This window comes from Salvelinus namaycush, chromosome 28 (assembly GCF_016432855.1).
Source record: "Salvelinus namaycush isolate Seneca chromosome 28, SaNama_1.0, whole genome shotgun sequence".
NCBI classification, from domain to species: Eukaryota; Metazoa; Chordata; class Actinopteri; order Salmoniformes; family Salmonidae; genus Salvelinus; species Salvelinus namaycush.
The window spans coordinates 10,429,593-10,552,092 of NC_052334.1; the positions used below are offsets into that span (position 1 = coordinate 10,429,593).

Genomic DNA, 122,500 nt, shown 5'->3' on the forward strand with positions numbered 1-122,500 from the left:
AGCACAGGGGTCATCTCCAGTACAGTGATGAAGGCCTTATCCATGGAGGTGAGGGGGAAGGGAGACATGCGGTGCCGGCGGGCCACCTTGGTGATGTCCACTGCACTGTGACCTGATGGACAGAGAGAGAGAGAGAGAAAGACAGGAGGAGTGTGACGTAGAGAATAGTCGCCTTTCACATTCACACAAACACGCATGTGAGCGTACACACACACTCTCACTCCCTCTCTCACACAGCTACAGAGAAAACTCTCAATAAAATAACTTACTAGCTCTCAGGATGTTCTCTTTGCTGCCACACCGTGACTGAACCTACAGACAGATAGAGATAGAGAAAGAAGAAATAAGAGAGAAAGACATGGTTGAGGTGAAACCACAATAGGATCAAATCATTCCACACACTGGCTCCAACAGATTGGAATGGCCATCTACACATCCAGCTACTAATGCAGAACATAAAGACAACCACAATCAAACAATCTTCAGAACATGAATGGCAATGAATAATAGATAAGATGAGGATCTCAAGCCAAGGATAGTGCTTTAGTGTGGCCGAGCAGAGCATGTGTATGGGGTAGGAGGAAGGGAGGTGGGGATGGTAAGGGTGGGGTTAGGTCCTAGGGTTTCAGGCTTGGCTTACAGTTGGTTTTGGAGGTGTAATTCACTTCACATCTCAGTAGTAAGGCTGTCCTAATCCATATGCCACTGTCCCCCCAGGTGCATATAACACTGCAGTATTATTTATTTATTTACCTTTATTAAACTAGGCAAGTCAGTTAAGAACAAATTCTTATTTTCAATGATGGCCTAGGAACAGTGGGTTAACTGCCTTGTTCAGAGGAAGAACAACATATTTTTTTACCTTGTCAGCTCAGGGATTCGATCTAGCAACCTTTCGGTTACTAGTCCAACGCTCTAACCACTAGGCTACTTGCCGCCCCAAAGTATGTAGGAACCCCTAGCTGGAACCTCTGACACCCAAGCCCCTGGCCTAGGGGGACAGTGGCACATGGGCTAGCTAGGGTCTGGTGCAACAGACAGTATGAGATCCTCTCTACTGCAGTACATACAGTATGACCAAGATCAAACAACCAACTAACCAACCACAAATCAAAAAGGACCAGCACTACTGACACACCAACACAGTCAGAAACAGGATTACACGGCATCTAAATGGAGAAAAGAACGGAGGACACACGGCATCTAAATGGAGAAAAGAACGGAGGACACACGGCATCTAAATGGAGAAAAGAACGGAGGACACACGGCATCTAAATGGAGAAAAGAACGGAGGACACACGGCATCTAAAGGAGAAAGAACGGGGAAACACGCATCTAAATGGAGAAAAGAACGGAGGACACACGGCATCTAAATGGAGAAAAGAACGGAGGACACACGGCATCTAAATGGAGAAAAGAACGGAGGACACACGGCATCTAAATGGAGAAAAGAACGGAGGACACACGGCATTAAATGGAGAAAAGAACGGAGGACACACGGCATCTAAATGGAGAAAAGAACGGAGGACACACGGCATCTAAATGGAGAAAAGAACGGAGGACACACGGCATCTAAATGGAGAAAGGACGGAGGACACACGGATCTAAATGGAGAAAAGAACGGAGGACACACGGCATCTAAATGAGAAAAGAACGGAGGACACACGGCATCTAAATGGAGAAAAGAACGGAGGACACACGGCAACTAAATGGAGAAAAGAACGGAGGACACACGGCATTAAATGGAGAAAAGAACGGAGGACACACGGCATCTAAAGGAGAAAAGAACGGAGGACACACGGCATCTAAATGGAGAAAAGAACGGAGGACACACGGCATCTAAATGGAGAAAAGAACGGAGGACACACGGCATCTAAATGGAGAAAAGAACGGAGGACACACGGCATCTAATGGAGAAAAGAACGGAGGACACACGCATCTAAATGGAGAAAAGAACGGAGGACACACGGCATCTAATGGAGAAAAGAACGGAGGGACACACGGCATCTAAATGGAGAAAAGAGACGGAGGACACACGGCATCTAAATGGAGAAAAGAACGGAGGGACACACGGCATCTAAATGGGAAAAGAACGGAGGACACACGGCATCTAAATGGAGAAAGAACGGAGGACACACGGCATCTAAATGGAGAAAAGAACGGAGGACACACGGCATCTAAATGGAGAAAAGAACGGAGGACCGGCACTGAGATCATCAACTACAGAGGTGGGTCAGAAAGATAGACTGACTGACAGACAGACGGAGGGACAGGCAGACAGACAAACAGACGGACAGAAAGCTCAGTCATACCCGCGTCACTGGACACGCCTTCCTTTCAACCCCTAACATCAGTCATACTGCACACTGGGCCTTCACTACTGTCTGTAGTTCACTACTGTCTGTAGTACTCTGTCTGTAGTACTGTCTGTAGCACTGTCTGTCTCTCTGTCTGTAGTACTGTATGTCTGTATGTCTGTAGTACTGTCTGTCTGTCTGTCTGTTTGTAGTACTGTTTGTCTGTCTCTGTCTGTAGTACTGTGTGTCTGTCTGTATGTCTGTCTATAAGTCTGAAGTTCTGTATGTCTGTCTATCAGTCTGTAGTACTGTCTGTAGTACTGTCTGTAGTACTGTCTGTCTGTCTCTGTCTGTAGTACTGTGTGTCTGTCTGTATGTCTGTCTATAAGTCTGAAGTTCTGTATGTCTGTCTATCAGTCTGTCTATCAGTCTGTAGTACTGTCTGTAGTACTGTCTGTAGTACTGTCTGTAGTACTGTCTGTCTGTCTGTCTGTCTGTCTGTCTGTCTGTCTGTCTGTCTGTCTGTCTGTCTGTCTGTCTGTAGTACTGTCTGTCTGTCTGTCTGTAGTACTGTCTGTAGTACTGTCTGTCTGTCTGTAGTACTGTCTGTAGTACTGTCTGTAGTACTGTCTGTAGTACTGTCTGTCTGTCTGTCTGTCTGTCTGTCTGTCTGTCTGTCTGTCTGTCTGTCTGTCTGTCTGTCTGTCTGTAGTACTGTCTGTAGTACTGTCTGTAGTACTGTCTGTCTGTCTGTCTGTCTGTCTGTCTGTCTGTCTGTCTGTCTGTCTGTCTGTCTGTCGTACTGTCTGTCTGTCTGTCTGTCTGTCTGTCTGTCTGTCTGTCTGTCTGTCTGTCTGTCTGTCTGTCTGTCTGTCTATCAGTCTGTATGTCTGTCTATCAGTCTGTAGTTCTGTCTGTCTGTCTGTCTGTCTGTCTGTCTGTCTGTCTGTCTGTCTGTCTGTCTGTCTGTCTGTCTGTCTGTCTGTCTGTCTGTCTGTCTGTCTGTCTGTCTGTCTGTCTATCAGTCTGTAGTGCTGTCTGTCTGTCTGTAGTACTGTCTGTCTGTCTCATATGCGTGGTGAGCCCATGATGTTTCTGTTCCTACAGCTGTTCCACCTGACCCAGATGCTCTCCATTCCACCCTGTCTATCGGTCTGTCTGAGTCCCCGCCTACCTGCCTGTTTTCATCTCTTGTTGGCTTGATGATTGTTTATTGATTGCACACGACTCTTGATTGTTGCGTAGCTAGCCAATTAACAGCACACACCACCGAACCATCCAAACCTTTGGGCAAGGGAGTCCCCCAGACCCAGACTGTAAACTAGCTTCAGATAGCATTAGCCTAGTGGTTAGAGCATTGGACTAGTAACCAAAAGGTTGCTAGATCAAATCCCGAGCTGACAAGGAAGAAATCTGTCGTTCTGCCCCTGAACAAGGCAGTTAACCCACTGTTCTTAGGCCGTCAGTGTAAATAAGAATGTGTTCTTAACTGACTTGCCTAGTTTAATAAAGGTTCAATTTAAAAAAAATTGCTTTCTAGAAGAGGGAACATTATCATACATAACATGATCATGGCTCTCTAGAAGAGGGAACAGTATCATACATAACATTATCATGGCTCTCTAGAAGAGGGAACATTATCATACATAACATTATCATGGCTCTCTAGAAGAGGGAACATTATCATACATAACATTATCATGGCTTTCTAGAAGAGGGAACATTATCATACATAACAGTATCATGGCTCTCTAGAAGAGGGAACATTATCATACATAATATTATCATGGCTCTCTAGAATAGGGAACATTATCATACATAACATTATCATGGCTCTCTAGAATAGGGAACATTATCATACATAACATTATCATGGCTCTCTAGAATAGGGAACATTATCATACATAACAGTATCATGGCTCTCTAGAAGAGGGAACATTATCATACATAATATTATCATGGCTCTCTAGAATAGGGAACATTATCATACATAACATTATCATGGCTCTCTAGAATAGGGACCATTATCATACTTAACATTATCATGGCTCTCTAGAATAGGGAACATTATCATACATAACAGTATCATGGCTCTCTAGAATAGGGAACATTATCATACATAACATTATCATGGCTCTCTAGAAGAGGGAACATTATCATACATAACATGATCATGGCTCTCTAGAATAGGGAACATTATCATACATAACAGTATCATGGCTCTCTAGAATAGGGAACATTATCATACATAACATTATCATGGCTCTCTAGAATAGGGAACATTATCATACATAACAGTATCATGGCTCTCTAGAAGAGGGAACATTATCATACATAATATTATCATGGCTCTCTAGAATAGGGAACATTATCATACATAACATTATCATGGTTCTCTAGAATAGGGACCATTATCATACATAACATTATCATGGCTCTCTAGAATAGGGAACATTATCATACATAACAGTATCATGGCTCTCTAGAATAGGGAACATTATCATACATAACATTATCATGGCTCTCTAGAAGAGGGAACATTATCATACATAACATGATCATGGCTCTCTAGAATAGGGAACATTATCATACATAACAGTATCATGGCTCTCTAGAATAGGGAACATTATCATACATAACATTATCATGGCTCTCTAGAATAGGGAACATTATCATACATAACAGTATCATGGCTCTCTAGAAGAGGGAACATTATCACCCATACATAAGTCCAGAATGATAACCAGGTCCATAATGTATTTCTGTCTCCATCCATCTTGTTCTTTTCTCTGCCAACACTGACTGAGAGCAGTGTCTTGTCCTTTGCATATTGAATGACTATCATGGCCAAATTCCCCTTGCTGCCTCCAGTGTGTTACTGTTGGGTATATTTATGGCTTCTGTTCTGTGTCTGTGGCTTCTGTTCTGTGTCTGTGGCTTCTGTTCTGTGTCTATGTGTTCTGTTCTGTGTCTATGTGTCTGTGGCTTCTGTTCTGTGTCTATGTGTTCTGTCCTGTGTCTATGTGTTCTGTCCTGTGTCTATGTGTTCTGTCCTGTGTCTATGTGTTCTGTTCTGTATCTATGTGTTCTGTTCTGTGTCTATGTGTTCTGTTCTGTGTCTATGTGTCTGTGGCTTCTGTTCTGTGTCTATGTGTTCTGTCCTGTGTCTATGTGTTCTGTCCTGTGTCTATGTGTTCTGTTCTGTGTCAATGGAAGGGGGTGTACAGTGCTACAGTATGGCTGGCTTGTGCCTTCGGAAAGTATTCAGACCCCTTGACTTTTTCCACATTTTGTTGAGTTACAGCCTTATTCTAAATTGTATTAAATAAATAAATCATCTCAGCAATCTACACACAATACCCCAAAATGACAAACGCAAATGTATTAAAAATAAAAAGCAGATACCTTATTTACATAATTATTCAGACCCTTTGCTATGAGACTCAAAATTGAGTTCAGGTGCATCTTGTTTCCATTGGTCATCCTTGAGATGTTTCTACAACTTGATTGGAGTCCACCTGTGGTAAATCCAATTGATTGGACATGATTTGAAAGGGCACACACCTGTCTATATAAGGTCTCACAGTTGACAGTGCATGTCAGATCAAAGACCAAGCCATGAGGTTGAAGGAATTGTCTGTAGAGCTCCGAGACAGAATTGTGTCGAGGCACAGATCTGGGGAAGGGTGCCAAAACATTTCTGCAGCGTTGGAGGTCCCCAAGAACACAGTGGCCTCTGTTATTCTTAAATTTAAGAAGTTTGGAACCACCAAGACTCTTCCTAGAGCTGGCCACCCGGCCAAACTGAGCAATCGGGGGAGAAGCCCCTTGGTCAGGGAGGTGACCAAGAACCTGATGGTCACTCTGACAGAGCTCTAGAGTTCCTCTTTGGAGATGGGAGAACCTTCCAGAAGGACAACCATCACTGCAGCACTCCACCAACCAGGTCTTTATGGTAGAGTGGCCAGACAGAAGCCACTCCTCAGTAAATGACAGCCCGCTTGGAGTTTGCCAAAAGGCACCTAAAGACCCTCTGGTCTGATGAAATCAAGATTGAACTCTTTGGCCTGGATGCTAAACGTCACATCTGGTAGAGACCTGGCACCATCCCTATGGTGAAGCATGGTGGTGGCAGCATCATGCTGTGGGGATGTTTTTCAGCAGCATGAACTGGGAGACTAGTCAGGATCGAGGGAAAGATGAAAGGAGCAATGTACAGAGAGAGCCTTGATGAAAACCTCCTCCAGAGTGCTCAGGACCTCAGACTGGGGCGAAGGTTCACCTTCCAACAGGACAACGACCCTAAGCACACAGCCTAGACAACGCAGGCGTGGCTTCAGGACAAGTCTCTGAATATCCTTGAGAGGCCCAGCCAGAACCTGGACTTGAACCCGATCGAACATCTCTGGAGAGACCTGAAAATAGCTGTGCGGCAACGCTCCCCATCCAACCTCACAGAGCTTGAGAGGATCTGCAGAGAAGAATGGGAGAAACTCTCCAAACACAGGTGTGCCAAGCTTGTAGCGTCGTTCTCAAGAAGACTCGATGCTGTCAAAGGTGCTTCAACAAAGTACTTGAGTAAAGGGTATGAATACTTATGTAAATGTTATATTTCAGTTTTTTATGTTTTATAAATTAGCTATGTTTCTAAAAACCTGTTTTTGCTTTGTCATTATGGGGTATTGTATGATTGATGAGGGAAAAAAAACAATTTAGTCAATTTTAGAATATGGCTGTAAAGTAACAAAAAGTGGAAAAAGTCAAAGGGTCTGAATACTTTCCAAAGGCACTGTATTGGGGGTGGTTGAGGAAATGTAGAATGTGTATAATCAACAACAACAGACCATAACCTGCGTAGCCCCCGGCAGACCTCGGTGGAGCAGACTCCGTTAAGCCCGTTTGGCCCCTGAGTGGCGCGGACTGTAAAAAGCCCCCTTACTTTATCTCTGCCACAGCCACAAGAGGAGCGCCAAAGTAGGAGAGGAGAGCCGGGGGCTTGGCTGGGGTCCTGGGTGCCAATCATGTTAATGCCTCCTCCCTGCCACCCTGGCATCACACAGGTCAGTGATGTCATTGGTGACGTCATGGGTGATGCCATGCCTCCCTCCTCTCCAACTCGACACCACCACCCTACTGAAAACAAAGCAAAAAAACACCACCACCCCACTGAAAACAAAACACAAAAACAACCCCACCCCACTGAAAACAAAACACAAAACACAAAAACAACCCCACCCCACTGAAAACAAAACACAAAACACAAAAACAATACCACCCCACTGAAAACAAAACACAAAACACAAAAACAACAACACCCCACTGAAAACAAAACACAAAAACAACCCCACCCCACTGAAAACAAAACACAAAACACAAAAACAACCCCACCCCACTGAAAACAAAACACAAAACACAAAAACAACCCCACCCCACTGAAAACAAAACACAAAACACAAAAACAACAACACCCCACTGAAAACAAAACACAAAACACAAAAACAATACCACCCCACTGAAAACAAAACACAAAAACAACACCACCCCACTGAAAACCAAACACAAAACACAAAAACAACACCACCCCACTGAAAACAAAACACAAAAACAACCCCACCCCACTGAAAACAAAACACAAAACACAAAAACAACACCACCCCACTGAAAAAACAAAACACAAAAACAACCCCACCCCACTGAAAACAAAACACAAAACACAAAAACAACACCACCCCACTGAAAACAAAACACAAAAACAACACCACCCCACTGAAAACCAAACACAAAACACAAAAACAACACCACCCCACTGAAAACAAAACACAAAAACAACCCCACCCCACTGAAAACAAAACACAAAACACAAAAACAACACCACCCCACTGAAAAAACAAAACACAAAAACAACCCCACCCCACTGAAAACAAAACACAAAACACAAAAACAACACCACCCCACTGAAAACAAAACACAAAACACAAAAACAATACCACCCCACTGAAAACAAAACACAAAAACAATACCACCCTACTGAAAACAAAACACAAAACACAAAAACAACCCCACCCCACTGAAAACAAAACACAAAACACAAAAACAATACCACCCCACTGAAAACAAAACACAAAACACAAAAACAACAACACCCCACTGAAAACAAAACACAAAACACAAAAACAACACCACCCCACTGAAAACAAAACACAAAAACAACACCACCCCACTGAAAACAAAACACAAAACACAAAAACAACACCACCCCACTGAAAACAAAACACAAAACACAAAAACAACACCACCCCACTGAAAACAAAACACAAAACACAAAAACAACCCCACCCCACTGAAAACAAAACACAAAACACAAAAACAATACCACCCCACTGAAAACAAAACACAAAAACAACACCACCCCACTGAAAACAAAACACAAAAACAATACCACCCCACTGAAAAAAAGAACACTGCCCCACTGAAAAAAAGAACACTGCCCCACTGAAAAAAAACAACACTGCCCCACTGGAAAAAAACAACACTGCCCCACTGAAAAAAAACAACACTGCCCCACTGAAAAAAAACAACACTGCCCCACTGAAAAAAAACAACACTGCCCCACTGAAAAAAAACAACACTGCCCCACTGAAAAAAAACAACACTGCCCCACTGAAAAAAAACAACACTGCCCCACTGAAAAAAAACAACACTGCCCCACTGAAAAAAAACAACACTGCCCCACTGAAAAAAAGAACAACACTGCCCCACTGAAAAAAAGAACAACACCACCCCACTGAGAGAAAAAAACACTGCCCCACTGAAAAAAAGAACAACACCACCCCACTGAGAGAAAAAAACACCGCCCCACTGTAAAAAAATGCAAAAAAACACCACCCCACTGAAAAAAATGATAAGAAACACCACCCATTGAGAGAATAAAACACCGCCCCACTGGAAAAAAAACTATATAACTTCACCGCCCCAGTGAAAAAAACAACAACACCACCCCACTGCCTGCCCCGATTGCCCACTGCCCAGGCCGTGGCAGACATGGTCTCTGTTGGGTGTCTTGGGGATACACAACCAGGGGGCACAGGAGGGGCTCCAGTGTCCTGTCTCTTCACTCCACCTGGTCAGTTCACCTCCTGACCGCTAAGGGGCGATAGAAGACCTCAGGCCTGGCCCATGGGCTGCTACTGTTACTAGTCCATTGCTATTGAATCTGTTGCATGACCTGGCTTCTAGCATCACCCTGGCTGCTCATCCATTGTTCTTTACAAATGCTGTTTTGAATTAAAAAGAACACTGAAGAAGGCTCTGAAGCTGAAATGTCTGTGTATTCTATCCCAGATGCAGTGAAAATATTCCCAAAAATGGAATAATGAAGTAACCTTTATGCAAAGTTTTTGGGAGTGCGAACCCATTACACCTTTTTGTTTGTGTGAATTGGCGGGTTTACGCCCCAGACAAGCTTCTGGGAGAGCGCCATAGTTCTCTTTTGATTTGCTAGCAACACCCACCCACTATGCTCCTCCTCATATTACATTAGTATTCTACATTTATGGAGGAAGTTTCACCCTGATGTCCTTAGCAGTTCAGTCCATGCCCAGTTCCTGCACCATGTTAGAAGAACTCAGAAGGAGTTTGTAATGTAAACATTTATGTAAATGATTATTGAACAGCACACACCTCTTAACCACCTCCCAACCATCCAAACCTTTGGGCAAATCCCCTAGACCTCACATTGATGGGTCCAGGTTTTGACTTCACATAGGCCAACTTCAGGTGCTTAGAGACATAGTTCTCGCTTTCTCTCTCTCTCCCTCTCATTCACTTTCTTTATCTTTCTCTCTGTCGGCCATGAGAGGTGTGAGTGACCCAGTTCTGGGAGCGTTGCCTGTGTTGTCATGTTCCTTTCTCCGTCATCTGCTTATGCCACATCCGCCTGGCGCCGGGACGCAGTCCGACACGGGAGGCAGCCAACCAATCAGGCTTGAGCGAGCAAGGGGCAGGAAGGAACAAACACTCTTTGTGACAGGAACACTTACCTCACTAACGTAACAAAAAAACACATTCAGGGAGGTGACAATACAATAATTCACTTAACGGCCAGGTCGCAGTTGTAAATGAGAACTTGTTCTCAACTGGCTTACCTGGTTAAATAAAGGTGAAATACATTTTTTTGAAACCAAAGGTCTTCAAAGTGACAATTTGACCTCACCAGTAGACTTACTGTATGACCCTGATCAACAGTTGTTGTATGTCGCCTGGGGTGGTCTAGCAGTTTGAGTCCCACCCACTGTCCTTTGAAAACCGTTTCTCCCAACTTTTCTGTCACTCTTTAACTGGTCTCTGAAAGAAAACGTTGGGTGTAGGGTGTGTGGATACAGTTGAGCATCACTCACACAGTGAGCTAGTGCATCGCAATGAGCCATACGCTCTCTGAGACCAACCCAACGTAAATATGGGCAATAGTGTACTGTCACCGCTGGTCACATGCTGTTCACACTTTCCGATGGCAGTTAAGTTGTGGACTCGGGTTACTTTGCAAAGTGCTATTTTGTCTTGCTGGTTAATATAACGTTCAAATGAACACCTAAAAGATCGATGGGCCCGTAGAGCGATGAAAGAGATTGGCTATACATTTTAAACTGAATTGAAAAGGTGGAGGCTGTGTGTGTGTAGCAGAATGGTGTTGTAAGAATCACTATGTTGGTTGTAAAACTATCCGAGGTCTCTTTCTCTCTCTCACACACACACACACACACACACACACACACACACACACACACACACGGACTGTGTCTCATGGTGACATATTGAAGAATACTGATGAATAAAACAAGTCCAAAAGAAGCTTGTGTTTTGGGTTGTTCAACAGGGCCAGTGTACACCATGCATCTGTCTGTCTTCAACAGGGCCAGTGTACACCATGCATCTGTCTGTCTTCAACAGGGCCAGTGTACACCATGCATCTGTCTGTCTTCCACAGGGCCAGTGTACACCATGCATCTGTCTGTCTTCAACAGGGTCAGTGTACACCATGCATCTGTCTGTCTTCAACAGTGCCAGTGTACACCATGCATCTGTCTGTCTTCCACAGTGCCAGTGTACACCATGCATCTGTCTGTCTTCAACAGGGCCAGTGTACACCATGCATCTGTCTGTCCTCTAATTAAGTAATTAGGCCCGAGGAGGTGTGGTATAGGGGCGGCAGGTAGCCTAGTGGTTAGAGCGTTGGGCTAGGAACTGAAAGGTTGCTAGATCGACAAGGTAAAAATCTGTCGTTCTGCCCCTGAACAAGGCAGTTAACCCACTGTTCCTAGGCCATCATTGAAAATAAGAATTTGTTCTTAACTGACTTGCCTAGTTAAATAAAGGTAAAATATATATATTTTTTAAATATGGCCAACATAGCACGGCTAAGGGTTGTTCTTACGCACAACGGAGTGCCTGGACACAGCCGTTAAGCGTGGTATATTGGCTATATATCGCAAGCCCTGAGGTGCCTTATTGCTATTATAAACTGCTAATCAACGTAACTAGAGCAGTAAAAATTAATATTTTGTCATGGTCTGATATAGCATGGCTGTCAGCCAATCAGTATTCAGGGCTCGAACCACCCAGTTTCTAATGGTGAGGGTGTAGTGGGGGTATTTTATGGTGCCCCTCTCTTTGTTGCTCCTAATATTGTTGTGATGAAAGTCTTTCTTAGCTAATAGAGTCTTTCTTAGCTAATAGAGTCTTTCTTAGCTAATGGAGTCTTTCTTAGCTAATGCAGTCTTAGATAATACAGATACTTTTGTAGCTAATACAGAGACGTTCTTAGCTAATACAGAGACTTTCTTAGCTAATACAGAGACTTTCTTAGCTAATACAGAGACTGTCTTAGCTAATACAGAGACTTTCTTAGCTAATACAGAGACTTTCTTAGCTAATAGAGAGTCTTTCTTAGCTAATAGAGATTCTTCCTTAGCTAATAAAGTCTTCCTTAGCTAATAGAGAGCCTTTCTTACTTAATAGAGTCTTAGCTAATAGTCTTTCTTAGCTAATAGAGAGTTTTAGCTAATAGTATTTCTTAGTTAGAGTATTTATTAGCTAATAAAGTCTTTCTTAGCTAATATAGTCTTTCTTAGCTAATAGAGAGTCTTTCTTAGCTAATAGAGATTCTTCCTTAGCTAATAAAGTCTTCCTTAGCTAATAGAGAGTCTTTCTTACTTAATAGAGTCTTAGCTAATAGTCTTTCTTCGCTAATAGAGAGTTTTAGCTAATAGTCTTTCTTAGTTAGAGTATTTATTAGCTAATAAAGTCTTTCTTAGCTAATATAGTCTTTCTTAGCTAATGGAGAGTCTTTCTTAGCTAATAGAGAGTATTTCTTAGCTAATAGAGAGTCTTTCTTATCAAATAGTATTTTTCTTAGCTAATAGTCTTTTTCTTAGCTAATAGCCTTTTTCTTAGCTAATAGTCTTTTCTTAGCTAATAGTCTTTTCTTAGCTAATAGTCTTTCTTAGCTAATAGTCGTTTCTTAGCTAATAGAGAGTCTTTAGCTAATAGAGAGTCTTTCTTAGAGTATTTATTAGCTATTAGAGTATTTTTCTTAGCTAATAGAGTTTTATCTAATAGAGAGTTTTTGTGGGCTAATAGTCTTTCTTAGCTAATAGACGTTCTTAGCTAATGCAGAGTCTTTCTTAGCTAATACAGAGTCTTTCTTAGCTAATACAGAGTCTTTCTTAGCTAATACAGAGTCTTTCTTAGCTAATACAGAGTCTTTCTTAGCTAATACAGAGACTTGCTTAGCTAATACAGAGACTTGCTTAGCTAATACAGAGACTTGCTTAGCTAATACAGAGACTTGCTTAGCTAATACAGAGACTTGCTTAGCTAATAGAGAGTCTTTCTTAGCTAATATAGATTCTTCCTTAGCTAATAAAGTCTTCCTTAGCTAATAGAGATTCTTCCTTACTTAATAGAGTCTTAGCTAATAGTCTTTCTTAGCTAATAGAGAGTTTTAGCTAATAGTCTTTCTTAGCTAATAGAGATACTTTCTTAGCTAATAGACTTAGCCAATGGAGAGTCTTTCTTAGCTAATATAGTCTTTCTTGGCTAATAGTCTTTCTTATCTATTAGTCTTTCTTAGCTAATATAGTCTTTCTTTGCTAATAGTCTTTCTTATCTATTAGTCTTTCTTAGCTAATATAGTCTTTCTTGGCTAATAGTCTTTCTTATCTATTAGTCTTTCTTAGCTAATAGAGAGTCTTTTGTTGCTAATGGAACGTCTTTCTTAGCTAATAGAGATTGTGTTTCTATTTTTGAGGGCTTACTATGTCTACATGTCTCGTTGTTTTGTGCAAAGGTGTGTGTGTGTGTGTGTGTGTGTGTGTGTGTGTGTGTGTGTGTGTGTGTGTGTGTGTGTGTGTGTGTGTGTGTGTGTGTGTGTGTGTGTGTGTGTGTTTTTTTGCTGTGTGTTCAGTTGTCTTGCTTTGCATGGGAACTTGTGTGATGTTATCAACCAGCTGCAGTTTGGATGTCTTCTCAGTCAGTTTGGCGGTGGTGTGGCGAGTCTGTTGTGGTATAATCTGTGTATTCCTCTGTTTCCATAGATACCTCTCTATTCATCTGTTTGTGTAAAAGGGATGATCTATATTTAGCTGCTCATCAGATGTGGTATTTTAGAGCATTAAGTCTGCTCTAATCAGCCTTCAACAGAGGAGAAGCCTGCTCTCTTTCTCTCTTTCTCTCCCTCTATCTTTAGTTCTCTCTCTTCATTATCTCTTCTCCCACCCACCCTCTCCCTCCCCCACTCTCTCTTTCTCTCGCTCTCTTGCTCTCTGTGTCACACACACACACATGTTTGTTTTACTATATTTTTGGGGACCAAATGATTGATTCCCATTCAAAACCTTATACCTTATACCTAACCCTAATTCTAACCCTAACCTGACCGGCAAAATGTCCCCACTTGTCTGAAATGTTCTTGTTTTACTATCCTTCTGGTCCCCACATGGATAGTTAACCCAAAAACACATACACACACACACACACACACACACACACACACACACACACACACACACACACTGTCACACTATCTTTCTTTCTTTCTCTCTATTCATTGCTCTCCATTTTCTGCTCTCTTTCTGTCTTTCTCTCTCTCTTTCTTTCTCTCTCTCTCTTTCTTTCTTTCTCTCTCTCTTTCTGTCTTTCTCTCTCTTTCTTTCTTTCTCTCTCTCTTTCTTTCTGTCTTTCTCTCTCTCTCTTTCTTTCTGTCTTTCTCTCTCTCTCTTTCTGTCTTTCTCTCTCTCTCTTTCTTTCTGTCTTTCTCTCTCTCTCTTTCTGTCTTTCTCTCTCTCTCTTTCTGTCTTTCTCTCTCTCTTTCTGTCTTTCTCTCTCTTTCTGTCTTTCTTTCTCTCATTCTCTCTCTCTTTCTGTCTCTCTCTCTCTTTTTTCTCTCTTTTTTTGTGTTATTCCTGGCTCTGTTTGTTCTCCTTTCATGTGCTGAGAGTGATCTCCCCACTCTCTCCCTAGAGGTGCTTGTCTCTGCTTGCCTGTGTGTGTGTGTGTAGGAGAGGCTGTAATAAGTAGCTCCTCTGCGTTAGCGTCAGAGCTAGTTAGTGTCACCCCTTTCTCTGTCACTCACATATAGCAAAGGTTTCATGTGATGTAGGCCTTTCTGTGTGACTGGCTTTTGTCCTCTTCACATTCAACAACAGCTACTCAACACTGTCTTGTCCTACCATCATCTGTCTCTGTGCTGTTGTCAACAGATTGTGACAGCATGGTTATAACTTCTCTGTCCCATCCTCACTGCACTGCGCACACAAACACACACACACACGCACATTAACCAAAACATAGAGGGACTCTGCCTCCCCCGCCGAGGGACACCGCCGAGGGACTCTGCCTCCCCCGCCGAGGGACACCGCCGAGGGACACAGCTTATCCCACCAGCATGCATATCACATTTTGTGTACCCCTAAAATCTATGTGTGAAATTACAACCTTTTTTCTCCTCTCTCTGTTTCTCTTTCTCTCCTTTATCCTATTCTATCCTACTCTAGATGGGATGGGTCGAGTCTTAGCTCAGGACGTCTATGCCAAAGACAACCTGCCTCCGTTCCCTGCATCAGTCAAAGATGGCTACGCCGTGCGAGGTGAGACGCCAGTTCTAGTGGGTTTAGAGTTCAGTAGTTTGAGAGATTAAAAACTTTTCATGCTTGTTTTTGTGTGAGTTTGACCCTTGCAGCTTGTTTTCAGATATAGAGGCATTACTGTTCTCTCTCTCTCTCTTTCTCTCACTATCCCTCTCTCTCTCCTTCTATTTCTCATCCCTCTCTCTGTTCCTCTCAGCGGCCGACGGTCCTGGAGATCGCTTCATCATTGGGGAATCACAGGCAGGACAGCAGGTGAGCTCCTTACAGTTTGTGAGCCCTGGTATTTTGGAGTATCCCTCCCTCCCTCCCTCCCTCCCTCCCTCCCTCCCTCCCTCCCTCCCTCCCTCCCTCCCTCCCTCCCTCCCTCCCTCCCTCTGTGTGTCTCAGTGTATTCCCATGGGCTATCCTGCCATGTGGAGTTACACAGGTCACTGGCTCACTGTGATTACAAGATAATCCACAGAGACAGACCCTGTCTCTCTCTCTACCTCTACACAGAGACAGACCCTGTCTCTTTCTCTACCTCTACACAGAGACAGACCCTGTCTCTCTCTCTACCTCTACACAGGGACAGACCCTGTCTCTCTCTCTACCTCTACACAGAGACAGACCCTGTCTCTTTCTCTACCTCTACACAGAGACCCTGTCTCTCTCTCTACCTCTACACAGAGACCCCGTCTCTCTCTCTACTCTACACAGACCCTGTCTCTCTCTCTACTCTACACAGACCCTGTCTCTCTCTCTACTCTACACAGACCCCGTCTCTCTCTCTACTCTACACAGACCCTGTCTCTCTCTACTCTACACAGACCCTGTCTCTCTCTACTCTACACAGACCCTGTCTCTCTCTACTCTACACAGACCCTGTCTCTCTCTCTACTCTACACAGACCCTGTCTCTCTCTCTACTCTACACAGACCCTGTCTCTCTCTCTACTCTACACAGACCCTGTCTCTCTCTTTACTCTACACAGACCCTGTCTCTCTCTACTCAACACAGACCCTGTCTCTCTCTCTACTCAACACAGACCCTGTCTCTCTCTACTCTATACAGACCCTGTCTCTCTCTCTCTACTCTAAACAGACCCTGTCTCTCTCTCTACTCTACACAGACCCTGTCTCTCTCTCTACTCTACACAGACCCTGTCTCTCTCTTTACTCTACACAGACCCTGTCTCTCTCTCTACTCAACACAGACCCTGTCTCTCTCTCTACTCAACACAGACCCTGTCTCTCTCTACTCTATACAGACCCTGTCTCTCTCTACTCTACACAGACCCTGTCTCTCTCTCTCTACTCTATACAGACCCTGTCTCTCTCTCTGCTCTACACAGACCCTGTCTCTCTCTCTACTCTATACAGACCCTGTCTCTCTCTACTCTACACAGACCCTGTCTCTCTCTCTCTACTCTATACAGACCCTGTCTCTCTCTCTACTCCACACAGACCATGTCTCTCTCTCTCTTTACTCTACACAGACCCTGTCTCTCTCTCTGCTCTACACAGACCCTGTCTCTCTACTCTACACAGACCCTGTCTCTCTCTCTGCTCTACACAGACCCTGTCTCTCTCTCTGCTCTACACAGACCCTGTCTCTCTACTCTACACAGACCCTGTCTCTCTCTCTGCTCTACACAGACCCTGTCTCTCTCTCTGCTCTACACAGACCCTGTCTCTCTCTCTACTCTACAAAGACCCTGTCTCTCTCTACTCTACACAGACCCTGTCTCTCTCTCTCTACTCTACACAGACCCTGTCTCTCTCTCTACTCAACACAGACCCTGTCTCTCTCTCTCTACTCTACACAGACCCTGTCTCTCTCTCTACTCTACACAGACCCTGTCTCTCTCTCTACTCTACACAGACCCTGTCTCTCTCTCTACTCTAAACAGACCCTGTCTCTCTCTCTACTCTACACAGACCCTGTCTCTCTCTCTCTACTCTATACAGACCCTGTCTCTCTCTCTGCTCTACACAGGCCCTGTCTCTCTCTCTACTCTATACAGACCCTGTCTCTCTCTACTCTACACAGACCCTGTCTCTCTCTCTCTACTCTATACAGACCCTGTCTCTCTCTCTGCTCTACACAGACCCTGTCTCTCTCTCTACTCTACACAGACCCTGTCTCTCTCTACTCTACACAGACCCTGTCTCTCTCTCTCTACTCTACACAGACCCTGTCTCTCTCTCTACTCTACACAGACCCTGTCTCTCTCTCTACTCTACACAGACCCTGTCTCTCTCTCTACTCTACACAGACCCTGTCTCTCTCTACTCTACACAGACCCTGTCTCTCTCTCTCTACTCTACACAGACCCTGTCTCTCTCTACTCTACACAGACCCTGTCTCTCTCTCTACTCTACACAGACCCTGTCTCTCTCTCTACTCTACACAGACCCTGTCTCTCTCTCTACTCTACACAGACCCTGTCTCTCTCTTTACTCTACACAGACCCTGTCTCTCTCTCTACTCAACACAGACCCTGTCTCTCTCTCTACTCAACACAGACCCTGTCTCTCTCTACTCTATACAGACCCTGTCTCTCTCTCTCTACTCTAAACAGACCCTGTCTCTCTCTCTACTCTACACAGACCCTGTCTCTCTCTCTACTCTACACAGACCCTGTCTCTCTCTTTACTCTACACATACCCTGTCTCTCTCTCTACTCAACACAGACCCTGTCTCTCTCTCTACTCAACACAGACCCTGTCTCTCTCTACTCTATACAGACCCTGTCTCTCTCTACTCTACACAGACCCTGTCTCTCTCTCTCTACTCTATACAGACCCTGTCTCTCTCTCTGCTCTACACAGACCCTGTCTCTCTCTCTACTCTATACAGACCCTGTCTCTCTCTACTCTACACAGACCCTGTCTCTCTCTCTCTACTCTATACAGACCCTGTCTCTCTCTCTACTCCACACAGACCATGTCTCTCTCTCTCTTTACTCCACACAGACCATGTCTCTCTCTCTCTTTACTCTACACAGACCCTGTCTCTCTACTCTACACAGACCCTGTCTCTCTCTCTGCTCTACACAGACCCTGTCTCTCTACTCTACACAGACCCTGTCTCTCTCTCTGCTCTACACAGACCCTGTCTCTCTCTCTGCTCTACACAGACCCTGTCTCTCTCTCTACTCTACAAAGACCCTGTCTCTCTCTACTCTACACAGACCCTGTCTCTCTCTCTACTCTACACAGACCCTGTCTCTCTCTCTACTCAACACAGACCCTGTCTCTCTCTCTCTACTCTACACAGACCCTGTCTCTCTCTCTACTCTACACAGACCCTGTCTCTCTCTCTACTCTACACAGACCCTGTCTCTCTCTCTACTCTAAACAGACCCTGTCTCTCTCTCTACTCTACACAGACCCTGTCTCTCTCTACTCTAAACAGACCCTGTCTCTCTCTACTCTACACAGACCCTGTCTCTCTACTCTACACAGACCCTGTCTCTCTCCACTCTACACAGACCCTGTCTCTCTCTACTCTACACAGACCCTGTCTCTCTCTACTCTACACAGACCCTGTCTCGCTCTCTACATTAGACTCTCTACAACACTCCACTCTGCTTTCTGGATTAAATCCATAATAATACATTTAAATAGTACATTTTAGAATTCTCACACAGCCTCCACTATGGACACCCAGCCTCCACTATGGACACACAGCCTCCACTATGGGCACACAGCCTCCACTATGGACACACAGCCTCCACTATGGACACACAGCCTCCACTATGGACACACAGCCTCCACTATGGACACACAGCCTCCACTATGGACACACAGCCTCCACTATGGACACACAGCCTCCACTATGGACACACAGCCTCCGCTATGGACACACAGCCTCCGCTATGGACACACAGCCTCCGCTATGGACACACAGCCTCCGCAATGGACACACAGCCTCCACAGTGGACACACAGCCTCCACCGTGGACACACTGCCTCCACTATGGACACACTGCCTCCGCTATGGACACACTGCCTCCGCTATGGACACACAGCCTCCACAATGGACACACTGCCTCCACTATGGACACACAGCCTCCACTATGGACACACAGCCTCCACTATGGACACACAGCCTCCACAGTGGACACACAGCCTCCACAGTGGACACACTGCCTCCACAGTGGACACACAGATTCCACTATTGACGCTCATGTTCAAAAGTTTATCTTGTGAAAATTGTATATAGTCGATTTCTGATAATTCAACTTCCCAATTGAAATGTTGATAACACTACTTCATGCCGGTAGTTATGATGCAGTTAAAATGCCTTGATAGATGTGTTATAAGCATGTTTAACACCTTTATAATGTCCAACCTGCATGTGTGACTCTGTAGCCGACCCACACAGTGATGCCGGGCCAGGTGATGAGGGTGACAACAGGGGCTCCTATCCCCTGTGGGGCAGATGCTGTGGTGCAGGTGGAGGACACAGAGCTGCTTCGAGAGTCTGACGACGTGAGTCAACACCCAACTTCTCCCTTCTTTCCTTCTTCTTCCCTCTCTCTCTCTCTCTCTCTCTGAAGACGTGAGTCAACCAGCACTCCCCCTCTCCCATCTCCTGTGGCAACTTCCTGACCCCCTCTCAATTTATTTCAATGAACTTTATCCGCATGGAATATACTATACAAATACATTACAATAACATACAATATGTCTCTCGCCTCTCTGTTTCACAATTATCTTTCTCCTCTGTCTCCAGTATCTCCTCTCCACAAACAGACAGCCTTTCTGTATTGTACATGTAGACTTCATCTGCCACAAACCTCTTCCTGACAATAGTACGGAATGTACTGTATCTTCTTCATTAACCGCTCTGTTTGTCGTTGCAGGGCACAGAAGAACTGGAGGTGCGGATCTTGGTACAGGCACGCCCTGGACTAGACATCAGGTGAGTGAGAAGTTTAAGGTTGTACCAGTCAGGACTGGTGGGCTCTATTTCATTTAAATCCAGTTAATTCAGGAAGTAAACTGAAATTCCAATCCCAGTTTTACTCAATGCTTTTCTGTAACAGAACTCTACCTCTAGTGCTGAGCGATTAACCATTTTCCCATTGCGCCGTTTCTCTAGAGAGAAATCAAATAATTCACAAGAGAAACCAAGTTAAGAAGCATGTGGGACGCTGGGCTGAAGAGAGTTCTAGTTTTCATGAAGCAAATATTCAATTTAGTTCAGCGCAGAAATATGGTGATTAACTACAATCATCAAATCAAATCAAGCCTTGTTTATACAGCACATTTCAGACATGGAATGCGACGCAATGTGCTTCACAGGATTTTATTCTTTAACAATAAAAATTAAAGCTGAAATATTTACTATACAACAAACATGAGGATAAAAAAACAGCAACAATAAAAAGTAAAGGACTAAAAAGCACCCTGAGGAAAAGCAGAGCTAAAAAGGTGTTTTAAATATGTCAACAGTTTCAGCCCCCCTCAGGTTCTCTGGCAGACTATTCCAGAGGCTGGGGGCATAATAACTAAAGGCTGCCTCTCCATGACTCTTGGTCCTAGACTTTGGGATAGTTAAAAGGCCAGAGGACCTGAGGGACCTACTGGGTACATGACTTAAAAGCATGTCTGACATGTATTGGGGTGCACCATCGTGGATTGATTTAAAAACCAATAGAAGAATCTTAAAATGAATTCTAAAACTCACAGGCAGCCAGTGACCATAATCCAATGTGCCTGTTCTTTCTTTGGCCTGTTCTTTCCAGCTCGGACAGAGATGGATACAGTTTTACGCCTGCTATGTTAAGTTAGATACACATAGACTGCATAGACTGAATGAGAGAGGAATGTACACAACACAAGGACGAGAGAGAGGGATAGAGACCGTTTGTGAAAGTCTACCATATCTACTTTGAAGAACTAGTAAAATTATTTTGTCAGACAGCTCTGCAGCATACTTAGGCAGGCTAGTCTTGCTAAATAGGATGCCTGAAGACAGTACAGTATGGGAGAACAGAGATAATGTTGTCTGGCTGGCTGTTACTGCCTGAGCAGAGATGAGATGATGACTTTAAGGAGGGAAACATAATTAAATCATTTTAAAAAGTAATATACGCAACTGCAGTATTTTATTATTTCATAGTAATTTCTACCGAATGTGAACCTTACAAAGACAATGGAATATTTTAAATGTTTTGGCAATTGAATGTTAAAAGCTCAAAAATAATTTTATCATTTAGCAGACACTCTTAGACAGAACAACTTACAGTTAGTGCATTCATCTTAAAATAGCTAGGTGGGACAACCACATACAGTTCAATAAATTATTCATATTGCTTGACTTATTCCACATTTTGTTGTGTTACAGCCTGTGAATGTGAGAGCAATTTTTTTCCTCACCCATTTACACACAATACCCTATAATGACAAAGTGAAACATGTTTTTAGAAATGTTAGCAAATTTGTCGAAAATGAAATACAGAAAATATCTAATTTACATAAGTATTCACACTCCTGAGTCAATACATGTTTGATTCACCTTTGGCAGCGATACAGTTCTGAGTCTTTCTGGGTAAGTCGGCAGTGATTGGGAGTCCCATAGGGCGGCGGGTTTGGCCGGGGTAGGCCATCATTGTAAATAAGAATTTGTTCTTAGCTGACTTGCCTAATTTAAATAAAGGTTAAATAAAATTAAAAGATTAAAAAGAAAAGTCTCTAAGAGCTTTGCACACCTGTACAACACATTGTACAATATCTGCCCATTATTATCAAAACAATTCTACAAGCTCTGTCAAATTGGTTGTAGATTATTGCTAGACAAACATTTTCAAGTCTTGCCATAGATTTTTAAGCAGATTTAAGTCAAAACTGAAAGATGAATTAATCTCACAGTGTCTGGTAGAAACCAGACTGAACCAGGTTTTTCTCTAGGATTTTGGTTGTGTTTAGCTCCATTCTGTTTCTTTTGATCCTGAAAAACTCCCCAGTTCTTAACAATTACAAGCATACCGATAACATGATGCAGCCACCAGTATGCTTGAAAATATGGAGAGTGGTACTCAGTAATGTGTTGCATTGGATTGGCCCCAAACATAACAGATTTTTTGCACAGTATTACTTTAGTGCCTTGTTTAGTGCCAGGATGCATGTTTTGGAATATTTCTGTATAGTCTTCTTTTCACTCTGTAAATTAGCTTAGTATTGTGGAGCAACTACAATGTTGTTGATCATTCCTCAATTTTCACAGCCATTAAACTCTCTAACTGTTTAAAAGTCACCATTGGCCTCGTGGAAATCCCTGAGCAGTTTCGTTCCTCTCCGGCAACTGAGTTAGGAAGGACGCCTGTATCTTTGTATTGGCTGGGTGTATTGATACACCTTCCAAAGTGTCATTAATAACTTCACCATAGTCAAAGGGATATTCAATGTCTGCTTTTTTATTTTTTACCCATCTACCAATAGGTGCTCTTCTTAGCGAGGCATTGCAAAACCTCTCTGGTCATTGTGGTTGAATCAGTGTTTGAAATTCACTGCTCGACTGAGGGACCTTACATATAATTGTATGTGTGACGAGGTAGTCATTAAAAAATCATGTCAAACACTATTATTGCACACAGAATGAGTCCATGCAACTTATTATGTGACTTGTTAAGTACATTTTTACTCCAGAACTTATTTAGGCAAGACATAAAAAAGTGATTGGATAGTTAATGACTCAAGACATTTCAGCTTTTCATTTTTTATTCATTTGTAAAAAAATAAATAATAATAATAATAATAAAAAAATATATATATATTGAAGAACATCATTCCACTTTGACATTATGGGGTATTGTGTGTAGACCCAAAAATCTAAATGTTATCAATTTTAAATTCAGGCTGTAACAAAATGTGGAAAATGTCAAGGAATGTGAATACTTTCTGAAGGCACTGTATCACAGTTGTAGTAAGTACATTTTCCTCAGTAAAGCAGCTATCAGCAAAGTCCAAGCTAGTAAAAGGGAGAAGGGAGTCAAGTGCGAGTAATTTATATATAATCACGGTTCCCAATTCTCCTCTTTAACAATAAGACTGTTATAATTACTGACTACTCCTTTAACCCTTACTTTCCCCTATTGTCTGTGAACTAACCTGTCTTTAGGTTTCACTTCGCTTTACTTCACGCTGTCTTCTTTTGTCAGTACTGCTTTTGGTTGGTTCGTAGATATGGTACCATGCTACAGTACTAGTGTAATGTGCGTAGTGTCACGTCTGCTCCCGCTCTTCCCCCCCCCGGCGCTTGAGGGCGCCAGGCTGCCCTGCATCACTCACTCCTATCATCAATTACGCACACCTGCCTTCCCTCGTCACACGCATCAGCGATATTGGACTCACCTGGACTCACTTATCATCTGTTTATTACCTCCCCTATATTTGTCAGTTCCCTTGCTCTGTTCCCCGCTGCTGCATTGATTTGTTTTTTGTTTGTGTTACTCGTTTGCAGACGCTGTTCCTGTCTCGTTCCATGTCCGTTATTTATTAAATGTTTGACTCCCCGTACCTGCTTCGCCTCTCCAGCGTCACCCATGTGACAGAATGCAGCAGCCATCACACAAAGCATCGGGGAGTACTGGAGTTCCGGTTGGTATGGTGGCATCGGCTCTGTGTCGCCACCGATGGAACTGGTGGTGCCTAGCCAGCTTGTCGGGCTTCCACGCCCTAGATGGCTCAAGAGGTTTCCTTGCCCCGGTTGGCTCGGATGGCGCCCATCCCACGTCGGGCCTCAGCCGGATCGTCAGTTCTTGTTCGCCCAGCCGGTCCAGGAGTTTTGTTTTTTGTTTTGTTGGTGACGTCGGGGTGGACTCCGCCGCCGATGGAACCGGTGGTGCCTAAGCCAGCCCATCGGGCTTTTACGCCCTGGCTGGCTCGAGAGGTTTCCTTGCCTCGGTTGGCTCGGCGGCTTCCCATCCCACGTCCCATTCAACCGGATCTTCGGGCTCCCTCTCCGCAGCGGGATCGACAGGCGTCTTGTCTCAGCCGGATCGTCGGGCTTCCATGCCTCAGCCGGCTCGCTAGGCTCTCACACTCCTGCCGGTTCGTTGGGCTTCCACGCCCCCAACCGGCTTGCCCAGCGCCCATGTCTCGGCCGGTACGCCTAGATGGGACGCAGGGTGGTTCCCCTAGAGGGGGGGGGGTACTGTCACGCCTGCTCCCGCTCTTCCCCCTTGGCGCTTGAGGGCGCCAGGCTTCCCTGCATCACTCACTCCTATCATCTATTACTCACACCTGCCTTCCCTTGTCACGCGCATCAGCGATATTGGACTCACCTGGACTCACTCATCATCTGTTTATTTCCTCCCCTATATTTGTCAGTTCCCTTGCTCTGTTCCCCGCTGCTGCATTTATTGTCTTTTGTTTGTGTTACTCATTTGCTGACACTGTTCTTATCTCGTTCCATGTCCGTTCCACATTAAATGTTTGACTCCCCATACATGCTTCGCCTCTCCAGCGTCATTCCATGTGACACATAGTCTAGACACTGTGATCATTTTTTAACCGAACCGACCTCAAAAAGCACTAATAGCTCAGCACTATGTATTGCACAGCCATGTCAGTATCTGAGTGCCTGCCACTCACCCAGCGCCCTCTGTCCCTTTCTCCAGGCCTATAGGTCATGATATAAATCTTGAGGTACTACTAGGGTTGCCACACCGGCGGTCACGAGTCATGAAGGCAGTGAAATTCCACGTGACCGTAGTACCAGTACTGTGTCTCTGCCACTCACCCAGCCCCCTCTGTCTCCCCTCCCTCCAGGCCTATAGGTCATGATATAAAGCGTGGGGAATGTGTCCTGTCCAAGGGTACCCACATGGGCCCTTCTGAGATTGGCCTGCTGGCCACCGTAGGAGTCACTGAGGTGGAGGTGCAGAAGTTCCCAGTGGTGGCTGTCATGTCAACTGGCAACGAGGTGAACACACAAACACACATATCCATGCACACATATTTTGCCATCACTCATGGTATCTTTAATACCTGGGATTGCGGTGGCAGGTAGCCTAGAGGTTAGAGAGGCGGGTAAGACATCAACCGATTGCCGGTTTGAATCCCAGGTTCTGACAGGAAAATATTGCAAGATGTGAGATGGTTTCCTGTAGAATATGAACAATAAAGTAACCTGTGTGTGTGTGTGTGTAGCTGTTGAACCCAGAGGATGACCTGCACCCAGGGAAGATCAGGGACAGTAACAGGTCTACACTGCTGGCCACCATTCAGGAACATGGCTACCCTACCATCAACCTGGGCATCGTCGGAGACAAGTCAGTCAACAACACTCAATCATAAGCCTCAGTAACAATGGCTTCATCTACCCTCCAAGAACATTTTGGGCTGGTTTCCTGGACACACATTAATCCTAGTCCTGGACTAAAAAGCATGCTCGATGGAGAATCTGAAAGCACAAGGCTAAAATCTGTGTCTGGAAAGCTATAGATTCATCTACGATCAGAAAGATGGGAGGGTATGAACTGTGACCTGTGACCTTTCTCCTACAGCCCAGACGACCTCCTTAATGCCCTGAACGAGGGGATCAGCCGTGCTGACGTCATCATCACCTCAGGAGGTGTGTCCATGGGAGAGAAGGTAAGATTATATTTAAAAAATAAAAAAAAATAAAAAGAGAACAAGGTGATAAGCGTCACTGCAGACCCTGGTTCGATCCCGGGCTGTATCACAACCGGCCGTGATCGGGAGTCCCATAGGGCGGCGCACAATTGGCCCAGTGTCGTCCGGGGTTACGGGAGACTGGGTAGGCCGTCATTGTACATTTTTATTTGTTCTTAACTGACTTACCTAGTTAAATAAAGGTTAAATAAATAACAAATGAGTGGTGAGGCAGTGAGCTTATTTAGATATATTTTTACGAGGTCACTGTGTTTGTCAGAGCAAATTAAATGGCTAGGGAGTAGGTGCTAGGGGCATTGTCCTTTGTCAGATGGCATCATTCTAATGCTACACGCAGTTGAGACAATGGGGCTAGGGGTGGAGTTTGGTCTCTATGTTGAACCTCGAGTACTGTGCATCTGCTGTTCTGATCCAGCTGTTACTCCTGCTGTTCTGATCCAGTTGTTCTCATCCATCTGTTACTCCTGCTGTTCTGATCCAGCTGTTACTCCTGCTGTTCTGATCCAGCTGTTACTCCTGCTGTTCTGATCCAGCTGTTACTCCTGCTGTTCTGATCCAGCTGTTACTCCTGCTGTTCTGATCCAGCTGCTTCTCCTGCTGTTCTGATCCAGCTGTTACTCCTGCTGTTCTGATCCAGCTGTTACTCCTGCTGTTCTGATCCAGCTGTTACTCCTGCTGTTCTGATCCAGCTGTTACTCCTGCTGTTCTGATCCAGCTGTTACTCCTGCTGTTCTGATCCAGCTGTTACTCCAGCTGTTCTGATCCAGCTGTTACTCCTGCTGTTCTGATCCAGCTGTTACTCCTGCTGTTCTGATCCAGCTGTTACTCCTGCTGTTCTGATCCAGCTGTTACTCCTGCTGTTCTCATCCATCTGTTACTCCTGCTGTTCTCATCCAGCTGTTACTCCTGCTGTTCTCATCCAGCTGTTACTCCTGCTGTTCTCATCCAGCTGTTACTCCTGCTGTTCTCATCCAGCTGTTACTCCTGCTGTTCTGATCCAGCTGTTACTCCTGCTGTTCTGATCCAGCTGTTACTCCTGCTGTTCTGATCCAGCTGTTACTCCTGCTGTTCTGGTCCAGCTGTTACTCCAGCTGTTCTGGTCCAGCTGTTACTCCTGCTGTTCTGATCCAGCTGTTACTCCTGCTGTTCTGATCCAGCTGTTACTCCTGCTGTTCTGATCCAGCTGTTACTCCTGCTGTTCTGATCCATCTGTTACTCCTGCTGTTCTGCACCAGCTGTTACTCCTGCTGTTCTGATCCAGCTGTTCTGATCCAGCTGTTACTCCTGCTGTTCTGATCCAGCTGTTACTCCTGCTGTTCTGATCCAGCTGTTACTCCTGCTGTTCTGATCCAGCTGTTCTCATCCATCTGTTACTCCTGCTGTTCTGCACCAGCTGTTACTCCAACTGTTCTGATCCAGCTGTTACTCCTGCTGTTCTGATCCAGCTGTTACTCCTGCTGTTCTGATCCAGCTGTTACTCCTGCTGTTACTCCTGCTGTTCTGTTCCAGCTGTTACTCCTGCTGTTCTGATCCAGCTGTTACTCCTGCTGTTCTCATCCAGCTGTTTCTCCTGCTGTTCTGATCCAGCTGTTACTCCAGCTGTTACTCCTGCTGTTACTCCTGCTGTTCTGATCCAGCTGTTACTCCTGCTGTTCTGATCCAGCTGTTACTCCTGCTGTTCTCATCCATCTGTTTCTCCTGCTGTTCTGATCCAGCTGTTTCTCCTGCTGTTCTGATCCAGCTGTTACTCCTGCTGTTCTGATCCAGCTGTTACTCCTGCTGTTCTGATCCAGCTGTTTCTCCTGCTGTTCTGATCCAGCTGTTACTCCTGCTGTTCTGATCCAGCTGTTACTCCTGCTGTTCTGATCCAGCTGTTACTCCTGCTGTTCTGATCCATCTGTTACTCCTGCTGTTCTGATCCATCTGTTACTCCTGCTGTTCTGATCCAGCTGTTACTCTTGCTGTTCTGATCCAGCTGGTTTGGCTGACCTTTTGTATGTTTACTGCTTATCTGAATTCTCTACTTCTCTCTGGGTTTTCTGCTCCAATTACTTCTGTTATTGGATCACACACTTCACCATCTGTCAGACATGGAAACGTGTACACCTCACCATCTGTCGGACATGGAAACGTGTACACCTCACCATCTGTCGGACATGGAAACGTGTACACCTCACCATCTGTCGGACATGGAAACGTGTACACCTCACCATCTGTCGGACATGGAAACGTGTACACCTCACCATCTGTCGGACATGGAAACGTGTACACCTCACCATCTGTCGGACATGGAAACGTGTACACCTCACCATCTGTCGGACATGGAAACGTGTACACCTCACCATCTGTCGGACATGGAAACGTGTCAGTAGAGATAATCAACGTCTCCGTTTAAACCCACTGACTCCATAAGAAGTTTAACACTGTCCTATGACAACTTCTTCCTCAACGTCAATATAATAAAAGGAATTTTATAATTCAATGAATATAATTCTTAATATAATTCAATTAACTTTATAGGCATGAAATACACTGTAAACACAACACAATAATTTACAATATATCTTTTGATGTTTCAGGACTATCTGAAGCAGGTGCTTGACATTGACCTCCACGCCCAGATCCATTTTGGACGGGTGTTTATGAAGCCAGGGTAAGACATAATTTTTTTATTTGATACATTATGCTACAAGAGTTTAGAGGGATATGCCTTGTTAATTCATCAAGTGAGGATGAGGATGGTTTAGGAGAGATGGATAGTGAATCACGGAAGGTCTTAGTTGGTTCGCCTTCTGTTTTCTTCTCTTAGTCTCCCCACCACGTTCGCCACTGTAGACATTGACGGGGCACGGAAACTGATATTTGCCCTACCAGGTATGTGTTTATGAGCTGTTCATGTCATATGTACTGTGTGTACAGTATCTGTTGTTTGTGTGTAGACCCGTAAATGTTGTTGTTGAGTCTCAGGACTGGCAGGGGATCGCCGGCCTTGACTGCTCTAAGTCCAAAATGCCAGAGTTTAACAACCAAATGTATGTTTCCCTGAGAGAAACATGTTGTATTAATCCAGCAGCATGCTCTCAGACAGAGGTAATGTTTCTCTTTAATTACACTCCCCTTTCAGTTCCTACAGCATCCTGGAACAAAACAGCCTTCCTTCCACAGCAGCAGCTTTTTCCCCGATTGATCATTTACATTTTGTATATGAGTTGTTGTTTGTATTATAAATATGTTTGTGTGAGGGAATGTTTTATACCAGCCCTCCAAAACCGTGTTCCTAGAGTTTACCTAAGACCCACCAGCTCTAAACATCAAACCCCTAAGACCCCTATTTGACCCACCCAACCAGCCCTGCTGACAACAACCTCTTGTCCCTCTACTCTCCTAGCCCCCCCTGCACCTCGACCTCTCCATTGCCCCCAGCAGACCCCCTTGCCTCTGCCTGTTCTATTGCCTCCCCCAGCCCCCCTGCCTTGCCTCTGCCCGTCCTACGCATGTTCGGAGGGCTAGTCTGTGGCTGTGGTGACTGCCACTCTTTTTATATTCCCCCTTTAAGGTAATTTCACCTTCAGAGATACAGGCGCCATTTTCATCGACCATGTCCCCGACAGTGAGGCAAGCAGGGTGCTTGTGCCACCGCGCGGAAGTAGGTGCTACCACCGTGGTTGACCGTACCGTTCAGTGTGCTGCTCTCTACCTGAAAGCAAGCTTACTTCAAATGAGCTCAGAAAACGGAATTTAAACTGAAAATGGGAAATATTTTTTTTGCTTTAAGTGCTAAACTGAAACTTGGCCCAACCTCAAATGATATGGGCTTAAAATGATCTCAAAATGCAAACTTGATGCCAAATGAACTTTTTATCTCCCAAACTTTGTTTGGGCATGTTTGGGGGCATTTTTGTTCGTTTTTTAGTAGTGATTAAGAAAAATAAGATCACTACACCTTTTAGTAAACCCAAACTTGAATCTTAACAAAAAATATTGACATAAAATAAAGAGTTTTTATTTTCTTATGTGATTTTCTGTTCGGTTTTCTGAGAAAGAAATATTGTTTTGTTTCTGTGGCGTTGTTGTTGGTTCTGTCGCGCCTCGTTCTGTTTCCCAGTGTCGTTCCGAGCCCCTGCGGGTATCTATCCCATCATTCCATGCTGTTGCTTGTTGTTGTGATTTGAGAGCGCTACTCACCCTTCCCCCTGCTGTTTAATTTCATTTTACCTTTTTTGACACCTCCCGTCACTGCTGCTGGTTGGTGTAAAGACTTTTCCCACTCTCCCCAAAGAGCGCTCACCCACTTCTCCCACTCCCCTAAAGAGTGCACCCCTCCAGTCCCTCTTCTGTGCAACCTTAAAAAGTCAGAAGCGTACCTGTCTCAACTGTCTGCCTCCTCATCCCCCCGGCCCAGCCCGGTCCCCCGGCCCCATACTGACAGGCCAGTGGGGTGAGAAGAGAACCACTCTGCACTGAGCCTTTATCCTGTGCTACAGGGGCTGCCAGCTGGAGCATGTCAATAACAACAATGCTCCTACACCCCAACCCGTCCAAACCTTCTCTGGCCTATCCTGTCATCTCCCCCCTTAGCCCGCTGAACAGTGGTAATGTCCCGTCCTTTTCTCCCTCTCATCCTCAGCCCCTCTCTTTCTGTTGGTCAGGTAACCCAGTGTCTGCGGTTGTCACCTGTAACCTCTTCGTCATCCCTGCTCTAAGGAAGATGCAGGGGATCCTGGACCCTCGGCCCACCATCATCAAAGCCAGGGTAAGTTAACAACAGAGTTATTTTATTTTTTTGCACATAGCTTAATGCAAATACATTGGGGTTTAAAGTTGAGTGTGATGTCATCATTCTGCGCCCTGCTTTCTCCTGTGTGTGTGTAAACAGCTTTCCTGTGATGTAAAGTTGGACCCTCGTCCAGAGTACCACCGCTGCATCCTGACATGGCACCACCAGGAGCCTCTGCCATGGGCACAGAGCACAGGTATTATCTCATACACACAATACTTTGTCATCAGCACGTTTGCATGTAAAAAATGGATAAGGGAAAATGTGTATCAAAAAGTTGATTCTTGTCATGTTATTGGCTCTCTCTGTCTCCCCACCCTCCTCCCTCTCTCTCCCCCCTCTATCCCTCTCTGCCAACACTCTCCTTCTTTATCTCTCTCACTCTTTATCTCTCTCTGTCTCTCTCCCCCCTACAGGAAATCAGATGAGTAGTCGACTGATGAGCATGAGAAGTGCCAACGGGCTGCTGATGTTGCCTCCTAAAACAGAGCAATATGTGGAGCTGCATAAAGGAGAGGTTGTGGACGTGATGGTCATAGGACGACTATGATGATGTCATCTTACGAGGACAGATAGATAGACAGGGAGAGAAAGTGGTGCATGTCCACATATCATAACTATTCTGTAATATGCAATGGCACAGCTAGTTTTTATTGATTTGGATAATAAAGTTCATCAAGTATAATTAACCAACATCTCGAACACAAAGTAAATGAGTACATACATTGATCATGAAATCTGAATTTGAAAAGATCATTGTATTTCAAAGAAAGACAAAATGTTATACCTTTTAAAAGTGAAAAAATAAGAGATTTATTCTGTAATATATTATATTATTATAATTATTATTATTATAATTATGAATATTATATTGTCATATTAAGCAACTCTGTTTCTCTTTCATCCTCGCAATTGCTTTGTGTGTTCAACCCTAGACCTTATAGATAGATAGCAGTAGCATTTCAATAACAAGCTGTAGGTGCTCAAAAAAATACAAATACTATTTTCTTATCTCACAAAAAAAAGATAGAAAATACATATCTTCTTTTTGAACAATGAAAACCCTTTTGAGATGATGTCAGAAGTCCCTCTTGGGGTATGTCCTGATTCTTCACCCTTCTCCTGAAGTGTACACTTGCACACTCCCCGTCATTTTTAAAGGCATTGGATTGGTGAAGGTAGGCATTGACTGGAGGGAGTTCCCACCATTACTAGATCCATGCAAGAAAGTATGCAGGAATAGAGTGAAGAATCAGGATGTAGCCTTGGTGCTCTGGCTTATTAGGAGTGTTTTCAGGGTCCTGAGGGTGCCTCTAGCTATCTGTCCCTTCCCTTTAGTATTCTTCTCTTCTATGCCTCATTATATGGGCTTTATAATGCCTCATAATGGCTTCACACACAGCTTTGCTTGTTGTTTTTCTTGTGAGTCGTGTTTGTGTGCAGTTGCCAAAAGTGGTGGGTATCTTGGGCCAAAAGTCATAGGGTCACCATGATGAGACCTGGGCCTGTATTCATAAAGTGGCTCGGAGTAGTGATCTAGGACCAGGTCCCCCCGTCTATATAGTCTTATTCATTATGATAAACTGATCCTAGATCAGCACTCATACTCCTTTATGAATACAGGCCTTGAAGGCGGATAAAGGCAGCGAGTGGCCTGCCAGTGCCCACTAGGCTGACTGTTTCCCCCTAGCAGCCCCCCAGCTGCCCCCCAGGCCCACTAGCTGCCCCCCAGTCCCACTACTGTAGCTTCCCCTCCAGGCCCACAAGCTGCCCCTGAGTCCCCCTAGCTTCCCCCCAGGCACCCTAGCTGCCCCCTAGCTACCCACCAGGCCCACTAACTTCCTTCCAGGCTGACCGTTCCCCCTAGCTGCCCCCTAGCTACCCGCCAGGCCCACTAACTTCCTTCCAGGCTGACCGTTCCCCCTAGCTGCCCCCTAGCTACCCGCCAGGCCCACTAACTTCCTTCCAGGCTGACCGTTCCCCCTAGCTGCCCCCTAGCTACCCGCCAGGCCCACTAACCTCCTTCCAGGCTGACCGTTCCCCCTAGCTGCCCCCTAGCTACCCGCCAGGCCCACTAACCTCCTTCCAGGCTGACCGTTCCCCCTAGCTGCCCCCTAGCTACCCGCCAGGCCCACTAACCTCCTTCCAGGCTGACCGTTCCCCCTAGCTACCCGCCAGGCCCACTAACCTCCTTCCAGGCTGACCGTTCCCCCTAGCTGCCCCCTAGCTACCCGCCAGGCCCACTAACCTCCTTCCAGGCTGACCGTTCCCCCTAGCTGCCCCCTAGCTACCCGCCAGGCCCACTAACCTCCTTCCAGGCTGACCGTTCCCCCTAGCTGCCCCCTAGCTACCCGCCAGGCCCACTAACCTCCTTCCAGGCTGACCGTTCCCCCTAGCTGCCCCCTAGCTACCCGCCAGGCCCACTAACCTCCTTCCAGGCTGACCGTTCCCCCTAGCTGCCCCCTAGCTACCCGCCAGGCCCACTAACCTCCTTCCAGGCTGACCGTTCCCCCTAGCTGCCCCCTAGCTATCCGCCAGGCCCACTAACCTCCTTCCAGGCTGACCGTTCCCCCTAGCTGCCCCCTAGCTACCCGCCAGGCCCACTAACCTCCTTCCAGGCTGACCGTTCCCCCTAGCTGCTCCCTAGCTACCCGCCAGGCCCACTAACTTCCTTCCAGGCTGACCGTTCCCCCTAGCTGCCCGCCAGGCCCACTAGCTTCGTCATAGTCTGACCTGGTACTGAAGTCCCACCCAGAGACGTGTATTCTTTCACATATCTAAATATGTGCCTCTGGTCCCACCCTGTCCCCTGCCCTTCTACTTTACCAACACGGCCTGTCTCCCCCCACCCTCACCCCTACAGGACTGCTCACCTCACACATACTAGTACAGATATGTGAGGGAACTGGAGGAGGGAGGAAACTTTGTCTTTTATGTGTTTAATTTCAGAAGGAAGAAACAGCTTATTTAAAGTGCTGACTGCCTTTTAACAACTATTCAAACAATGTACAGAAAAATACATGAATACAAAAGAGTGATATTGTACAGATTATGGTGACCAGCAATCCTGACTAAATTAATGAAGCAATGGGGAGATATTGAACTCTGTACTATAAACGTTTTCTGTAATATTGATGAAACTAATGAAAAATTAAAAATCCTTGATCATTATGTAAAACAATTTCTTCAGTCTCTTATTTATAAACTGACGTGTCCAATTGGAAATATAAAACGATTATATTGTAACGACCCTGGGTGCTACATAGAGAGTACATCAAAATATATTTATTTCTACACCATTGGTCCTTGATTTCAGCAAAAGCTTGCCCTGGGTAAAAAACCCATCTAAATCAACCCTGTCACTTACAGACGTAAAGCATAGACTGTATATATATGTAAAGTCGTCTTTCATTGGACAAAATATAATTGTTTAGGGTCCTGTGAGCAGCATTGTCCAATCGCGAACGTTGTTTCATGCAAATGTACTGGGCGCTGTAGAGCAAAAGGGAGAACCTTCACGTCTGAACAACTCTCGAGTTGGAAATGACTCCTAACGCACGGCTACGGAAGAGAGGATCCGGACGGATATTGTGGCACAAAGTTAGCAAAGTTTAGTTTTTTTTTTTTTACTCAACTGATACAAAAAACAGTGGAGTAATATTGGACATGTGAATGAAGAATATATTCTCGACAGGGTTGCGGGAATAAAGTGAGTAGTTCTCTTCCATTTCCTATGTATTTTGGAGTGGCATTGTCTGCGACGCGTTGCCAGGGAAGAGCTAGTTAGCTAGCGCGATCTTTTAAAGTTTGTTCTACCTGGTGAACTAACAGAAGAGTATCTCACATCAGGTTGAACTAAAGCTGTTGTTTCAACTTCGGTGGATAACAACGAAATTGTTTATTTACTTGGGTAAAATTGTCACCGAATGTCACTTTCCATCCAATGGCATAGCAGAGAATGTCGCAACGCAATGGCTAGCAACTGCTACAAGCTAGAAAGGCGGACTAGGTACTTTTGCCTAACCTGTTGCGTGTGTGGGTGCGCTAATCGATGCTCTCTTTAAACGGGTATTTAGTTCGACCATATCTTTTGAATAAGACTTTTTGCATGTTTGTCCATAACTATCTAGGTGGCTAGCTATTTGCAAAAAGCAGACTAGATTCTAGAACTGTCTGCTACTAGCTAGCTCGCAAGGTGTAATTCTAGCTATGAAAAGGGCTCGTGCATCTAAAAAAATTATAGTATTCCAGACAGGACAACCATGTGTCTCAAAACATTATATTTACCAATCCAGTACAGATAGATGATAAAGAGACAGTCTGTTTTTGACAGTAATGCAATAAAGTCTGACCAGAAAGTCCTCATCAATCAACATAAGGATGACAGGTGATCTTCATTTGGTCACCATATGGCCTGTGTCAACATGATCATCAACACTGATGTCTGACACCGAGATTATGCCCGTATTGTGATCAACTACTCCCTTCAATGGCTGTCTGACCAAAGCATCAGTGACTAACAAATGCAGGCTATTTGTTCAGTACAAATATCTATTTTTAGATATACTAGAAAAGCAATACAATCAATGAAGCCCACATCCATTTACTGTTGATAACTCTAAGCTTATCAATCAAGCAGCAGCCACACACTGGGTGCTTATCACCTACTGCCCAGCCTGATACTATCATGGTAAAAAATACCAATCTTATCAGTCTCCATAATCACATGCCTCCAGTCACATGACTGTTCAACTATTCACAGATAAGTGGGTTCCCTCCTTTTTAGGTGGTGCGCCTCCAATCACTGACCTAAAATAGCTGGGAAGGACCCCACTGACCTTGCTTATAAACACAATGGTTGGTTACCCCTGATAATCACAGTGTTGTATTGTCAACAATAGGGCCTGCATTCTCAAATCAGCCTGTGCTGATGACGAGCTACAGTTTGCACGGCAACCAAGAGTTTTCCCCTTAATTTGACAAGTTCGTCATCAAGGTATTCAGGTGCTGGTATCTCTGATACTTCACCTCATTCGTTAGCAGCCAAGCCTAAACTAAAACAGCCCCTAACTGATGTGAAGTCTGTCCCCCACCACCCCCCCCCGGCCCTGCTGTCCACCTTGGCTAGGCTACCCCCATAGTCATGTTTGTAGTAGCCAGAGAGTGAGCCTTCTATTTATCGAAGTATGAATGTGTTGTTGTGACTGACAGAATGTTGCCCATATAGTAGTAAAAAGTTCACATTAAAAGAAGTTTGGTTTACATATTAACTGAGCTGCCTTCGCTTCTGTTTATCTCCACTGCCATGTTGAAGGTCACGGTCCAGTTTTGAGCAGGTAGAATAGCTGAAAGCACTTTAATTTGATGAGTTTGATACCTGTTGAGTGTACTTCTGCAACACGTTATCAAAATGTAACACTTCCTATAAATGCCAAGGTCATATGGACTAGAGGCTGTCGTATGCCCCTCTGTCGTTCTCCACCTTCATGCATCCCGTCTCTCCGCCCCCTCTCTCTACCACCCTGGTGCTGGTTGTTTTTATTGAATGTTTATTTAAAACCCTGTTACGAGGTGGTTCAGTATGTTACATGCCATCTCTCATTTCCTCTTCCCTGGAATCTGGAATGTTCATTATTCTGTGTGTGGAGTGTTGGAATGTGGAGTGAGAGTTCTGGAGAAGATCAGAATCCAGGTCTGTTTCTCCTCCACAGTGACAGGCTAAGGGAGGGTAGGACACACTGACCCACAGCTGAGGTGTTACTGGGGACTCTGATTACATGTAATCAGAATAAATAAGTTCATAGGCCTAGTTGATTCTCCTAGCCTATATTCCTCTCCTTTTAATGTGAGCCAAGAAGTGAGAATAAAAGCAGCGTGTGGGAATGAAAATATCTTGAGTGGAATGTTAGACTCTGCCCAGTGTTGTTTATATTTGGTTTGGCTCAGGACAGTGGGCTGGAGGAGGGGGGCTTCTCAACCCCATCTGTGGTCTCAGAAGGCTAGACCAGGAAAGAATAGACAGACACCGCCCTTTAAGGGCTCCCGAGTGGCACAGCTGTTTAAGGCACTGCATCTCAGTACAAGAGGTGTCACTACAGTCCCTGGTTCAAATCCAGGCTGTATCACATCTGACCCATAGGGTGGTGCACAATTGGCCTAGTGTCATCCTGGTTAGGGGAGGATTTGGCCGGGGTAGGCCGTCATTGTAAATAAGAATTTGTTCTTAACTGACTTGCCTAGTTAAATAAAATAATAAGGTAGTCAAGTGGGCTGGTTTTAGCTGCCTGCTGTGCCCGTGACAAGCTGCTTCATGCCCACGGTAGTACAGGTCTATCCTGTAGAGATGACACCTGCAGTGCTGGCAGGACCATGTGTGATTCACCTCGTATAACCTAGCCATCAACAAGCCTGGAGGGTAGTATATGACATTCTAGTGTTGTTTATGGCTACACACCACCAGGACAGGTCAGGACACTGACAGACCAACCTCACCCCAAACACCACCATGATGTTACCATGCTGTTTGTCTGTAAATCTCATGTAGCCTGGACCAGGAGTGGTATGTTTGGGGAGAAGACAGTGATGTAGCCTGGACCAGGAGTGGTATGTTTGGGGGAGAAGGTATGTTTGGGGAGAAGACAGTGATGTAGCCTGGACCAGGAGTGGTATGTTTGGTTTAGCCTGGACCAGGAGTGGTATGTTTGGGGGAGAAGACAGTGATGTAGCCTGGACCAGGAGTGGTATGTTTGGGGGAGAAGACAGTGATGTAGCCTGGACCAGGAGTGGTATGTTTGGGGGAGAAGACAGTGATGTAGCCTGGACCAGGAGTGGTATGTTTGGGGGAGAAGACAGTGATGTAGCCTGGACCAGGAGTGGTATGTTTGGGGAGAAGACAGTGATGTAGCCTGGACCAGGAGTGGTATATTTGGTTTAGCCTGGACCAGGAGTGGTATATTTGGTTTAGCCTGGACCAGGAGTGGTATGTTTGGGGGAGAAGACAGTGATTTAGCCTGGACCAGGAGTGGTATGTTTGGGGGAGAAGACAGTGATTTAGCCTGGACCAGGAGTGGTATGTTTGGGGGAGAAGACAGTGATTTAGCCTGGACCAAGAGTGGTATGTTTGGGGGAGAAGACAGTGATTTAGCCTGGACCAAGAGTGGTATGTTTGGGGGAGAAGACAGTGATTTAGCCTGGACCAGGAGTGGTATGTTTGGGGGAGAAGACAGTGATTTAGCCTGGACCAGGAGTGGTATGTTTGGGGGAGAAGACAGTGATTTAGCCTGGACCAGGAGTGGTATGTTTGGGGGAGAAGACAGTGATTTAGCCTGGACCAAGAGTGGTATGTTTGGGGGAGAAGACAGTGATTTAGCCTGGACCAGGAGTGGTATGTTTGGGGAGAAGACAGTGATTTAGCCTGGACCAGGAGTGGTATGTTTGGGGGAGAAGACAGTGATTTAGCCTGGACCAAGAGTGGTATGTTTGGGAGAGAAGACAGTGATTTAGCCTGGACCAGGAGTGGTATGTTTGGGGGAGAAGACAGTGATTTAGCCTGGACCAAGAGTGGTATGTTTGGGAGAGAAGACAGTGATTTAGCCTGGACCAAGAGTGGTATGTTTGGGAGAGAAGACAGTGATTTAGCCTGGACCAGGAGTGGTATGTTTGGGGGAGAAGACAGTGATTTAGCCTGGACCAGGAGTGGTATGTTTGGGGGAGAAGACAGTGATTTAGCCTGGACCAGGAGTGGTATGTTTGGGGGAGAAGACAGTGATTTAGCCTGGACCAGGAGTGGTATGTTTGGGGGAGAAGACAGTGATTTAGCCTGGACCAGGAGTGGTATGTTTGGGGGAGAAGACAGTGATTTAGCCTGGACCAGGAGTGGTATGTTTGGGGGAGAAGACAGTGGTCAAATTGTCTCTGTTTTGTTACCTCCCAAGTGTATCTTTTTTTCGTCATTCTGTTCAGGCAATTCAAGCACTTACTGAATGGGTCATACATTCTTAGTTAAGGTAATCATTTCCAGGTGCTGTCCACTGTTTAGTGTGTGTGCGTGCGCCATTAGTGAAAACATGACATAAGACCATAGAATTAGAATAATTAATAGTAAGTTAATAGGATCTCTATACATCAGACAGACAGGTGCAGAAGTAAACACTGTTTGGGGAAGTTGTTTACTCTGTCTGTCAGGGCCTGTAGGTTTGTTCCTCTCACTCTGCTTTAATCTGAAAGGTTGGTCACACCCACAGCCTAGGACCTGCTGCACCTGCTGCTTCCCCTTAAAAACAAAACACCTACACACACTGACCCCTCCTCCTTTACCCACAGGTCATGAACCTGTTCCATCTGCCTTCGCTCTCACATTGTAGTCTATATGCTGTTGCTTAGTCTTTGGGGTTTAGGCCGGGTAGCTGCTGATGTAGAAATAGTATTATCATATACATTTGGTTGATATGTAATGAGCTGTTTAGGAAGGTTTTTGCAGCCTCTACCAGGCCCATTGTGTATAGCTGTCTGTGTTGGTCAGTCAGTTCAGTCAGCCCAGTGGCTGAGAGGACCAGGAGGATGACCACTCTGACTCCACCAGGGTGCTTAGCTAAGCCACACAGCAGCAGATGGTCCACTCAAAGGTCCCAGTGTGGGCAGGGCTTGAAATTGAGGGCGTTTCTTCATCCCGAGGACAGTATAAAGAAGTCTAAGATGGTTCAAAACAGACTTTGGCACAGTCCCGCGACGATAGATCCAAAATTCATACAACCACTGTTGCATCCAAAGGAATGATTTGCTTAAAATGTTGATAAAACTATTATTTCATATTTTAAGTGCAACAATGTGCACACGGCGCCAGGCCTACATGTAAATGTTCCATAATGCAAATTGCGGGAAAACACCTTTTCTAAAATGCACACCGCACATGCGAGTGGTTACATGGACAGAGATGGAAGTATCTGTTAGAAATGTAGAAAGAGGGATTAAAGGATAATGCCTTTGCCTGTTAGACAATGAAATAAAGTTGAAAGAACCAATAGAACAGGAGAATACATATGAGGAAGTGTTGTTTATCAAATATTTCCCTCAACATTTATTTTGTGGGAATTTGGCTAGGCTACTTTCAAGCAAGGTAAGACCTGCTTCATAATATGAAGTAAAACGTCCAGGTTTCATACAAGTAAGGAACAGGAAAAATATAGTGACGCTAATGATCTTGGCAGTCTTGTAGATGGATTTTTTTTTTTTTTTAAACCTTCTAAATTCAATGTTAGATGCACAATACAGAAATTGCTCCGCCATTTCCTGGTTGCTAAAATTCTAATAGTTAGCCTAATCTCAGTTTGTGACAAAGCAAGTATAGTGTAGAGAATCATTGTACCTTCTAAACCGCTGTGAAATATATTTTCCAACACCAAAAATATTGTATTTTAAACTGTTTGAAGCTGGTGTACAAAACTGAAAAACAAAACTTAATAACGGAAAGCATGGAATAGCACACAGAACAGATCTATCACTTTTGACTTGCTTTCAATGTCAATGACTGATCTATATCACACACTTCTATGTGAATTTGGTCGTGTTGCCCCAAAAGTGACACAGTTCATCGTCAACTAGCTACATAGTAGCCTATGCTTAACTGGCAGAAGGATATCATGATTATTTGCATCAATCCAGTGGCCAACTCATCATGTGTGCTATAGCAACACCGCTAACCAGACAGTGCTAGGTGCCTACACACTTGAATTAAGGGTAACTATACTCTGCCCAGTACATCACTGGGGCCAAGCTTCCTGTCATCCAGGACCTATATACAAGGTGGTGTCAGAGGAAGGCCCCAAAAAATTGATAGAGACTCCAGTCACCCAAGTCATAGAATGTTCTCTCTGCTACCGCACGGTAAGCAGTACCGAAGCACCAACTCTGGGTCCAAAAGGCTTCTACCCCCAAGCCATAAGACTGCTGAATAATTAATCAAATGGCCACCGGACTATTTACATTGACCCCCACCCCCCATTTGTTTTTACACTGCTGCTACTCTGTTTATTATCTTTGCATAGTCACTTTTCCCCTACCTACATATACAACTTACCTCGACTAACCTGTACCCCCGCACACTGACTCGGTACCGGTACCCCCTGTTTATTTTTTATTTTTTTATTTCACCTTTATTTAACCAGGTAGGCCAGTTGAGAACAGGTTCTCATTTACAAATGCGACCTGGCCAAGATAAAGCAAAGCAGTGCGACACAAACAACAACACAGAGTTACACATGGAATAAACAAACGTACAGTCAATAACACAATAGAAAAAAGTCTATATACAATGTGTGCAAATGACGTGAAGACGTAAGGCAATAAATAGGCCATAGTAATTACAATTTAGCAAATTAACACGAGTGATAGATGGGTAGATGATAATGACGTGCAAGTAGAAATACTGGTGTGCAAAAAAGTTAATTAAAAACAATATGGGGATGAGGTAGGTAGATTGGATGGGCTATTTACAGATGGGCTGTGTACAGCTGCTCAGATAGCGGATGTTTTAAGTTATTGAGGGAGATATAAGTCTCCAACTTTAGCTATTTTATTTTTATTTTTAAAAATTGCAATTCGTTCCAGCAGAGAACTGGAAGGAAAGGAGGTGTTGGCTTTGGGGATGACCAGTGCGATATACCTGCTGGAGCACGTGCTATGGGTGGGTGTTGTTATCGTGACCAGTGAGCTAAGGCGGAGCTTTACCTAGCATAGACTTATAGATGACCTGGAGCCAGTGGGTCTGGCGACGAACATGTAGCGAAGGCCAGCCGACTAGAGCATACAGGTCTCAGTGGTGGGTGGTATATGGGGCTTTGGTGACAAAACAGATGGGACTGTGATAGACTGCATCCAGTTTGCTGAGTAGAGTGTTGGAGGCTATTTTGTAAATGACATCTTTGAGGATTGGTAGGATAGTCAGTTTTACAAGGGTATGTTTGCCGGCGTGAGTGAAGGAGGCTTTCCTGCGAAATGGGAAGCTGATTCTAGATTTAACTTTGGATTGGAGATGTTTAATATGAGTCTGGAAGGAGAGTTTACAGTCTAGCCAGACACCTAGGTATTTGTAGTTGTCCACATATTCTAGGTCAGAACCGTCCAGAGCAGTGATGCTAGATGGGCGGGCGGGTGCGGGCAGCGATTGGTTGAAGAGCATGCATTTAATTTTACTTGCATTTAAGACCAGTTGGAGGCCACGGAAGGAGTGTTGTATGGCATTAAAGCTCATCTGGAGGTTTGTTAACACAGTGTCCAAAGAAGGGCCTGAAGTATACAGAATGGTGTCGTCTGCGTAGAGGTGGATCAGGGAATCACCAGCAGCAAGAGCGACATCGTTGATATATACAGAGAAAAGTGTCGGCCCGAGGATTGAACCCTGTGGCACCCCCATAGAGACTACCAGAGGTCCGGACAACAGGCCCTCCGATTTGACACATTGAACTCTATCTGAGAAGTAGTTGGTGAACCAGGCGAGGCAATCATTTGAGAAACCAAGGCTGTTGAGTCTGCCGATAAGAATACAGTGATTGACAGCCTTGGCCAGGTCGATGAATACGGCTGCACAGTACTGTCTTTTATCGATGGCGGTTATGATATAGTTTATGACCTTGAGCGTGGCTGAGGTGCACCCATGACCAGCTCGGAAACCGGATTGCACAGCGGAGTATGTACATTAGGATTCGAAATGGTCGGTCATCTGTTTATTAACTTGGCTTTCGAAGACTTTAGAAAGGCAGGGTAGGATAGATATAGGTCTGTAACAGTTTGGGTCTAGAGTGTCACCCCCTTTGAAGAGGGGGATGACCGTGGCAGCTTTCCAATCTTTAGGGATCTCAGACGATGCGAAAGAGAGGTTGAACAGACTGTTGCAACCCCTATTACCAATGGCGGCGGATAATTTTAGAAAGAGAGGGTCCAGATTGTCTAGCCCAGCTGATTTGTACGGGTCTAGGTTTTGCAGCTCATTCAGAACATCTGCTATTTGGATTTGGGTGAAGGAGAAGCTGGGGAGGCTCGGGCATGTAGCTGCGGGGGGTGTGGAGCTGTTGGTAGGGGTAGCCAGGAGGAAAGCATAACCAGCTGTAGAGAAATGCTTCTTGAAATTCTCGATCATCGTGGATATATCGGTGGTGACAGTGTTTCCTAGCCTCAGTGCAGTGGGCAGCTGGGTGGAGGTGCTCTTATTCTCCATGGACATTAGTGTCCCAAAACTTTTTGGAGTTAGAGCTACAGGATGCAAATTTCTGTTTGGAAAAGCTGGCCTTTGCTTTCCTAACTGACTGTGTGAATTGGTTCCTGACTTCCCTGAAAAGTTGCATATCGCGGGGACTATTCAATGCTAGTGCAATCCGCCACAGGATGTTTTTGTGCTGGTCGAGGGCAGTCAGGTCTGGAGTGAACCAAGGGCTTTATCTTTTCTTAGTTCTACATTTTTTGAAAGGGGCATGCTTATTTAAGATGGTAAGGAAATTACTTTTAAAGCTCAACCAGGCATCCTCTACTGACGGGATGAGGTCAATATCCTTCCAGGATACTTGGTTGACAGCCTCATTTATCTATTTCAATAGTAGGCCTACTTTTAAATCACTGTCAATTACCTAGGTCCTAGACCCTTATTGTTGTAATAATTGTAAAGTGTTTTAACCTCTCTAGGGTATGTAGGTCGGTAGCGTCCCACCTCGTCAACAGCCAGTGAAACTGCAGGGCGCCAAATTCAAAACAACAGAAATCCCATAATTTATATTCCTCAAACATGCATGTATTTTACACCATTTTAAAGATACACTTGTTGTAAATCCAGCCACAGTGTCCGATTTCAAAAAGGCTTTACGACGAAAGCAAACCAAACGATTATGTTAGGTCAGAACCAAGTCACAGAAAAACACAGCCATTTCTCTAGCCAAAGAGAGCAGTCACAAAAAGTAGAAATATAGATAAAATTAATCACTAACCTTTGATCTTCATCAGATGACACTCATAGGACTTCATGTTACACAATACATGTATGTTTTGTTTGGTAAAGTTCATATTTATATCCAAAAATCTTAGTTTACATTGGAGTGTTATGTTCAGTTGTTCCAAAATATCCGGTGCAGAGAGCCACATCAATTTACAGAAATACTCATAATAAACATTAATAAAAGATACAACTGTTATGCATGGAATTTTAGATCCTCTTCTCCTTAATGCAACCGCTGTGTCAGATTTTAAAAAAACTTTACGGAAAAAGCAAACCATGCAATAATCTGAGTACGGCGCTCAGACGACAAATCAAGCCAAACAGGTATCTGCCATGTTGGAGCCAACAAAAGTCAGAATTAGCATTATAAATATTCACTTACCTTTGATCTTCATCAGAATGCACTCCCAGGAATCCCAGTAACACAATAAATGTTTGTTTTGTTCGAAAGTGTCCATCATTTATGTCCAAAATGCCTATTCTATAACGTTCAGAACACAATCCAAGCTCACGACGCGCGTGCAAGTCCAGCGGAAAGTACAGAAAAGTCCAAAAAGTTATATTACAGTCCGTAGAAACATGTCAAACGAAGTATAGAATACATTTTTAGTATGTTTTTAACATAAATCTTCAATAATGTTACAACCGGAGAATTCCTTTGTCTGTAGAATTGCAATGGAACAGAGTTCGCTCTCACGTGAACGCGTGAGACTGAGCTCGTGGCTCTCTGGCAGACCTCTGACTCATTCCCCTCTCATTCGCCCCCACTTCACAGTAGAAGCATCAAACAAGGTTCTAAAGACTGTTGACGTCTAGTGGAAGCCTTAGGAAGTGCAATTTGACCCCATAGACACTATTCGATAGGCCAAGAGTTGAAAAACTACAAACCTCAGATTTCCCACTTCCTGGTTGGATTTTTTCTCAGGTTTTTGCCTGCCATATGAGTTCTGTTATACTCACAGACATCATTCAAACTGTTTTAGAAACTTCACTGTTTTCTATCCAAATATAATAATTATATGCATATTCTAGCTTTTATGGCTGAGTAGCAGGCAGTTTAATTTGGGCACGCTTTTCATCCAAAATTCCCAATGCTGCCCCCTATCCTAGTGAAGTTAATTAAAGATATTTATTAATTTTATTACATTTTTGGTTTTATTTGGGACGGTTGATGTTCGGTTGAAATTGCACTTCGGGACGATTCTTGGACAGTGATGAAAAAATATTAGTCTCGAGCCCTGGGTGTGTCATTTGTCCTCCTTACGGGCACAGCTCTTCTAGGGGGAGGGGAAGGTCTGTCATACTAAATTAGCTCAAGATCTTGAGATGGAATGTGTCAGGCTGCCATTTGTATGTGTGTAGTTAATTTGAGGTGCCTGGTGTGAAAATGGTTGAGTAGTGTGCACCACTGCACTTAACTACCACTGTATTCTCTAGACTTCCAATTCAGATCTGACTTCCCACCCCCTCTCATAAACAAATATACACTCATCCATCTCATGACTAACCATGCTACTACTGTTGTTTTAAAAGGGAGCGACAGAGTGACTGGTTGACTGCCCTAAAATATCACTCCTCAGGTTTGTCAGGTGTGTGTTTATAAGAGACAGATGTCAGGCTGGCATGGAGCTTACTGGAGAGAGACACAATCTTCAGGCTTGACCTACCGTAGTTAATCAATACACAGCCCAGGGCATAACGGAAATAGTTACTTATAGCACGTCTACTGTGATGTTATAAACTGTGTGGTTCGAGCCCTGAATGCTGATTGGCTGACAGCCATGGTATATCAGACTGTATACTACGGGTATGACAAAACATTTATTTTTACTGTTCTAATTCTGTTGGTAACCAGTTTATAATAGCAATAAGGCACCTCGGGGGTTTGTGATATATGGCCAATATACCACGGCTAATGCCTGTGTCCAGGCACTCATGATGTGTTGTGCATAAGAACAGCCCTTAGCTGTGGAATATTGGCCATATACCACACCTCCTCGGGCCTTATTGCTTAATTAGAGAGTTGTAATTTTAGAGCAAAAGGAAACTGAACCCAAAGAGGTTTTTAGAATGGCCATTTTTGTTTAGGCTGCATGTAGTTCATACTTTAGGCGATGCAGGCTTGTTTTCAACCACTATTGTAATCTTATTTTACCTGCATTGATGCTCTTGAAATGGTAACAGGATGGACTTTGAGAGGCTGGGAATCAAGTCCGTGCTTGTTTGCATGACTCCGTAAGGAACATTGACAATAAAGTGTTCTTCTCTGGCCACCTCATGTAAATTGTGTCCACTGAACACAACAGAGGCGTCAGTATCAACACGAGTCAGTCTGACACTCACAATGTGGTGGGGAGACCTTATCCATACGCTGTTCTGCAAAATTGTTGTAGCAACACAAAGCAGGCAACAGGATACTCAAGGACATAAAATATATAGGCTACATTGGTCACTGAAGAGACATTGTGTGTGTGTGCATGCATGCATATCTTGAAAAAGCCTCCTCCTGTGTGTGTCAGTTGCCTCCATAAATTCCAATTCATTCATTTCTTGAATTTGAATATAATTTAAGTAGTAAACAGTATACAGAATTTGAATGAAAGGAAATAGAATTGAGTTAAATGAAATTAAAATGCCTATTCTATAATAGGTGAAGTCTGTAAAAATATACATCTTGTACATAAAACATCAATCATGTCATTATATACATGCTCGACATTAACGCTTGTCCGGACAAGTAAAAAAATAAATAAAAATTGTCAGACAAAATAATATAGATTAAAGATGTCCGAATGGACAAGTAAAAATAAATATCACCATCAAACAGTGTCTAATTTTCATTTAGGCCTAAATAAATAAAAAAGCCTATATGTCAAAGTGTAGTGATATGCCTTGGAAGGCGCCAGAAAATGTAGCCCAACTTTTAATTACATAAATATAAACTCCAGTCTTGTTTGACATACAGAACAAGTCAAAAGTTTAGACACATTGACTCATTCCAGGGTTTTTCTTTATTTTTACTATTATTTTTTTTACGTTGTGGAATAATAGTAAGAACATCACAACAACAAAAAATAACAGTATGGAATCACGTAACAACCAAATGAGTGTGAAGGACGTAGGACGGCGGACGTAAAGGTAACGTAAAGGTAATGGCGGACTGAACGAAGTTATGTAGAGCACCTCAAGATAAAACATAATATTCGAAATATCTGCTAAATTAGACTAAAATATTAGCACTAAATAATCTGGTGGGTGATAACCTTCAATCTGGATAATAACACAAAACAAATCCTAAGATTAGAGACATTTATCGACAAATATTACGAAAACAAGCAACACCCAAACATGACGGAGAGTAAGACAGGGGAACCGATTCAAAAACGAAAACGTGACTCCTCAACCGACACGGATGATTTAATATTCTCACCACCGGCAATGGTAAAGGTCGAAACCGATCTGTTAAAATCAATAAATGACAAACTGGGTATACTTGAATTAGTTAGTAAAGATATAAAAGAGTTGAAGGCAAGCCTAGAGATGAGTGATGAAAAAGCTGCGACATTGGAGAAGGAAACACACGCGCTAAAAGGGACAGTCAATAAAATTGAAACCGAAATGAATGAAATTAAAAAGGAGAACACCGTTCTGAAGGAATGCTTACTAGACATACAAACTAGATCCATGAGAGAGAATTTGGTACTTACAGGTATCCAAGAGAAAGAAGGAGAGGTTCCTGAATCTGTAGTTAGAGAGTTCCTTTTTGCAGCGCTTCAGATTCCACGCGAAGTTATCGATAAGATCCAACTTGAACGTGTACACCGCCTCGGACAGAGAGGGCAGAGGTACGAACGCCCAATCGTTGCCAAATTTGCTTCATTTAAAGATAAAATAATGGTTAAAAGCCTGGGTAAAAGACTTGCTGGGACCAAAATTGGCATGAATGATCAGTTTCCGAAAGAAATTGCAGAACGGCGCAAAGTTCTGTATCCAATTTTCAAAGAAAATAGATTAAAAGCGAAACGAGTAGCTCTCGTCGTTGATAAACTATATATTGATAACCAGTTGTTCAGAGACACAAAGACTACTCCATGGTTATTTAAAAAATTACAAAGTTCTCATAGATGAGGAAAATAAACACAATTCAAGCCCGGTTATTGATTGTAACAATACAATACAAAATATAGCTTTTCTATAAATCTTCATATATAACTAATTGAACACAAGCACTATTTCTACATAGTGAAGATAAAAACTAAGTAAACAGAAGGCACAGTATGTGTGGATGGTGTGGTGTGTGTTTATTTTTATTTGTTATGTTTGGAAAGTTGAGTGAGTGAGTAATGAAATAGTTGCATATCCCAGAGCCAGTGTATTGCTGTGGGCCGGGTATGAGAGGGCTTTCAATGTTGTTCAGATGATGGATATACTTTTATAATGAATTATACGTCTTATTTATTTATTGTCCTATCATGGGGAACTACATTTTTAAAATAAATTATATCTAATTATTTATTATCCTATTTTAATGGTACGGTCCATGGCCCTATACCCTAGACACCCACATGAATGGCCCAGATACTAAGGAGAAGTCCCTAACTGTTTTATGTGCATGCTGTAAGCGGTCTGTATGCAGCCAAAATGAGGTCAGGGACCAAGAGCAGCACTGCCCCCTCAAGATTCTGAGCCTGCTTGGCAGGGTTGGTCCTGCAAAGCCAAAGCCCCCTAAAGGGAGAGCATAATAAACAAGGAAATTCTCAAAGCTGCTAATGAGAACCTTGACGACCTTGTACCTAGCCGGTGGGGATTCCGGTGGGGTGCCCCCACCCAGGCAGTGGCAGTGCTGGCAACACTAGCTGCAGTAACCCATGGGGAGGGGGTCACACTCGGACATTCAGAGAGGGGGTATATTATTGTGGCCCTGGTGGCACGAAATCAAGTCGGACTGCATGGAGATGCTTGGGAACATGGTCAAAATGGATGACCGTATTGTGGGTGTTTCAGGAAGAAGGTGTACATTTGACCTCCATCATTTAGGATGTGACAATGGTAAATAAATCTCTACATTTATGCTCATTTTTTGCGCGGTCTTGCAGGCCTTCTCATGCAGCTGCAACTGCAAGTACATTTGTAAATCATGATCCATCTTGAGTTGGGCTCTGGGATGGTGCAATTGTTGAGAGGGTGAGCTTATGGTTGTGTGGGGGTAAGGGCTGAATGTGTGTGGGTGTATGTGTGTATCCCACAACTGTTGCGAAGGAAGAAGTAAAAGATGTTAGGGACTATAGAGGATGATTCACAGCAATATGTAATAAAAATAGAGGTGAGGGCGATGGAAATGCATTTGGCAATGGATCTGCTTCGGTTCGGTGGATGGCGCTGTGTGCACTTTTCGAAGGATGGATCCCAGTCGGTCCGGGGCTGTGCGATGCGGGGGGTCGGGGGTGGTCTGCCGGTCATTGGGATGACAACCCAACTCGAGATGGGGGCTTTTGGCGGGTGGAATAGTGGGGACCAATTGGAGGTTTGCTTAGTGGAGATGCAAATGTCATGGTACAACTATATAGACACTCAATCATTATGTTACTTTTTAATAGGACGTTTACAAACATATATTTTGATAAAAATAATTGAAAGGTGTGTCTCATTATGGTAAGTGGTGAAATAAGTATAGCCAGTTACAATTGTAATGGCTTAGCAGATAATAAGAAAAGACGATCAGTATTTACCTGGCTAAAAGAGAAGGATTATAATATCTACTGTTTACAGGAAACCCATTCGACAGTTTTAGATGAAGTTTTGTGGAAAAAGAACTGGGGGGGCGAAATATATTTCTCCCATGGGCAAAGAAATTCAAAAGGGGTGATGGTTTTAATTAATAATAACTTTGATCCAAATGTGCAACTTGTCCAAACAGATCCTCAAGGTAGATGGATTATTTTAAATATGTTATTGGACAATAAACATATATGGCTTATTAACCTATACGGTCCGAATAATGATGATCCAAGCTTCTTTGACAATATATATAAGAATGTATCAACTCTACAAGCAACACTAGACTCTATTATTATAGTGGGAGATTTTAATACGGTCTTAAATACTTCTATGGACCGGAAAGGAAATCACACTACAAACTATCACCCTCAGGCAAGGAAATCAGGAATGTCATGGATATATTGGAATTAGTGGATATATGGAGACTTAAATACCCTGACCTAGTGAGATATACATGGCGGAGGCTTAATCAAGCTAGTCGCCTTGACTACTTTCTTATATCATTCTCTCTGGCACCAAAAGTTAAAAAGTGTTTGATAGGGGACAGAATGCGGTCGGACCATCACATAATTGGCATATATATTACTCTTACAGAATTTCCACGTGGGCGAGGATATTGGAAATTTAATCAAAGCCTACTAGATGATAAATTGTTTAGAACTAGGACAGAAGAATTTATAACTGACTTTTTTAGACATAACATAGGTACAGCAGATCCCCATATTGTATGGGACACTTTTAAGTGTGGCTTTAGAGGCCATGCAATTCAGTACTCATCTATAAAACAAAAGCAATTTCGATCAAAAGAGTCCATATTAACAAAGGAAATTGAAGGACTAACAGTACAGTTAGATAGCAATAAAAACAGTACCATAGAGGCACAGAATAAGTTAGAGGAAAAACAAAAAGAAATGGAGGAACTTATTCAAGAAAGATCCAGTGTAATATATTACAAAAATAAAGCGAACTGGATGGAATATGGGGAAAAATGCACCAAATTTTTTTTCAATCTTCAATATAGAAATGCTACCAAAAAAAACGTATTAAAACTTGTTACAAATGATGGAGTCACGCATGATTCACCAAATGATATTTTGAAAGAGGAAGTAAAGTACTTTAAGAATATATTTTCGTTTCAGGCTCCTCCATCTCCACTAACTGAAACTAATTGTATGGATTTTTTCCCTAATAATAATGTAAAATTAACATCTGTACAGAAAGACTCATGTGAAGGCCTAATTACAGAGGAGGAACTACTTGATGCAATTGGGGCCTTTAAGGATGGGAAAACTCCAGGACTGGATGGCATACCAGTGGAAGTATACAAACATTTTTTTGATATACTCAAAGGACCATTATTAGCTTGTTTTAACCACTCCTATATAAATGATAGATTATCAGACACGCAACAAGAAGGTGTGATATCATTATTACTGAAACAGGACCCAAGTGGTATATATAAAGATCCAGTCCATTTAAAAAATTGGAGACCTCTTACACTTCAGTGTTGTGATGCAAAAATCCTAGCAAAATGCTTGGCACATAGAATAAAAAAAGTTTTGTCAGATATTATTCATCCTAATCAGACAGGTTTTTTACATGGACGATACATTGGAGATAATATAAGGCAAGTACTGGAAACAATAGAACACTATGAAATATCGGGGACACCAGGCCTGGTTTTCATAGCTGATTTTGAAAAGGCTTTTGATAAAGTACGACTGGAGTTTATATATAAATGCCTAGAATATTTCAATTTTGGGGAATCTCTTATAAAATGGGTAAAAATTATGTATAGTAACTCTAGGTGTAAAATAGTAAATAATGGCTACATCTCAGAAAGTTTTAAACTATCTAGAGGAGTAAAACAAGGTTGTCCACTATCGGCATATCTATTTATTATTGCCATCGAAATGTTAGCTGTTAAAATTAGATCAAACATTAATATTAAGGGATTAGAAATCCAGGGCCTAAAAACTAAGGTGTCATTGTACGCTGATGATTCATGTTTTCTTTTAAAACCACAACTAGAATCTCTCCACGGCCTCTTAGAGGATCTAGATATATTTGCTATCCTCTCTGGATTAAAACCAAATTATGATAAATGTACCATATTACGTATTGGATCACTAACAAATACACATTTTACATTGCCATGTAGTTTACCAATTAAATGGTCTGACGGTGATGTGGACATACTCGGTATACAAATCCCAAAAGAAAGAAATGATCTCACTCCAATAAATTTTTATAGAAAGTTAGCAAAAATAGATAAGATCTTGCTACCATGGAAAGGAAAATACCTGTCTATTTGTGGGAAAATCACCCTGATTAACTCTTTAATCATATCACAGTTTACCTATTTGCTTATGGTTTTGCCTACACCTAGTGACCTGCTTTTTAAATTATATGAACAAAAAATATTCAATTTTATTTGGAACGGCAAGCCAGATAAAATTAAAAGGGCCTATTTATATAACGAATATGAATTCGGAGGGCAGAAATTATTAAATATTAAAGCATTAGACCTCTCACTAAAGGCATCAGTCATACAAAAGTTATACTTAAATCCAAACTGGTTCTCTAGTAGATTGGTACGAATGTCTCATCCTATGTTCAAGAAGGGCCTTTTTCCCTTTATTCAGATTACACCTGCTCACTTTCGGTTGCTTGAAAAGGAAATAATCTCCAAAATATCTTTCTTTTTTAAGCAAGCCTTAGAAAGTTGGTTGCAATTTCAGTTTAATCCACCTGAAAGGACGGAACAAATAGTACAACAAATCTTGTGGTTAAATTCAAATATAGTAATTGATAAAAAAACTGTATTTATCGAAGAAATGTTTAAAAAAGGTATAATTTTTGTGAATGATATCATAAATAGGACTGGTGGAGTAATGTCACACATGCAGCTAACGCAGACATATGGAAATGTCTGCTCTACCCAAAATTACAACCAATTAATTGCAGCATTACCACAAAAATGGAAGAGGCAGGTGGAAGGGGATAAAAGTAAGGAACTTGTATGTCGGCCTTATATTAAAGAACATAAATGGTTAAAGAAAAGTGTGATAAATAAAAACATATACCAATTTCATTTAAGGACCAAAAAACTTACAGCTGTGCCATATAAATTGCAAAATAGTTGGGAAGAGATTTTCGATGTACCCATTCCATGGCACATGGTGTATGAATTGATACGCAAAACAACGCCGGATTCAAAACTTCGAATTTTTCAATTTAAATTATTGTACAAAATTCTTGCAACTAATAGAATGTTATATATATGGGGGATACAATCTTCCCAGCTCTGTAGATTCTGCTGTGAGGAGGCAGAGTCATTAGACCATTTATTTTGGTATTGTCCGCATGTAGCTCGTTTTTGGTCACAGGTCCAGGAATGGTTGAAGAATTGCAACATTTGCGTAGAACTAACGCTACAGATAGCAATACTGGGGGATTTGAAAAGCCATAGTCAATCAATCAATAATATAATAATTATTTTAGCAAAAATGTTTATTTTTAATTTACAATCCGTGGAAGCTATGAGAATAGGAAGATTCAAATCTTTTGTGAAGCATCACAGCACAGTTGAAAAATATATGGCAAATAAAAATCCGAAATGGATGATGTTGGAAGATAGATGGGAAAGGTTGAGTGGAGCTGAAGGGTGGGACTAATAACAAGATAAACAATGTAGGGCATACGGGATCTGTGAAATGTGTATAGGTGCGGAGCTATTGTGAAATAGCACAGTTACAAGTGGAAATCAAACTGGATGGACAACAGAAATAGAGGAAGGACTAAGAACAAACAAGAGAGAACTATTATAAAGTAGACTGTGTCTGTAAAATGTGTATAAGATGTATAAATTGAAGGTAAAAACAGAAATGTTTATCAGTTTACTCCAATTGGGGGATCGGTGGTAGGGTTTGCGGGGAATAATAATAAAGGTATACTCTTTAAAAAAGTATGTATGTCTATGTAGGTATGTGTATGTATATATGTGTATATGTATGCATACGTGAATGGATATATATATTTACCCAAAAAAATATGGGGGATTGGAAATGATGCAGACAATTACATTGGAAGCAACATTCTTTCCGCAATATTAAGCTGATCCACCCCCCCCAAAAAAAAAAAAAATGAGTGAAGAATCTAAAATATATTTTGATTTGTTTAAAAGTAGCCACCCTTTGCTTTGACATTTTTGCACACTCTTGGCATTCTCTCAACCAGCTTCACCTGGAATGCTTTTCCAACAGTCTTGAAGGAGTTCTCACATATGCTGAGCACTTGTTGGCTGCTTTTCCTTCACTCTGCGGTCCAACTCAACCCAAACCATCTCAATTGGGTTGAGGTTGGGGGATTGTGGAGGTCAGGTCATCTGATGCACCACTCCTTCTTGGTCAAATAGCCCTTACACAGCCTGGAGGTATGTTGGGTCATTGTAAAGTTGAAAAACAAATGATAGTCCCACTAAATGCAAACAAATGTGATGGCATATCGCTGCAGAATGCTGTGTTAGACATGCTGGTTAAGTGTGCCTTGAATTCTAAATAAATCACAGACAGTGTCACCAGCAAAACACCATCACACCACCTCCTCCTTGCTTCACGGTGGAAACCACATATGCAGAGATCATCCGTTCACCTACTCTGCATCTAACAAAGACACGGCGGTTGGAACCAAAAATCTCAAATTTAGACTCATCAGACCAAAGGACAGATTTTCACCGGTCTAATGCCCATTGCTTGTGTTTCTTGGCCCAAGCAAGTCTATTCTTATTATTGGTGTCTTTTAGTATTGGTTTCTTTGCAGCAATTCGATCATTAAGGCCTGATTCACAGTCTCCTCTGAACCGTTGATGTTGAGATGTCTGTTACTTGAACTCTGTGAAGCATTTATTTGTGCTGCAATTTCTGAGGCTGGTAACTCTAATGAACTCTGCAGCAGAGGTAACTCTGGGTCTTCCTTACCTGTGGCGGTCCTCATGAGAGCCAGGTTCATCATAGCGCTTGATGGTTTTTGCGACTGCACTTGAAGAAACGGTCAAATATCTTGAAATTTTCCGCCTTGACTGACCTTCATGTCTTAAAGTAATGGACTGTCGTTTCTCTTTGCTTATTTGAGCTCTTCTTGCCATAATATGTACTCAGTCTTCTGTATACCAATGCTACCTTGAACCTGATGGTCACTCTGATAGAGCTCCAGAGTTCCTCTGTGGAGATGGGAGAATCTTTCAGAAGGACAACCATCTCTGCAGCACTCCACCAATCAGGCCTTTATGGTAGAGTGGCCAGAAGGAAGACACCCCTCAGTAAAATGCACATGACAGCCTGCTTGGAGTTTGCCAAAAGGCACCTAAAGGACTCTTAGACCATCTCTGGTCTGATGAAACCAAGATTGAATTCATTGGCCTGAATGGCACGCGTCACGTCTGGAGGAAACCTACGGTGAAGCATGGTGGTAGCAGCATCATGCAGTGGGGATGTTGTTCAGCAGCAGGGACTGGGAGACTAGTCAGGATCAAGGCGAAGATGAACAGACCAAAGTATAGAGATCCTTGATGAAAACCTGCTCAGGACCTCAGACTGGGGTAAAGGTTCACCTTCCAACAGGACAACGACCCTAAGCACAGGGCCAATGAAAAAATAAATAATAATAACTAAGACACAAATTACTGAAGAGGGAGACCAATCTAGCCTATCCAGAAGAAACTAACCTGTTCCCGACCCTCCATTTTGACTGCTCTGCATGCCAGTTAGGATTTTCATATGCACACTTTCGTGGAACAGTTTCATTTCATTTATAATAGTCCCCATATCTCAAAATCAATGTCATGTGGTTAATCAAAATTCAATTTAAATGAAATTATAGAAATTTAAAAGTAACTTTTCTATTGCCATTGTGTGCATAAAGCCAAAAAATTGTAACAATAAAAATATTCAGATAAAAAATGTATATCCTACAAATAAAATTAAATTGGCTATGCATTTCCTGTCTGCAAGGAAGTTGAAACATTGTATCAACTATATACTTGGGTCCAGCCATAAGCTTGGGCTAGCAAACTTGCAACATTGTATAAAATATTCTGGGCCCTCCGTTTCCTGCTGCAGACTGACGGGCACAGCTGTAGGCTATTTGCGCAAGTGATGAGAAGTAATCAGGTAGGCCTTTTTTATGACATTTCCACCAGATCAGAGTGGTTATGGAACGGGAGAGAGCTGGAAAGATTTTTCAAATATGCTTAGTTGAGGAGCTATTGTCATTCTCAGTGGATGTAAAAACACTTTGTTTAAGAAGAAAATATTACTTTGGCTTATCTCACCATCCCTGTGAAGATTCTCAATCAGAACTAGTATCAGATCCCCACATTTACATTTACAGGCCTACATTTGCACGTAGGCCAGGTAGCCTAGGCCTAGTTTTATGCGTAGTCAGATGTGTCCTTACACAAGATTGACAGGAGCGCTCCGAACGAAAGTAAATGGAATGAAATAAACCAGAACTTTTTCCTCAAGTGTAGCATAAGGTTGTGCGCTCTGTAAACAAAGGTTAGACTGTAATGGTAATAATATATTGAATGCATTAACAGAAATTTTCATAACCAAACATTGTAGATTTAAAAACTATGGTAATTAACGGTAGATGTACTACTGGTGTGACACCCCCGTGGCCTACACAATGGATTAGTCCACTCAGACAGGTCTCGTGGGCCATACATTTTTTAAATGTATATTTGCCACTGCTTGACAACAACAACAAAAAATCTGTCGACCGACAGCCTATCGACCAATTCGATTGTTTGGTCGCCAACCATTTACAGGTTGCTAAAATTCAATTTAGTGCCAAAACAAGTCATGGTACAATGATTCTCTATTCTATACATCTAAACCGCTGTGAAATATATTTTCAATAACCAAAAATATCATGTGTTTTAGCTTTTTTTGAAGCTGGTGTACAATAATCTAATTGTATATCCTGTGTGACGTGGTCAATTCGAATTTCAACTCATGAGTTGAAATTTGAATTGAATTGGCCACGCCCCACAGGATGTAGAGTTTGAGTGACTGGAAGTAGAATTTAATCCAGTGCAATTCAAAGAAATTCCACTGTCATAGAGCATTAGATTAATTGAATCTGACAGTTCACACTTCAACACCAAAGAATATATCACCTTTCTCTGGAAACAATGTTAATTTACTTTTTTAACCTTAGTGCTTAGAATAGCCAATTATATGTCCACCAACCATTTTTCCTTTGTGTGTCTGCCCTCCAGCTCCAACTCATCCAGTGAGTGATACTGTCAGCCATCTAGCCTAATCCTACGTCACTTACAGAAACTACATTATTCATTCAAAGCGCCTGCTCTCTGTGTGTGTGTGTGTGTGTGTGTGTGTCTGTGAGAGATGGAGTTTCCAAGAACAAACAGGCTCCTTCACTTTTCACCCAGGGAGATTCTCTTCACAAGCTTTAAACGCTTAACATTCTTTATTTTGTTACTTATTCTGTACTCAAAAACATCTGCATGTTTTCCGTTTGGTTTGACAATTTATACAAGCGCTGTGTATTGAGTATGACCTTATGAGCTGACAGTTGTTCATTTTCTAGTCCTTTTGGAAATCAATTTGGCTTGATTTCAATGAACGGGATGTGTATTTTATATTTAATAGGCTATACAAAATACACACAACCTTGGGAAGGCTAGTGCCACCCTCTTGCCAACACTGGACCACATGTAGCCTGTGTACGGCATGTGTATGGGTGTTTGTTTACCAGACTTATTTAGTGCAGGTGAGTGGGCAATCCTCATCTAATAGAAACGATTACACCAACTTAGGCTGTGTAGGCTTGTTGTTTACACCTCCGCTCCTTCCATTAAGCCCTCTGTGTGTTTATTGTTTGTTGCCTAGAGCTCAGAGCAAGTGTTTTCCATTATAAACCTATTAGATATCAAACAGTACACGCTTCCTTCATCTATCCCTCTGCCGCACTCTGCTTCATATTTAGTAAGGGAGGAAGTTTGCTTTGATTCCACGCGCGCACACACTGGCAATAGGTCCCTTATGCTCTGCTCGGGAATGCTGTTTTGCATTCTTATCATTTGCATCATGGGAATTTTCCGCTGTCACTGCAACGCTTTGACCTTTGAGACAGCACAGGGCCCAGTGTAGTGGGTGTGGGGGGGTTTCCCCTTAGAGAAACTGTGCCTGTGCTATGTTCTTCCTGACTCTGATTAGTGACATGCCTTAGTGTTGTCATATTTTCTCCCTCAGGTAACTTCCTCCATTTACCTTAATTGGTAGATTCCCCATACTACTACCTTGAAGAATAAGAAAATATCTTCACAGTGCCCGCACAGAATAACATTTTCTTTTTTTTGTACAGTTACTTCCAGCACAACCTGGTCTGAAACCATGTTGGTTTTGAAATGTGTAATGGCGCTGTCGTAACACATCAGTCCTCTCCATCCCCCTGACTGAGCTAGCTGACTGAGTGTCTGCCTGTTAATCCTAAGAGGAGGGGTAGAGTCACTGATCCACAGCCTGGGAGAGGACCCACTCCCCTGGCGGGAATCTACCAAGAGGAGAGCCCTCAGCCTAGCTACTACTGTAGAGCAGAGCACCAACTAGCTAACCAACACCTGGGTAAGGACAGAGGACCCTATTTCTCACCACCCCCACATCTCCCTCTTTCTACAGCCCTCCCTGTGTGTCTTGTCTCCTTACCTCCCGCCCGCTGACAAAGCTGTTGTCATGGAGATGCATAGGGGTCCTTCGAGGCACGTAATCTCCACACAGCAGAGAGGCTGACAGAGAGGGAAAGGGAGGGAGGGGGAAGAGAGGAGAGCCCAGACAAAAAAGAGAGGCAAAAGAGGTAGATGAGGGATCTCTTGAGATAAGGAGGAGAGCAGATTGAGGTCTTGTTCAGATTCAGAGCTGTGCTGAGGAGGTTAGAATGTGTGCCCCGTCAATCTCACTCACTCACTGGGACTCAGCTCCGTAGTGCAGGACCTGGGGAGTATGTCCAGCTCGGAGTGGAGATAACTAGGAAGAGAGGAATGTGACGGGACCTGTGGAGGAGGGGTTGATCCACGGATGGAGGGACAAAGGTTATCTATTCTTCTGGTGTCCGGCTTCATGTGACCAGTGCTGGCCTGTTGGAGCGAGGGAGAGAGCCGATATTGGTTATCTTCCTGAAATTACAACAGAAAGTGTGTCCTACTGAAATGTCATCTCTGTGTACTGACTCCACAGTCACCTTTTTATAATAACCTGTGTCTTTTAGGTCTACTTCAGTCACCTTTTATAATAACCTGTGTCTTTTAGGTCTACTTGTAAGGTTTTTAGGGCTGACCCCATTTAGTCGACTGGTCAGCTGTTTGGTCGATAAGGGAGATTTTTTTTAGTTGAGCGGTCGCACATTATTTAAAAAAAATTTTTTATGGTGCACAAGACACCTGTCTGTTTGGTGCCTGTCTCAGTGGACTGATCCATTGTGGAGGCCAGGAATGGCACAGTCCATCACTCTAAGACATGTGATACTGACATTCTAAGTGATTATATATTATGTAAGAATAATAGTGCAACACTAATAAATCTAATATTGAAACACACAGGAAACTGTTGAGTGTGAAAAACCCAGCAGCGTTGCAGTTTGACACAAACTGGTGCGCCTGGCACCTACTGCCATACCTCTATTGTCTTGCCCATTCACCCTCAGAATGGCACACATTCCATGACTCAATTGTTTCAAGACTCCTCCCCTTCATCTACACTGAAGTGGATTTAACAAGTGACATCAATAAGGGATCAAGAACTTTCACCTGGATTCCCCTAATCAGTCTGGCTTGGAAAAACCAAGTGTTAATGTTTTGTGTACTCAATGTATATCTACAGAAATAAGACTGATCCTGCTTCTGTTGCCATTTTGTGTTTGTTTAATAGCCTATTGATTCTGTGAGCACCAAGCCTCCCATAACCGCAAAATGTTGGATGAAGCAATTTCACAAATTCAACTGTTTTTGATCTTTGCTATGCTGTAATAAAGGCTTTACAATTTATCATTTTTTTTGTTAGAAGATACTCTGGTATTACTTAAAATGTATTTAGTGTTAAACTGTTCCAAATGGGCATAAAAATAGCATGTCACACACAATATCCTCTCTCTCCTATACCCTCTGTATTTGGGGAGTTTCTCCCATTCTTTTCTTCAGATTCTTTCAAGCTCTGTCAGGTTGGATGGGGAACGTCGCTGCACAGCTATTTTCAGGTCTATTTTTGATCGCGTTCAAGTCCGGGCTCTGGCTGGGCCACTCAAGGACATTCAGAGACTTGTCCTGAAGTCACTCCTGTGTTGTCTTGGCTGTGTGCTTAGGGTCATTGTCCTGTTGGAAGGTGAATCTTCGCCCCAGTCTGAGGTCCTGAGTGCTCTGGAGCAGGTTTTCATCAAGGATCTCTCTGTACTTTGCTCCGTTCATCTTTCCCTCAATCCTGACTAGTCTCCCAGTCCCTGCCGCTGAAAAACATCCCCACAGCATGATGCAGCCACCAGCATGCTTCACCGTAGGGATGGTGCCAGGTTTCCTCCAGACGTGACGCTTGGCATTCAGGCCAACGAGTTCAATCTTGGTTTCATCAAACCAGAGAATCTTGTTTCTCATGGTCTGAGAGACCTTTAGGTGCCTTTTGGCAAACTTGAAGCGGGCTGTCATGTGCCTTTTACTGAGGAGTGGCTTCCGTCTGGCCACTCTACCATAAAGGGCTGATTTGTGGAGTGCTGCAGAGATGGTTGTCCTTCTGGAAGATTCTCCTATCTCAACAGAGGAACTCTGTCCAATCAATTGAAATTTCCACAGGTGGACTCCAATCACGTTGTCGAAACATATCAGGGATAATCAATGGAAACGGAATGCAACAGAGTCTCATAGCAAAGGGTCTGAATACTGATGTAAATAAGGTATTTCTGTTTTTTATTTGTAATACATTTGCAAAAATGTCTGAACCTGTTTTCGCTTTGTCATGATTGTGTGTAGATTGGGGGGGTTATTTAATCTATTTTAGAATTAGGCTGTAACGTAACTGGAAAAAGTCAAAGGGTCTGAATACTTTCTGAATGCACTGTATTCATTTTTTTCTTTACAACTTTTTATTTTTTATAATTTATTTTGTGTTTTACACTGTTCCAATGGTCAGTAAAATTGGAATCTAACAGCAACAGTTTGGCACGCATAATACTCACGCAGTGCTTGCTCCTATACCCTCCTTTATCTGGATCTCCAGTAGTTTCCACTAGAGGTCGACCGATTATGATTTTTCACCACCGATTATTGGAGGACCAAGAAAGCTTATTCGGTCTTTAAAAAAAAAAAAATTATAAATATTTTTTTAATATACACTGCTCAAAAAAATAAAGGGAACACTTAAACAACACAATGTAACTCCAAGTCAATCACACTTCTGTGAAATCAAACTGTCCACTTAGGAAGCAACACTGATTGACAATAGATTTCACATGCTGTTGTGCAAATGGAATAGACAACAGGTGGAAATTATAGGCAATTAGCAAGACACCCCCAATAAAGGAGTGGTTCTGCAGGTGGTGACCACAGACCACTTCTCAGTTCCTATGCTTCCTGGCTGATGTTTTGGTCACTTTTGAATGCTGGCGGTGCTTTCACTCTAGTGGTAGCATGAGACGGAGTCTAGAACCCACACAAGTGGCTCAGGTAGTGCAGCTCATCCAGGATGGCACATCAATGTGAGCTGTGGCAAGAAGGTTTGCTGTGTCTGTCAGCGTAGTGTCCAGAGCATGGAGGCGCTACCAGGAGACAGGCCAGTACATCAGGAGACGTGGAGGAGGCCGTAGGAGGGCAACAACCCAGCAGCAGGACCGCTACCTCTTTGTGCAAGGAGGATCAGGAGGAGCACTGCCAGAGCCCTGCAAAATGACCTCCAGCAGGCCAAAAATGTGCATGTCTGCTCAAACGGTCAGAAACAGACTCCATGAGGGCCCGACGTCCACAGGTGGGGGTTGTGCTTACAGCCCAACACCGTGCAGGACGTTTGGCATTTGCCAGAGAACACCAAGATTGGCAAATTCGCCACTGGCGCCCTGTGCTCTTCACAGATGAAAGCAGGTTCACACTGAGCACGTGAGCACATGTGACAGACGTGACAGAGTCTGGAGACGCCGTGGAGAACGTTCTGCTGCCTGCAACATCCTCCAGCATGACCGATTTGGCGGTGGGTCAGTCATGGTGTGGGGTGGCATTTCTTTGGGGGCCGCACAGCCCTCCATGTGCTCGCCAGAGGTAGCCTGACTGCCATTAGGTACCGAGATGAGATCCTCAGACCCCTTGTGAGACCATATGCTGGTGCGGTTGGCCCTGGGTTCCTCCTAATGCAAGACAATGCTAGACCTCATGTGGCTGGAGTGTGTCAGGAGTTCCTGCAAGAGGAAGGCATTGATGCTATGGACTGGCCCGCCCGTTCCCCAGACCTGAATCCAATTGAGCACATCTGGGACATCATGTCTCGCTCCATCCACCAACGCCACGTTGCACCACAGACTGTCCAGGAGTTGGCGGATGCTTTAGTCCAGGTCTGGGAGGAGATCCCTCAGGAGACCATCCGCCACCTCATCAGGAGCATGCCCAGGCATTGTAGGGAGGTCATACAGGCACGTGGAGGCCACACACACTACTGAGCCTCATTTTGACTTGTTTTAAGGACATTACATCAAAGTTGGATCAGCCTGTAGTGTGGTTTTCTACTTTAATTTTGAGTGTGACTCCAAATCCAGACCTCCATGGGTTGATAAATTTGATTTCCATTGATAATTTGTGTCATTTTGTTGTCAGCACATTCAACTATGTAAAGAAAAAAGTATTTAATAAGAATATTTCATTCATTCAGATCTAGGATGTGTTATTTTAGTGTTCCCTTTATTTTTTTGAGCAGTGTATTTCATATACCTTTGACTATTGGATGTTCTAATAGGCACTTTAGTATTGCCAGCCTAATCTCAGGAGTTGATAGGCTTGAATTCATAAACAGCACTGTGCATCAAGCATTGCTAAGAGCTGCTGTTTAAATGAATGCTTATGAGCCTGCTGCTGCCTACCACCGCTCAGACTGCTCTATCATAGACTTAATTATAATATTATAAACACAGAAATACGAGCCTTTGGTCATTAATATGGTCAAATCCGGAAACTATCATTTTGAAAAGAAAACGTTTATTTCAGTGAAATACGGAACCGTAAACCGTAAATATTGCTGTTACATTGACATGTTATGTCATAATTATGTACAATTCTGGCAAATTAATGACGGTCTTCACACCGTTCGCAACGAACCAGGCGGCCCAAACTGTTGCATATACTCTGACTCTGCGTGCAATAAACGCAAGAGAAGTGACACAATTTCCCTAGTTAATATTGCCTGCTAACATTAATTTCTTAACTAAATATGCAGGTTTAAAAAATATATACTTCTGTGTATTGATTTTAAGAAAGACATTGATGTTTATGGTTAGGTACATTTGTGAAACTATTGTTTGTTTTTTTCCACGAATGCGCTTTTGTCAAATCATCACCCGTTTGACGATTTTTTTCATTTTTTTTAATCGGTCAACCTCTAGTTGAAAGAACAGTCGGCCAAGGGGACAGCCCTAAAGGTTTTACTTCTTAAGTGTAAAACTGCAGAGCTGTTTCTCTGAGTGCCCTTTGACCCTTTTGTCAGAGAGATCCATTGGAGAGGGGAGTGTGTCTGTGGGTCAAGGGTTAAAAGTGCACGCGTGTGTGTTTGACTGACTGTGAGAGACTCTGTTTGCGTGCCTGCGAGTGTGTGTGTGTGAGGGCTGAGGTATTTGTTTGGTTTAAAACAGTCTGTGTGTGTGTAATATTAGGTGATTAACTGAGTGATAATGGCCTCTGGCCTGGCCTGGTCTGGCTCAACCAGCTGACAGACTGACGGCGGAGAGACCTGTAGAGAACAGCAGGGACAACGAAGGGAGGGAGGGCCCTGTAGGGAATAGCAGGGACCACAGCGTGAGGGAGGGCCCTGTAGAGAATAGCAGGGACCACAGCGTGAGGGAGGGCCCTGTAGAGAATAGCAGGGACCACAGCGTGAGGGAGGGCCCTGTAGAGAATAGCAGGGACCACAGCGTGAGGGAGGGCCCTGTAGAGAATAGCAGGGACCACCGCGTGAGGGAGGGCCCTGTAGAGAATAGCAGGGACCACAGCGTGAGGGAGGGCCCTGTAGAGAATAGCAGGGACCACAGCGTGAGGGAGGGCCCTGTAGAGAATAGCAGGGACCACAGCGTGAGGGAGGGCCCTGTAGAGAACAGCAGGGACCACAGCGTGAGGGAGGGCCCTGTAGAGAACAGCAGGGACCACAGCGTGAGGGAGGGACCTGTAGAGAACAGGAGGGACCACAGCGTGAGGGAGGGACCTGTAGAGAACAGCAGGGACCACAGATTGAAGTAGCTTAGTAACTAGGTGTCTCTGTTTTGGTTGGCCTATTTAGTATTGTAATATTTTATTAGGATCCCCATTAGCTGTTGCTGAAGCAGCAGCTACTCTTTCTGGGTTCCACGTGTGTGTAAATAGCTTCGTCTCTGGCTTCCACTTGCAGTGTATTTTAGGTTGTTTAAAGTGGGTTGGGGATAGAGGTTTTAGACGTTGGCTGGGGAGATGTGTGTGTAAAAAGCAAATTATTTGGGTTGAATCCTAGATGGTGAGATGTACTGTAAGTAACTGATTTCTCTGGATTCATTCAGTGTCTTTTTTCTGGATAAAAAAGGGGCGTAGGTGGTGGGCGGGGCATTGAGCGTGGTCGGCGCCTCGGTACAGGTACATTTTAGAGGCCCCATCTTCGCAGTGTATAACATTTTTTTTGCATTTGTAAGCCATTCTACTGCAATTCTACATATTTCTCCGTGGAGCTTAGAGACATTTTTGTAGTTTTAAATGAATTGTTTTTGGAATTATATGTCTACTTTCTTCTCTCCAAACGTTATCTGATTTTAGTCTTTTTTGTTGTTGTTAATACTGAGATCGTATTTCCATTTGTTTGGACTCAGGCGACCCGAAAATAAACGCTTAGGCGGCCTGCCCAAAGATTACAATGGCAGAAAAATCCCTGGTATTGAAATGTAAGGTAGTGTGGCTGTATTATGTTGTGGTTTGTCTGTGACCGACAGCATTGCAGTACCATACTAACCGTTCTTCCCTTCCTGTTCTGCAGGTGTCCTTCCCTCCTGGAATCCCAGCATCTGCCGAGTCATCAGTAGTGAGTTAGGGTGTCATGGCCGCCGGGTTCCGGACATGCAGAAATCACCCCTCATAGTGCTTCCCCCAGCCAACCACTTGCAAACACACACACGTAGGAGGAGGAGCAGGAGAAGGCGCAAGGGTGATAATGATAACCACATCCTATATGAACGGTCACATGACTGAGTCAGACGGAAGAGGAGGAGTTGAGGCCAACCAGGAGGAGCCCCAGCAGTGGCACAGGGAGATGGCGGTGGACTGCCCGGAGGACCTGGGTGCCCGTACCCTGCCTGTGAGGCGCTCTGCCCAGCTGGAGAGGATCCGTCAGCACCAGGAAGACCTGAGGAGGAGGAAGGAGGAGGAGGGCAGGAACAGACAGGAGCTGGATCTGACTGCCTCCATACGGCTCAAGAAGCTGTCTCAGAACCCCAAGGTGGGCATCGATAACCCCACCTTCGACCCCATCGAGGGCCCTGGAGGGCCACTGGGACTGCCACCCAACCTGGGGGCCCCCACTCTACTGGGTGAGTAGGACTGAATATGAGAACAAAGATATACAATATTAAATGTTATATTAAGTGCCAGTTGTTTGGCATCAGTCTCTGGTCACTAGCCAAGATAAAGTTCTAACAAGTTGGTGGTTGTGTCCTGCTGAATTTAAAATCAACCACACTATGTAAGTATGGCAACATTACTGCTCAGATAGTGTGGTGAAGGAAGTGCCATTTTGCTTAAGTTGATCTTTTTAGATTTACAGGAGTGGGGGGGGGGGGTCCATCTAGAATTCAGAATACACCTCTAGGGCTGTCAGAACAGCATAGAGCTGTCAGAACAGCATAGAGCTATCATTTAACCTTTTATTTAACCAGGTTAGTCTTGTTGAGATAAACATCTCTTCAAGAGAGGCCTGGACCAAGCTGCAGCATCAACACATCAGACAGACACATGACATCAACCAGACTAAAATTACAGCTTAATAGCCCTGACCTTGACATCTCTAGCTTTTATAATCATCCATCTCTTTTCTCTCAGTACACATGTATCCTTTGTGTCGGTCTGTGGCTTTCCCTCAGTCTCTTAACCCAAGTTCACTGTTCCAAGTAGGCTTATGAATGACACACAACACCCCCTAGTCTGTAGGCCTATGGTGGGTGCATTCCTGTTCTAAAGCTCTGTGTGAGTGATCCTCGGGGAGGCGGGGGGGACCCTGTGAGGGGACATTAATTAAAAAGTCTGTTCCAAAACATTCTGAACCAGGCTACAATGGCTGCTCTCTCTCCCTGAGTGGGTGCCCCGTCTCCTGTTCTTGGCCTGCTCTACCACTCTTCCTGACAAGTTAATAACGGGTCGCGTAGCCCGCCTGGCCTAACGGGTCGCGTAGCCCGCCTGGCCTAAAAAAACTATATGGAGAGAGAAAGTAGGTCCTCCATCAGATGAGATGACATTAGCCTCCTAATAACACACCCCCTTTGACACACCAACACTCTCCTTATTTTGGTATTACTTACACTGGACAGATATGCCTGAAAGAGGGGTCTGGATTTGAGAGAGCTGGTTAGATTGAAGAATTTGATTAATTTTGGAGTTGTATCCCAGCTATTAATATCCTGTCTTGACCATAGTCCCTTTGAGTTCACTGTTATTTTTTTCTGCATGTGTGTCTGGCTTTTGTGTACTGTATTTCTATGGGTGACCTGTCAGTACAGTATATGTATGCCTGACTCACTTTCCTCCGTACAGAGTTGGAGGAGCTGCTGATGTCCCTGAAGCAGGTGCAGCACTGCCTGTCTGACGGCCAGAGTCAGGAGGACGTGGAGCTGGTGCTGCAGCTGGTCCAGAAGACTGACTTCCAGAAGGCCTTCAACATCCACAACGCTGTGGCCCAGCACATGAACAGGCCCAGCCCGCCCTTCCCACACACAGACCGTGCTCAGGGCCTGGCACACGAGGTGAGTCCTGATCTGGAGTCAGTTTGGGGTGTTCTGATTAGAACGGGTCAGGTTAGGGTAAACTGATCATCGATCAGGGCTTACAGATCTCACAGCAGCACGTGAACCGGCCCAGCCCACCCTTCCCCACTCTTAGTGGTTATTTAGCAACAAACCGACGCCTGGGCAACTATGGGACAAAACAGAGAGGGTTGGATTAGATTGTTGACAGCATGTAAACTATATTTCTTTCCAATGTTTATTTAAAACATAAAGTTCCACAATGATCACTTGTCTCTCAAATACATTGTTGCAGTTGTTGATCAGCTTGCGTGCAGATTTTAGCCGTCTTAGCAAGTGTGATGTGGCAGACACCTTCAACGTTGTGCGTTATTTCCCACAGAACGCACAGCCCCTCATTGATTATTCCCTACACACACCGCGCTCAGGGCCTGCCCCAGGAGATGACACCTAGATGCTGATCTCAGTCAGTTTGGGGTATTACTACGTCAGGGTTAAGGGTAAGGTTTGCGTAGAAAGAACTGATCCTAGATCAGATGTGGCTCAGCACATGAACTGGCTCAGGAGGAAAGGGGGGGGGGGGGGCTGATCCAGAGACAGTTTTGTGTTTTGCATTAGAATGGTTAGGATAGGGTAGGATTTCCGGAGGAGTAAGCTGACCTTAGGATCTGTTGCCTGTGGGCAACTTGTACCTGGAGCGTATTGAGTAGGTCTAGGGGAAGAGGTTGGTTTGGGGCCGGGGGGGAAGAGGTTGGTTTGGGGCCGGGGGGGAAGAGATTGGTTTGGGGCCGGGGGGGAAGAGGTTGGTTTGGGGCCGGGGGGGAAGAGGTTGGTTTGGGCCCGGGGGGGAAGAGGTTGGTTTGGGCCCGGGGGGGAAGAGGTTGGTTTGGGCCCAGGGGGGAAGAGGTTGGTTTGGGCCCAGGGGGGAAGAGGTTGGTGCTGGGGAGGAGAATGGTGTGGGGCTGGGGAAGGGTCTGAGGGTAGAATGAGGCAGTAGGGGTTAGTGCTCCTGTATACTCAATTCCAAATCAACTTGTGCGTCGCTCCACTGGTCTTTGGCTGAGCCCCCACCTCAGACTTCATGGGAACTAGAACAGAAGGAAATGAGAGGGATACACACTTGATCTGAGGCCAAGCTAACAGGCCAAGAGTTAAGGACTGGGGAGGATCTGTGTGACACAATGACAGGAATATATACCACATGCACACACACTGAGACTCGCGTGCACACACACACACATATATGTATGTATATGTGTGAGTGTGTGTGCGCATGCACACACTAAGATGCACACAAGCAATCGAGTATGTTTTGTAGGAGTTGTAGAAACTTTTGCCTGAATTAGGTAGCCTACTAGCCGTGAGCTTGAAGTTCAGCAGAGTTTGTGCAGTGTAAGAGCTTTTAAATGGACCTCGCCAAAGTACTTCAAATGTCTTTTTGTATGTTTTGTCCACTAATGAAGCTTGATTGAGGAGAAAGCCTCTATGCCTGGAATCACTGTATTGTGAAGTGTTAATGAGACACCATAATAAACTCCTGTCCTCTCATTCTGCCCATTCTGCCCCAGCCAGCAGCACAGAACACCTCTTGTACTCAGCTCGCCCCATCATTAAAGCCCAAACTTATCAACAACTCAAACTCACTGACCTGGACTAGACGGGAAACTCACAATAGGGCCTCGTGCACTCTCTCACTATCTCTGTCTGCCTTTCTCTCAATTCAAATCAAAGGGCTTTATTGGCATGGGAAACATATGTTTACATTGACAAAGCAATTGAAATAGACAAACAAAAGTGAAATAAACAAGGGAAATAAATCTGAAATTAACAGTAAACATTACTCTCACAAAAGGTTAAATAATATAGACCTTTCAAATGTTATAATATTCATGTTGTAACAATGTGCAAATAGTTGAAGTATGAAAGGAAAATTAAATAAACAGATAAATATAGGTTATATTTGTGCTTCACTGGTTGCCCTTTTCTTGTGGCAACAGGTCACACATCTTGCTGCTGTGATTGCACACTGTGGTATTTCATCCAATAGATAGGGGATTTTATCAAGATTGAATTTGTTTTAAAATCTTTGTCTGTGTGATCTAAGGGAAATATGTGTCTCTATGGTCATACATTTGGTCAGGAGGTTAGGAAGTGCAGCTTGGTTTCCACCTCATTTTGTAGGCAGTGTGCACATAGGCAGACCTGGCTCTCAAGAGAAGACAGGCGATGGCGGCCTTTATCAATAGCAAGGCTATGCTCACCGAGTCTGTACATAGTCAAAACCTTCCTTAATTTTGAGTCAGTGGTCAGATATTCTGCTACTGTTTACTCTCTGTTAAGGGCCAAATAGCATTCCAGTTTGGTCAGTTATTTTTGTTGATTTTCTTTTTGTTTTCTCATGATTTGCTTTGGTCTAATTGTGTTGCTCTGTGGGGTCTGTTTGTGTTTGTGAACCAGCTGGCTGAGGGGAAGCTTCTCCAGGTTCACCTATGTATGTGAGGGCTTTGTTATGGAAGGTTTGGGAATCGTTTCCTTTTAGGTGGTTGTAGAATTTAACAGCTCATCTGGATTTTAATAATTAGCGGGAATCGGCTCTGGTTGCATTATTTGGTGTTTTACTTTGTACACAGAATGTTTTTACAGAATTCTGCATGCAGTCTCAATTTGGTGTTTGTCCCATTTTGTCCCACTCTTGGTTGGTGAGTGGACCCCAGACCCCACAACCATAGAGAGCAATGGGTTCTATAACCGATTCAAGTATTTTTAGCCAGATCCTAATCTCTGGCCGGCTGTGTCTCTGGCCGGCTGTGTCTCGGTCTGTCTGTCGCTGGCTGGCTGGCTCTGTCTGTCTCTCTCGCGCTCTCGCGGCTGTTGCCAGATGAGAGCACAGCAAGTGAGGTAGGCTACAAAATGGAAAGCCAATTCAAAACAATGCTTGTAGCTTGGCTAGGTAGCTCACTTGTTAGCTAGCTAGTTAACTTTTTAGCTATTAAATAATTGGTCAAACAGTAAAGTGCATTATCTTCATAATTCCTGTAAAGAAATTGTCTGCCCTGCCCATGTGCCTGTTTTGCTGGAGCCTGCTGCAGTGATAATGAGCAAGGCCACATTTTACTGCCTTTCCCACTGTGTTCCTATAGAAGAAAAACATCTCTTCTGATTCTAGCTATAACAAAAACAGCTATACTGTGTAATACTCAGGACCTAAAATTAACACAGGTAGATTTTGGCATTGCCGGGTAACAATGTTTCATTCACCAGCCACACTGGCGCGTGGTAACACTCTGGGCTCAACAGTGTGAGTATTTAATTGTCAAGTGAGAGTTGTGAATTAAAGCTAAGTAAATGCTGCAGTAGCTTGTTTTCAAAGTATTTCTGCTGTTTTCTGTTTCATATCTGGTAATTCACAAATAAATCTGAATCCTAATGTTATAACTATCCCACCTCACGCAGCAACACTTGTTTTTAGAAGCAATGGGCACAGGCATAAAAGTTGGTCTAATTTCCTCAAGTCTACTAAAGTGAGACTTGTGTTTCTTGACTGTTTACATTGTTTTGTTCAGATGTTAGGTTGCTTTTCAATGTTTGAGTTTGCTCCCACTGCAATCAAAAAGAGACAGTTGGCTTCTCCTAGTGGCATTCTCACAGGCACACTGATGACTCGAGTGGCCCTGTTACCAAGGTAACCTTAAAGGGGCGGCTAAACATTTTTGTTAAAATCCTCTAGTCACTGAATATTAAATTAAATTGAGCAATATACCACATTACTGCTGACTGGTAATACATTTCTTCTTTTTGAAACATTACTAAGCATGCTCATCATTTATTTATTTAGTGTAATTGTGGAAACAAATATTTTGCCTGGTAAAAAATTAGAGTGCAAGTAGTTTAAAAAATAATCTAACTGCCACATTGGCTGGTATACAAAAAAGTTAGTTTTAGGCCCTGGTAATGCTTGTTATAGTTGAAGAGAGGATGTTCTCAGCTTTGCAGGTAGATTTTTCTCAGCTGTCTATATTACAACTGAGATATTGATATGAATTTGAGATATGGAGCGTGCGAAATGAGCATTGGGTATTAGGCTATGACAGATGTGTTTTTTAGGACATGAATAATGACTTTGCTGTTAGATTTAATATGGCTACTTCCAGTGTAAATTAGATTTAGAGGTAGTGATTTAGCTCATGTGTTTTGACTCTCTACTTTCTACTTAACCAGCTGGTGAATTAGCACCAAATATATTAGTGCCATTAGAAGATGATTAGCCTATACATGTTTTCTATTGGTGACAGCATGAAGAAATATGGGAATATTAGCAGGTTTATGGCACATGCAGACCTCAAAATTGGTATTAAATTGCATTAAAAGGGTCTTAAATTCAACTTGATGGAACCTGCAGATACACTGTGCGTGTCTCTGTCTCTGTCTCTGTCTCTTTCTCTTGCGCTTTCTCTTTCTCTCGCTCTCTGTCTCGCTGAGGCTGCATCATTATCTACTGAGTCCCTGACAGGGAGCCAGTGCCACCAGGGTTCAAAGAGGGAGGGACTGGGGGGGGGGTCTTTCCTATGTACGGAGTGTCCTATTGGCCAGTCCTCATGTGAACCACGTCACCAGAGTATACCTAATACTAGAGACACAAACAACACCATAGTGGGATTAGCCTAGCTCTGGAGGAGACCAATTAAGTGAGGGGTGTTTTCTGCCTGTGTCCACTCTTGTAAAACCCCACCTCCCATAGGATTAGTGTTGGGCTTAGTTGACAGGAAAGGAGGGATTTTGTCTTGACTGGCTAAAATGTATTTTTTTTTTAATTTTTTTATTGTAATTATTTTTTTTACCCCTTTTTTCTCCCCAATCTCGTGGTATCCAATTGTTAGTAATTACTATCTTGTCTCATCGCTAAAACTCCCGTACGGGCTCGGGAGAGACGAAGGTCGAAAGCCATGTGTCCTCCGAGACACAACCCAACCAAGCCGCACTGCTTCTTAACACAGCGCGCCTCCAACCCAGAAGCCAGCCGTACCAATGTGTCGGAGGAAACACCGTGCACCTGGCTACCAGGCTAGCGCGCACTGCGCCCCTCCCGCCACAGGAGTCGCTGGTGCGCGATGAGACAAAGATATCCCTACCGGCCAAACCCTCCCTAACCCAGACGACGTTAGACCAATTGTGCGTCGCCCCACGGACCTCCCGGTCGCGGCCGGCTGCGACAGCCTGGCCGTGAACCTAGTCTCTGGTGGCACAGCTAGCACTGCGATGCAGTGCCCTAGACCACTGCGCCACCTGGGAGGCCCTAAAATGTAACTTTTGTATAATTTCAGCCAGTAGTTCTGAGAGTGATGCTCACAAGCCAAAAGTGGTCCCCATTGTATTGTGTACAACGTCATCCATTTCATATGGGACGGACGGGCAGGCGGGCTCAAATTTGTTGGTACCCCTCCACAAAAAACGAAGAATGCACAATTTTCTCTGAAATAATTTGAAACTGACAAAAGTAATTGGCATCCACCATTGTTTATTCCATATTTAACAGAAATCAGACTTTGCTTTAGATTATTTATTTTTTTACATAATATTGTAAGTAATAAAACAAATGTAAATGGTATTGCCAAAAATGATGGGACCCTTAACCTAATATTTTGTTGCACAACCTTTAGAGGCAATCACTGCAATCAAACGTTTTCTGTAGCTCTCAATGAGACTTCTGCACCTGTTAACCGCTAGTTTGGCCCACTCTTCCTGAGCAAACTGCTCCAGCTGTCTCAGGTTTGATGGGTGCCTTCTCCAGACAAATCTCTCCTTTGCTTTCTCTGGTCCATGTTCAGTGTGGTACACACAATGATATCAAACTGCTCAGTGACTACTTCTGTCCATTTAAATAGGCTGAATGACTGATTTACAAGATTGGAGACGTGCGTGATACTAATTAGTTTGAAATATCACTATAATCCAATTATTATCTTTCGTAAGGGGTACCAACAAATGTTTCCAGGCCAATTTAGAATATCTTTGTAGAATAAGCAATAATTCATCTATTTTCACAGCTTCTTTGCTTTATTCTATTCTACATACCAAAGGCATGCAAGTATACATGATAAAATAGCTTTTAATGTCATCTCTTTTCAGGAGCAATGAAGCATTATTTCAATGAGCTGTAAGGGTACCAACACATTTGAGCACATCTGTATGTATGTTTTTGTTGCAATTTGTATGATATGTTATGAATCTAGTGCATAGGATCTTTAAAAGGCGTCTGTAACCAATAAGAAACGCTCATTAGCATTGCAAAACATTCTGTCATTCTGCTGCGTGCCCTAATGAACATAACCCAAGCTGAACCTGGGGCCTAGGCTGTGAACTCACTGGTTATTTTACTATTCTGCTTGCATGGCCTGGGCCTGGGCCTGTGGCTGGGGCTGGGCCTGCATGGCTAGGGGCCTGCATGGCCTGGGGCTGGGGCTGCTCTAAAGGCCTTTTGAAGGCCCATCAGCAGAGCATGGATCACCAGCTCTTAGAATAACTCACTTTCACCCCACAAGGAAAAATGAAAACCAGTCAACTAAATGTTTTAACACAAACCCTATGCCCTCTAATCTGGTGAACAAATGTAGCCTATTGTATCAAATGGGTGGAAATATTTATTTACACTGCTCAAAAAAATAAAGGGAACACTTAAACAACACAATGTAACTCTAAGTCAATCACACTTCTGTGAAATCAAACTGTCCACTTTGGAAGCAACACTGATTGACAATAAATTTCACATGCTGTTGTGCAAATGGAATAGACAACAGGTGGAAATTATAGGCAATTAGCAAGACACCCCCAATAAAGGAGTGGTTCTGCAGGTGGTGACCACAGACCACTTCTCAGTTCCTATGCTTCCTGGCTGATGTTTTGGTCACTTTTGAATGCTGGCGGTGCTTTCACTCTAGTGGTAGCATGAGACGGAGTCTAGAACCCACACAAGTGGCTCAGGTAGTGCAGCTCATCCAGGATGGCACATCAATGCGAGCTGTGGCAAGAAGGTTTGCTGTGTCTGTCAGCGTAGTGTCCAGAGCATGGAGGCGCTACCAGGAGACAGGCCAGTACATCAGGAGACGTGGAGGAGGCCGTAGGAGGGCAACAACGCAGCAGCAGGACCGCTACCTCCGCCTTTGTGCAAGGAGGAGCACTGCCAGAGCCCTGCAAAATGACCTCCAGCAGGCCACAAATGTGCATGTGTCAGCATATGGTCTCACAAGGGGTCTGAGGATCTCATCTCGGTACCTAATGGCAGTCAGGCTACCTCTGGCGAGCACATGGAGGGCTGTGTGGCCCCACAAAGAAATGCCACCCCACACCATGACTGACCCACCGCCAAACCGGTCATGCTGGAGGATGTTGCAGGCAGCAGAACGTTCTCCACGGCGTCTCCAGACTCCAGACACGTCTGTCACATGTGCTCATGTGCTCAGTGTGAACCTGCTTTCATCTGTGAAGAGCACAGGGCGCCAGTGGCGAATTTGCCAATCTTGGTGTTCTCTGGCAAATGCCAAACGTCCTGCACGGAAAGGTCTGCGGGAGGTCATTTTGCAGGGCTCTGGCAGTGCTCCTCCTTGCACAAAGGCGGAGGTAGCGGTCCTGCTGCTGGGTTGTTGCCCTCCTACGGCCTCCTCCACGTCTCCTGATGTACTGGCCTGTCTCCTGGTAGCGCCTCCATGCTCTGGACACTACGCTGACAGACACAGCAAACCTTCTTGCCACAGCTCGCATTGATGTGCCATCCTGGATGAGCTGCACTACCTGAGCCACTTGTGTGGGTTGTAGACTCCATCTCATGCTACCACTAGAGTGAAAGCACCGCCAGCATTCAAAAGTGACCAAAACATCAGCCAGGAAGCATAGGAACTGAGAAGTGGTCTGTGGTCACCACCTGCAGAACCACTCCTTTATTGGGGGTGTCTTGCTAATTGCCTATAATTTCCACCTTTTGTCTATTCCATTTGCACAACAGCATGTGAAATGTATTGTCAATCAGTGTTGCTTCCTAAGTGGACAGTTTGATTTCACAGAAGTGTGATTGACTTGGAGTTACATTGTGTTGTTTAAGTGTTCCCTTTATTTTTTTGAGCAGTGTACTTCAAACCTTTCTGTAGATGCGTTACTTTTTGATCCATTTCTTTGATCGGAGAGAACAGCTGTAAATCATTAGATGTGTTTCCGGGCGTGACTCCTATCCCTCATCTTTCTTCCTGTGTGTTCATCTTCAGGTCCAGTCTATGGTTCATAACAGCCAACACAAGGAGGGTTTGGAGCTCAACACCCTGCTCTCCTCACCACATATCCAGGTGAGGCTTCCATCCATTCCTACTGGAATGACGAATTATGTGTCTCTGTGTGTAACCGCTGTGTCTCTGTCGTACCTGCGGCTCCGTCCCAGCATAACCCGTATCCCCCTCGGCATAACCCATATCCCCCTCGGCATAACCCGTATCCCCCTCGGCACAACCCGTATCCCCCTCGGCACAACCCGTATCCCCCTCGGCACAACCCGTATCCCCCTCGGCACAACCCGTATCCCCCTCGGCATAACCCGTATCCCCCTCGGCATAACCCGTATCCCCCTCGGCATAACCCGTATCCCCCTCGGCATAACCCGTATCCCCCTGGCTCTCAGGGCTAGAGTTTGTTCAGGTCAGGAGTGTGTTGATTCAGCTGTTGGCTCCTAATCTCTCTCCCACATCCTTCCTCTGCGTTTATACTATATGGCCAAGCTGCATTCCCCTGAGCCCTGTACACTTCTTCTGCAATGTGACCAAGCTGCCTTCCCCTGAGCACTGTATACTTCTTTTGCAATGTGACCAAGCTGCCTTCCCCTGAGCCCTGTACACTTCTTCTGCAATGTGACCAAGCTGTCTTCCCCTGAGCACTGTACACTTCTTCTGCAATGTGACCAAGCTGTCTTCCCCTGAGCACTGTACACTTCTTCTGCAATGTGACCAAGCTGTCTTCCCCTGAGCACTGTACACTTCTTCTGAAATGTGACCAAGCTGTCTTGCCCTGTACACTTCTTCTGCAATGTGACCAAGCTGTCTTCCCCTGAGCCCTGTACACTTCTTCTGCAATGTGACCAAGCTGTCTTCCCCTGTACACTTCTTCTGCAATGTGACCAAGCTGTCTTCCCCTGAGCACTGTACACTTCTACCTTTCCCTTACACTCAGACTTGTCTCTGTTCCCCACATCTACAATTATTTTTTTATTTTATTTAACTAGGCAAGTCCGTTAAGAACAAATTCTTATTTACAATTACGGCCTACCCCTGCCAAACCCTCCCCTAACCTGGACAACACTGAACCAATTGTGCGCCACCCTTTGGGACTCCTGATCACGGCCGGTTGTGACACAGCCTGGAATCAAACCAGGGTCTCTAATGACGTCTCTAGCACTTCAATGCAGTGCCTTAGACCGCTGCGCCACTCGGGAGGCCAGTGATGCTGCTGCTCCTCTGAGACCAGTGCATGTTCAGTAGGGAGGGACGGTTTGAAACAGATTGATAAGGGAGGTACTACCTGAATGTTTTGCTACTGTGTGCCCTACTGAACATGACCCAACACACAGGAGGATGGAGGAGAGGAAGAAGGTAGACCTAGTGAGGTAACTAACCAGGCCTTTCTCCCCAAGGGATGATATGGCTGTTAGTCTGTTACTACTTACTGAAGGTTTCTTATCATGTTTCTCCTCCTGGATTTTCTTCCTTCCACATGAATCAAATCAAAGTTTATTGGTCACGTAAACAGATCTGCAGATGTTATCGCAGGTGCAGCGAAATGCTTGTGTTTCTAGGTGCAACAGTGCAGTAGTACCTTGTAATAAAAATACACACATAATCTAGAAAATAAATATAGGATGAGCCTTGACTAGAATACAGTGTATACATATAAAGTGGGTGAAACAGCATGTAAACATTATTAAAGTGACCAGTGTTCCATGACTCTATGTACAGCAGTCTCTAGGCTGCAGGGTAGAGTACCGGGTGGTGGCCGGCTAGAGCAGTGACTAAGGTTCAGGGCAGGAAATAGAAGAATAGCAAGGGGCTCTGGAAGTAATGACTACAGTACTGTTAGACAGGTCTCTGTGGGTGTGGATGCGTGCGTTCATGTGCCTATATCTGCCTGTGTGTTTACTTTTCAAGTCCCTGAAAGTTAACCTACTAAGTCTGATTGTTATCTTCAAGTAAGCCTTGTCTGAGCCAGAACCGCCCATAGGGGCAGGAGCATATCTCCTGTTTCTGTAGAGTGAGGCAGCTTGATGTACAAGTACACCCACTAGAAATGATGCTCGTCTTTCACATGGCCTTACCCCCCAATCCATCTCCTTAAAGCTGACTGGCAAGCGGAGAGGTGTGACTCGACCGGGGATCGAACCCCTACGTTAGGCCGGACACTAACCACAAGGCCACTGAGTTGGTGTGTGTGCATATTGTTAAAGTCTAGTAGTTAACCCAGAATGTATGACTGGTGCTCTCTGTGCCTTTCAGTGCTGCTGGCCAGTGGCTGTTTGGTGGAGAGAGGATAGGGAGGAAGTGATGTTGTGTTTCCTATAAAAGTGTCTAGTTAACCCAGTAATTCTGACCAGCACATCCCCTGTGTCCCCTGTCCCTTCCCAGTAGGTACTGCTGGCCCATGACTGTATGGCGTCTGTGTCTTGGTGTGCCAGTCTAACCTGTGTCTCTGCATCCAACCCTCTAGCAGCTAGAGTCTGGTTAGTTAACCCAGTAAGGCTAACCCTATGTCCCCTGTACCTCCCCAGGCGGTGCTTCTGGCCCATGACTGTGTTGCGGAGCAGGAGATGCAGATGGAGCCCCTGACCCCTGACCCCTGTGAGGCTCTCACCCAGTGGGGAGGGGAGACTGTCAAGATAGTCCGCATGGAGAAGGCCAGGGACATCCCACTGGTGAGAGAGACTCCTTTAAAACACACCAACAGTCATGAATCATCATATGAGTAGACAAAGGCTGTCTGAAAAGTCCCAGCTGTCAAATCCTCGGTTCTTCCAGTCTTTGTTTTCTCAATTCCTCTCTCAAAGCTTATTGGAGGAGATGCGCCAAGGTCCCTCCCTTCGGGATCCCCCCCAATGAGCTTTGAGAGTGTAGCGACGAATCAAGTACGGGAGGAATCGAGGATTTGACCGCTTGTATATAGGTTTTAGGCTGGGTTTCTGTATAGCACTTTTTGACAGCTGCTGATGTAAAAAGGGCTTTATAAAATACATTTGAATGAATGTACACTTTTCAGACAAAGCCGACATCTCTCATATAAGAAAAGTTGAATCCCTCCTGTATCTATCACTAACCTCTGTTCCTCACCCTGTGTATGTGCGGCAGGGTGCGACAGTGCGTAACGACATGGATACCGTGGTAATAAGCCGCATCGTGAAGGGCGGGGCGGCGGAGCGCAGCGGGCTGCTGCATGAAGGAGACGAGGTTCTGGAGATCAACGGAGTGGAGATCAGAGGGAAGGACGTCAACGAGGTCTTCGACATCCTGGCCGAAATGCACGGCACCCTGACCTTCATCCTTATCCCCAGCTCACAGAACAAACCCCCACCCATCAAAGAGACTGTGGTGAGTACAGACCAAACCCCCGCCCATCAAATAGACTGTGGTGAGTACAGACCAAACCCTCGCCCATCAAAGAGACTGTGGTGAGTACAGACCAAACCCCCGCCCATCAAAGAGACTGGTGAGTACAGACCAAACCCCCGCCCATCAAAGAGACTGTGGTGAGTACAGACCAAACCCTCGCCCATCAAAGAGACTGTGGTGAGTACAGACCAAACCCCCGCCCATCAAAGAGACTGGAGTACAGACCAAACCCCCGCCCATCAAAGAGACTGGTGAGTACAGACCAAACCCTCGCCCATCAAAGAGACTGTGGGGAGTATAGACCAAACCCTCGCCCATCAAAGAGACTGTGGTGAGTACAGACCAAACCCCCGCCCATCAAAGAGACTGGTGAGTACAGACCAAACCCTCGCCCATCAAAGAGACTGTGGTGAGTACAGACCAAACCCTCGCCCATCAAAGAGACTGTGGTGAGTACAGACCAAACCCTCGCCCATCAAAGAGACTGGGGAGTACAGACCAAACCCTCGCCCATCAAAGACTGTGGGGAGTACAGACCAAACCCTCGCCCATCAAAGACTGTGGGGAGTACAGACCAAACCCCCACCCATCAAAGACTGTGGGGAGTACAGACCAAACCCCCACCCATCAAAGACTGTGGGGAGTACAGACCAAACCCCCACCCATCAAAGACTGTGGGGAGTACAGACCAAACCCCCACCCATCAAAGACTGTGGGGAGTACAGACCAAACCCCCACCCATCAAAGACTGTGGGGAGTACAGACCAAACCCCCACCCATCAAAGACTGTGGGGAGTACAGACCAAACCCCCACCCATCAAAGACTGTGGGGAGTACAGACCAAACCCCCACCCATCAAAGACTGTGGGGAGTACAGACCAAACCCCCACCCATCAAAGACTGTGGGGAGTACAGACCAAACCCCCACCCATCAAAGACTGTGGGGAGTACAGACCAAACCCCCACCCATCAAAGACTGTGGGGAGTACAGACCAAACCCCCACCCATCAAAGACTGTGGGGAGTACAGACCAAACCCCCACCCATCAAAGACTGTGGGGAGTACAGACCAAACCCCCACCCATCAAAGACTGTGGGGAGTACAGACCAAACCCCCACCCATCAAAGACTGTGGGGAGTACAGACCAAACCCCCACCCATCAAAGACTGTGGGGAGTACAGACCAAACCCCCACCCATCAAAGACTGTGGGGAGTACAGACCAAACCCCCACCCATCAAAGACTGTGGGGAGTACAGACCAAACCCCCGCCCATCAAAGACTGTGGGGAGTACAGACCAAACCCCCGCCCATCAAAGACTGTGGGGAGTACAGACCAAACCCCCGCCCATCAGAGACTGTGGTGAGTACAGATTCAAAACCCCCATCAAGGAGACTGGTGAGTACAGATTAAACCCCCACCCATCAGAGACTGTGATGAGTACAGATCAAAACCCCCATCAAGGAGACTGGTGAGTACAGAGCAAACCCCCACCTATCAGAGACTGTGGGGAGTACAGACCAAACCCCCACCCATCAAAGACTGTGGTGAGTACAGACCAAAACCCTGCCCATCAGAGAGACTGTGGTGAGTACAGACCAAACCCCCGCCCATCAAAGAGACTGGGGAGTACAGACCAAACCCTCGCCCATCAAAGAGACTGTGGGGAGTACAGACCAAACCTTCGCTCATCAAAGAGACTGTGGGGAGTACAGAACAAACCCTCGCCCATCAAAGAGACTGTGGGGAGTACAGACCAAACCCTCGCTCATCAAAGAGACTGTTGGGAGTACAGACCAAACCCTCGCCCAGCAGAGACTGTGGGGAGTACAGACCAAACCCCCGCCCATCAAAGACTGTGGGGAGTACAGACCAAACCCCCGCCCATCAAAGACTGTGGGGAGTACAGACCAAACCCCCGCCCATCAAAGACTGTGGGGAGTACAGACCAAACCCCCACCCATCAAAGACTGTGGGGAGTACAGACCAAACCCCCACCCATCAAAGACTGTGGGGAGTACAGACCAAACCCCCACCCATCAAAGACTGTGGGGAGTACAGACCAAACCCCCACCCATCAAAGACTGTGGGGAGTACAGACCAAACCCCCACCCATCAAAGACTGTGGGGAGTACAGACCAAACCCCCGCCCATCAGAGACTGTGGGGAGTACAGATCAAACCCCCCGCCCATCAGAGACTGTGGGGAGTACAGATCAAACCCCCCGCCCATCAGAGACTGTGGGGAGTACAGATCAAACCCCCCGCCCATCAGAGACTGTGGGGAGTACAGATCAAACCCCCCGCCCATCAGAGACTGTGATGAGTACAGATCAAAAACCCCATCAAGGAGACTGGTGAGTACAGAGCAAACCCCCACCTATCAGAGACTGTAGTGAGTACAGACCAAAACCCCGCCCATCAGAGACTGTGGTGAGTACAGACCAAAACCCCGCCCAGCAGAGACTGTGGTGAGTACAGACCAAAACCCCGCCCAGCAGAGACTGTGGTGAGTACAGACCAAAACCCCGCCCATCAGAGACTGGGGAGTACAGACACATCTCCATCTCCGACCACCTCTCCTCTCAGCTGTGATGTCCGTCTGTCTGTAGCAATCACACTGTTCCAAGTTCCAATGGTTCTTAGTGGGTTGGACAGCATGGTTCTGACCCATAGCCAATGTTGCTTTGATTCCCACATGGGCCACCACATACTGAATATGTCCTTATGAACACTACATTGTTTTGGATTATAAACTGGGTGGTTCGAGCCCAGAATACTGATTGGCTGACAGCCATGGTATATCAGATTGTATGACAAAACATTTATTTTTACTGCTCTAATTACTTTGGTAACCAGTTTATAATAGCAATAATGCACCTCGGGGGTTTGTGGTATATGGCAAATATAACAGACCTTCTCGGGCCTTATTGCTTAATTAGAGCATCTGCTACATGACCATATTTACAAATGTGAATCTTAATGTAATTCTAGAATATACAGTATAGATTAACTAGAAAAACTAAGGTAATGTCTTGTGTCCTCTTTTCCACCAGGTCCATGTGAAGGCTCACTTTGACTACGACCCGTCTGATGACCCGTACGTGCCGTGCAGGGAACTGGGCCTGTGCTTCCAGAAGGGAGATATCCTCCACATCATCAGCCAGGACGACCCCAACTGGTGGCAGGCCTACAGGGACGGAGACGAGGACAACCAGCCCCTGGCCGGGCTAGTACCAGGTATGCTACCCTGACCCAAACCAGCCCCTGGCCGGGCTAGTACCAGGTACGCTACCCTGACCCCAACCAGCCCCTGGCCGGGCTAGTACCAGGTACGCTACCCTGACCCCAACCAGCACCTGGCCGGGCTAGTACCAGCCCCTGGCCGGGCTAGTACCAGCCCCTGGCCGGGCTAGTACCAGCCCCTGGCCGGGCTAGTACCAGCCCCTGGCCGGGCTAGTACCAGGTATGCTACCCTGACCCCAACCAGCCCCTGGCCGAGCTAGTACCAGGTACGCTACCCTGACCCCAACCAGCCCCTGGCCGAGCTAGTACCAGGTACGCTACCCTGACCCCAACCAGCCCCTGGCCGGGCTAGTACCAGGTACGCTACCCTGACCCCAACCAGCCCCTGGCCGGGCTAGTACCAGGTACGCTACCCTGACCCCAACCAGCCCCTGGCCGGGCTAGTACCAGGTACGCTACCCTGACCCCAACCAACCCCTGGCCGGGCTAGTACCAGGTACGCTACCCTGACCCAAACCAGCCCCTGGCCGGGCTAGTACCAGGTACGCTACCCTGACCCCAACCAGCCCCTGGCCGGGCTAGTACCAGGTACGCTACCCTGACCCCAACCAGCCCCTGGCCGGGCTAGTACCAGGTACGCTACCCTGACCCCAACCAGCCCCTGGCCGGGCTAGTACCAGGTACGCTACCCTGACCCCAACTAGCCCCTGCCCGGGCTAGTACCAGGTACGCTACCCTGACCCCAACTAGCCCCTGCCCGGGCTAGTACCAGGTACGCTACCCAGCCTCTACACAGATTGAAGGACTGTTAAGGAGAACTTTGCTTGGAAACCTCTGAAAGTTATCTTATGCTATTTGCAGTTTTTACTTTTGTGTGTGTGTGTTGCTTTCTTGGCCAGGTCTGACTTGAAAAAAATATGTCAATCTGAATGTGACTTTTCTGGTTAATTAAAGGATAAATAAAATGCCTCTCAACAAACTGGACCAGTTTCAGGTCATTAATGTAGGTCATCAGACCGTGTTTAACAACATCTCTTCTCTTTGAAAATGCAGGAAAGAGCTTCCAGCAGCAGAGAGAGGCCATGAAGCAGACCATAGAAGAGGATAAAGAGCCTGAGAAGTCGGGAAAGCTGTGGTGTGCTAAGAAGAACAAGAAGAAGAGGAAGAAGCTCCTTTACAACGTCAAGCAGAATGATGGTAAAGCCAGCTCAGAAGAATTCACCAAGTACATTTACAAACACCCATGCTTTTTCCATGACATAGACTGACCAGGTGAATTTTATGATCCTTTATTGATGTCACTTGTTAAATCCACTTCAAATCAGTGTAGATGAAGGGGAGGAGACAGGTTAAAGAAGGATTTTGAAGCCTTGAGACATGGATTGTGTATGTGTGCCATTCTTACCCTAATGGGTCAGACAAAATATTTAAGTGCCTTTTGGAAGGAGTATGACAGTAGGTGCCAGGCACACCGGTTTGTGTCAAGAATTGAAACGCTGCTGGCTTTTTAATGCTCAACAGTTTCCTGTGTGTATCAAGAATGGTCCACCACCCTAAGGACATCCAGCCAACTTGACACAACTGTGGGAAGCATTGGAGTCAACATCCCTGTGGAATGCTTTTGACACCTTGTAGAGTCCATGCCCTGACCAACTGAGGCTGTTCTGAGGGCAAAGGGGGTGCAACTCAATATTAGGAAGATGTTAGTATTGTTTTGTACACTCAGTGAATATTGCAGGTGTCGTGCAGTTTAGGATGGCTGGTGCGGAGTGCGTAGTCTCTTAGTCCCACTCCCTATGGACCAGATGGCTGGAAGTAGAGCGTGGTAGTAGTGCTGTAGCAGAGATGTTTACAGACTGGTGTAGAATGACCCTATGTGGGTATTCAGTGTCTGAGTAGGAGTACTGATCTAGGATCAGTTTTGTCTTTTAGATCATAGTGTATGAGATTATATTGGGCACGGTGGACCTGATCCTAGATCAGCACTACTACTCTGAAACTCTTGGTGAATATGAGTACTGGTTGCTGGAGGGGCTGTTTGTCTCTGGTATTGGAATGTGCTTGTTTTAATGCTTATGCATTATGCATGTGAAGTTATTCACACTTACTCTTCCCTTATCACTATTGACTGTTACTCATATCTCTAATACCCGGGTTACTATTTTATAACCTGAGCAAAAAATAGCCCTAGTAGTCGTAGGCCTGAGAAAGAGAGATCACTTGCTTTAGCCAAAAGACGATGTACTAGGAAAGTTTGTATTTTCTCTGTAATGGACTGTGGTTGGAATGACCCCAAGATATAGTAGAAGAAATGACAAGAACAGGATAAATGTTGACGTTTCAGCTAGAGGCCTTTCTCAGGCTCAAGTCTTTTTCATTATACCAAGATAGGAATAGTGTTTGAAATTGAACTAAAACTGTCTTGTTCCTGTTTTGTCTGTATCTCTGCTGCTCCCCAGACAACGACAGTGAGGAGATCCTGACCTATGAGGAGATGGCGCTCTACCACCAGCCAGCCAATCGAAAGCGACCCATCGCCCTGATTGGTCCTCCCAACTGTGGGCAGAACGACTTGAGACAGAGACTGCTGTCCAGCCAGCCAGACAGATTTGGGGGAGCTGTCCCACGTAAGTGTCAAATTGATCAAAGTTTATTTTCAGGAGTGAACTTTCCCCTGCACACCTCAGTGCTCCCTGAAGGCTTTCCTCAAACTCTCTCTTGGACTTATTCACTGTACATGTATTATCAGGCTGATCTATGTAGGTACTAGTCCATTGTCAAACGTCAGGTACTGCGACGACTGAGGGACGAGCTTTGCGTAGGAGTGACACCATCTGACGCCAGACAATGGGTACTAGGTAATGATGCACTCATATGACATTTTTGGTCGATACGATATCCGATATTTTCCTTGACAAAAAAACCTGATACCGACATTTAAAATTTGAGCGGCCTTTTAAGCATTCTAGTACAGTTAAATAGTTAACACACACATGGACGCAGTAGTCTAAGGCACTGCATCTCAGTGCAAGAGGTGTCACTACAGTCCCTGGTTCGAATCCAGGCTGTATCACATCTGGCCGTGATTGGGAGTCCCATAGGGTGGCGCACAATTGTCCCAACGTCGTCCGGGTTTGGCTGGGGTAGGCTGTCATTGTAAATAAGAATTTGTTCTTAACTGACTTGCCTTGTTAAATAAAGGTTACACACACACACACCACACTGACCAAAAAGTTATTTTGTTAGCATTTACGTATGTCCCCATTACCAGTAAAACATAATCAAAACCGATTTCTTTCACTTACTTGCTGTGCTGTTTCGTTGTTCAGTCGTTTCATTCTCAACCAGGATTTCTATGGAACGCCGTTTGGGTCTTTGCGTTTCAAGAAAGATGCACGTCAAATAACACTGATGTGTCAAGTAAGCTTGTTGACCAATCAGGACCTGAATATGACTGCACATCACATAATAATTTAACTCCTTCATACATTTTGTATGTAGTTATTACACATTGATTACATTATCACTCGTATTTCATATGTCACAACAATTCATCGATACGTATGCTATGACACTGGTAAAGTTGTCTCGCGCACCTACAGTGCTGGTCATTAAAAAAAAAGAAGCTAGCTAACTAATGGATGCAAACAATGTTCTTCCCCAAAAACATAGCAAAATGACAAATCTGTTTCAGTAGCTTATAGTTAGCTAGCTAAATATATAGCTAGGTGTCATCTAAAATAATGGTCGGACCCATCTATGTGAAGCTAGCCACAATAAGGATTAGCCACAATAGTGGACTTTGCGGTTAGCCTTCAAAATAAGTCTGTCATTGACAGTGATGCAAATTAATACAAATAGTAGAATTATGCCATAATTGAATAGATCATGCTAAATGAGGTTGGAATGTTATATAAAATCAACAAAAGACAATAATTTGTTAATTTGACAAATCTGTTTAAATCACACTGAATGTATTATACTTTAGAATTTCTTTGGGAGTATACTTATTTCACTGTACAGCCTTACTTATGGTTTGTGGATCAGTGACACCCAGAGAACATTAGCATCGTAGCTCTTATTGCGGGACTCTGAAACAACTGTGAATTGAGACACACATTTATTGTCAACCTATGTGTATTGAATTATGTGTATTGAACACTATTCCCAAGGAAAAACAATACTGCATGGATGTTTGGGTCTGATAACTCTGAGGAGGAGTATTGAGTAGACTGATACCCCATTTCATTGCTCCCCAATCCTTAGGTAAAGCTATACAGTGCAATATGAATGTCAATACACACAATAGGCTGACTGGGGAGGTGATGTCACAGTCCCGCGATAAGAGCTACAACTCTTAACAGTTGTGTTCTGTGGGTGTCACCGAGTAGACTGTTACCCATTTCACATTTCAACCTATCTAGTCTAAATATGGCATGATTCCACCAATTGTAACCTTCTGCATTACTTTCAAAGGGGTACTTTTATGCAAATTCCACTATTGTGCCTAATCCTTATTGTGGCTAGCTTCACAACACATAACCCTGTCCGGTCGAGCCTCACTAGCCAGCTAGCTGGCTGCTTATAACGTTAGCTTTGGGCTGGCTAGCTATTTATTTTCATGAACTGAAGTTCAATTTCAATAGGTGAACAACAAGTGGCTACCTAGCTAATACTTATTCACAAGAATTCCTAAATCATTGCTAAGGATAGTAAAAATGACTGCAGTTTCTACTGGTCATTGTTTTCAGGCTGGTTGTATTGGTGCTACCTAGGTACCAAGTGTTAGGGTTGCGTCAATCAAATCTGGTATCAGGATAAAATGTGATGCAAAGTTACTGAATATACTATAAGTACTTTTATTAAATTCAAGCAATAAATGGTAAATGCAATTTTCGTATATACGGGTTCACTGTAACACCACGCAGGGCAGAACAGAGAACTGACTTGTTTCCTGACAAAGTTCTTCTAATATACTTCTGACAGAGGTAGTTCCCGCTTCTGAGCTGGCCTGTCAGAGTAGAGGCTGAGTGTGGTTTAGACTTACTCAGCCTATCGTTGGCGCACAGGCTGGTCCCAGCCCCCAGGCGCTCCAGCTGTCCGGCGTTGCAGATTACCTCATTGTTTTCTATGCATGTTTCAATAGCTCAACATACTGTTCCCGCCTTGCAACATTCTTTTCTATGTATGTGTCCTCATTTAACATACTGTTCCCACTCAAGGTTAACCACAGCCTTCCAGCTAGTCACACCATATGTTGCAAAATGTTACTTCCAGCACACACAGACACCCCCATTATAGGCCAAGCATATTTTCAACCCTCACACAAGGTAAAGCTAGCTAGCTACCCCAGACGTTTGTGGTCGAACAAATAATACTTTATTACCAACGCGGTATTGTAAACACATTGTTCGTGGTTGCTTGTTTGCAGACGTTTTTGTACAGCTTTGACAGTGCTACTGATGGTAGTGGTGGCTTGGCTTGCACGTGCAAATTCAAAACATTCTATAATAGAACTGTGCAAATTAAAAGCTTATTTAACTCGTCAAATATATTTTTTGACACGCAAAGACCCAAATGGCCTTCCATAGTATGTCGTGTAGTTATTACTGTATAACTTGGTAAGGCAACATTTGAAAAATAGCGCACTTGGTTATGTTAATGTGTACCGGGGCTCGACCAGTCACGAAAACCAACATCACCCACGACAGAGAACGGTTGATTATCAAGAGCAATGAATTCCATTCTCTTGGCGTCAATGGATTTCGCCTTTGAGTTGTCTTGCTGAAATTATCTTATTCTTTCAAATGACTGCTCGACTTGTTGATTACTCGATCAACACTGTAGACATGCTGGGTAGGCTAGGTTAGGAATGCTGTGTTGCACGTGTAGAGCAAAATTTTACATGGCGTCATGTACCTACAGTTGAAATCTGAAGTTTACATACACATTAGCCAAATACATTTAAACTCAGTTTTTCACAATTCCTGACATTTAATCCTAGTAAAAATTCCCTGTCTTAGGTCAGTTAGGATCACCACTTTAAGAATGTGAAATGTCAGAATAATAGTAGAGAATGATTTGTTTCAGCTTTTATTTCTTTCATCACATTCCCAGTGGGTCAGAAGTTTACATACACTCAATTAGTATTTGGTAGCATTGCCTTTAAATTGTTTAACTTAGGTCAAACATTTCGGGTAGCCTTCCACAATAAGTTGGGTGAATTTTGGCCCATTCCCCCTGACAGAGCTGGTGTAACTGAGTCAGGTTTGTAGGTCTCCTTGCTCGCACATGCTTTTTCAGTTCTGCCCACAAATTTTCAATAGGATTTAGGTCAGGGTTTTGTGATGGGCACTCCAATACCTTCACTTTGTTGTCCTTAAGCCATTTTGCCACTACTTTGGAAGTATGCTTGGGGTCATTGTCCAATTGGAAGGCCCATTTGCGACCAAGCTTTAACTTCCTGACTGATGTCTTGAGATGTTGCTTCAATATATCCACATAATTTTCCTCCTCATGATGCCATCTATTTTGTGAAGTGCACCAGTCCCTCCTGCAGCAAAGCACCCCCACAACATGATGCTGCCACCCCCATGCTTCACGGTTGGAATAGTGTTTTTCGGCTTGCAAACCTCCCCCTTTTTCCTCCAAAAATAACAATGGTCATTATGGCGAAACAGTTCTATTTTTGTTTCTTCAGACCAGAGGACATTTATCCAAAAATGTATGCTCTTTGTCCCCATGTGCAGTTGCAAACAGTAGTCTGGCTTTTTTATGGTGGTTTTGGAGCAGTGGCTTCTTCCTTGCTGAGTGGCCTTTCAGGTTATGTCGATATAGACTTGTTTTACTGTGGATATAGATACTTTTGTACCGGTTTCCTCCAGCATCTTCACAAGGTTTGCTGCTGTTCTGGGATTGATTTGCACTTTTCGCACCAAAGTACGTTCATCTCTAGGAGACAGAACATGTCTCCTTCCTGAGCGATATGACGGCTGCGTGGTCCCATGGTGTTCATACTTACGTACTATTGTTTAAACAGAGGAACGTGGTACCTTGAGGGCTTTGGAAATTGCTCCCAAGGATGAACCAGACTTGTGGAGGTCTACAAAAAAAAAATCTCACTTTTTGGCTGATTTCTTTTGATTTTCCCATGATGTCAAGCAAAGAGGCACTGAGTTTGAAGGTAGGCCTTGAAATACATCCACAGGTACACCTCCAATTGACTCAAATTATGTCAATTAGCCTATCAGAAGCTTCTAAAGCCATGACATCATTTTCTGGAATTTTCCAAGCTGTTTATAGGCACAGTCAGCTTAGTGTATGTAAACTTCTGACCCACTGGAATTGTGATATAGTGAAATAATCTGTCTGTAAGCAATTGTTGGAAAAATTACTTGTGTCATGCACAAAGTAGATGTCCTAACCGACTTGCCAAAACTATAGTTTGTTAACAAAACATTTGTGGAGTGGTTGAAAAACGAGTTTTAATGACTCCAACCTAAGTGTATGTAAACTTCTGACTTCAACTGTACATTATATAGGTATGCACATCAGCTTTGACATCGGGTTTGCACATCGGCGTTAAACTAGACATCGGGCCGATACCGTTGTTGGCATTTTTAGCTAATATCATCCGATTCTGATATGTTTACCGATATATTGTGCATCCCTTGTACTAGGTAGTAAAGATTCTAGATGTTTTAGGGGCAAACCATCTGGTCAATGAGAATGTCTTTGTGCTGTAGGGAGTTAATATTCCTCAACACATTTGGAGGGTATAGAATTTGATCATTTGTATTCATTCCAGATATGATTTTTCAGTCAATGTCTGTTGTATCCCTTCCTCTGTCCTGTTCTTTTTTTTTTTTTTAAGCAATAAAAATGTTGATCATGTGTTTTATTTTTGCTCATTCCAGACACGACGCGGAACAGGCGTGATGTGGAGGTGAGTGGGAGAGACTACCACTTTGTCTCCCGCCAGGCCTTTGACATGGACGCCACTGCGGGGAAGTTCATTGAGTCGGGAGAGTTTGAGAAGAACCTGTACGGAACCAGCACCGACTCTGTCCGCCAACTCATCAACACGGGCAAGATCTGCCTGCTCTGTCTGCACACACAGGTGAGGGGGGGGGGGGAAGGAAATAATATAGAGAGTTGAGAGGGAGAGGAGGACAGACAGAGGGAAAAGAAGAGGTATTATAAGAGAACATAAATTGTCTATGTTGCTGCCGTGTCTGACTGGGAGTTCTCTCCCTCTCTCCAGTCGTTGAAGACTCTGCGTAGCTCGGATCTGAAGCCTTACATTATCTTCATCGCTCCTCCCTCCCAAGAACGGTTGCGAGCCCTCCTGACCAAAGAGAGCAAGAACCCAAAGGTACTGAATCCTTCGAACACTATATCTGTTTTCTCCATCGTTTTGACCCCGAAGGGTCCTGTCTGTCAGTAAGGTTGGTTTACTAAGCCTTGGTCAAGCTCATCCACTTGACATCTAGCAATCAATCATTATTCGAATGTATTTTATGAAGCCCTTTTTACATCAGCAGTTGTCAGTGCTTTGCAGATACCCAGCATAAAACCCCAAAGAGCAAGCGAGGCAGAGGCACAGTGCCTAGGAAAAACATCAAGCTAACCTGGGGAAACATGCTCAGTGTTCCTTTTTTTTTATCCCCAACCCTTTCTCTACATCAGCCAGAGGAGCTGCGTGACATCATCGAGAAGGCCCGTGAGATGGAGCAGAACTTTGGCCACCTGTTTGATGCAGCCATCGTGAACACAGACCAGGACAAGGCCTATCAGGAGCTGCTGAGGCTGATCAACAAACTGGACACAGAGCCACAATGGGTCCCCTCCTCCTGGCTACGCTAAGGGCCGGGGCAGTATAACACACCCACAGTGCTAACCCTGACTAGAGCCCTGTAAAATCTGCAATGCACAGAAAGTGAACGGAATCACAGAAATCAATACATTGAAACATAATTCAATATGCTAACATTTATTGAACTTTGTAGGCAATCAACTAAATGTATTGAAAATGTATTCATTTTCCCAAGTTTATCATAAGACATGAACAGAATGCATCAGTGATTCTTATTTCCTGCGAGTTTCTGAATAAGCAAAGATAATTCCTCGTCTGTATGTGCAGTGCGTGCGTTTACCACTGTGTAGCCGTTAGCGATGATGCTAATGAAAAGTCTTCTAGTAGATGGAAAGACTTTCACAAAAACCTTCAGTTAAATGTTAACTACAAAGTAGCCTATGCTGACCTGGCAGAATTATATTATTTGCATCAATCCAGTGGGTATTTGTGTACAAAAACACTGCTAAACAACAGCCTCTTGCTAGCACTGGAATTAAAGGGTAACTACACCTGAAAATAAACATTTTTAAAAAATGTTCCTAGACATCAAAAGGGGTCTCTCGATGTGGTTTGCGCATTGTTGTGGACTTAGAACATCCAATTTAGTTGTTTTCTATTTTAAAAGTGTGATTTTGAGAGTGAAAACCTGAAAAAACAAGGGGAAACGGAAATCTGGAAAAACTAAAAATGTATAGGGCCCTACCTGACACACACACACACACCGCTGAAGATTTGTCTTGTTTCAATTCTCCAACCACAATCACTGTGTGAGACTGGAGGTAGATCCTCAATCACCACAAGCTGAAGATGAATGAAACATTTACAGCTTATCACTATTATGCTGAACTGAACTCTTCTATTCACTTCTGAGACTACCTGGGGAAATTCATTTCAGTTATTTTGCTCTGATAATTTGTCCTTTTTTCCCCTTTTTTTGTTTCTGTATTTCTCTTCACTAAATTAACTATTCACATTCCAGGTACGAAGTATGTAAAGACTTGGCACTTGTGGCAGAAATATAATTAATGCTTCTATCCTTTTGATAATTATTTATAATTGTAAATATATTGTATTTTAAATAAGTTTTCAAAGATGAGAAGAAGAACCCATAGCTTCTATGTATGACATATTATTATCCAGTCAGTGAATGTCTCTCCTACACAGAGGTTGTTGTACCCATGCTCTGTCTGTGTGTGAGGTCAGGTGTGTGTGTGTTCTCTAATGTCGAACTGACATCACTCAGCCATAGTCTTGAGTGTTGGCAGTAAGGTGCCTCTGATCTCTAACATAGCAGATGGGAATGGGATTAGGCTACTACAAGTATCATCATGGATGGGATTTGTTCACCCAATGAAACTATCTGTGAGGTGATAACATTTACATTTACATTTAAGTCATTTAGCAGACGCTCTTATCCAGAGCGACTTACAAGTACATACATTCATACTTTTTTTTGTACTGATAACACCCAGGTGTAGGATTACATTATCTCAGCATCTGGGCTCTCTTTCCACTGCAGCAGCCCTGGGTTCAAATACAATTTGAATCATTTCAAATACTTTAGCTGTGCTTGATTGAACAATAGAATAGTCCCACAAGTGCAAACCCTACCCCCATCTGGCACTCCAGGTAGATGAAAGCAAAACCTGAAAGTATTTCAATTATTTCAAATGCTATTTGAACCCAAGTCAGCACTACCCTACAGCACAGCACAATGCTGGAGGTTTATCTAACTGGTGTTTTGACATCACAATAATTAGATCTGAGAGGTGCTTAAGAGTCACTGCCTCATTCTAATCTACTTGCTTTATACCCTTTTCAAACTATCGTGCCAATCAACACTACTGTGCTGGCTCTGATATTTTCTTTTCACATTGTCCCTCCAGCATGGTCTCAGAAACTATGGTGGGTCGTAATCAGGCCAGTTCTGCTCATTTTGGATCGGCTCAGTACTAGAGGATAATAAACTAGCCCTAACCCCACCTCTCACCTCTACCCAGCACTATAGGGTGTATTTATTACATTTTGCAACAAACCATTTACCGTTTTAAGAACCAAACTGAAGCAAATGGTACTAAATGGGGAGGGACCTACCTGAATTTGTCCAATAGACATTTTGTCGTTCCAAAGCGTTTTCCGTTTGTAGTAAATGGTTTCTGTTGCTAAATGCTTTGCAACGGACTAAACATTTTACAACAGAATCGGCGTAAATAATATACCCCTGGTCATAACTAAATACAAAAAACTGTCCTGTCCAGAATCACAGGATTTAAACCAACATTGATGATAATGAAGAAAGATTATTAGAGGTGTTTAAAAGTTGACACTAAACCCCCCTGGGGTAGCTTTTGTTTTATCTCAGTATTCATCATGCATAGTTCCTGTGCTACTCTGTAGGAGTGTAACCATAGTGAATGTAACCAGCACTATTCTATTCACAGAAAACACTAAAGAATATCTGAGCACCGCTGTCTGTGGGATTATCTTAATTATCAATACTTTGTTTGAAATCAATGCATTTTCTAATTCACTGAGATTCATTATGAACGATCCATCTATGCTGTATTTTTAATCTGATGGTTTTCACCACAGGTGATATTTTAAATGTGTGACATACATTTTCTGTGTTTTGTTTTCAGAGCTGTTATTGAAATGGGTCTGGGAAATGAACTTGAACGAACCGATAAGCCTAAATACGGGGAAAAATAGCCTACAATTTCATAAAAATTGTTTGTATGTTTGTTGTTGCATGTGGTGATGGTATGTTCATGGGTTGGAGCTCACTCCCGTGTGTGTGTGTGTGTGTGTGTGAGCGCGCAGAGGCAGGACTCACTTAAATGCATGCAAGTATTATCTCTAGTAGACACAATGGGGAAACAGTCTTAACAAAGACCTGTTTCACATATTATAACAGCATTTTCATTTTAATGTGGGTTATTATTGATGATATTGTGGTGTCTAGATATTTGACATTGATATATGTGTAATGTTAAAAATAGATGTATTATGTACAAAGTAATGCACTTGTAGAATGATCACTCTGCCACCCTTCCCTCCCTATTGCTTCTGGAACCAGAACTGAGGTTTACGTAGAGTTCTGCTGGTACTGTCTCCATGACCCGCTCAATTCAAGCCTGATCCCAGATCTGTGTTCTACCCAACTCCTCTGACTATTTCTGTCATGTATGCCATAGTCAGAGGAGTTTGTAACAAATGGATTTATTCAGTGTCTCAGAGTTGGAGTACTGATCTAGGATCAGGTCATCCCTGTCCATATAATATTATTCATTATGTTATCTCTTCAGTCTGTGCAGTACACACCGTGTGTAGATGTTGAGCTGTTAATTGGAAGTAGAGTTATTGAATGTAAGGTTACTATATTATTTAAAAAAAAATTATTTCTGTAGATCTGTTTTTGTAGAAATTATTCTTGTGAATTAAAGACCAGATTGATAGAAGTAGTGTTTGGTTCTTTAATTTCTCCAGCACTGGATGGGGGGGGGGGGGGGGGGGCTTTCCTCTTGTTCCTCAAGGAAGGAAGGAGGGAGGCAGATGACATCAGACCAAATCTTTGAATACCCTACTCCTTGAAGTTTGCCCTTTAGTGTGTGTACTTTACTGTATTTATACTTGGGATATCACTTTGCAACAGTAAAAGTTCATAAATCACTGGAGGATGTCTAACATTTTGTATTTAACCTTTATTTAACTAGGGATGTCAGTTTACAATGACTGCCTACCCCGGACAACGCTGGGCCAATTGTGCGCCGCCCTCCCTATGGGACTCCCGATCACAGCCGGTTGTGATACAACCTGGATTCAAAACAGGGTGTCTAGTGACACCTCTAGCACTGAGATGCAGTGCCTTAGACCGATGCGCCACTCGGGAGCCCCTTTCTGAATCATGTTCATGCCATTTTTATTGTGTAATACTGTATGTAAGTGGTCAACTCAATGTGAAAGAGTAATCGATCTACCAGTATGTCCAGTATTTATGAACTTGCTTCAAAACACTCAGAGCGACACCTTGTGGGGGAAAGGAAGACTACTAATTTAGGTTGGAACACTATCAGAAAGAAATATCGATGGTAAAAATGTTTTTGAAGGTTTCCAGTTCCGCTTCCGGGTCAGATCGCATGTTCGCGCATGCTGATGAAATAGTTCAATTAGATCTTCGAAATTGTTACTTTTTGAAATTACTATTTTAATGTAACAACTTAAAGATATAGTTAAATATCAAGATTTTGATATATCTGTAGCTTTATGGTGAGTACTTAACGTTTGAGTGTCATTATGTTCTGAATGAATGAATGACTGGTGATGAAGGCATGAGACTCAGCAAAGCGGCGTTAGCTAGCTAGCATATTCATCTGGCTATCCTATCCAGCTGATCCTCTACTATACATTATCAGTAGCTAGCTGATGGGGCTAACTAACAAATAATACAAAAAAAATAATCTCGCTGAAAGTCCTTCAGACAGAACTTGTAGCTGAACTAGAAGTTAGCATATGCTCATCGGTTAGTTAGCTAGCTTCTAGTTAAGCTACAAGTTCTGTTTATGATCATTTGCTGTATAACGTTAATGGTCTGCCTCTTTCAAGCATTACAGCCTGTGCCATAAAGACCAGACCTCAGAGATGGCATAATGACATAGGGTAGTGGCTACAGGCAGAATGAGAATACAATAACTAGCTACTATCCTCTGCAATGTACTTTATGGTCTCCTCTCGTCCACACAGAGTGAAGAATGCCGTCATTCAGCTGTAGATTCTACCAGCACAGGTTTCCAGAGGTGGAAGATGTGGTGATGGTCAACGTGCGCTCCATCGCAGAGATGGGCGCCTACGTTAGCCTGTTAGAGTACAACAACATCGAAGGCATGATCCTGCTGAGCGAGTTGTCTCGCAGACGTATCCGCTCCATCAACAAACTCATCAGGATCGGACGCAACGAGTGTGTGGTCGTCATCCGAGTGGACAAGGAGAAAGGTGAGAGGAAGAGTCCTGTCTATGTGGATGTGATGGCTTGTTTTGTAGCCTGGTCCCAAGGACTGATGGTTAATTTCCCTACTCTCTCTCTCTCTAGGCTACATTGATCTGTCCAAGAGAAGAGTTTCACCCGAGGAGGCAATCAAGTGTGAAGACAAATTCACCAAATCCAAAACGGTATGTTGTCTAAGTCCTCACATCATCTCCATGTTCATAGTGTAATACCTCTACCAGCTAGTACAATGTCATCTTGTGCATTGGGCTGAAAATTTAGAAGGGCTGGTTATGTTATATTATAGTACTTTTAAATGTGTTGTCAAATTATATATATATATACTCAAATATTTTTGCCGGTAAACTTAGACCTGTGTGTCTTCTGTCATGAGCGACCTTGGGTCCTTGAAAAACGCAATATAAATATGTATTATTATTGATATGACTATGACAGGTATACAGCATATTGAGGCATGTGGCTGAGGTTCTGGAGTACACTAAGGAGGAGCAGCTGGAGAGCCTGTTCACGCGCACTGCCTGGGTGTTTGATGAGAAGTACAAGAGGCCTGGATACGGAGCCTATGATGTCTTTAAACAGGCTGTGGCGTGAGTACTGATGTAACAGTATAACTTTACGGCGTCCCCTCGCCCCGACACGGGCGCGAACCTGGGACCCTCTGCACACATCAACAACGGTCGCCCACGAAGCACGGTCGTTACCCATCGCTCCACAAAGGCCGCGGCCCTTGCAGAGCAAGGGGCAACCCTACTTAATGTCTCAGAGCAAGTGACGTAACTGATTGAAATGCTACTAGCGCGCACCCGCTAACTAGCTAGCCATTTCACATCCGTTACACTGACATCCTGGTCCGGGTTGGTGGAGGGGATTCTCTTGTTGAGATCCACAAAATTATTTCCATTCCTAGTTCCAATGTGTTGAAAACAGCAACGTTCTGTAACTAGAAATGGAAGAAAATGGTTCTAGACTAGATCCATTTCTCCCACACCAATAGACATATTATTTGGCTATTGCACTGGACGTCCCAGGATTGACTGTGTTAATATGTCTGTTTTGGCCCACAGGGACCCAGCCATTTTAGATTGTCTGGACCTGACAGAGGAGGAGAAGGCTGTGCTCATTGACAACATCAACAGAAGACTCACACCACAGGCTGTCAAAATCAGGGCAGGTATGTACATGCTGTACAGTACACCTAAAGCTTACCTGTGTACTTGTACATCATTTACATAGCAGTAGCTTGATGAGTTTTGATATAGTATGATAGAATAAAATATTATTCTAACATATTACTAACACGTCTCTCCCTCAGACATTGAGGTGGCCTGCTATGGCTACGAAGGCATTGATGCTGTCAAAGAAGCATTGAGGGCGGGGCTAGGCTGCTCCACAGAGGCCATGCCCATCAAGGTCAATAACAACAACAAACCCTCAACAGTCTGTTTTTCTGAACCCAGATTAGACATAGTATAGTCCTAGACTAAAAAAGCATGAATTAAAAGTGACTTCTAGTCCAAGACTGGGCTTAATCTGTGTCCGGGAAAACGTCTATCACAACAACATAGTCCAACACATGATTTATCCCCTCTAAACCTGTCTTCTGCTCTCACAGATTAATCTGATAGCGCCGCCGCGCTATGTCATGACTACCACCACGCTGGAGCGCACGGAGGGTCTCTCTGTCCTCAACCAGGCCATGGCTGCCATCAAAGAGAAGATCGAGGAGAAGAGAGGAGTCTTCAACATCCAGATGGAGGTCGGTGCAATAGAATGCAACTTTATTGTCCAATTTGCAGCTGAAATATTTTTTGCTGTCTTTTGATACTACAGGAAGAGAGGGAAAATGGAAAAGACCGAGCTTGGTTGAGGTGGGGTGGTGGAGGTTTCATGTAAACGTTCTTGAAACCCCTGCCATACAGTTGTGGCCAAATATACTGTCACTCTTGTACTTTTCATAAATAATAATCTATTTCTTCTAAAATAATTTGAAATTGAAAAAGAATTGGTGGTCGCCACATCTTATTGGCTTTTCAACATTGCAGAACCAATTTAATTGTAAACTTAAGTTTACAATTGAAATTGAGAAAATAAAAACAAATGGCATGGGTAAAATTATTGTCACCCCGGAGATAGTACTTGTTTTCAATTTGAACTTGTTTGAAAATAAATAGTGAATTATTTAAGAAAACTGAAAGAGTGCCAATATATTTGGCCACAACTGTATGTAATAAATACATTGGAAATCTTACTTACCAGAGATACCACATTAAAACAGCATTAAAAACGTCAAGAAGGTTCAGGACAGAGCGCTTTTAATGTCAATTTGTTTGTCTTCCTGTGTGTTGTCTTCCCCTCCAGGCGAAGGTTGTGACAGACACCGATGAGACAGAGCTGGCACGCCAGCTGGAGCGACTGGAGAGAGAGAACGCTGAAGTGGACGGAGATGATGAGGATGGAGAGATGGAGGCCAAGGCAGAGGACTAAACTAGAGGAAAAACAGACGGATTGGATACAACGACAAGACCAATTATACACAGTCCAGGGCCCGTATTAATAAAGCATCTCTGAGTAGGAGTGCTGATCTAGGACCAGGTCCTCCATGTCAATGTTGTTCATAATGATCTTAAAAACTGATCCTAGATCATCAATCCTACTTTGAGATGTTTCATGAATACAGGCCACAGCAAACTTTAATTTCAAATCAAATCGTACATTCTAGAACGTCTCTCCAACTGAACACGAGCCTCTGTTGGTCAGTACCAGGGACCCTCAGGAAGACTGAACCAGAGAGACGGCTACAGGTGCTGACTATCATACTGCCAAACACAGAGCTGGGAAATGCCCCTGTCATTCTCCCAATGGACAAAATAACCACATTCATATTATTACTGAACCCTAGCTGTTTGAATTGCGTCCCAAAGGTGAACAGTGTGGTCGGTTGGGTTAGCCTGCTTGTCCACTCTGTGCTGTAGCCAACTCCTCTGTGTGGAAGTGAGGATACAATAGAGAATAGGACCAGGTTTGGTGGGCTGGTCATCTCTTGTAGACTGACTACGTAAACATCTGACCAAATGACTCCAGATTTTTGCTCTGGGTTAACAGAGATTAGTGGGGTGGTGACTTGGTCCAATACTTAATGATCTGTAGCCAACTCTTTGTTACACATACAGAATGAGTAGAGGTTCACTCGAAGATAGATTCTGGGAATATCATTTGTTATTAGATATGCATATCAAGCAAATAAGGACATTTTTTAGGATTGAGGTGTTTTGAAAGTGGCCTTGTCTTTTTCCCCAACTCCATGTAAGGACACTGGTTTTCTGGTCTTTTTCCACCTCACTCTTTTTCAAGTGAAATGTTGGAAAGGAAAAGTATACTGCTCATCCTGGACTTGCATGGCTCTTATAAGGATGCATTTGTAAGGCTATTTTAAGAGTGCATTCTGGGTTCATTTATATGTTTACAGGGCTACATTCTTCACATAACATTAAACAAATTATTATTTTTGTTGAATATTTTCAAATGAATGTGTTATTTTGTCTGGTTAGAAGTGATTTGAAAGTGACATCCACCTAAATGTGAGATGCATTTGTAGTTTGTCTGCACTACAAATCCAATTTCTTGTTAGCAATTGGTGGTAGTTGCCGCGTTCACGTCGTGTCGGGAACTTGCTTACTCGTAGAAAGATTATACTCGAGTTTCCCACTTGGGAAGTATCAGAATCAACCAAGAGGAAGCTCTACGCAAATAACCTAAGTTAATTTTATCTCATAGGTCCCAAGTTTCTGATAATGCCACATTCACGTCATGTCTGTCCATGTGAGAATACAGCAATAAGCAGACTGTCAGCCTTCCCGCCTTTGGGACAACTCCCATTGTTAGTGCATAGACAACACCATCTCGTCATTATAGTATCTCTGGTTAGGCTAAGCTAGCCACGCATCTGTAGCAAAACTGCTATTGAAGGTTTTAAATGTTTAATTGACTGAAACTAAAGCCAAATTAATTAACAGTAGCAACAACATTGCTAGCTAGTAAGCACCCTCTTGGAGGCGGCATACTATGGAGCTTCGTGGACCTTCAATCAATTGTATATTTCTCTCCCCTTCCTATACGCCTAGATCTTCGTGGACAAGCCTCTGGTGGCGCCCAACCCAATACCTACATGTCAGGCATCATCCTGGAAGCAGTGGAGGCTAGTGGGGGAAGCTATAGGAGGACGAGCTCATTGTAATGACTGGAATATAATAAATTGAAAGGTATCAAACATATGGAAACCAGTTTTCTCTCCGTTCCATTGATTCCATTCCAGCCATTACAATGAGTCCATCCTATAGCGCCTCCTACCAACCTCTGCCTGGGAGGCATTCCCAACCCAATACCTCAACATGACAGCCATCATGCTGGGAGGCCTGCTGACGTTCCCAACCCGATGGTTGTGTTCCCCTGCTCAGACGTTGCATGCATCAACCAATGGTTGCGTGCCACATCAAGTAGCCATTATTTACCCACAATATAAGATATTCTCCAAAATTGAAATATTCCAGGCATTTGTATATATAAATTCCACTTGTGCCTTTTCAAAGTCAGCTATGAATACCAGAACAGGTTTCCCAGATGTTTCACTGTTCTATTGTTTCCAGTACTTGTCTTACATTGGAGATAATATATCATCCATGAAAAAAACTTGTCTGATTAGGATGAATGATATATGACAAGAGCTTTTTAATTCTATGCGCAATGCATTTTGCTAGAATTTTTGCATTACAACACTGAAGTGGGGTCTCCCCCAAAAAATTATGGACTATCTTTATATTTACCACCTGGGTCCTGTTTCAGTAATAGTGAAATCACACCTTCTTGAGTACAGTGGGGCAAAAAAGTATTTAGTCAGCCACCAATTGTGCAAGTTCTCCCACTTAAAAAGATGAGAGAGGCCTGTAATTTTCATCATAGGTACACTTCAACTATGACAGACAAAATGAGAGAAAAAAATCCAGAAAATCACATTGTAGGATTTTTAATGAATTTATTTGCAAATTATGGTGGAAAATAAGTAATTGGTCAACTACAAACAAGCAAGATTTCTGGCTCTCACAGGCTCCTCTGTCCTCCACTCGTTACCTGTATTAATGGCACCTGTTTGAACTTGTTATCAGTATAAAATGCACCTATCCACAACCTCAGTCACACTCCAAACTCCACTATGGCCAAGACCAAAGAGCTGTCAAAGGACACCAGAAACAAAATTGTAGACCTGCACCAGGCTGGGAAGACTGAATCTGCAATAGGTAAGCAGCTTGGTTTGAAGAAATCAACTGTGGGAGCAATTATTAGGAAATGGAAGACATACAAGACCACTGATAATCTCCCTTGATCTGGGGCTCCACGCAAGATCTCACCCCGTGGGGTCAAAATGATCACAAGAACGGTGAGCAAAAATCCCAGAACCACACGGGGGGACCTAGTGAATGACCTGCAGAGAGCTGGGACCAAAGTAACAAAGCCTACCATCAGTAACACACTACGCCGCCAGGGACTCAAATCCTGCAGTGCAAGACGTGTCCCCCTGCTTAAGCCAGTACATGTCCAGGCCCGTCAGAAGTTTGCTAGAGAGCATTTGGATGATCCAGAAGAAGATTGGGAGAATGTCATATGGTCAGATGAAACCAAAATAGAACTTTTTGGTAAAAACTCAACTCGTTGTGTTTGGAGGACAAAGAATGCTGAGTTGCATCCAAAGAACACCATACCTACTGTGAAGCATGGGGGTGGAAACATCATGCTTTGGGGCTGTTTTTCTGCAAAGGGACCAGGACGTCTGATCCGTGTAAAGGAAAGAATGAATGGGGCCATGTATCGTGAGATTTTGAGTGAAAACCTCCTTCCATCAGCAAGGGCATTGAAGATGAAACGTGGCTGGGTCTTTCAGCATGACAATGATCCCAAACACACCACCCGGGCAACAAAGGAGTGGCTTCGTAAGAAGCATTTCAAGGTCCTGGAGTGTCCTAGCCAGTCTCCAGATCTCAACCCCATAGAAAATCTTTGGAGGGAGTTGAAAGTCCGTGTTGCCCAGCAACAGCCCCAAAACATCACTGCTCTAGAGGAGATCTGCATGGAGGAATGGGCCAAAATACCAGCAACAGTGTGTGAAAACCTTGTGAAGACTTATAGAAAACGTTTGACCTCTGTCATTGCCAACAAAGGGTATATAACAAAGTATTGAGAAACTTTTGTTATTGACCAAATACTTATTTTCCACCATAATTTGCAAATAAATTCATTAAAAATCCTACAATGTGATTTTCTGGATTTTTTTTTCTCATTTTGTCTGTCATAGTTGAAGTGTACCTATGATGAAACTTACAGGCCTCATCTTTTTAAGTGGGAGAACTTGCACAATTGGTGGCTGACTAAATACTTTTTTGCCCCACTGTATCTGATAATCTATGATTTATGTAGGAGTGGTTAAAACATGCTAATAACGGTCCTCTGAGTACATCAAAAAGGTTTAATACAGTGCATTCTGAAAGTATTCGTACCTCTTGACTTTTTACACATTTTGTTACATTACCACCTTATTCTAAAATGGATTACATTATTTTCAATCAAAATCATGTCCAATCAATAGAATGTACCACAGGTGGTCTCCAATCAAGTTGTAGAAACATCTTAAGGATGATACATTGTAACAGGATGCACCTGAACTCAATATTGAGTCTCACAGCAAAGGTTCTGGATACTTATGTAAATGTGTTTATTTATTTTTATACATTTGCACACATTTCTAAAAACATGTTTTTGCTAGGTCATTATGGGGTATTGTGTGTAGATTGAAGGACAAAAACGATTTAATCCATTTTAGAATAAGGCTGTAACGTAACAAAATGTGGAAAAAGTCAAGGTATCTGAATACTTTCTGAATGCCCTGTATACCTCAATTTCGGCTTCACATGAGTCTTAGGGTACAGATGTTAATTTTACATTATTAATAGAACAAAAAATCCTTACAATTGACTTCGGTTAGTGGAGATGGAGGAGACTGAAACGAAAACATGCTTAAAGTACTTTGCTTCCTCTTTCAAAATATTGTTTGGTGTATCATGGGTGACTGTCATTTTGGTAGCATTTCTATGTTGAAGATTAAAAAATAATTTGGTGCATTTCTCCCAATATTCCATCCAGGTAACTTTATTTTTATAATATTTTACACTTTATCTTTCTCGAATATGTTCTTTTTGTTTTTCCTCTAACTTATTCTGTGCCTCTGGTACAGTTTTTATTGCTAACTACTGTTAGTCTCTATTTCCTTTGTTAATATGAACTCTTTTGACCTAAATTGCTTTTGTTTTAAAGATGAGTACTGATTGCATGGCCTCTAAATGCACATTTAAGTGTCCCATACAATAAGGGGATCTGCTGTACCTATTTGATGTCGGAAAAATTCAATTATAATTTCTCCTGTCCTGGTTAAAAACAAGTTGTCATCCAATATCCTCGCCCATGTGAAAATTCTGTAAGAGTAATGTATATGCCAATTATTTGAGGGGCCGACCGCATTCTGTCCTCTATCAACACTTTTTAACTTTTGGTGCCATCGAGAATGACATAAAGTAGCCAAGGCGACTAGCTTGATTAAGCCTCCACCATGTATATCTCACTAGGTCAGGGAATTTAAGGCTCCATATTTCCACTACTTCCAACATATCCATGATAATCGGGATTTCCTTAAGTGCATGAGGGTGATAGTTTGTAGTGTGATTTTCTTTACGTTCCATTGAGGTATTTAAAACCATATTATAATTTCTCACCATAATAATAGAGTATTGTATTGCTTGTTGGCTTGATAAATTATCATATATATTTTCATAGAAGTGTGGATCAACATTATTTGGACAGCATAGATTAATCTGCCAAATCTGACCTTCCAGTTCTGTTTGGACAATTTGCACATTCAGATCAAAATTATTGTTAATTAATATCGTCACACCTTTTTGAGTTTCTTTGCCCATGGGAGAAATATATCTCCCCACCATTTTTCTACACAACTTCATATGTTCCCGCATACGCTGACCAACTCATCCCAAACCATCTCAATTGAGTTGAGGTCAGGTAATTGTCCTGTTGAAAAACAAATGATAGTCCCACTAAGCGCAAACCAGATGGGATGGCGTATCGCTGCAGAATGCTGTGGTAGCCATGCTGGTTAAGTGTGCCTTAAATTCTAAATAAATCAGTGTCACCAGGAAAGCACCATCACACCTCCTCCTCCATGCTTCACGGTGGGAACCACACATGCGGAGATCATCAGTTCACCTACTCTGCGTCTCACAAAGACACGGTGGTTGGAACCAAGAATCTCACATTTGGACTCATCAGACCAAATGACAGGTTTCCACCGGTCTAATGTCCAGTGCTCGTGTTTCATGTCCCAAGCAAGTCTCTTTTTTTATTGGTGTCCTTTAGTAGTGGTGTCTTTGCAGCAATTCGACCATGAAGGCCTGATTCACGCAGCTTTGATGCACCTGTCCTGACCTCGCCTTCTGGATGATAGCAGGGTAAACAGTCCGTGGCTCGGGTGGCTGAGGTTCTTGATGATCTTCTTGGCCTTCCTGTGACATCGGGTTCTGTAGATGTCCTGAAGAACATTCAGTGTACATGAAGGGGAGGAGACAGGTTAAAGAAGGATTTTTAAGCCTTGAGACAATTGAGACATGGATTGGGTGTGTGCAATTCAGAGGGTGAATGGGAAAGACAAAAGATTTAAGATCCTTTGAACTAGGAATGGTAGTAGGTGCCAGGCGCATTGGTTTCTGTCAAGAACTGCAATGCTGGTGGGTTTTTCACACTCAACAGTTTCCTGTGTGTATCAAGAATGGTCCACCACCCAAAGGACATCCAGCCAACTTGAGTCAACATGGGCCAGCTTCCCTGTGGAACGCTTTCAACATGCCCAGACGAATTGAGGCTGTTCTGAGGGCAAAAGGGGGTGCAACTCAATATTAGGAAGGTGTTCCTAATGTTTTGTACACTGTGTATAAGGCTGTTGTGCACTATTACTACAGGGCAATAGAATGTCAATTGGGACTAAGACTGAGACTGGGCAATCCTGTAATGTTGTTATGGGGTTGAGATGGGGAAGCACCTCCGTGGTAATGTATTCACCCTTATAGATTCTGATGGGCATTCCAGAGTTTATAGCTTCGGGAACAGGAACCTTGCTATCAGTTTTTCTTTCACTGAACTGATCTGAGTGATTCATCACAAATGGCTGGCTGGTACACTGCAGTGAACGGCCCAGTTAGGCTATTAGCAGCGTATGCATTGAGAGCACTGTTACCCAATAAGCTATTGGAAATAGTCTTTCAGAACAGATTAAGGAGGACCTCTAAGCTTTTGAAAATATTTTCCTGCAGAATAATTGGAAGGTAGAAGTAAAATACAGTGGCGACTGGTCATTTAACAGAATAAGCCTCGTAACTAGCAGACTGATAGCTGCTGCGCTATCAATTCAGAATCTGTTTAGCGAAACAGAATGTAATCTCGCAAAACTTCCGAATGATTGTACGAGGTTCAACACTGTGCGGGAGAATTATGAAATCCCCTGCTGAATTTCTCAACACTGTTTCCACACATATGCCCAGGCCGTGAGCAGAGCAACAGGCCCAACCCCCACTATTACACCAACCCAAGGTCCGTCATGCACCAGATACTCAGCATGCTCTACTCACACCTAATGGTCCGAGCCTAAACCACACAAATAACACCACAAGACACGATGGAACATAACTTTTTACTATCTGATCCTGGGATATACCAAAGAAGTTGGAAATACAAAAAACATGGTATAAAGGAAACTGACCCACTGGTTGCCCTCTAGGTTACAGACAGCTGGTAGTCCCATCCACCAAACTACCAGGTGTGAAACAGGGAAGCGTCTCTGGGGGTATGCTAATTTGGATTAGAGCAGACCTAACCCACTCATTTAAATTAATCAAAACAGGAACATTTTACATCTTCCTAGAAATTCATAAAGAACTTAACCTCTAACGAGCCTCAACCCCGGATCCGGGATCACCCCCCACCCCCCCCACACTGATTAGCATCGCTAGCATAGCGTCACAATTAAATAGTAGCATCTAAATATCATTAAATCACAAGTCCAAGCCACCTAATGAAAGATACAGATCTTGTGAATAAAGCCACCATTTCAGATTTTTAAAATGTTTTACAGGGAAGACACAATATGTAAATCTATTAGCTAACCACGTTAGCAAAGGACACGATTTTTTTACTCCCAACAGCTTTTTCCTGCGTCAGTAGCTATCACTAATTCGACTAGATAAAAATATATATAGCCACTAACCAAGAAACAACTTCATAATATGACAGTCTGATAACATATTTATGGTATAGCATAGTTTTTTTTGGGAAAAATGTGCATTTTTCAGGTATAAATCACAGTTCTACATTGCAGCTGCAATCTGAAATAGTGCTGACCCAGCCAGAACAATTACAGAGACCAACGTCATATAACGAATTACTAATCTTAAAACATTTCAGAAAAATACACAGCGTACAGATATTGAAAGCCCAACATCTGGTGAATCCAAACAATATTTCAGATTTATTAAATGTTTTATAACGAAAACAAAATGTAGCGCTAAATTAGCATAGCTATACAAGGCAGATTCGGCTAGGCGCCCACGGTCAGTTCACATGCACAACAGATATGATATAACATCGTAAATTGGGTCTTACTATGGCTGATCTTTCATCAGAATGTTGATCAAAGTGTCCTTTGTCAAGATGAGTCGTTGGTTCCGTTCAGAAATCTTCCTTTCCCACTCCATTTAGCACAGGTACCGGTCGAGTGGCACAGATCTCTCAAATGTAAATAAATTGTGACAACGGAACACCGCAAAACTCCCAAAAAAATTCAAATAATCTGATTAAACTATATTGAAAAAACATACATTACGATGATATGGTCACATGTATCAAACAAAATTCGACACGGAGATAGTTTTCATCCATAACGCCAGCAAAACAGTACACAATCGCAGCTCCAACTCGTGCGAATCAGCAAACCGGAAGTTGTCGGTCACGCCAAAGAAATAGGTCTTATTTCACGTCAGTACCAGATAAACAAAGAATTTCTCCTCTGACGTCCTCTTGACACCCAGAGGAAGGCGAATGAGGTGTGTTTCGGGTCATAGGGGGCACGACCATATATAGGCAGAGCTTTGAAGCCAGCATAACACATCTTGATTTTATGTTCTTGGTCATGGAAAGTGCTGTGAAATGACTTCTGTATCACTCAGAGACAAAATTGAAACGGTTTTAGAAACTAGAGATTGTTTTCTTTCCAATGGTATTATTTATATGCATGTAGTAAGAGCAATAATTGAATAAGAGGCAGTTTAATCTGTTGAGCAAATTATGCTAATGGGAAAATAGCACCCCCTGTATTCTCAAGAAGTTAACAGAACAGTGTCCTCCTGTGTGCTACCTATATCCCACCACTAGAATCCCCATACTTTAATGAAGACAGATTTTTCATCATAGAGGGTGAGATCAATAATTTCCAGACTCTAGGTCATCACAGACTAGTACAACCTAAACACCAGAACTGGACAAGAACCTGACACACAGCACACAGGGGTCCAAACACCCAACTGGAGGTGACAGCATTTCCTCCCCAATATGCCCTGCTAGACACAACTACGACACAACTATGACAAAACAGCCAACAAAAACGAGTCACAACTCCTGCATTTCTGTCACAAGCTGGATCTGTACATAGTCAATGGTAGGCTTCAAGGTGACTTCTACGGTAGGTACACCTACAGCTCAGCTCTTGGTAGCAGTACTGTAGACTACTTTATCACTGACCTCAACCCAGAGTATCTCAGTGTTCACAGATCACAGAAAAATCACAGCCTACTTGAACAGAGTAATACTCAACCATGAGGCATGATTGAAACTGCATACTATTAAGAAATGCTATAGATGGAAAGAAAACACCAGTCTCAACGTCAACAGTGAAGAGGCGACTCTGGGATGCTGGCCTTCTAGGCAGAGTTGCAAAGAAAAAGCCATATCTCAGACTGGGCAAAAGAACAGACACTGGACAGAGGAACTCTGCCTAGAAGGCCAGCATCCCGGTGTCGCCTCTTCACTGTTGACGTTGAGACTGGTGTTTTGCGGGTACTATTTAATGAAGCTGCCAGTTGAGGACTTGTGAGGCGTCTGTTTCTCAAACTAGACACTCTAATGTACTTGTCCTCTTGCTCAGTTGTGCACCGGGGTTGCACCACTGAAAAATACCAAAAGAAAGATGCCCAGGGTCCCTGCTCATCTGCGTGAACGTGCTTTAGGCATGCTGCAAGGAGTCCTCTTGCTCAGTTGTGCACCACTGAAAAATACCAAAAGAAAGATGCCCAGGGTCCCTGCTCATCTGCGTGAACGAGCTTTAGGCATGCTGCAAGGAGGCATGAGGACTGCAGATGTGGCCAGGGCAATAAATTGCAATGTCCATACTGAGACACCTAAGACAGCGCTACAGGGAGACAGGACGGAGAGCTGATCGTCCTCGCAGTGGCAGACCACGTGTAACACCTGCACAGGATCGGTACGTCCGAACATCACACCTGCGGGACAGGTACAGGATGGCAACAACAACTTCCTGAGTTACACCAGGAACGCACAATCCCTCCATCAGTGCTCAGACTGTCTGCAAGAGGCTGGACTGAGAGCTTGTTGGCCTGTTTTAAAAACTTCTTATGGATCAAATCCCGTTAGCGGGATCGATTTGACAACATCCGGTGAAATTGCAGAGCGCAATTTCTTATTTTTTTGTTGTTGAAATATTTAACTTTCATACATTCACAAGTGCAATACACCAAATTAAAGCTTAACTTCTTGTTAATCTAGCCACCATATCAGATTTCAAAAAGGCTTTACGGCGAAAGCAAACTATGCTATTATCGGAGGACAGCACCCCATCAAACAAACACATGACAGTCATATTTCAACACGCCAGGCGTGACACAAAACTCAGAAATAACGATATAATTCATGCCTTACCTTTGAAGAGCTTCTTCTGTTGGCACTCCAATATGTCCCATAAACATCACAAATGGTCCTTTTGTTCGATTAATTCCGTCGTTATATCCCCAAAATGTCCATTTATTTGGCGCATTTGATTCAGAAAAACACCGGTTCCAACTCGCCCAGCATGACTACAAAATATCTAATAAGTTACCTGTAAACTTTGTCCAAACATTTCAAACAACTTTCCTAATCCAACTTTAAGTATTTTAAAACGTAAATAATCGATAAAATTTAAGACGGGATAAACTGCGTTCAATAGCGGATAAAATGAAAGTGGAGCGAGCTTCAGGTCATGCGCCCCAAACAAAAGAGTACACTTGGCTATACACCCAGAAAGGAAAGGGCTACTTCTTCACTACTCAATGGAAAAACATCAACCAATTTCTAAAGACTGTTGACATCTAGTGGAAGCTATAGGAACTGCAAGCATATTTCTATTAAAACGGGCTTGCCATAGGAAACCAATGGAAAACAGATTGACCTCAAAAAAGAAATTCCCTGGATGGATTGTGCTCGGGGTTTTGCCTGCCAAATCAGCTTTGTTATACTCACAGACATTATTCAAACGACTTAACTAGAAAGTCGGGGCACCAAGGAAAATCTTCAGATTACAAAGTTATAATTTTCCTAATATAACTCTTAGTCTTCTAATTAATGAATTATTCTTTACCTCACGTTAGTCTCATTCCAAACGTCGTAAATTGTTGGTTATCTGCACAAACCCAGCCTTTACTATGAATCATCCATATGTCAATTGTCTTAATCATTTATTTATTTACTAACTAAATAAATAATCACAGAAATGCATAAACAAACAAAGAGTAGATATGGTTACAAGGAAATGATAGGAGAGGTTCCCTAGTGGTCTAAGCCAATATGACGGCTTGGCGGACAAAGGGAAGTGGGTGTGGACTGGGTAGTGCGGGAAAGACAAAAAAGAGTCACTACACAGTTGATAATTGTATTAATTGAAATGCTAATCCTTTGCACATGAACGCTCACTCATTCAGGAATAATTGTCAGGTTGACATAATTTCTAGCTGCAGACTAGTAATTAGTATCGAAGATTTGCTCTTATTCTGTCGGGATCGATTGTTTCAGAGTTTAATCATTTCCACTCGTGTAGCCAATGCTCCACGTGGTATGGTCAGCAATTCAACAACCATTACAACCTTAGCTTATACTGAGGTTTTCGCCCCCTCAGCTGGCCGAGGTACGCGTGGTCTCTACTCAACCTTCAGCCCCCAACTGACCGAGGTATGCGTGGTCTAAAGAGGATTTCTTCGGGTGGTGTTTTATTCCTAACAGTAGAAAAGGGCTGTCCCATGAGCCAGATCATGTCGGTGCTCATGGAGGCGGGCCAATGACTTAGTTCAACTTTAAAGGGAATACAATTCTCTCACATTTAACAGTTTAAAATCACATTACATAATTTCACAAATAGTTTTATCTTTACTCATTCATTTTATACAATAATTAGATGCAAACCTCATAACGGAGGCTCCTGTATAAACAGAGTTATGGTAATGTGGCTGTATTGTCTTTCATGAGGTCACAAACATGAAACAAAACGGACCTGGTCGTAGCTGGCTTCTCCACCGACCGTTTACACATTCTCCAAAACATGGATATTGTTCAATTCTCAAGTTCTGTGATGTAGAAGCAGTTCCTTTGTTCTCTCTATGTGTCTCTTTCTGCATGGCCAGGAGGAGAGAGTCTTCTCTAGGAATTTTCTGAGATAACCTGAGATAACAGAACCTGGGTGTTGGAGGGAGAGAGGGGAAGCCACTCGCTATACCCAAAGAGGGCCACGTCATGACACAGGTCATCTCAACGCTGTGCTTTACATGGAAGACATCCTCCTCCCTCATGTGGTGCCCTTCCTGCAGGCTCATCATGATATGACCCTCCAGAAAGACAATGCCACCAGCCATACTGCTTGTTCTGTGCGTGATTTCCTGCAAGACCGGAATGTCAGTGTTTTGTCATGGCCAATCGAAAAGCCTGGATCTCAATCCCATTGAGCACGTCTGGGACCTGTTGGATCAGAGGGTGAGGGCTAGGGCCATTCCCCCCCCAAAAATGTCCAGGTTCTTGCAGGTGCCTTGGTGGAAGAGTGGGGTAACATCTCACAGCAATAACTGGAAAATCTGGTGCAGTCCATGAGGAGGAGATGCACTGCAGTACTTAATGCAGCTGGTGGCCACACCAGATACTGACTGTTACTTTCGATTTTGACCCCACATTTGTTCAGGGACACATTATTCAATTTCTGTTAGTGACATGTCTGTGGAACTTGTTCAGTTTATGTCTCATTTGTTGAATCTTATGTTCATACAGTACAAATATTTACACATGTTAAGTTTGCTGAAAATAAACGCAGTTGACAGTGAGATGACGTTTCTTTTTTTGCTGAGTTTATATGGGGGATGCAACCATTCCAGCTCTGCAGAATTTGCTGCGAAGTGACAGAATGTCACGATCGTTTGAAGCATACTCGGACCAACGTGCAGTGTGATCTGGGTTCCACATCTTTATTTAGTGAAACACACAAAACAATAAAGAATAACGAAACGTGACGACAATGGAGTGCTGACATACAACTACCCATAAACAATATCCCACAAAACACAGGTTGAAACAAGCTACCTATATATGATCCCCAATTAGGATACCAATCCCCTATTTGGGATTCATACAAAATCACCAACATAGAAAAACAAAACTAGAACCCCACATAGAAAATATAAACTAGACTAACCCCTAGTCACGCCGTGACCTACTCTACCATAGAAAATAAGGGCTCTCTATGGTCAGGACGTGACACAGAATCATTAGGTCATTTGTTTTGGTACTGTCCAAATTTAGGATTTGCTGAAGAATTGCAACATTTACCTAGAGCTAACTCTGCAAATAGCACTGCTGGGTGATTTGAAAAGTCATAGTCAATTGATCAATAATAAAATAATACTCTTAGCAAATATGTTTATCTTTAATTTACAATCTGTAGAAACTATGAGAATAGAAAGGTTCAGAACTTTTGTGAAACACCACAGCACAGTTGAAAAATATATGGAAAATAGAAACTGGATGGTGTTCAGAGATAGATGTGAGGAGCTGAAGGGTGGGACTAAAAACAAACAAAAGATAACTCATGTAAAATATACTGTGTCTGTAAAATGTACAGTACCAGTGAAAAGTTTGGACACACCTACTCATTCAAGGGTTTTTCTTTGTTTCTACTATTTTCTACATTGTAGAATATTTTTTTTCAACATTTTGTTACGTTACAGCCTTATTCTATCATGGATAAAAAAAAAAAAATCCTCAGCAATCTACACACAATACCCCATAATGACATCACAATACCCCATAATGACAAAGTGAAAACAGGTTTTTAGAACAATTTTTTTGCAAAAACAGAAACACCTTATTTACATAAGTATTCAGACCCTTTGCTTTGAGACTGGAAATTGAGTTCAGGTGCATCCTGTCTCCATTGATCATCCTTGAGATGTTTCTACAACTTGGTTGGAGTCCACCTGTGGTAATTTCAATTGATTGGACATGATCTGGAAAGGCACTCACCTGTCTATATAAGGTCCCACAGATGACAGTACATGTCAGAGAAAAAACCAAGCCATGAGGTTGAAGGAATTGTCCACAGAACTCAGAGACAGGATTGTGCCGAGAAACAGATCTGGGGAAAGGTACCCAAAAGGTCCCCAAGAACACAGTGGCCTCTATCATTCTTAAATGGAAGAAGTTTGGAACCAAATCAAATGTATTTATAAAGCCCTTCTTACATTAGCTGAAATCTCAAAGTGCTGTACAGAAACCCAGCCTAAAACCCCAAACAGCAAGCAATGCAGGTGTAGAAGCATGGTGGCTAAAAACTCCCTAGAAAGGCCAGAACCTAGGAAGAAACCTAGAGAGGAACCAGGCTATGAGGGGTGGCCAGTCCTCTTCTGGCTGTGCCGGGTGGAGACACCAAGACTCTTCATAGAGATGGCCGCATGGCCAAACTGAGCAGTTGGGGGAGAAGGGCCTTGGTCAGGGAGGTGACCAACAACCCGATGGTCACTTTGACAGAGTTCTAGAGTTCCTATGTGGAGATGGAGAACCTTCCAGAATGACAACCATCTCTGTAGCACTCCACAATTCAGGCCTTTATGGTAGAGTGGCCAGACGGAAGCCACTCCTCAGTAAAAGGCAAATGACAGCCAGCTTGGAGTTTGCCAAAAGGCACCTAAAGGACTCTCAGACCATGAGAAACAAGATTCTCTGGTCTGATTGAACTCTTTGGCCTGAATGCCATGCATCACGTCCGAAGGAAACCAGGTACCATCTTTACGGTGAAGCATGGAGGTGGAAGCATCATGCTGTGAGGATGTTTTTCAGCGGCAGGGACTGGGAGACTAGTCAGGATTGAGAGAACAATGAACAGAGCAAAGTACAGAGAGATCCTTGATGAAAACCTATTCCAGAGTGCTCAGGACCTCAGACTGGGGCGAAGGTTCACCTTCCAACAGGACAACGACCTTAAGCACACAGCCAAGACAACACAGGAGTGGCTTCGGACAAGTCTCTAACTGTCCTTGAGTGGCCCAGCCAGAGCCAAGACTTGAACCTGATCCAACATCTCTGGAGAGACCTGAAAATAGCTCTGCAGCAACTCTCCCCATCCAACCTGACAGGGCTTGAGAGGATCTGCAGAGAAGAATGGGAGAAACTCCCCGAATACAGGTGTGCCAAGCTTGTTGTGTCATACCCAAGAAGACTTGAGGCTGTAATCGCTGCCAAAGTTGCTTCCAACAAAGTTCGGAGTAAAGGGTCTGAATACTTATGTAAATGTGATATTTCAGTTTTGTATTTTTAATACACTTGCAAACATTTCTACAAATCTGTTTTTGCTTTGTCATTATGGGGTATTGTGTGTAGATTGATGAGGGGAAAAAACTACTTAATACATTTTAGAATAAGGCTGTAACGTCACAAAAGTTGGAAAAAGTGAAGGAATACTTTCAGAATGCTCTGTATATGAATGTTATCTGATGTTAGCAAGTTATTGATTTCATGAACCTTAATTCAAAGGATACATACCAATAAGGGCTATTTTAATAATCTGCCCATAGAACATTCTTCCAAGAGTATTGATGATCTTCCAGCGGCTTTTTGATTTGGGAATGCTTTGCTGCCTCAGGACCTGGACGACTTGCCTTAATAGAAGGAACCATGAATTCTGCTCTGTATCAGAGAATTCTACAGGAGAATGTCAGGCCGTCTGTCTGTGAGCTGAAGCTAAAGTGCAGCTGGGTCATGCAGCAAGACAATGATCCAAAACACACAATCAACAATCAAGTCTACATGAAAATGGTTAAAAAGCAACACCTAATTTTTTTTTTAATGGCCTATTCAAAGTCCAGACCTAATCCCAATTGAGATGTCGTGGCAGGACTTGAAATGAGCAGTTCATGCTTGAAAACCCACAAATGTCGCTGAGTTAAAACAGCTCTGCATGCAAGAGTGGGCCAAAATTCCTCCACAGAGATGTGAGAGACTGATCAACAACTACAGGAAGCATTTGGTTGCAGTCATTACAGCTAAATGTAGTACAACCAGTTATTGAGCGTAAGGGGGCAATTACTTTTTCACACAGGGGAATTTAGTTTTGCATAACTCTGTTAACTAAATAAAGAAAAAAAGTATCATTTTTATTTTATTTGTAAACACACCTTTATCTAATATTAGGTTTTGGTTGATAACATTCAGTATCAAAAATATGCAAAAATAGAGAAAATCAGAAAGGGGGCAGATACTTTTTCATGGTACTGTATGTTCCTCTCATGTTCTTGGCTCTTTCTAGAACAGCTACCTTGTCCTTGAACCTCAGAAACTTGACCACTAACTGCCTGGGCCTGTCACCTGGGCCAGGGGTGGGTTTTCCAGTCATGTGGGCACTCGTCACCTCAATCTTCCTGTGGTCCATCTTCAGTTTCTCCAAGATAATTTCCCTCACTTTGTCCTCAGACTCCGTCCAGGTCTTGTGGAGATTCTGCAATCCCGTCCACAACAATGTTGTTCCGCCTTGATTGTCCCTGGAGATAATCTGATTTCTGCGTCATTGTTATCATGGATTCACATACAGAACTGTTGTCCTCTCTCAATGACTTACAGATTGCTGTCATCTTGCTGTTCTCCTATTTCAACTCATCCAGCTGACCCTGGGAGAACTGCAAACTGTTCTTCAGGTCCTGGACCTCTCTGGTCAGGTCGTCCATTATTTTATTAGTTGACTTCACCAGTATTTGGACACAACACTATTTTCTTGTTGTTGTAATAACTGCTTGCAGAAATATTTGTGTTTGATCCTTCACCTGTGATAGAGAGACACCACTGTCCTCAACGGTGCTCCCACTGGCTTTGATCTTTGTCATGGTAGCAATGTAGTCTACGCTGTTACTCCTCGCAGATCCAGACAGGGCAGGTCGCAGGGAAGATGTAAACCTCAACAAACAGCAGAGATCTAGACAGTCCCTCGAGCAAGGCACTTAACCCTAATTGCTCCTGTAAGTCGTTTTGGATAACAGTGTCTGCTAAATGACAAATGTCAAAATATAAATGTAATTCCTCCCTCAGTAGGCAGCTATCAAGGTCAGAGGAAGCATTTTATTGGGCCAGCTTAGCGCCAGGGCCAGAGATGGCACTGTTTGCTCTGAGTTTGTCTGGGACTACAATAAAAATGGGTACTGTTGGGGGTACTCGAGGACTGGAGTTGGGAAACACTGATCTTATTGATCAGTCTGTCTGCCCCCAAATATGTCTCTCTCCACCCCCAGGTGGTATTAGTGACCCTCTCAGTGGGGAGGTGAAGCCCAGGATCCTCCTGATGGGTCTGAGGTGGAGAAGGTTGAATGTACCCTTGTTTTTGTCTTGTAAGGAGTTTTCCATGATGCAATGCAAATGAAACAGACGATCAAATCTTATTTTATCTAAGTTGATTTTCTACAATATGTCCCTTATGTGAGAACCAACAAGCTCTGCAGGGAGGACCTGTCCAACAGTTCTTTTGTCAGATCTGGGACATAACCGGACAGATCGACTTTTTCGACCCGACCTTCGACTACGAGAGTATCTCAGAGGAACAGGAGCCCTCATCATCATCATCAACTCCCAGGTAACTATATAGAAACTGTGGTGTCCGTGCTAGGGTTGCAAAGTTCCCAACATTTTCTGAAAACTCTAGGTTTTTCAGAAATCCTGGTTAAAGAATTCCAGGTTGCAGGATTCCTTCTGGGATTGATAAAGTTCAGTTCAAATAAATTCTAAGAATTTCTCAGAACTGTCTATTGTACAGTGAAAGTAGAAAAGCAAAGTATCTTTGGTTTGTGATAGAAACGAAAAGTTGTTAGATGTGTTCCACTCCTCTTTGATAAAGAGTATCGCTGTGAGGCGCTTCAATCAGCAATTCCTTTTGGTGACTTTGCTGTCTTTGAACCGTCTATGTGTTATTGAAGAGTTCGGTCCAGATCTCTAAGTCCATGGTGTTATCTATTGTGAATGCATCAAAAGGCATTTATGCATTTTTATACAACAAATGTATGAATATTTAGTGTTTACTCTTCCTAGGGCCCACACAAAACATGAAACATGACATAATACAGAACATTAATAGACAAGAACAGCTCAAGGAAAGAACAACATAAATAAAAAAACGGCACACAGTCTACATATCAATACATATCAATACATATCAATACATATCAATACATATCAATACATATCAATACATACACACAAAATATCAAGGTCAAATAGGGGAGAGGCAGCCTCTCGTGTGGGGAAGCGGTCTAAGGCACTGCATCGCAGTGCTAGAGGCGTCACTACAGACCCAGGTTCGATCCCGGGCTGTGTCATAGCCGGCCGTGACCGGGAGACCCATGAGGCATCGCATAATTGTCCCAACGTCGTCCGGGTTAGGGGAAGGTTTGGTTCAGCGTCGTCCGGGTTAGGGGAAGGTCCGGCCGGGATGTCCCGTCGTGCTCTAGCAACTCCTTGTACTCGTGTCACCAGGTGTACGGTGTTTCCTCCAACACATTGTTGTAGCTGGCTTCTGGGTTAATGCAAGCAGTGTCAAGAATCAGTGTGGCTTGGCAGGGTCGTGTTTCAGAGGATGCATGGCTCTCAACCTTCGCCTCTAGTGAGTCCGTACGGGAGTTGCAACGATGGGACAAGACTGTAACTACCAATTGGGGAGAAAAATGGGTTAAAAAGTACAAAAAAAGAAAAACATTTGGGGAGAGGTTTTGTGCTGTTAGGTGTTGCTTAATCTGGGGTTTTTTAAACCAGGTTTACTGTTCATTTGAGCAATATGAGATGGGAGTTCCATGCAATAATGGCTCTATATAATACTGTATGCCTTCTTGAATTTGTTCTGGATTTGGGGACTGTGAAAAGACCCCTGGTGGCATGTCTGGTGGGGTAAGTGTGTGTGTCAGAGCTGTGTGTAAGTTGACTATGCAAAACATTTGGAATTTTCAAGATGATCTCCGAGGAACAGGGGCCCTCATCTTCATCATCAACTCACAGGGGACTACATGGAAACTGTGGTGTCCGTACTAGGGTTGCAAAGTTCCCAAAACTTTCTGAAAACTCCTTGGTTTTCCAGAAATCCTGGTTGAAGAATTCCAGGTTGCAGGATTCTTTCTGGGATTGATACATTTCAGTTCAAATACATTTAAAGAATTTCTCAGAACTGTCTATTGTACAGTGCAAGTAGAAAAGCAAAGTCTCCTTGGATTGTGATAGAAACTAAAAGTTGTTAGATGTGTTCCACACCTCTTTGATGAGTATCGCTGTGAGGCGCATCAATCAGCAATCAGCAATTCCTTTTGGTGACCGCTGTCTTTGAACCGTCTATGTGTTATAGAAGAGCTAGGGCCAGATATCTTCTGAGTCCATGGTGTTATCTATTGTGAATGCATCAAAAGGGATTTGTGGATTTTTATACAACAATATTATAAATGTTTTAAAGCATGTCTAGAGTTTAGCTTCGGATGCCCAGACATCACTCACGTTGTCAACAAAACGAGATTTGGAAGGATGGACTCGAAAGACTACTGTGAGTGTAATAGTAATCCTATAAGGCACTATAAATGCATTAATTACACTCAGGCTGTGCATAGAAAGCGTTAGCTACCTTACTTCTGTTAAAACAGTAGAATAGCGTCAAACTTGCTGTATTAAACCAGTGAGAACCTCCCTCCACCACTCAGACCGTGATGGACCTTACATTCCTGATTCAACTCTCTTTATGAATTACATTTTTCTGTATCTCGCTTTATTGCTTTACGTGTTTTCTGGTAGGTGCTACTGCAATTAAGTTTTTAGCTGCATTAGTACACATTAAATAAATTAAATAAGACTTACTGTTCTTTCCTGTCCTTGTCTGTCTCTAGGATGAGGAGGCACTGAGTCGGCTCCACCTCACAGTAACCAGGGCCTACAAGGTCAACCCAGACATCAACTTTGAGGTGTTTATCCACAAGGTGGACAGGCTGTCGGACGACGCTAAGTTCTAGAAGCACAGGGACAAATGGGCCAATGACGACCTGGCTGACGTCAGCTTAGAGAGGATACATCTAAGGTAATACCGTCAGCGGCAATTTTGTAAGAAGGGACAAATCTGTCGTGGCTCCATATCAAAATCTTTTCAGCTTCAATAAATCTACCTCTGTAAAATGTGGCCAATTTATTCATGACTACATTTAGCTAACAGTTAGCTGATAGTTAATCCAGAGAGTCTTACCTTTGCCTCGATTTGGCAGATCATCATGGCATCTTTAGTTCTTTATGAACAGCTAATTAGCATTTCATTTTGGGGTGGTAAATACAGGCAAATATATTGGTAAAAGTCCCCTTGTCCTAGAGAGATTTACACGGATATCAAAACGTCACGAAACACAACCCTTATGGGAAAAATGAATGGTGGGAAAACGAGTGAAAGCATTTCCCTGTTTGACTGCTCGGTTTTATGGGTATTATGACTCATACTGTGGTATTCTATAAGGAGGTGTCTTCAAATGAAGCTATCATAGCATGAATTACTAGTGGATGGCCAGAGTGCCCTCTTCAAGCTACCATCTAACATTAAGATGTCAATATAATTAACTTACCTTTTAATATCTTACTATGTGTGAGTACACAGAACTATCCTCAGGAGTAATAGGGTGTAATTCAGCACTTTTGACCAGGGCCCATAGAGACCAACCAGGCTGGTTGTTTGGGCAGAAGTGCTTTGACAGAAACAAAAGATGAATGACATTGCTGAATCGAATGGTTGATTATGAACACTTCAAATTTCATCCAGAAGGTGGCAGTAATAAGTAAAGCATCGCAGGCGTATTGTAGAAAGAGGAATATATATACCGTGTAAAGAGAAGATTTCTGATTTGTTTCATTGAGGTTCTTTTGTAAACAAACTGCACAGAAAATGAACAGCGTGAGAGATATTGTTTAAGTACTATTATGACAACCTGTTGTCGTACGTATTTAATTTGGTAACTAACATCTTACAGTAGATGAAACCATACCCTCACCCTCAGTTTATAACTACAAACATATGAGAAAATACATATTTTACGGATTAAATAATTATTAATACCAAGGTTACAAACTTTATAATATAAACATTTAACTTAGCTTTTATATTTATTCATCTGCCTAGAATATTGAGAGGAGGCAACGTTTTAAAGCCTTCACCAATGTAATTAGCAAAGTGTTTGTTGTATCTCATTAGTATGTTCATAAATATGTATGTTCATAAATAAATAAGTACACAGTATGTGATCCCTTTAATCTCTGGACTTTACATGGAAACTTGTATTGGTCTACACACCACATTCAGTGCATTCCGAAAGTATTCAGACCCCTTGACTTTTTCCACATTTTGTTACGTTACAGCCCTAGTCTAAAATTGATTAAACAGCCTTTTTCCCTCAATCTACACACAATTCCCCATAATGACAAAGCAAAACAGTTTTTTCGAAATCTAACTATTCAGACCCTTTACTCAGTACTTTGTTGAAGCACCTTTGGCAGCGATTAACCTTTAACGAGTCACCAACCCGGATCCGGGATCACCCCCCACTCCCCCCCCACTGAGTAGCATAGCTAGCATAGCGTCACAAGTAAATTGTAGCATCTAAATATCATTAAATCACAAGTCCAAGACACCAGATGAAAGATACAGATCTTGTGAATAAAGCCACCATTTCAGATTTTTAAAATGTTTTACAGGGAAGACACAATATGTAAATCTATTAGCTAACCACGTTAGCATAAGACACAATTTTTTTACTCCAACAGTTTTTTCCTGCGTCAGTAGCTATCACTAATTCGACTAAATAAAAATATATATAGCCAACAACCAAGAAACAACTTCATAAGATGACAGTCTGATAACATATTTATGGTATAGCATAGTTTTTTTTTGAAAAATGTGCATTTTTCAGGTATAAATCACAGTTCTACATTGCAGCTGCAATCTGAAATAGTGCTGACGCAGCCAGAACAATTACAGAGACCAACGTCATATAACTAATTACTTATCTTAAAACATTTCAGAAAAATACACAGCGTACAGATATTGAAAGCCCAACATCTGGTGAATCCAAACAATATTTCAGATTTATTAAATGTTTTATAGCGAAAACAAAATGTAGCGCTAAATTAGCATAGCCACGCCAGCCAGAACCAGCTGGGCGCCCGCGACCAGTTCACATGCACGACAGATATATGAAATAACATCGTAAATTGGGTCTTACTATTGCTGATCTTTCATCAGAATGTTGATCAATGTGTCCTTAGTCCTGATGAGTCGTTCAATCCATTCATAATGGCAACTTTCCCTCTTCATTTAGCATATGTACTGGTCGACTGGCCAAAGTAAAAAAAAGTCACAGAACGGAACACGGCAAAACTCCCGAAAAAATTCAAATAATCTGATTAAACTATATTGAAAAAACATACATTAAGATGATATGGTCACATGTATCAAACAAACTTCGAGACGGAGATAGTTTTCATCCGTAACGGCAGCAAAACAGTAGACAATCGCACCTCCAAATAGCGCGAGTCAGAGAACCGGAAGTTGTCGGTCACGCCAAAGAAATAGGTCTTATTTCACGTCAGTACAAGGTAAACAAAAAATTTCTCCTCTGACGTCCTCTTGACACCCAGAGGAAGACGAATGAAGTGTGTTTCGGGTCATAGGTGGCGTGACCATATATAGGCAGAGCGTTGAAGCGAGCATACACATCTTGCATTCTTCTTCTTGGTCAGGGAAAGTGCTGTCAAATGACTTCTGTTTAACTCAGAGACAAAATTGAAACGGTTTTAGAAACTATAGATTGTTTTCTATCCAATGGTATTAATTATATGCATATGTAAGAGCAATAATTGAATAAGAGGCAGTTTAATCTGTAGAGGAAATTATGCTAATGCGAAAACAGCACCCCCTATAGTGGCAAGTTAAAGCCTTGAGTTTTCTTGGGTATGATGCTAGAAGCTTGGCACACCTTTGTTGGGAAGTTTCTTCCATTCTTCTCTGCAGATTCTCTCAAGCTCTGCCAGGTTGGATTGGGAGCACCGCTGCTTGGCTATTTTCATGTCTCTCCAAAGATTTTAGATCAGGGTTCAAGTCCAGGCTCCTGCTGGGCCACTCAAGGACATTCAGAGACTTGCATTGTCTTGGCTGTGTGCTTAGTGTCGTTGTCCTGTTGGAAGGTGAACCTTTGCCCCAGTCTGAGATCCTGAGCGCTCCGGAGAAGTACTTTGCTCCGTTCATCTTTCACTCGATCATGACTCGTCTCCAGTCCCTGCTGCTGAAAATCACCCCAATAGCATGATGCCACCACCAGCATGCTTCACTGTAGGGATGGTGCCAGGTTTCTTCCAGACGTGATGCTTGGCATTCAGGCCAAAAAGTTAAATCTTGGTTTCGTTAGACCAGAGAATCAAGTTTCTCATGGTTTGAGTTCTCTAGGTGCCTTTTGGCAAACTCCAAGCAGGCTGTCATGTGCCTTTTACTGAGGAGTGGCTTCCGTCTGGCCACTCTACCATAAAGGCCTGATTGGTGGAGTACTGCAGAGGTAGTTGTCCTTCTGGAAGGTTATCCAATCTCCACAGAAGAACTGGAGCTTTGTCAGAGTGACCATTGGGTTCTTGGTCACCTCCCTGACCAAGGCCCTTCTCCCCTGATTGGTCAGTTTGGCTGGGCAGCCAGCTCTAGGAAGAGTCTTGGTGGTTCCAAACTTCTTCCATTTAAGAATGATGGAGGCCATTGTGTTTTTGGGGACCTTCAATGCTGCAGAAATTGTTTGGTACCCTTCCCCAGATCTGTGCCTCGACACAATCCTGTCTCGGAGCTCTACGGACAATTCCTTCGACCTCATGGCTTGGTTTTTGCTCTGACATGCACTGTCAACTGTGGGACCTTATATAGACGGGTGTGAGCCTTTCCCAATCATCTCCAATCAATTGAATTTACCACATGAGACTATAGACTAGTAAAATGCACAAGGGGGTACTTCAGGGATACTCCTGGCAGAGCAAAATTCAGTTGTTGGTACATTAACCGAAAAAGGTTTGGAACATTGTTCATCCCCTTCCTGGTCTGAGGTCCAATTTGTTTGTTCAGTCTTTTGGCACAAAATTCCAACTCAGATATAATAAGTCAGTAAACGTGCGTTGACTCTGTTAGACTGACAGGGCGAATGTAATAATTGATGTGTACAACATTGATCCTGTCTAATGTGAA

At 43.6% G+C, this 122,500-nt stretch overlaps 3 protein-coding genes and 1 pseudogene across 5 annotated transcripts; all 4 read left to right on the top strand.

The window, feature by feature from the left end:
- Positions 1-2,208: 2,208 nt before the first annotated feature.
- On the top strand, positions 2,209-34,011 carry LOC120023464 (gephyrin-like). Its single transcript, XM_038967483.1, has 13 exons — positions 2,209-2,228; positions 15,347-15,439; positions 15,636-15,691; positions 19,797-19,916; positions 20,291-20,349; positions 25,203-25,356; positions 25,584-25,705; positions 25,940-26,027; positions 28,649-28,722; positions 28,879-28,943; positions 30,719-30,822; positions 30,946-31,042; positions 31,263-34,011. The coding sequence occupies exons 2-13, from the start codon at positions 15,352-15,354 to the stop codon at positions 31,394-31,396; spliced, it is 1,161 nt and encodes a 386-aa protein (XP_038823411.1). The 5' UTR covers positions 2,209-2,228; positions 15,347-15,351; the 3' UTR covers positions 31,397-34,011.
- A 377-nt stretch (positions 34,012-34,388) lies between these two features.
- On the top strand, positions 34,389-93,022 carry LOC120023067 (MAGUK p55 subfamily member 5-A-like). 3 transcript variants are annotated; one of them, XM_038967020.1, is made up of 12 exons: positions 34,389-34,555; positions 64,858-65,407; positions 66,624-66,832; positions 75,085-75,162; positions 77,625-77,768; positions 78,199-78,438; positions 81,514-81,697; positions 82,757-82,900; positions 84,163-84,330; positions 89,620-89,822; positions 89,967-90,077; positions 90,392-93,022. In XM_038967020.1, exons 2-12 carry the CDS (start codon positions 65,032-65,034, stop codon positions 90,566-90,568), a joined length of 2,034 nt encoding a protein of 677 aa, XP_038822948.1. In that variant the 5' UTR covers positions 34,389-34,555; positions 64,858-65,031; the 3' UTR covers positions 90,569-93,022. The 3 variants fall into 3 exon arrangements, with proteins under 3 accessions (XP_038822948.1, XP_038822950.1, XP_038822949.1); XM_038967021.1 differs by lacking the exon at positions 34,389-34,555 and adding an exon at positions 58,064-58,254; XM_038967022.1 differs by lacking the exon at positions 75,085-75,162.
- Positions 93,023-94,691: 1,669 nt separating this feature from the next.
- LOC120023425 (eukaryotic translation initiation factor 2 subunit 1-like) lies at positions 94,692-99,085 on the top strand. The gene is made up of 8 exons (XM_038967441.1): positions 94,692-94,826; positions 95,301-95,549; positions 95,647-95,726; positions 95,998-96,149; positions 96,627-96,733; positions 96,875-96,972; positions 97,175-97,318; positions 97,921-99,085. Exons 2-8 carry the CDS (start codon positions 95,309-95,311, stop codon positions 98,044-98,046), a joined length of 948 nt encoding a protein of 315 aa, XP_038823369.1. The 5' UTR covers positions 94,692-94,826; positions 95,301-95,308; the 3' UTR covers positions 98,047-99,085.
- Positions 99,086-115,423: 16,338 nt separating this feature from the next.
- The window catches only part of LOC120023035, a 32,705-nt pseudogene continuing 25,628 nt past the window's right edge, over positions 115,424-122,500 (top strand).

Coding starts and splice junctions, on each gene's coding strand:
- LOC120023425 (XM_038967441.1), top strand. CDS start 95,309: ATGCCGTCATTCAGCTGTAGATTCTACCAGCACAGGTTTCCAGAGGTG. Junction 95,727..95,997: donor AATTCACCAAATCCAAAACG/GTATGTTGTCTA, acceptor TGACTATGACAG/GTATACAGCATATTGAGGCA. Junction 96,973..97,174: donor CAGAGGCCATGCCCATCAAG/GTCAATAACAAC, acceptor CTGCTCTCACAG/ATTAATCTGATAGCGCCGCC.
- LOC120023464 (XM_038967483.1), top strand. CDS start 15,352: ATGGGTCGAGTCTTAGCTCAGGACGTCTATGCCAAAGACAACCTGCCT. Junction 28,944..30,718: donor ACTGATATTTGCCCTACCAG/GTATGTGTTTAT, acceptor TCTGTTGGTCAG/GTAACCCAGTGTCTGCGGTT. Junction 30,823..30,945: donor CCACCATCATCAAAGCCAGG/GTAAGTTAACAA, acceptor GTGTGTAAACAG/CTTTCCTGTGATGTAAAGTT.
- LOC120023067 (XM_038967020.1), top strand. CDS start 65,032: ATGATAACCACATCCTATATGAACGGTCACATGACTGAGTCAGACGGA. Junction 66,833..75,084: donor CTCAGGGCCTGGCACACGAG/GTGAGTCCTGAT, acceptor GTTCATCTTCAG/GTCCAGTCTATGGTTCATAA. Junction 90,078..90,391: donor AAGAGAGCAAGAACCCAAAG/GTACTGAATCCT, acceptor TCTCTACATCAG/CCAGAGGAGCTGCGTGACAT.